The following is a 124,056-nucleotide window of genomic DNA, read 5'->3' as shown; positions in this document are numbered from 1 at the left end:
AAGCGTCGTCGGAGTGTCCAGGGCACATCCTGTATTGCTCTCGGTGGCGTTTACTACTGCTAGAGCTGATGTTTTGAGATGGCCAAAAGCAGGTTTCTAATATAACTGCTGTGGCAAGAACACAACTCTCTGTGGCGGCGCCGCGCCGCTGGGTGGCGCCCGAGGCCGCGGCCGCCCCGCCCGCTCCCGCCCGGCCCCGCCCGGCCCCGAGTCCTTTCCCGGGAATGTTTTCCGTGTTTGATCCCAGCCACAGCTCGGGCCTTGTAAGGAAGGACTCACGGGACAGCTCGTCAGGGTTTAGCTCTCACTTTGGATGCTTTAAATGTCTCTTGATCCAACCGTCGTCGGAGTATCCAGGGCACATCCTGTATTGCTCTCGGTGGCGTTTACTGCTAGAGCTGATGTTCTGAGGTGGCCAAAAGCAGGTTTCTAATATAACTGCTGTGGCAAGAACACGACTCTGCTTTATAGAGCAGAATTTCCAAACTCCAGATTTTCCAAAGACAGAGTCAGATTAAACAAAATGTTCCTCACAAACACAAACCCATCAGTTCTGGACACTTCTTTTGATTCCCTTTTTGCCCTTCATTAAAGTTTTCAGATCCCACTTCATGCTTTTTGTTGCTGTACTACCTGGCCACTGGTGCCATCACCTCTGTCTACACATCCCCCTTCTCCCTTCCCTCAATGTCACAAGCCACCTCCTTCCACTCACTCTGGGTTTCACTGGTGGGTACACCCTGTACACTCTGTGCAATCTGGGTACAAATCTGCAGTGGTTTTTAAAGGGCCCCTGAGACTTTGCCTTCCTCAGTTCCTGTAGCCATCATCCCTTGATAGCCACCCTGCCTTAACTGCATGCTTGTCCTGTTCTCCAAACACAATTTTCATGTTTGCCCAGACCATGCTGCGCCAAAAACTTCCACCAAAAGTTTGTGACAATCCCCATTGTGGGCATATATAGAATGCCACTGTACAATACAAGTCAATAAGTCAGGCAAGATCACAGCTCACTTCGTTATAGCCAATTAAAATTTTTCCTTATTTGTTCTGTCAGCCAGGCAGTTCCTTTCTTGGAACAAGTGTAGTGTTTGCCTCCACAGCTTACCCTGTCGGTGCCAGGTGCCCATGCAATATAAAAAGCTCCTTTTTATGCCTGTCATACTCCTTCAGAAGCTCTGTTCTCTTGGTGGTTCATTTGAGCACGAGATCTCATAGCTGTGCCATGCAGTTAAACCCTCCCATGAGAGCAGTAAGTCAGAACCTCATTATTCTCATGTTTGGCACTAGTCCTGACACAGAGCAACATATTTTCTTACACCATTTGGAATCTAGCTGAGGTACCAAAAGTTGTTTTGATGGCTGAGCCTGACAGAAGCAACTGAGACCCCCAGATGAACAGAGATGTTTGGTGATAGTTAAAGTGGTTGCTGATCCTCAGCAGGCCAACAAATGTGCCACGCCTGAATCCTGACAGGACTGCTTACACTCAGCCTATGTGAGAGCTTCTGCCTTTCCTGAGAGGATTTCCAAGTATTACTACAAAATGCCTTTGAATGTATTTATTTATCCAAATATGCTCTAATGGTGGATGCTGCCACATCCGTGAACAGCTTTGGAGGTTTGCCAGAGCTTTCCCAGAAAGCTACATCAGAAGGGGCATTAATAGTGAACCAAGATGTCAGAAAGATGTAAATTGAAAGTATTTTGTTATCCTGATTCACTCCAAACCATTTCCACACATGTATAAAAAAGAAGCTTATAAGCCACTGAATAGCAAACAACAACAAAATCTGTAAAAAACTAAATATGAAAATAATATTAATTGTTGACTAGACCTAACAATACTTATTTTAGGAAGAACGAAATAAGCTGCTTTTGGTATCTCTCTCACGCATTACCCAGACAGAGAACATTAAGTTACCAAAAGAAAATACATACTTGTGTGTATTTGCAAGTATATAATTAATTGCTGCAATATAGTTAGAAACAACAAGCATGCATTTAATGCAGAACATATAAGACTGGACTGCATTTTAAGGTGTATGTATTTTAAGCCTCTTGTGATGGAAGCAAATTCATAAATCATGAGATTCTGCAAATAATTGACATTTGGATTGGTGCACAACTTAATCATTTCAGTGTCTGACAAGTTCAAAAAAGTGAAATTTAACATCCATCTGGTAGACAGACAGCTCAGGAAATGCATGTCCAGACCCACCTGAAATATTCCACTCCAAGGAGATTCAAAGACAATTATAGTGACTGCAAAAGAGCTGCAGAGTGAGACATTCAGATAAGAGGCTGTGGGGGTTTAAGGTTTGTCACTACTTGTACAAAGGCTGCACAATAACTCACTTTGGTTTTGAACCCAGTCTGCAGTGCTAAAACATAAAGGCAGACTTGCAGTGAGACATGAACACCTGGGCTGCATGTCTGGAGGGCAGCAGTTTGACAGCTCAGACCAAGCAGTGACCAGCCTGACAGCAGGGCAGGCAACTCAAGAAATGTAATCATCTATAAAAGTAGCATAATTTTCAGTTGCAGATTTATTACAGAATCAACACTTGATCCTGTTCTCATAAAAGTCTATATTACAAAACTCCAGAGATGACTCAGCTGCTAATGTGTACATTTTTCTTGCCTTTCAGCCCTCCAGACTGATGCACATTTGCCAAGCTGTTATTGCCTTGGAATACACAGCTGGGAGGGAGGGAGGGAGGGAGCCTGAGCACTTTCCTTCCACGGGAAGTTTGAGAAATTCTGCACCTGTACTTTGTTGAATCTGCTCTATCTCTGTGTGCTGCTTGCAGCTACATTAGCCATGATTAACACTCAGGTAGCAACTGCTAATGATGTCAAAAGCTGTTAGGAAATATTTCATATTTTAGCATGAAATTTAGTACCTGAATAATCAAAACTAGAGTGCCAAGAGTTTTTCTTCACCTTTGCAGGCAGAAATACATGTGTGAGTCATTATTTAATTTGAGTCTCTGTCCATATCTTGTGGAACAAATATGCTGCAAGAGCCTTAGCCATCCAGATTAACAATCTTTATAGTAGTCCACTACTACCAAAAACTTCAAGAAAACCAGCTGGACCACCTGATCCACTAGACACTTAATTGGAAAATATCTGCTAGGAAGATTCTCATTCTGTGATTTTCAGTAAATGCTGGTTTTAGTCACCACATCTGTTTTACTCCTCACCCTGAATTTCCATCTAAAATGCTTTCTTTCTTGTTGCCTGAGCAATAGCACAAAAACCCAGGGTGGATTCACTGGCAGCAAATAAAATTTACACATACTAATGTATAAAACCTACTATTTCATTGTCACCACATCTGTTTTACTCCTCACCCTGAATTTCCATCTAAAATGCTTTCTTTCTTGTTGCCTGAGCAATAGCATAAAACCCAGGGTAGATTCACTGGCAGCAAACAAAATTTATACACACTAAAGTATAAAACCTACTATTTCATCATTACTGACAAATAAGCTCTATATAGCTTCCTACTTCCTGGAATGCAGATGATGCTTTTGGTTGGGCAGGGAAGCTAGTTCAGACTCTTCTCCTTCATCTTTTAAATTAGGAAACAAACTGCAGCTTTACAAAAAAGTTCTTGGGGAGCTTACCTAGATAACTTATCTCACAGGTGACATTCTCCTTGGTTGTATCCCTATAATTCTGTCCCAAAAGGTATAGCAGAAGAAATTACAGTTCCAGCACATAATCACAGAGCAGCAAAAGAAGAACACACTTCAATTCTATTAACTGCTCCCTTCTTCTTCTCTGAAAAAAAAAAAAACAGAAAGAAAAGCAAAGACCTCCTTTGCAAATGGGAACATTTTGCATTAACATCAGACAAAGGAGAAAGCTGCACATCGCTGGAACAGAGCTGCCTCTTCCAGCTGAGATTTAGTCAAGCACAGAGCAGCTACTGGAGCTCAAGAGAAGTGAGGACATATAGTAATTGTGCACCAAAGATACTATTTCACCAACCAGTTTATCTGCTTCGGCCTTTACCATATTTTTAGCTCAAGCTTATCTTTTTTGGTATAGCTGATAAGTGAATTTCTTGCATTTTGGGAATCTGGATGATTCTGATACAATTATAGCAGAAAAGGGCTGTGACATCTGCTTGGATTCTGGAAGGAAATACTGGAATTAAATGTCTATTTAACCTATGTTTTGACCTTTCTACCACAGTGAAACATTCATCCCCAGAAGAATCATTAGTTGACCACTGCAGTCTTCACTGTGATACACCAGAGTCCTCTTCATTAAGACAACAGCAAAGGAGACAGAAGTAATTTCTTATGAGACATGACAGACAGACAAGCATTGACAGAACAAGAATGGAGGCCTTTCCCTGTGAGGCCTCTCTCTTTCCAGCCTCATTTCCTCCAGACTGAAAGGGAAGAACTGCAGTGAACACAGTATTTTGATCACTACGGAGAATGTTAAGGTCAGAGTTAACTAAAAATTTGAATAAACATTGATTTAAATTTAAAATAGTCTAATTAAGTATTGAGGATGTATTATTTCCCAGAAGTAAATCCTGCACAAAGATATTTACTGTCACTCTCAGTGCTTCCAGCAAGGCAAAGTGAGGCTGTATTCACCCTTTTGGGGAGGATGGGTACATGAATTCACTATAGCCATGCTTAAGAGATAGCACTGTGAAACAAACTCTGCCAGCAACAAAAGAAAACTTGGTCATTTTTAAGCACTAACCCCAGGATGCTGGTTTTTATGACAGTTATTATGCAAATATTTGGAAGTTCTTAAAGTTGTAATGCAATTTAGATAGGGAATTTGGATTAAAATCTACCTATACTATCAGTGATAGGTACCCACCTTAGGCAGAGGGCAGCTCCCAGTTCAAAAACAAGAGAACAAATGGACAAAGTAGCTAGAGTCACTCTTGTCCTGGGCATCTTCTGTTTGATTTTAATCCACCAAAGATTTAAAAATCTGTGAAAATCTTTACCAGTCAAACATCTACTTTTAATGAAACAAAACAATAATAATAAAAAACCCCAAAACTAAAAAAAAATAAAAAAAAAAATAAATTAAAAAAACCCAAAAAAGCCCATGAACCTGGAGCAAAGAAACCATCAAGTGTGGAAAGGATCTTCAATCAGTTATATTGGTAACCTGGGAGAAAATAGTTGGGAAGAACTCTTCTCTCTGCTACTAATTTCCTTTGCTAAAGCAAAGGGACCTCAAGCCTGCAGTCCTAAAGCAAATGGTACCATAAATAATTTAAAGGGAGCAAGAAAACAATAAACATTAAAACTTTGAAACTTTGCACAGTTCTACTTAACATCTGATTCATGTTAACTAATGTACAAGATGTTTTCAGGCTTCAGCACTTGGTTCTTAAAGCTCTGGTTTGAATACAATGTTCTTCACAAAATTTTAAACCACAGCAATAAAATTACTATATTAATAATTTATTCATTACTTAGCAATATTAAAGTAAAAAGATAGAAATTCAACTTCTTTCTATTCATTTCATTCACAATCTCCTTCCATTCACTCTTGATAGCAGAAATTTTACCTGCTCTGAAGATGGCCTCAGGATGTCTACATGTAAAATGATGAGGTGTATGAATAAACTCTGGCCTTTCTCTCTTTCCTGGAGTCATGCTGGCATTTGCACACTTCACACACTGTTGAGAAAGTATAAGAACACAGAATCTCAGGCTGCTAATAAAGGAATTTTATTCTCATGATTTTAGAAGGTACTTTTGCTTAAGACAAGTTCAGTACCAGTGGAAGAACTATTATCTCTTTATTCCTATGAGGCAGCAAGCAGCAAAGTCTCTTTTCCATACTTCAAAGTAGCTTTTTGGATACTGTTCATAATAGAGCATTAATATCAACTTCAGCTGATACATTTGCTTGAAAAAAAGTGTCATGAGATTTATTATTGTAAATCCTGAAGTTAAATGAAGCTAAGAAGAGGCTTTGTTTCAAAGTTGAGAATGGTTGCAGGAATTCCTGGCAGTCATGGAAGAACTGCAATAAATCAATTTTTCAGATTATCAAAAAAAATCTTTACCTTCTAAAGAGCCTTATGTCAATAGAATATCTTCTGACTTAGTTCATTAAAATGCTTCCTTAAGAAATGATTTAAAAGTACAGAATAAGGACAGTGTACAACAAAGTGATTAATCTGTTCAAAAAGCCAAATATAACTGAAGCCACCTGTGTTTTCTCTGCCTCCATTCCCCCTCCCCCTTTTCTCCTCCTCCAACCAGCTCTTAGTCCTGACAGAAAACCAAAGCAGTCCTACACAGCCACACACTGAGATCACCAGACTGCACAGGTTGAGCTGCTCATCCCTTTGGTCCACCCACCTGTTTCCACAGCAGACCTGCCTGCTGCTCCAAAGCCCAGCTTCTCCCCCGGCCTTCAGGGGAAATTCAATTCAGTTCCACAGTTCCAGTGTATAATACAAGAACTGTGCTTGTATAATTTTCTAGCAGAGGCAAATACTGTGTTATATGATAACCCACTGATGGCTGGACTCACACTATCTTAACCTATTTTGCTTCCTTGAGGGGACTAATCCTCACGTAACATCTCTAAGTGCATCCACATTAAGGGATTTGGCCCTTGAGCTGTGCAGTGCAGGCCGTGCTGCACAGAGCCCTCGTGCAGGTTTCATCTGGATCCACTGCTCCCTTCATCTCTGGGCAGCTTCTATCCAATCCCTCCCTGGCTGCCGACAGATTTCCTCCCCTTTTGTGCACTGCACTAATTTTGTACTTGCAAAGGCACCAGAATGTGTCAGGTATAAATATGAGCATATCTGAAAGAACTGCAAGTTTACTGCTCCAGGAAAAAATTAACTTTCTTGCCAAGCCCTTTAGATATCTCATAATCAACAATTTCCACAATTTGAGGTAAGAGGCATCAGCTCAGATACATCTTGCAAAATTAATTTTTGGGATATATTTTATAAAATGTGAGAAAAAGTAAAGAATTTAGCAAGTTAAAAGGAAAAACAACTTTTAAAGTGTATTTCTTTATTTTAAACCAAGTATGTCTGTTCTTTTAAAAACAGCCCTATCTAAAATAAAATGTGAAATAAGGGCAGCCCACATGCCATGGAATCCAGCATCACAAAGTACAGAATATACCAGTAGCTCAGGCTTGCTGCAGAAATTTCAGAGAAAGTCAAAACACTGAACTGGTGGGTGTAACTGAGTAAGTGGCTGGAAATAGCATGTGGAGTGCTGAACCAGCTCCTTACAGCAGAGCTTCATCTGCAGGTGCAGAAAGAAATGTCTTCATCTGAGTTTATTCAACAAGTTCATTTTGATGCCTGGTTCATTAAGAGATGGAAACCCAACATGGATTTGGAAAAGGAAGCCAGTTTGATTTTTCCTTTTCCAAACTTTGTGCAAAATCAGGGTGTGGGATGCTTGACTCTAACTTGTGGGAGGATGAGATCTGATGACATGAATATCTTGGAAGTGGGGGGAGCTAAAACCAAATTTTTATTTCTCATTTTTAATGATTCCTTGGTGCATTTTAAGCGAATCTCATAAAATGTAACTTAACAGAAAGAATCAGTTAAACGCTCACAGCATCTAACAAACAAGATAGTACTTGATGGATTAAAGAACAAAATCAGCAGTTTGAAAAGATATATGTTCACATAGCTTAAGTCAATGACTCCAGTAATACTGACTGTCAAAAAGTAATTTCATGCCAAACACATGGAATCTGCTATTTAAGAACGTAATTAAAAATTATAAATATAAAATAAATTATGTAAATTTGTATTTTCAGCTTGCCATTTTAAATAATGAATCAAGTCTTTAACTCTCTTGTTTAAGCCAACAATAGAAAAAGGAAGTATTGAAAACAGTATTTTAACTTCTGGCATCAAATTTACATACAAATAGCCATTCTGGAGCATATGTCCTTGTTTCTTCAAGAAAGAATTCTGATGTTTATTTTCTTCCATGCCAGCATTTCATAAAAGGCAAATCAATTATGACCTGCCTCATATTTCAAACCCTGTGTTTGTTCCAAGGACTGAACACTGACACAGCAGTGGATCTCATGACTGCTTTCCATCAGGTATATTAAACTGATTGTCAATTAGGTCAGGCTTTCAGGTTGCAGAGCAAAGGTTTCTTACACTCAATTCTTTAGAAATATGAGTTAGAAAATGGCGACTTTCATTTTAGTTTAACCCTCCCCATAACTATGTTGGATTTAAGACAGTCTTTCATCATTAATTTCTGCTGCTTTTGTTTGCAGATTTATTTTGATGGGTTTTTTTAACTGATAATAAGGAAAGAAATCGAATTCTGAGGGAATTATGTCCATGTTGTGTAAAGTGAACACCTCTCAGGGGTCATTTTACCCTCTCCTACCACTAATGACTAGGCACGTCTGCTTCCCAGCTGAGAATGTTATCAGTTTAAGTAATAGTTTAAGCTTATACAAATAAAGTTGGGAACAAGGTCATTCTGGTTTACCCAGCTCTTAAACAGCACCTTTCTGCCAAAAGCCTGAATCAACCCCACCATAAGAATCCATAAGGATTTCCTGCAGATCCAGAGACTGTTCTACCACAACCATTCCTGTCAAGCCTGATTCATACCAGAAATCTTACCCAGAAGTCAGGTCAAAACACTTTGTTTAGGTGTCACCCTTCAGTGAACAACTTAGTCTACATCTACCTCTGCTCTCCTCGGAGAGCAATCATGGTCCATGCTTCATGCCACAGCTAAAGCCTTTATCTGTGGTCAGTGACCTAGAGGGAATACTGCTGGATTTATTAAGAAATGACAGACAGACACAGGGTGAGGTTTGAACATTAGGGTCATTGTGGTTTCATTTATCAGGGGATGTAAGTCAGGACTAGCTCCTATTTCTGGCTCCAGGGCTTGCTCTGGTATCTTGGGCAAGAATATTTAGCACCATGGACTGCCATGCATGTCCACGCTGACTGTTTGGACTGGTAGGGAAGAATGGAGATTCTTGCCTCTCCAGGAGATCATCATGGATTAGTGTTAACACAGCAGGGCCCTGATCTGAGCTGGAGAAGCTGAGCACTGCTACCATACAAGTCAGTGTCAGTATTTTCATCATGCCCTGCACAGAGGCAAGCTCTGAAGAGATGCATTACAGCAGCTGCAGCAATTCCTCTACCAGGCTTTCTCTGTTTGCCATGCTACTGATTTATTGGTCCATATTTTTCCAGGAAATCACACTTCTTCACACACACCCACTTCCAGTGAAACGTGAGCCCAGCAACACTTGAGTAACAGTTAAACTTTTGAACCTGTTCTGTAGGAGTAGCCTTGAACTCAGCACAAATACTTGAGCCCAGACTGATGTGTTCAGTCCAAGTTTAGTCCCCACTTTATTTATAGGTCACACCAGAGTGGGAACAAAACAGCTTTTAGTCTTTGTTATGTTCTTATTCAAGCCAGCAAGGAGCTATGAATCAAACAAAAAATACAATTAATTGCTACCTCCTTTTCCCCAATTTCTCTATTCACAAGGAGTTTTCAGAGCATTTCTCTTTATGATGCATATCCATGGTAATGGCCAACTTTTACCTCTACATACAATACATGAAGAAATAATTTAGATTTTACTACTCACAAGTAAACTCAGTCAAGGCTTATTCAAAAAAGATTCCTTAGAGAAAACTACTTATATATCAATAAAAGCACAGCAAAATCAAGTGCTAGGGGACAGACAGGAGCACAGAACTGCTCAGCAAACTGATATTATTTCCTGGTGACAACTTGGATCTGGAAAGCCTTTAAAACACTTAGCCTTTACTGTTTGCTAGATATAAACTGCAAGAAACTCAAGCCTGCAAATGTTTCAAAGGACATATAAATGGTCCCTTTTTTGCCTAACAGGAACTTTTTTTAAGCCTAAAAAATGATACTTCACAATGCTACCATTTAAAATGTCTCTTCACGGACTCTAGCTTGTAAAATTAGAGGAGCCTTGCAGAACAGGAACTGTTTTTAAGCCTAAAAAAATGATACTTCACAATGCTACCATTTAAAATGTCTCTTCACGGACTCTAGCTTGTAAAATTAGAGGAGCCTTGTTACAGGGAGCTGTGTCTATCTTACCATCAGCTTTTTGAGTTTGCCAAGAAGCTGAAGAAAGGGAGCAGATGATTTTAACAGTGTGAATCCACCTGGAAGACTCTACAGAACAGAAACTATCTACCAGTTTCTGTGATTTGTGTTGTGAAGGAGGAGCTGGGGAGAAAGTCAAACAAGAGACATTATATTCAAGAAAAGTAAAATGCTGAAATGTGAAGCTTTGATCCTTTTTAAGGTGACAGAAAAAGTCCAGGATTTCCTATCTAATCATGAGATGAATTATTATGATAATATACCCTTGCCAAGGGAAAGATTAATGCAGTAAGGACCACAGCAAATGGCTGTCAGAGATGAACAGCCATTATAGCAGAAATGGTCTCAGGAAAGAGAAAGTAATCTAAATTCTTATTGCCCTTCCACTCAATGCAGAGACGGGAGAAATGGCTGCAGAGAGGCTGCATGCCAGGGACAGTAAAACAAATTCAAAAAACCAATCTCACCTATCTCAAGATCTTTTCCTCAAATGTGGTGCATGTTGCCTCAACAAACAGTAGGACAAGGTGTTTGTGCAAGGCAGTACAGAAAGTAGACATAAACAGAATAAAAGATCACTCCATCTAGCAGGGAAAGGCTTCTCCCTCTTTCAGACAGCCTGGTGTGTTTAAGGACAGGCAACATGAGATGCAAGCCAGCAGAGCTCCCCTCTGCTGTGGCCTGACAGCTCCATTTTCATGATGGGATTCCACAGAGTCTTTACTGCTGCAAGGAAACATTAAACTAGTTTAAGCCTTGGTCACACACCTGCCCTCACCACCGTGCCCATGTTGGACATTTTGCAGCTGCACACAAGGTGATTGCACAGAGCAGTGTTAGAGCACTTCAAACTGCCCATGTTTCCCATAATGACACATACTGCTTTTATAAACCTGGGTTGAATTTGTTGCCAGAATAAAGGAATCCAGGTCATTTGTGACAGCACACACCAAATCCTTTCTTTTCCAACCTACAGTCTCCTATGTTCTTTACAAGGAAAATCATACACAAAGTACAGGAGACCACAGAAAACTTTCTTTCTTAAGTCAGGTAATTGCCACTGAGTGACCTAAAGGTGAACAATAGAGAATGATTTTGATTAACAGAATGTAATAGAAATAGAGTTGTTTCATATAACCTTTCAGTCTTCAGTGCTGTAGTTAGGTCCTCTATTAATAGAACTGTCAGAAAGTGTGCTCATGCCTGAACTGACATCAGGTACAGAAAGTTGAGTGAGTGAATCTAGTGCTGGCTTAGCTGACATTGTGAACAAAGCCTACTTTTTATTCCTGAAAGAGAAATACCATCCACAATAGTGTCACTTCCCATCAACACGCCTGAATTCCAATCTGGGTAACTGTCTCTTAGCATAATAAGTTTACAAAATGCACTTGCACATGATAGCCTCCTATGGAAAGATTGTTTTTAAGATTGAATGAACCTGACTGAAGCAATACAAAATACAAACACAAAATACATTTAGGAATTAGAGTCAACCAACAAAGGAGAAAGGCTTTCACAAAGACTTTCTTTTTGGCTAAGGACACCCTTATGAGATGAATTTCAGTAATGGTATCATACACTATGGGATGTCCTCTGTCATCCCAGTTTAATCATTGAAAAGGACACAGATTTAATCAGAACTGGAAGAAATCTGGGAATATATTCTGATTAATTTCACTAGCACAGTAATGAAACTCACAGACTATACTGGGCCTTCCAAACTGGAACACAGGAAATGACGTTACCATTGCTCATTCTCTTTCCTTTTGTTGCAAGCCAATTTTGGTGTTCAGAAAATAAAGCCCTTGTAGTAGAACAAATACATTTTAAAAATTCCTTTTTATAAAGGATTTTAACATTTTGGCAAATGGATACAGGCTAAATCCATTTGTAGTAATTTCTTTCTGCAATAGAGCAGGGAGTTTCCTGCTTTCTATCACTGGTAATAATGCTTCATCCAATTAGCCAGAAACTGCATATACTTGAGAACTGAAATGTAAAATTAGGGAATCCAATGAAATGCTTGAAGCCAGAGGAGTAGAGCAGCCCATATGTTTTATTTTAGAATTGCACACACCTATTTATCACATTATCTGTTTCACAGTCAACATGTGAGCCTACAATTTGTATTTTTGTCAGGCTTTTCCTGGCATTTTACTTAGTTCCTTGGGATAAACTTAATTAATCTTAAACTTATCTTAATTTTTAGCTTTTTCCCTCTGCAGTGCCTGTCCTCAGACTTGTAGTCATCCTTCAAAAGCCTTTTTTCTAAAGGTTTTTGCTGGACATACAAACCCAAGCCTAGGTTGCCCTTCAGGGATACACTAATGCAGGAAAGCCCCTTTGCCTCCTAAGTGCAAGAGCTGATTTAGGCTTTTATCTCTCTTCTTCCCTGGGCAGATCCTCAGTGCAGTGGCACAGTGCTCCAAAGCATCCCCATCACACACACAGAGGCAAAAATGTATATTTTACAGCAATCCTGAGTGAGCAAGCTGGTAACCCTTTTAACCTGTTCTGGTTAGCTGCTCCTCAAAGCCTCCTGTATGTAATGGGCTGGAAGATGGCAGCAGCCTGAGGGCCAGCAGGGCTCTGAGCACAGACGCTGTTGTTACTTTCTCCTGTTCTGACAGTCCTGTGCAGCTGGTGATGAGGGCAGACGTGTCTCAAGGGCTGCTGTACCTCAGGAGAATCTCATTCCACACCGTGCCATAGGCAGGGACACTTTTCACTATCCCAGTTTGCTCCAAACCGTGTCCAGCTTGGCCTCGGACACTTCCAGGGACTGAGGGGGGCTGCTGTACCTCAGGAGAATCTCATTCCACACCGTGCCATAGGCAGGGACACTTTTCACTATCCCAGTTTGCTCCAAACCGTGTCCAGCTTGACCTCGGACACTCCCAGGGATCCAGGAGGAGCCACAGCTGCTCTGGGCAACTTGTGGCAGGGCACCACATTCCTTCCAAATAATGTCGCTCATGAGGGCCTTTGCAGATCCCAGAATCGTTAGGGTTGTTAGTGCTCCCTGGAGATCACCAAGGCAGGGTCACCTGGGCCAGGTGACACAGGAAGGTCTAGGTGAGTTTGGCGTTTCTCCACAGAGGCAGACTCCACGCCCTCCCTGCACAAGTCTGTCCCAGTGCTCTACCACGCTCACATAAATAAGTTCTTCCTCAAGTTGAGGTGGAACTTGCTGTGCTTTAGTTTATGTCCCTAAATGTCCTTCGTGAGGAGAGTCCCCTCACGGAGCGCTCTCCCTTCCTCCCCGCACACTCAGCCTTGACTCAGGAAGGGCAGCCAGGGACCTTCCCAACATGGCGGCACAGCACGGCTCCCCGCCCCTCAGCCGCTCTCAAGATGGCGGCGCGGAAGCCCGGCGGCCGGCCCGAGTGCGCCTGCGCGGGCCCGAGTGCGGTGAAATTCCTGGCGGGGGGAGCGGGAGGTGGCGGCGCTGAGGGCTCGGAGCAGGAGGCGGAGGGCGGCTCGGAGCCACGGCCGCGCTGCCCTGCCCGGGACCCTGCGTGCTGTGGCGGCCGGCGCCGAGCCAGACCCCCGGCGGGCACGGAGCGGACGGGCTGAGGGACGCTCGCCGCCACCTCTCGCAGCGCCAGGAGCCGCGCCGTCCCCGCCGCCGCTGGGACTCCCTCCCCGGGCAGAGCGGGGGAGAATGACGGAGCTCCAGTCCGCCTTGCTACTGCGGAGACAACTAGCAGGTACCTGGGCTGGCGGCGGAGGAAAGAAGGGAGGGCGGCGGGTGATCCGCCGCGGGGGAGCAGCGGCCGGGCGGCCTCGGAGGGGCCGCGGCCCGTAGCGGGGGAAGGAAGGGGCGCCGGCTCGGGGAGGGGGCGGGCGGGAGTGCGTGTGTGTGTGAGGGGGAAGGGGAGATTACGGCCCCCCCTCGCCGTGCTGTGCCCAGCCGGGAGCCGAGGGAACTAGGCCGAGCGGGGGAGGGGGAGCCCGGCCGGCGATTGCTGCCAGGGGAGCCGGGGGAGGGGAGCGGGGCCGGCACGGTGGCGGAGCGTCCCCTCGGCTGTCCCCGTCCCGCCGGGGGAGCGTGGGGCGGCACCGGCCGCGCTTGTGGGCACCCCCAGCCCCCCGGTACCAAGCGTGGAGGACTCCTCGTCCCCTCCCCTTGCGGTCCCGTCTCCCCGGGGCGGGGGGAGAACCGAGCCGGAGCTCGTCCCGCAGCGCGGGGGATGCGTGCGGGCTGATGTTCGGGGGTGTTTCTGAGGCGTCGGAAAGAAGGGGAGGAAGAAGGATCGTTCCCCGTCCCCCGGAACGAGGCACTCCGGGCCCAGGCTGACTCTCCGCACTCGCACCCCTTCCCGAGGGGACCTGCGGTGCCCTCGTCCCGCCTCCCCTCGCCGGCTCTCCCTCACCTCCCGTGCCCGGGAGGGGGAGGCCGCTGGCCCCTTTGTTGTCAGGAGAAGCGGCGGGGGCTCCGCAGGCACCGGCGGGGGGGACATGACCGGGCAGCAGCGGCTGCGGGCGGGGGAGCGGGCGGGACGGCTGCGGGGGGACCCGCGGGGAGGGGCGGGGGGGTCCGCCGGGGGCGAGAGGGCGGGACGGGCGCGGGGGAGGAGGAGTTGGGGAGCGGGCTGGGGGACGGACACGGCCGGGGTGCTGCGGCCGGGCCGGCGGGGTGTCATCGGGGTGTCGGACGGGCTCGGTGTCGCCGCGCCCCCTCCCTTTGTCCCCGGGCGGGCGGCCGAGCTGGCCCGGCCCGGCCCCGCCGAGGGGCCCCGCATGCGCGGGGCCGCACAATGCGGCTCCATGTGTGCGCTGCCACACTTAAAGGGAAACGCGCCGGCAGCGCTCCCTTCCTCCCTCCCCCACTTGCACATGTTCGCCGCATCCTCTGCCTGCTGGGCCGGGGTACGGCGATCCACTCGAGGAAGGCACGGGTCTGCGCGGTACCTTGCGGGAATCGGGTGGCCTTTTTCGGCTCTTACGTAAAATCTGCTTTGTACCCGGTTAAGGAAATGTGTGCCAGGTGTACCTAAACTCGGGCAATTACAGCGCTGGCTGGAGTTGGCCGAGTAGCCATACAAAAGGACAGGGTCACTGGGTGGCACAGGAGTTCCCGGAGGTGGATTTTGGCCCGAAACTTCAGTTAATGTCGTTGGAAGCCGTAGGGTGGAAAGCAGCATTGTTAGCAGTAAGGAGATGAGGTTGCATAACCGAGTATAGCGAGCTGGATGATGTGTTTGTGCATCTCCAGCTCTGTTTTCTGGATTTGGATGGTGATTAGTTTGAGAAACTTCAATATCGTTAACTACTGGCACAGAACGTTTTACCCCTTTAAGGTAGAGGTCTTAAAAAAACCCCAACAAATCTTGTACTGTGGCTAAAAATCGAATACTGTGGCCTTAGTCCTGAACATCAGCATGCACCTGTTAATGCCCTGGTAACTGCTGAAGTTATTAGTGACACTCAGTGAAGTGTCTGCACGTTCAGATAAGCTAATAATGCCTCGGTATGGGCTTACTGCAGGAGCTCCAGACTGGGTGTGATGTGAAGCTTCTCTCTCCCTGTATATGAGCCCTAAAGGGAAACCGTGTACAACAGTTGCTTTCTGACTTGGTAATAAAAAGCATTTGGTAACCTAGAGTAGTTGTTCAGCTGTCTGGAATTTATCTTTTAATCTAGTAATTGTGCTCCACAAAGGAAAGTTGGACATTTGGTTGAAGTCTCTTAATAGTAAGTATGCAGCTTCTGTTGTGGTGTTTGGGGGGGGGGTTTGGTTTGATGTTGGGGTCTTTTTTGTGTTTGTGGGGTTTTTTTTTTTGTTTTTTGGGGTTTTTTTTTTGTCTTGTGAGGTCTTAAGGCCTTGTGTAAGCACAGACTGGTTGAATATGTAAGTACATTTGTGGACTACTAGATCTAGGGGTTAACTTCTGTTTAACTTTCTGCTCACTCTTATCTGAAGGCTTTATGTGCACTGGTAAAAACTGGGGAGCTTTTCTAGTTGCCCCTATTACTGATTCAGCTGTAGTTACTGCAGCCATTTTCTTGCACCATGCAGCTATTCTGGGGGTTTTGTTTCAAGTAATATCAATACCTTTGGTATCTCTTTACATGTACTAAAAGAAATTGAAACCATATTAAAAGTGACTTTGAGTGTGCATGAAGTGTGGTGAGTGTTGAAGAAGAGTCTTGAACTCTTCAAAAGTCTTACGTGGAATAACTGACCTGAGAAAGTTACCATGTATGGGAGAAACTATTTTCTATGTGACATCTGAACTCAGCTGGCACTGGACTGACACTGGTTTTTCTGGTGTCAGGCTGCTTGAAGTCTTAGAGGCTGAGCTTCGTGATTTTCCTTCCCTACTGCTGACTGTCTTCCAAGTCTCACCTGCTCCAACGTGTCCCTTTGTTAATACCCACATTGTTTCTTCTGCCTCAAACCAAAAGCCACCACTCTGGTGGTATTTGCCCCAGTGGGACTGATACTCAGTCTCTCTGCTCCGTGCAGCTTTTGTCTGTATCAGGTGTGGTGAGTCATGGAGTTGTAGCTGGTGGTTGGGTTTTGGAGAACAGTAAAAGGACAGTTGATATGAGTTATGTGCTCTAAGCTAGATTAAATTGCTATAGATCATTCAATTGTGCTTCCATAAGGACAGATCTGAAGTTGAAGCAAGACCTCCAGAAATGAAGGGAGGTTGAAGTGAGAATCTGAAACCTGTACAATGGTAGAGCAGTAGACAAGTATAAATTCTTTAATGGTGAGACCCTGGATATTTCTTTTTAATGCCTAGAAGAAAAAACAGTGTAGGAGAAGGGAGAAATGTTAAACAGTAGTTCTCAGAGTGGCTACCTGTTTGGTCCCCATATGCTTTGGTTCTTAATTATGGGGAAAGAAGGTGTCTGGCACGGAGCACTTTAATGAGCTGTTTTAATTCCTGAGTCCTTTGTCAAAGTATAGGTCAACTGATGAGGCTGCTGGCTGTCAGTGAGATGCAAAACAGTGGGCCTTACTAAACAGAGCAAAACTTGACAACGCAAGCTGAAGTTGCTCCAGTGAGTGTATATAGACAGACTTCTATTTTTTTTGTTTTTGAAAGCAAGCTGGCTTGTAACTTGAGCAGTGAGCTGGTACCACAGCACCATGTACAACATGCTTGTGTGCTTCAGTGGCATGTTCTGGATGCTGATAATGCTCAGAGAGAAGGGACATTCAGTGACAGTCACAAAATATAATTTCAAGTTACATGTGGTTAATTTTTCATCTCCCAAATTCTGTGTGGCTTCACAGTGCCTTTGCTAATGAAATACTGAGCTGGATCCCCCAGGGACTAAGTGTAGTAGCTGTTTTTATATTGACATGTGCTTGCCCCCATTTAGGCACAAGAACAATTCAAAGTAGTAAGAAGTTTGAGTAGTTTTTATGGATTTGGGTTTTTTGTGTTTTAAGTTTTAAGGAAGTGATGATTTGGGATCTCTTAATATCCAAGTCATTTAAAAAGGGTGGTCTAACTAGAGCTGGAGGATCAGATATCTATGGATATCTGTCAAATTAAATGCAGTTCCCTCTCAAATCAACTTAATTGTAAGCTGTAGCAGCTTCTGGAAATATCTTAAAATTCAAACATATTTGTTATTACATTTTTGTTTGGCGCGGTTTGGTTTTTTTGGTGGGTATTTTTTTTTTGTTTGTTTATTTTGTTAAAAAGGGTGGTCTAACTAGAGCTGGAGGATCAGATATCTATGGATATCTGTCAAATTAAATGCAGTTCCCTCTCAAATCAACTTAATTGTAAGCTGTAGCAGCTTCTGGAAATATCTTAAAATTCAAACATATTTGTTATTACATTTTTGTTTGGCGCGGTTTGGTTTTTTTGGTGGGTATTTTTTTTGTTTGTTTATTTTGGGGGGTTATTTTTTATTTTGGGGGTGTTTGTTTAGTTGTTTTTGGGGGGGTTTGGTGTGGTTTTTTTGGAGGAGGGAGGTACTTTGTGGCTTGATAATAATTTGAAATAGAAGCCATGACCTGTCCATTTGTTCCAGGCAGAGTGCTGGAAAAACTAAAAGAAAACAAGTGCCCCTGAACTTAAGTGTAGATCAGTGTAGCACTGGGTAAGCAGAGTTCACCCCTCAGGGGAGCTGGTGGAGGGTAAACTTCTTTTTACAGCCCCAAAACTTTATGTTCTTTAAAAAGAAATGTAGACAACAGGGTGTAAAGCTCCTCTTCCAGTCTCCAGCGCTGTCAAGCCCAAGGTTTTACAGACTGAGGTATGTCTCTGAATACTTTTATTTCATCTTTCTGCCAAATTCTTGCTGACACAGAGACTTTAGAGTAGGCAGACTTGTCTAGTTCAACCAGCAAAATCACCTAGGGAGGACGCAGTTAAATCAGTAGCATACAGTGGAACTAGAAGTGCGAGTTCTCTGTAACATAAACATGGAGCATTGGCTGAAGTTGAGCTGGGTTCTAAATAACCTCCAACTTAGGATACAGAAAAAGCCACTCTTAATGCTTTTCTTAATCATGAGAAACATGGCATTATTGCAGTTTGAAGTGTATGCAGCTTCTATTTCAAAGCAGAAATGTCTAATTAAAAATTAGCAAGTTGGAAAACTGTATTAAATACTTAATGTGACAGTTGAACAATTTTTACTTTCTTCTGCGGAAGAATATACTGGGTAATGTTGAACCAGTTGAATTTTTGGCAATTAGGTAGGACTTTTTAAAAAATCTATTTGAATAGTGAATGGAGAGGAAATTGCAGAGTGAAGATCGCTTTATACATCAAAGCTGAGATGTGTGTTTCTAGGGTGGCTGGTGTATAAGACACCTTTGTTTACAGTTAAGCACTGGCTTACAGAAAGTTTGGCTGTAAGACAGTCATTTGAGTGGCTCTGATGTGAAGTATTAATTTGGTACTGGATTGCCTGTATTAATTTGGTACTAGATTGCCTGGTATCTTCTTTGTGAAGGTCTGTTCGTGTGGACAGTAATATTGTTTCTAGGGTGGCTGGTGTATAAGACACCTTTGTTTACAGTTAAGCACTGGCTTACAGAAAGTTTGGCTGTAAGACAGTCATTTGAGTGGCTCTGATGTGAAGTACTAATTTGGTACTAGATTGCCTGGTATCTCCTTTGTGAAGGTCTGTTCGTGTGGGCAGTAATACCAATAATTCTGTATTATCCCAAAGAATTAGGACTCCAAGGTCCTGCACATGTAAAACACAGCATTTTAATTGGTTCTGAAATTATAGACACTGCTACATACTGTTTTCAGAAGACTCTTTCATGTTTTTAGATGACCATCAGTTTTTTTGGTCTCATGCTTTTTGGGGTACTGAGGTACAGCATGTGTGTAGCAGTCACCTTAACCCCCTGGCAGCACAGGGCCCTGTTACAGCAGATGAGATAATCCTGTTTCTGTGAGGCTGTGCTGACAGAATTATCAAAGCTGCCTTTCTCAAGCTGACTTTATAGACAACATGATTGCTAAAACACAGGCCTTGCTCAGACTCCAATCACTACAACAGCACAGGAGCCTGAATTTCTGTTGCACTGTAAATAACATGATAAATGTGACTAATGGCGAACTTTGCCTGCTACGTGTTAGTTTTCCAAATGCTTCTCTTGTAGGAATAATCTGAACTTTGCATCTTCAAAGGAGAGAATATTTATAACAGCACCACCAGCAAAATTTCAGGGGTGCTGGCAGTTTTGGAAAGTGAGGTTTAGCTAAACTACAGAATGGAAAGGCTTGATGACTCAACCACTTGCTTAAACAGGATGAAGCAATAACCTGCCTCGTCAAGGAGTCACTGCCTTGGCTCTGCCTAGGTCAGCTTACTAATCTTTCAGGGAAAGAACCAAACTTACCATTAGCTCTGAGTTCTTTCCTTCTCTGCTCCCCCCAAACAAGGTACACCAAAGTAAGGACATATCTGGATCTGGCAGTACAGTGATTTATTTGTGTTTGGTTTGAGAGTAGTGGAATGGGAGGATGTTGTTGGAGATCCTCTGAAGTAAGGAGCAAAATTAATACCATTTGAGAAAATGCTTTAATCAGAATTTCTGCTTTGTTGGTAAGAGCTTCATTTGGAGACATTAAATCATGCAAGAACCAACTCAAATGTCTTGACTTGTGTGATTGATACTGATTCCAGCTTCAGTATTGTAGTTATTTGCTGCAGAACTGCAAACTAAGGATTTATTGATTTGCTATATGTATGTACTTAAGAGACACTGATAGGGATAAATCAAGTAGAGTGAATGGTCTTCAGATGAAGCCACATGTAATTATAGCTGATTCTGCCTTGACTTTTCTGTATATTGTTGAAATTTCTTTTTTAGTGCAAGAGAGACTTGGAACAGTACCTGCATATTCAATTCACATGCTGCAGAACTGCAAACTAAGGATTTATTGATTTGCTATATGTATGTACTTAAGAGACACTGATAGGGATAAATCAAGTAGAGTGAATGGTCTTCAGATGAAGCCACATGTAATTATAGCTGATTCTGCCTTGACTTTTCTGTATATTGTTGAAATTTCTTTTTTAGTGCAAGAGAGAGACTTGGAACAGTACCTGCATACTCAATTCACGTGGGATTACTTGGGTCCCTTCTGTGGTTGATACAAGTTGGTTTTTAGTTTCCCCCAAAGCCTTGTGTTAAACAATTTGAAAATAAGTGACCTCCGTAGGTGAAACTTGCTTGCCTCAATTAGGCATTCTGCTCAATTTTCTTCCTGTAGTGTGTTTAATTAACTTCTGTTTTGATGTAAAGTGTAACAGTTTGTTCCTAGCAGAGATGGGGTTCTAGTGAAGTGGAACTGATCTGAAGGGTGGCTGCTCTTCTGAACGCAAGCACCAACCAAATTCTGAAATGTGTGCAGACTTGAGTACCTGGAAAAAGGAGAGCAGGTGGCTTGTGTGAGAAGGAGGGCGTGGGACTCCTGAAACTCTGTCCACTTTTTGTTCCAGTGTATGGGAATGGAATCAGGGCAGCACTTCACATGCAGGCCTTTGCTCTCACCCAGCTGCACTGTGCTTCAGTTTTCAGTGGTGTGTGCCTATCTTTCAGTGTCTGGTCTTGATGAGATTTTACTTAAAGTCTCTAGTAGGCTTGAGCTTTAGGCCATCCTTAAAGTGAAAGTGTGTTCATACTTGCTTTTCTTTCCTACTCTCGAGTCCAAGGCATATCAGCTGGAGCAGAGATCAGATATCCAGGCCTTGTAAGAACACTAAGTATAGCAATCTAATTGAAATGGGGTTCCATAAAAATACCTGCTCTTCTGGACAGAAATGTTAGCAGCTTTTGCACAGGTTTAGAGTAATAATAAAGACTTTTTGTTAGAAACCCTCTGTAAAGGTTTTCAGATACAGTCTCTGTGTGTGTGGATAGTTAAGGGAAATGTATTTCTGTGCTGTCATCATACACCTCATAGGTCAAGCTGGCTGTTTTTTTAGCTGGCTGGCATTTGCTGTTGATCTAGAAGATGGTGCTGTCAGGAGTCATTTAATGGAATGTCTTAAAACAATTCTAAATAACAATGTGGCTCAAGTTAGGATATGCAAACCTGTTATTCATATTATAAGCAGGAGAGAAAACAAGCTGGAAAATTGTTCTTGACTTGCACAACAACTTAGATATTAGCATCTCCCTCAGATGTTAATATCTCCCTGTGGCATAGAGCCTTTTCAGTGGATTTCTAATGTTCTGTTTTTGTCTATGAACCAAACACATCCTGGAACCCTTGGCTCTGTGCAGCAGTGCTTTTTCATGATAAATGTGTATGTGACTGCTCAGAAGATACTTGGATTTCTTTTATTTACTTAGCTTTAGTCTAATGGTAATTAGCTTTTAAGAAGTTAATCAACTTGTCCTGTAAATTCAACTACATTAATAGCACCTAGGATGACACCTGTCTTTCAAATTCCAGCAGTTGTGTACAGTAGGCATCTAAAACTTGAAGTCTCTTTGCAGGTGAGAGAAATAAGTGTGTGTAGAGTGTGATTCATCTGACCTGTTTTTGACACCTGCTTTGGGATGGGATAATCAATGGTGTCTCAGAAACTGATAAGATCTCTTGAATGCTGCTGAGGGTGACCAACTCAAATGCACACAGATACAGGTACCCATTGAATACTTGTCTAACTCTTAAGGGTGGAAAGAGGCATCAAACGTGGAGGACAAAGTGGAGGTGGCATTTCTGTTACACTGGGTGACAGATGAATGTGGCTCTGTGCTGCAGTTGACCATGGGCAAACACTGATTATTCCCTGGTGACATAATTGCTTCCTTTTGCATGTGGGTTTCCCAATCAGGGTTCTTCCAGTTCTTTTTACTACCCTTGTTTTTCCCTTCCTTAGAACTCTTCCTCTCAAAATTCAGAACTTACTGGGAATGGCTTTGTTGTGGTCTTTTAACAGACCTTATTCAGCCTCCATTTTAACCTGGGTAGTGTAACTGTGCTGGATTCTGGTCTGATGTGATACACGGCATGCTTCTAGCAGTCTAGTCAAAGAAGGCTGTTCAGGAAACATTTTACCTTGATTTCTACCAAAATTACGTGGCTGATGGTAATTTGAGCACATATTCTGAATTTACTGCTGAGAACCTTAATTCTGGAAGCATAATTTCCAAAACTTCAAGCAACACTGGCATTCAAAGGTTTTCATCAAATGAGTATGTTTTGTAATTCCAGTGATTTGGACAGGAAAGTAATTTGAACACCACATTTGCTTTGAAAGAAAAGATTTGTGGGTTTAGTAGGCACAATGTGGTCCACAGTAACTTAAGTTTAGATATTAATGGTAAATGCATTGAAGGAGGGGGAAGCAGACCTTCCTTCTGTAGCGTGGGATGTTGGAAAAGGACTGGTTTCAGTGTGTGTACACAGAAGGGTCCATGTGTGAAGAGTGCTGCAGGAGGAAATGCCTCAGAATAGGTTGTGACTGTTGGTGCCTGTCTTTAGGACTCCCAGGTGAAATGGTGCACGGGAACAGACCGTGGGCTGGGTAAACTGGGTTGCCAGGTTGGATCAGTTGCTGGGTATCTGTAGTCTAGTTGAGACTGTCTAAGAGCTGGTTTTGGGACCTGTGAGAGAGAAATCTAAAGGAGCATTGACAGTGTCTAATGATGTGCATCTCCATGGGCTTAAGGCATTGTGGAGAGCTCAGCTCCTTAAGAACCAAGGCAATACCAAAGACCTGCAAGTTTCTGGTTGGTTGGTGTGTTAAGACTCAATTTTCTACTAAATAACTAATCTGAACTTCCAGTTGTCTGTCTCCAGATATGCCATGTCTCCTATGACCGTGCAGATACAGAATATACAGAATCAAGGAGCTCAATTTCTACCTTAATTCTAGAATAATGTGATGACGTTACTCATAAAATAAACTATTTACTCAAGTTTCTCTGGTACCTTAATTCTCATACTAGTGGCAATTTTAAGGAATTTGGGCTAGTGCTGCTCTCCACTTGTTTGCAAAGCTGAACTATAGCCATGGCTAGGAATTTGGGAATAAACCAAAAATCAAACAAGAAACCTCCAGCCTTGTCCTCTGTCCTTTCGAAATCTGCTTCCCTAAGGAAGTCTTCACAGGTATAGCTGAGGAGATGGCAAGTGAAGCAGTACACAAAGATGTGCAGCACTGCACTGAGATGCAGCTTGCCTGTTATTGTGCAACCCTTCTTAGAAATTGTCTGAGCTCAGAAAATTTGATTTGTTAATGTCTGAAGTGCTGCCCTTATTAAGGAGTAATGTGTGGAGCACTGGAAATTAGTTAGGCCAGGCTAAAGTCAAACCTAAAGCTTCTACTTAAATGATTGGTAGAATCACTGCTAAAGATGGTTTTGTCTTTCTTACTTTAGTCTCCCTTCAAAATAATTTCGATGTCCTTCAGAGACTTAATCAGTTTTAAGTGTTGTCTGTTTGTCACTCCCCTGGTGGCTTTCAGGAGTGTGTGCATGTTTGGTGCTATGTTTTGTCTCAACTTCTTGGATGAGCTTGTGGAGCAAGACAGAACATGATGAAAGATGAAATGGAGAGCTTGGGGAATACATCTCCACAGAAAGATCATGTTACTTTATCATAATCTCAGCCCTAGTTCTGTAAAATCTGAGATGTACAGCTGGGTCCTGCATGGAGGAAAGTTTTGGGAATCATAACTGACCTCAGTGAAGTAATAGGACTATATGGAAGTCACAGTGTGGGATACAGAAGAGTCTAGAATGAGGATTTTAGTGTGAACTGCTGAGACAACACAAGGCTAAGGTGCAGCAGTTACCAAGTGCTGGTATGGCCTGCTTGCTCTGAGAGCTGTGTAAGCCAGCTGGATGGTTTATCCAGAGGCCTCAGCCAGGACTTGGGCTCCCTAGACTGGTTTTGTGTTGCACTCTGTTCACTGGCTGCACAAAACTCAAACACTATGTAATTTACTAAAGAGGCTGCAATTAAAAACCTATAGGAGCTCAGATTTTTGAAAGCTTTGTACTGTAATGTAGCTTAAAATACTGGAAGAGTTGATATGCTGTGGCTGTCTGGGTGAGACGTCAGGCTGAAAAGTTTGGATGCCGCACATAGCTCTTCTAGGGAGCTGTGGGCCTCGTTGTGCTTAGTCATTTCTGTTGATGCTGTTTTGCTCTGGGATTGGTGAAGTCTCTTGGCTTATATAGAGGCAGTTTCAGTGAGTGTGGGAACAACTTTAGCTTGATGTAAACTAAACACTGAAACTGGAAGTGCAGCCCATGGTACTGTGTTGGCTCAAGTTTAAGGCAGTGGTAACTTTGTCTGTTCTTTTAGCCCTTATTAAAGCAGAACTGAGTGTGTTGTGTGGCAGATCATGTGGAAAGGGAGCCATGGAGCTTTAAAATCTGTTCTGGATTTAAACAACTCTGTTGGATTATGGGCCTTTAGTCTTCCTCACCTCCCAAATCAGGTATTGGATTTAATCCCAGGTTCAGGACTGGGATTAAAGGAACTGAATGTCTAATTTATAAGCAGACACTGGATTCTGTTCCAAGTATGTTGCTGCTTGGCAGCTGTCCAGGTGTGTGCTGCTTTGGCTGTCAGCTGCTGCTTGGTCTGCAAAGGGCTGTACCTGAAACTGCTTCTAGAGCGAGTGCATGTTCTGGATTTTTGTTTTCTTCTGCTGGGTAGAAAAATGCTTATTAAATAATCAGAAATGCAAAAAATACTGTCAGAAATGCTAAACTACAGACTAATATATAGTGGTTGCAAGTAAATGGCATTTAGTTAGGCATGGACATGATGGAAATATGTTAATGTACTCATTCATGTTTAAAAAGTACAGCATAGCTTTAGCTGAAAAAGAAATCCCAAAGTAAAGCTATTGGAAAAATAATGTGTAAGGATCCAGTTCTTCATAGGTATCTGGCTTCTCTCCTTTTCCAGGACTTCTAGGGCAATTCTTCAGCAGGGCTTTGTAGAGGACTGCCCTAAGAGCTTGTTCCCTTCTCCCTGCTTGGAGAAGGGAGCTGAATCCTTTGCTCTTCCCACACTTGTCTAGGGGAGCTCCTGTTCAGGCTGCAAGCAGCTAAGGCTGTGCTCGGTGGGGGCTGGCTGTCCCCCTGCCCCGGCCATCCCCCTGCCCCGGGTGCAGCGTCAGTGACACCGGCCTGGCAGCAGCCCTGTGTCACTGAGCCGTGTGTGCACCTTTTGTGCCCTGCCTGCATCGCTGTTCCTGTGGGGTTTTGGTGCATGGATTTCACTCCCGTGTGAGGCTCGACTAGTGCAGAGAGAGGCAGGAGACAGGTGGTACTGCTGGTTAACTTTTCTGGTACACAACACTCACTATATCCAGGGAAAAAAAACAAAGCCAAACAAACCTTGGGCCCTTGGTGTTTGCAGGTTTTAATGAGTAGCAGCTACTGGCATGGTAAAGCAGCCAAGGTTGATGCTTTTCATGTCTCAGTGCAGAACTTTCCTGAGACTTCCTTTTTTGTCTGCCTGCCAGCCATGTTGTTTAGTTTAACATAAATAATCTGGATGGAAAAGCTCATTTTTAAATTGCTGTTGGTAATTCTGCATACCTCTCATGGAGAAGGTGTATGAGCTTTTATTCATTGTTTTTCCTAAGAGTGTTTCTGCAATCAGCAGCTGTTTGAGCTGTGCTTCAATACTGCTGTCATGGAAGGAAAATAACCTTTTTACAAGCTGAGACTGATGGCACCTCCTGTGAAAAAAGTGATGTGCTCATTTGCTTTATAGGCAACATCCACTGAGCAATCTTCTTTAACTGAAGATTTTTGTTAATGATTGTCCCTTTCATACAGTTTACAGATGTTCTACATTAAAGGAGTTGGCATCCAGGAATCTTATTCCTTCTCCCAAGCTCTCTTGCAATGTAGTGCTACATGGTCCTAGGTGAGAGTCAGAGTGTAAGAACTGTCTCTCTTTGGGAATAAATACACAAAAAATGTTCTGAACTACTTAGGGATAAAGTAGTTTGAGGCTGAGACAGATGTAGAAAGAAATTGAAATAGCACACATTGAGAAAAAGAAGAAAATGTGTATATTTGCTTTGGAAATAATGTGGCATATTTAAATAGAGAGAAACATTCTGAATTTTCCAGTCTTAAGTTCTGGCAGTCTTTAAAGTCTTGTCAGTGTGCAGTGATAACTTGCAAACAATAAAGAACCTAAATGTGAGGAGTTTGAGTTACAGCAGTTCACACAGAACTCTGCACAAATCCTTTATTCTCTGTGGAAATGCAGAAATGATGGCACTTGTGTTACACAGGCTTAAATTCAAGTTTGAAAGTCTTGGGTGAGATAGTAAAACCTATTATTTGAATTCTTACTTCTGTAGTTACTACAGTGGGTATTCTGTATTACAGTATTAAAAATATCTGAAAGGATGATGTAAAGGTCCTGAGCAGAGATGGCTTTTTTTACAAGCAATAGTCAATTTTTTAAATGAAATCCTGCCTGAAAAAGCAGGTTATATTCGACTACTGAGGTGGTGGAACTTTTAATAGACCACGCTGAAGAAATGTTTGTATTAAGGAGGTAGTAAGAGACTGGTAAAACTCTCTTTTAATGTGAAATACTCACCTAGGCTAAGATTAAATGGTTATTCAGGCTTGTGCAGCTGTTTCCACGAAGTTTCATAGATACCAGAGTCTGAAAACTGATTTGCTTAGAGGAGGCCTGGCCGTGCTGTAGCTTTTGGGTTTGAGGTTTGCCTCGTGGTTAGAGAGACTGCGATGTTGCCTTTTCTTTCAGGCGTTGTCAGGAAAAAACGTGCTTGGGCTCAGTACCCAAATCTTTGTCTTGCACCTTGGGTGCACTGGTGGCTGACCTTCTCTCCTGATTACACCCTTCTGAGCACCTCCTAGGAAAACTCCTTTTAATATGTCCCTTGAGATTTTAGAATTGAGGCATCTTTGTGGGTAAGTTTGACTAAATTAGTAATGACTAAAGTTGATATTCCTGCTGTCTCCCTCTTCAGGACCTTGGTGTCATTCACGTGAGCTGAGCACTTTGTTTGCCCAGTGTCTCCTCTTTGTAGAGCAGCACCTCCTAGGAAAACTCCTTTTAATATGTCCCTTGAGATTTTAGAATTGAGGCATCTTTGTGGGTAAGTTTGACTAAATTAGTAATGACTAAAGTTGATATGACTAAAGTTGATATTCCTGTTGTCTCCCTCTTCAGGACCTTGGTGTCCTTCACGTGAGCTGAGCACTTTGTTTGCCCAGTGTGGACTTAGACTCCTCTTTGTAGAGGTTGAATTGATTATTCTTGCCTTTTTTCAGCCACACTTCAAGTAGTTCAGAACTTAACTGGCCACCAGTGATTGCAAGCTTATGGGCAAATCAGTTTGGACTTAATGGCAGCTTTTTCTCTAGAAAGGTACACGGTTCTCACTTCAAGTTCCTCTAAATGTGCCTGAGGGCATTATGAGGCCCTCTGAACTTAAGTCTTATGGCTTTTAGGTTTGCAGAATGGGAATATGTAGACGAATTGTTCTGTGGAGCAGACTGAGGACTGCATAGAGTCTGACAGGTTTAAAATAAGTATGGTTGGTTGTTTTTTGTGTGTGGGGTTTTTTTCCACAATAACTATTCTTAATTTAATCTGGAAATTACTGACCATTTGAAAGAATGACTTCTTTCCCCCTTCCTGTATCCTGAGTACCCAAGATCTGTCAGGACTTCGTATGTACTGTTAGAAATGCTGGATGAAGAATTTGAATTTGGTATAAATATGGCATTTAATATAACTTCTGATTTGAAGCTGTCAGTTAATAGATGTTCTCACCTTCCTACCCCTACCACTGGATTGTAGGCAAAACTCATTTGAAATGTTTCATTCCAGGTCTTACAGGTTTGGTTTTTTTCCTGGAGCAGATCTGAAAACACAAGTTCAGTGGAGTCTAGACCTAGCTGTGACTTCACTTGTGTGTAGCTATTTCCAGAGAAGCTCCTATCTGGCAATAACTGTATGAGGTAGCCTATACACTTAAAATGCTCTGTAGCTTATCACTGATGGAAAAAACTGTGAAGCAAAAGGAAGAAATAAAAACACACAACTCCATATCTGAGCAGCATAGCAGCTTATCTTCCATGTTCTCTTGTACTAGTTCAAAATATAGTAAATCATTATCTCCAGAATTCACTGGCACAGGCCTCAAATGCTTTCAGAGTCTGAAAGAAAAATCATTTGAACAAAATATAATGTTGCTTTTAAATAAAAATATAATGTGACTTTGGTCTTCTGTCAACATTTTCTAGAGTTAAAGACTTCAGTTAAGCTGGCTCCTTGGGGGTCTTGTAAAGCTCTTGTATTATTAGAAAGCCTGTTTCCTGGCTCAAACACTCATTGGTATCTAGTTTAGGAGACCATGTCCCATAGTTGTGTGTTGTTCTGGCCCTTCTGCTCATGTTACACTCACAGAATTTAGGGTCAGCCATGGTCCCAGCTCTGGCAAATGTTTGTGGTGGGGGAGCTGAGGGCACTCACTCAGGCCATGAGAAAGTGCCAAATGTCACTTTGGGGTTTTTTGGTCGTGTATGTACACAGGAACAAAACCAGCCAATGTGTATTCTAGACACTTAAAGTTACTCTTAAATTCTTTTTCCTACACAGAGCTCAACAAAAATCCAGTGGAAGGCTTTTCTGCGGGCTTAATAGATGACAATGATCTTTATCGATGGGAAGTCCTTATTATTGGTCCTCCAGATACACTATAGTAAGTACTGATACTAACACAGAAATGAATGAACTCGGATTTACTCGTTCTAGTCTGCTCCTAGTGAATAGCAGCTAACCAAAACCTTGTGCTAAATCAGGTAATGCTCTTCTGTTGCTAGCAGAATACCTGTAAATAGCTGGATTTGCTATGTAGAAGTTCTAAACTGCTTTGCTCCCCTGGGAAAATGCAACAGTGATCTCTTTGTACTTGTATGGAAAAGAAAGACACTTAGAGGCAGCTTCTGTTTTCTTTCACATGTAAGTAAGGCAGATAAAATCCACTATTTGTTGTCGCTGCTGGGAGGCTGTAGTTCAGCTGATAGTGCTGTGTTGAACCATTACAACTTCGTGTGTGTGATGGTAGGAAAATATTAAATTCAAGTGGGATGTAGTTGGAGGAAACCTCAGAAGTCCACAGAATTAGCTTCGAATCCTGTCAGATTGAGGCGGGAGAACTTGCAAGTGTGACCTGGAGTACCTCGGGGTGATCATCTACTCCAGTTTCTGGGAAAAGGCTCTCTGCCCGGGAGAGGCCACTTTAAAGTGTGCTCCTGAAGATGACCTCTGTTCTCTTCATTAAGCTGTTGCAGTGGTAAACTACCCATACAAAAAGCCTAGTGACATTTACTTGAGGTCAGTTTTGGTTGCAGCATGGAGTTCTGTATGTCTGTCAGCAGACTTGGAATAAGTATTTAAATCCAGTAATCAAATTGCTTGGCTTTTCCTCAAGCTCACTGTGCTGTGGTTCTCATGTCTTGCATGAGATGGTTTCTCCAACTTCTGTTGACTTTTTCTGAACATGTGATATTCTCATGGCTATTTTATAAATTCTGTCAGTAATTAAATGCTGCTTCTAATTGATTGTCACCTTGGGTATTAAAAGTTGCAACAGTTGTTGTTTTAACTCCATTTTTATAGGATCCTGAACTTTTTTTTGAGGCTTTTAGGTAAGAAGCTCTCTTCTGTTCCAGTCCCTGGTTGCTTTTTTTCAGGGTAGAATTACACTGAACCCTTCTCCCCTGGGCTGTTTGAAAAGGATGGTCACATATAATAGTTTAACTTAAACAGTATTCAAACATCAGTCTCATTCCCACTTTATTTATTCTGAGCTTACTTGAAAAGACTTTAGACTTAGTGCATTACTCTATGACAGAAACCCTTTTATAAGGAATATTGCTAAAAATGGCATTGATCTCCCTTAATTGACAGCTGTATTTCATTGACTGATACCTAATGTATATCCACTTTAAACCTGTATTTATATGCAGGGATCCCCTACAGCCTAGTAGGGGATCTGCTCCTTTCAAAAGGGAAAGAAGGACGTTTTCAGTTGGAAAGAAAGGGTTTGACTGGTTTGGGGCTGTCAACAAATGCAAGCTAGCTCTCCTTTGTCTTGACATTATGGATGTTAAAACAGTGTTTTTGGAATCCTTACCTCTCCTGGGATGAAGGATTCTTTAGAAACTGCCTGCCATTTCTAAAACTTGTGAAAAATAAATGCTGTGGGTTCAGATCCCCTCAGCTGCTTCAAAGAGCCAAGTTTCTTAAAGGCAATGCTTTTCAGGGTTGGTTTTTTTTTGTTTATTTCTTTGGGGTTTTTTGTGTGGTTTTTTTTTGTTGGTTTTTTGGGGTTTTTTTTTTGACACTTGCTAGGACTGCAGCCCTTTGGTTAAAGCTGGTAAAACATGTTCTTTTTCTCAGTAGCCAGTGCACTTTAGGGACTGCTACTCCTTTACAAATACAGGAAAAAATCTGCACTGAACAGTTTTTTGTTCACCACTCCTTTTGTCTGTGTGGCTGCTGAGGAGCAGCTTGTCACACTGTGCATCTCATGCCATCTTCTTTGGAGGTTTATGTTCCACTTTTTGTTCTGCCTTTGCAATTCCAAATCTTGTTACAACCTTCAGTTAGAAGAAATGACAGTAGCAGGACAGATATTATTGACATTAGCAAAGTATTCCATCTGTAAGCCTTTCCATCTAATACAGACCTTCACATTTTTCAAAAGGCACTATTCCTGGCCTGTAACTCCACATAAAACCTGGATGTCTCTTGTTTATTATTGTTTTCCAGTTGAGTGGGTAACTAATGCAGAACACCTCACTGTCATGCCTGAGTCACTTGAAAAGGTGGCATTGGAAGTCTTTTAACATTTAATGCTCTACACACAGCCAGAGCTTTCTGCATTTTTTCACTGGGGCTCACTGCTGCAGACTGAGACCACAAAATTAGGACTGAGGCCTCTAGCAGAGGAAAATGGATGTCTGCTGGGCTGGACTTGAGAAAGGCAGTTATTGGCAATACCTTTTTTTTCCCCTGGTAATAAATGTACTGTGAGGAAAAAAATATAAGTTGTGATTCCAGATGGTAAATTCCTTGGCAGCTTTTTTGATTCTCCTCCCACCCCCATGGTTTTTCCCCTCTGGAACATCTTCCTGGTTCTAAAAAAGATCATTTTGGGGAACTGGCAGTATCTTGTGAAAGGATCTTCTGAATGTAGAAACTCTTTACATTGCATATGGAAGTGTTGATACTGTTAATTACCAACATGATGTTAAGTTGTGTGAGGTGTAAACTTAGAACATCAGTAAGTTCTGATCTTCAGTTTAAGCTTACAAGAAACTCTACTAAGATATTTTTGATTCCCCAGTGAAGGTGGTGTTTTCAAGGCTCATCTTACTTTTCCAAAAGACTACCCACTGAGGCCGCCAAAAATGAAATTCATCACAGAAATCTGGCATCCGAATGGTAAGAAATGTCAAACTTTCAATTTCTTTTTGTAGTTCAGAACTAAAATGGAGAAAGTGAAGACAAATAGAATACATTTCTGTTCATGTTAGGAATTTGAAACTCTGCTTTTACTTTGCCATCCTCGCTTAATAGAGAAGTAATAACAATGGCAGAGTTTTTAATAGTGCTACTCTGAGAGCATAAAATACTCTTAAAGTATTTTCAGAAGCTGTTCTGAGTAGGTTCTTGCATTCTTGGTAATTGTTCAGGGATTTTTTTCTTAATTTTTTTTCCAAAGTGCAAAATTCTAGTCTGAGGAAAAGCTTGACTTCTATAGCTGCCTTTTGTTACACTTTCAGTTATTTAATCTTGCTGTTACTGACTTGACAGCTCAGTAGAAAGCCCAAGGTTGTCCTCATCTAGTGAAGCATGAAAAGATATCTTATAGTCTCTCTAAAGGAGACTTTTCCTAATGTCTCATTTACCTATGGACTGATGGAGATTGGATGGGAAGGTAAAATAAAACAGAAGATGGTTTTACTGGGAAAGAGAAATGTCCTTCAACTTCAGAAGCTGTAGATGTTCAAAGATGGGAGGAGACAGTGCTCCCAGCAAAAGGACAGGGAATATTTTAATGCTGTGTCAGTTTCAGCTCTGGAAATACCACAGCACTTGTCAGGCACTTTCTAATTCCAGCAGTTTAAATCATATTTCAATGTGTTCCAGTAATATCCAGCTGATGCTGTTGCTGTGGAAAAAAGTCACTCTCGAGTTTGCTGAACTTAACAGAAAAGGCTGTAGTGGAAGCCTGTCTAAATAAATAATCTTGAGAGCTGCAGTGTGATGTTAGGCTGAGTCCTTCCTCCCCACGTGCCCTCTGTCAGGAGTCCAGGCACATTCAGACTTGCAGCAAGCCCTGCTTACTACACTTTAAGTTCTGCAATAGTTAATTACTTTCCTTCTTTATAAAGTGTTTTCACTAAGTGTTTCAGACTAGCTGGAATGAAGATGAGCAGTTCATGACTGTCCTGAAGAAATGCCAGCATGTTGTTCATGACTGAAATATGCCTTGTTCTATTTTGTAGTTGACAAGAACGGCGATGTCTGCATTTCAATTCTTCATGAGCCTGGAGAAGACAAATATGGCTATGAAAAACCTGAGGAACGCTGGCTTCCCATTCACACAGTGGAAACTATAATGATTAGTGTTATTTCTATGCTGGCAGATCCCAATGGTGATTCTCCTGCTAATGTTGATGCAGCGGTAAGGCGTTCCTTGGTCTGCCAATTGTCTGCAGTGTACAAACCTTGCAATGGACTTCTGTTTCTGGTTTAGCAAACAGTAAGGCTACCATTGTGCTGGGAAAAGCAGTGATGTTGTCAGACAAAACTACTAATTAGCCTTGGGAAGTTTCTTTCACTTCTCTAGAGCAGTCTTTCCTGTCCCGTGGATTAGAGCAGTAGGTTTGACTGTGAAGTTCTGTGCTCTGAGAAGCTACTCAAAAGCTTTACTGGGCATCTGACCTTCAGCTTAACAGGGAGGGTTGTCCCAGACTAGACTGACTGGCTCAGGAGTGAGGAAAAATGGTCTGATTTACAGCCAAAAACCAGGGTGATTCTGCAGGTGTGAGATGGAAGGGTTTGATCCAGCAAAGTGTTCTGGACCATGGCCTGTGCTCTGTGTGTGTATAAACACAGCTATCAGCTCTCTAGAGGAGCAGTGTTTAGAGCAGAATAGAAGAATGAGGCTGAAAAATGTGGTGGGGAAGGAAAAAAGTCTCATTTCTGGAAGGGCATAGAGGGCAGACTTTAGGCCCTGCTCATCTGACATAAGTGACATGCTCTTGAATTGCAGTTCAGCACTGAGTGTTGCCTTCTCACAAAAGAGAAGTTCTAGCTCTTTTAACTGTGGGAGTGAGGAAGAATGAGATGGGAATTGTGAGATGCAGAGTTTTGTAATGGAATGTTAACCTGTTCTGTCAGCCAAACTATGCCTTCCCAAAGTGGGTGGCAGCTTAGTACTTTCCTGGAGCCTTTGATCTGCTATGTTAGGAGTATTTTCAAAGGTGGTTTTGAGCTCTCTGAAAAGTCATTATGGGAACAGACTCATATGAAACAAATTTAATAGGAAGAAAACAGAAAACAAAAAGTTGCAATGAACAATTTCCTCATTTATCCTTTTTAAGTGTTGGATGTCCTGTTTTGTGTCATGTTACTGGTGGAAACAGACACCCAGGAAATATGGACATTTCCTGCTGAGAGCACCAGGAGGAACAAGTTAATAATGAAATACTAAAAGTGCAATTAGAACTCCTCAGTTCACAAACTCATGTGTGTTGAATGTAGCTGGCCTAACCCTGGAGAAAGCACATGGTTTTTCAGTTCCTGATATCACACTTTTTGTATTGTGCCCCACTCTGACAGCTGCTTCAGGAGTGGGTTTTTATATTTTGGTTTTTTCCTTAGGAAAGTTAGACACAAAATGAATTTGCCTTAGGGTAAAGGTCAAAAATGAAACCAGCTTTTTCTAGCTCAGCATGAAAGAATCAAAAAATCCAAATTTTAAGATAGTAGTGAGGCATCACTTTGGATGCTAGAAACTATTTTTTGTCTGTGGCATTACATGTTTCAAGGAACTTCTGAAGTGCTACTGGAGCAGTTGGTTCTCCTGCTGGATTGTAGATCTCTTCATATTAGCAAAAAACATACTCAGGGTAATGAAGAATCAGCAGCTCCTGTGTTTAGTACAGTAATAAAATTTGGCAGTTACTATAAGATACTTTGTCTGCTGTCAGTAGCTTCTGGTTTTAAGTGAGTTTAGTGAATAAGGTGTTACAGGCAATTCACAGGATTATAGGAGCAGGAGATATACCTGCCTTCAGGAAAAATGAACTACATGTTGGAATACTGTCTCTTGGAGTGGGAGAAAAATGAGGATCAGGAACCTGAATAGATATTTTTAAAAACAGATAGAACAGTTCATGACATTTTTGGAGATTCAGCTGTCAAATTGGACACTTTGCTTGCTATTCAAATCTGAACAATTCATAGAACTACAAATAGAAAAAGTAGAAACAAAAACTAAAGCTCTGAAGCTCAGAGGGCACAAATTGAATGCTTTTCTTGGCTTTAAGCCATCTTGTGTAAGCTGTCCTATGTCCCAGTCCAAGGAACCAAATGTTTGCTGCATGAATTGCTGAAAAAGAACAACTAATTAGTAGCCTTATTTGTGCTTTCATAGGAAAGTTAAGATATGCTGGTCTCTCCAATGTGCTGATTGTTTCAGTGAACTTGGAGGTGATGAATGTTAGGTTATGCCATTTATCACTCAAATCTACTACAACCTTCAGGTGGGGGTGAAGAGGTGTTGTGTGCTAGATTGCATCAGGTGAAACAATGTGGGGATTTTAACCCCTTCCCTCACCCCTGCAGTAACAATATATTGCTTGTATCAGAAACTCAACTTTTCATGAAATAAGGGGTTCTTTATATTTTCCCCACCACTTCTGACTGGAAGGCAGATGTGCACCCAGCACATCAGTCTTACCCACACCTGATGCTCCTGTGCTTTCATCTGAGCTCCTTGTGAGCCTGGCACAAAACAAACCTGGCTGCACTTTCTCGTGTAGGTTTTTGTGATACCTTGATGTGTGCATCTCTGGGTTCAGACTTCCCTCTTTACCTATCTTCCTGCTCATCTTTATCTTGGCTCTTCATCTCTGCAGTTCTGAAATCAGATCCCTGTCACAGAGGCCAGCCCTGTAGGTGAGCTGAGTGTTCTCCTAAGGTCTTTCTCACAGAGCCAGTATCTTACAGCCATGTCTAACTAGGAGGTGTTTGCTTTCCAAGGACACTGCTGTGCCTCTTCTAGATACTGTGACTTCTGTATTTCTGTCCTGGAGTGTCCTGGCTAGACTGAAGAGAAATGAAACTGTCTTTAAAAGATCTCAGAGTAACTGTTGGCTCCACAGTACCTGTACACCTTTCTCACCACTGCAGTTATAGACACTGTCTCTAACACATAAAAGCTTGAGGTCTGCAGGTTGAGTTTGCTGCTACTTTGCAGGCTGAAGCAAATAGATTTTAGCACAGACAGTGTGAAATACTGGTAAGCCACCAGGTTAGTCTTGGAGTGTGCCTAAAATCCAAGGGGAAAATTACATCCTCACTGTCTTGTAAGCAGCTGGCACAGAAACCCAGAGCAAACTTCAGAAAGTCCTGAATATCACAGGTTTTCAGGGAGGAGCTCAATGATTGTAAGCAAATTTAGGTGTTGACTAGATGGCTAATGTCTGAAAACATAAACAACAAGAGTCTTCCTAGAGCTTGTACAACTCCTTGTTGTAGGACTGACATCTGAAAGCTGTCTATTCAATTACAGAAAGAATGGAGAGAAGACAGAAATGGAGAATTTAAAAGAAAAGTTGCCCGCTGTGTAAGAAAAAGCCAAGAAACTGCTTTTGAGTGACACTTATTCAGCAGCTAGTAGCTTCACTTTTTTCAGGGTAAGTATCCTTCTCAAGACAAGTCAGTTACCTGAGTTGAGGATTTCCTGCTTAAGTGTTGCTGAACTATTTTTCTCCCCCTCAAAAGCAAAAAGAAACCCCCAAACCTTTCTTCTCAGCTGCATGATCTCAGTGAAGCTCTTTGCCTGTATGCAGTACTAAAGACTAAAAGAACTTAAGTGCACTTGACAGCCTGTTCTGCCAAAATTGGGGAACTTCTCTTGTATTCTTGTGTTTTATGCTGTTCAGAAGTTGAACTTCTCTTTATCAGAATTCATCCTGCTTTATTAATGGCACTTAAGAGGTTACTGGAGCTGTAATAGAAGGGGGTGACAATTCCTTGGTATTCATTATTGTGAAGAACGCTTATTAGAATCTTAAAAGCATCTTAAATCTTGTTATCTCAGGAGTTGTGGATTATCTTGCAGATGTTGGTGGCATGTTGCACATAGGAGTTAAATGAGACTTCAGTGAGGTTGCCAGGAACCACTGAGAAGGGTTTGTTTCAGGTATCTAAGAGAGTTTTAACAGAGTCTCCTGGCACAGCAGAAAGCATCAAATGGAGATATTACCAGTCAATAATATCAAGAAAAGTGGTGTTCTCTTCAGCAGCCCAAAAAACATCTTTAGTGAGGAAGGCTTGGGAATAGCTTCATAAAAACAGCTGTGTTCTGCTTGGAAACTGAACTGTGGCATTTGTGAGAGCTTGGACAAGTTTTGACCTGAGAGTAGCTGACGTGATATTTGCATTTTTTGCCACCCTGTTAAAGAGCTTCTGACTCAAGATATTTACTCTAATTTACACAATCCCATCTCAGTTTTAATGGGACTTTTTTTTAATAACCTCTTGTAGAAAGCTCTATATTAAAGCATGGCCCTTAAATCCCTGGCCTTTGGTCACTTTATCTTGGGTATGCCAAGGAAAAACTTCCTCCATGAGCTAATAATTTCCCACTCTTGCTTTTCAAAGCAAAACAGAACTTCATGTTGAAGCTGCCTTTTCTTAATGGTTGGTTTGGCAAATAAACTGCTCTGACCCATTTGGCTGGCAGACCCCAAATCCATATTTACTGGTTACCTACAGCATACATAATTCACAGGGACAGAAATGTGGCACTGTGTGTAGTTCAGACTGAACCAGAGCAGCTTACTGCATTCTTTGGCTGGGTAGTTTTTTTAAATCACAGTTGTACAGGAGAGAGTTCCTTTCTTACCCTCCTGTAAACATGGTGGGGGGGTTGGGGGAAGGCTCCATCTGTGACAAATTAGTTCTGCAGTCCCTCTTTGCATAAATGTTTTGATTGAAAGGAACTTTTCTCCAGTATGGATTAAGCACAAGAAATGCTTAATATTGATCAAAAGACTAAGCAAAGGAACAGAAAGTCTTGTACAACTGCCTGTAACTGGAGTGCAAGAATTGTTAATGCTGACTTTTTTTTTCCTGTCTTGGAGAAAGGGAGTAACTGTGAGTAACACTCCAGAGTATCCTTAACTAACCTCAGCTGTGTTGCCATGTTGAACTTAGCTATAGTGAAACAATGCTCTTGACAAATATTTTAAGTAATTGGCTGTGTTGCTTTTCTGGAAGGCAAAAGCTTTTCTAAGTGTGGTGACTCCTCCCAAGTGAGCGATGGGCAGGGAGTTGGATGAGAAGGGGCCACAGCTGGTTTCAGACCAGCCCAGTGTGACTGGGGGCTGTGCTGTCAGTGCTTGCTGAGCACTGCTGTGCCACTTGTCCCTGCCTCTCACAGTAAGTAATGCACAGACTTTTCAGTGCTCAATCTGCCACGTTTAGCCCTGTGTGTGAATAATCAAAGCTTTGCACGCTGCGCACTCGACAAGCAACGAGTTACAGGAGCCAGAAAGTGCTAATTGAGCTTGGACACTGTGCTGAACTAACTGCAGTCTTTCTCAGGTGATGAGTTTGGATTTACCCATCTTCTGTTCAGAGGTATGTGAAGCTCTTGAACAAGTAATAGTTAATCTTCGTGAGCTTGAAAAGCTAATTAACATCTTGAAAATAATTGAGGGTGAGGAGGGATTTATTTTAATGCCTGTGATTTCTTTGCAGGTCTCCAATTGAGAAACATGGCACTGTTTTTTTTCCTGCACTCTACCCACCTATTGCTGGACTTCTGTTGTTACAAGTTGGCAAACACTGGCTGGAACTGGGCTGCAATAAAACATGCCAGTTATCAATGCTGACAAGAGCCTAACAAGTGCCAACACAAGATGATTACGCATTTTGAAATCTAATGAACTGCTTTAACCTTCAGGAAGAATTGTAAAGATGTGTACATAGCACAACATGATCCGGATAATATATATACTGTTCATGTACATCCACAAATACACATTGTACCAAATAATGCTGTCTGTAGTTAGGGATAGAATTGTGTAAATTCTAAAGATTTTAGCAGGTTTTTTCTCTCCCTATTCATTGTTTCCTGAGTTAAAAAAAAAACAGCAACTTGTGAAGCATGTCAAAACCAATTAGGATACTAAGTTGGTTTTTTTTGGTTTTGTTTTTTTTCCTCCCACTTTAATTTTCCTTTGACCCACTGAGGCTTAATTAAAATTTCTTGCTTATTAAAGTTTAGTATCTTTTTTTTTTTTTTTGGAAATGTGGTCCCTTTTATTTTCCCCATCAGAACTTACAATTTTCCTAATTAAACCCTGAAAGGATTTGCTATCAATTACTTGTGTCTTCTTTTATGATGACCTTTGTAGTCTCAAAGGTGCTTTTTTTTCTTCCCACCCCTTTTTTAAACCCAATTATTCATCCTTCTTGAATTTGGTATAGCAATAAAACTGGCCATGGAGCACCCTTGAGCAGCCTGATGGATTTTTAACTTCCAAGAACTTGAGTGCTTTCACTTGGAAGTTTGGTTGTTGACTAAGTTAGTCCAAGATAGGAATGAGCTGCTTTTTATGGGTGAAATTTTTGGTTTGCCTTTTTCATTGCCTGTTTGTGGGGTGGGGTGTGTGGGGGGGAGGCTTGTTTTTTCTCAAGGTTGAGTTCAAGCATGCACATCTGTAGGCTTTCAAATGACTAACTTCTGGGTTTGGTATCAAAAATAGTTTCCCTCCTTTACTCTTTTCTGTGGCCCTTCATCTGCTTTGCCTTCTACTTCAGAGTTTTCCTCACCTAATGTACAAAGAAAATGGCGATGTATATTTTCATGTAATTTGATTTTTGGAATTCTGTCACCTTCTGTAGTGAGTTCTTCCAAAATATAATTTTTTCCAATAATGATGTGTCAAACTGGCTGTCTTGAGTGTCACAATAGGAAGGGTACAGTTGTAGCTGGAGTACAACTTACCTGAACATCACCCACAACACAACACTAGCAAACACTTGAGCAATTGGACATGCTGTGCTTCATCTTGAACAATGAAAGAGCAAACAAAACACAACCTTCATCCCTATTGTGACCATCTCTGGCCCTCTAGCGAGCAAACACTTATCTCAAAGTATCTGCTCAAAACAGTTTTCAAGCCTTTGACCAAAGAAACTTTATAGCAGAACTCGAACCTACTCAACTCTTTTCCTTCTACAGCACAGCAGAACCTACTAATAAATCAAGAGTTCCAGTGTCAAAGAGTCAGCTTTCAAGAAGCCTTCTGGCCTATTTGGCTGTTGGGACTTCATTTTATGTTGCTGTGCAACGTGCACATGTTGGAAGGCACATATTGCAGGTGCTGTGAGGGGGGCTGGGTGGAAGGAGGTGACAGTTTCTAGAGGCAAGGCAGCCCTTGAGGACAAAAAGGCATTTAATGTGAGAAGACTTAGAGGGAAGGGTACTACTTCCTCCTGTGGGTGGTTAAATAAAGAGGTATGTTTGATATCTATATCTCTGGCCCTCTAGCGAGCAAACACTTATCTCAAAGTATCTGCTCAAAACAGTTTTCAAGCCTTTGACCAAAGAAACTTTATAGCAGAACTCGAACCTACTCAACTCTTTTCCTTCTACAGCACAGCAGAACCTACTAATAAATCAAGAGTTCCAGTGTCAAAGAGTCAGCTTTCAAGAAGCCTTCTGGCCTATTTGGCTGTTGGGACTTCATTTTATGTTGCTGTGCAACGTGCACATGTTGGAAGGCACATATTGCAGGTGCTGTGAGGGGGGCTGGGTGGAAGGAGGTGACAGTTTCTAGAGGCAAGGCAGCCCTTGAGGACAAAAAGGCATTTAATGTGAGAAGACTTAGAGGGAAGGGTACTGCTTCCTCCTGTGGGTGATTTAGATAAACAGGTGTGTTTGATATCTATAGTTACATATTTGGAAATGAATTTTTTGGGTGAAATCATTAGTTATATTTGCTTTTATGTGGTTAGGCTGCTACTGCAGCCAGGCAGGTGCATGCAGTACTTAATCCTCAGACACCAGAGCTGATTGCAGTTCCTGTTGGAGCACTTGTCCAAAAGGTCTTCAGAAAAGGTTTCTTTCCCACCAGCTGACTACCCTTTTCCACTTGAAGTTGGAATTTCAGTGGCATGGTGTCATTCTTTCCATTAAAAAAAAGACTGGAAAAAAGCTGATCTTATTAAACCTACCAATGGACTTACTCCCCCACAGGCTGACCTTCCTTTTCAATTTCCACAGTGTATTTTCTAGAACTGAGGCAATTCCAGGTATTTGCTGCTTTCCTCAAGTTCAAGAGTGATCTCTGTTTTGTCTTCCAAAGTACCACACACAGTACTCACAGACTCACCTGTAAATCCACAAAATGCCTCAAAGCTTTATGTCTGTGCTTGTTTGTTCTTTAGGAAATGTTTGTCTTGCTTCAGTGGTATGGAAGACCTGGGAATTGCACAGCACTGCTCATTCCCCTTTGTAAATTCAGATACATATTTGGCTTACCCAGAAGGTTTGTGATCCCACCTGACCCAGATACTCCCCAGGGAGGAGTGTTGCTGTGGGATACTGCTAAGATCTACAAGCTGCAGGTATGGCTAATGCCCAGTGACTGAATGAAAGAGGCAGCTCAGGGTCTGGAGCCAAGTGTCCAGGTTGTAGGAAGCCTTTGGCAGGCAAGGAAAGGGCCTGTTTCACTTTGCTGTGATCACATTCAGCTCTTTGTTCCTGCCCCACACTCAGGGTCACTGGTGGAAAGCTGTTAGTGATAAAAGCAGATGGGACATGACTGAGGAGCTGCAGGATTGACAAGTAGTAAGAGGATTCCTGGTGAACAAGGAAGTAAACCAGCGTTCCCCAGTTTTTCTTGTAGCAAGACTTTGTATCTGGTTTGGTTCCTGCAGGGTGCTCAGTTATCACTGTGGGTTCTCCTGGGGTTTGTTATCCTGGCTGAGAGTGAGCTGATTTTTGCCCCAACACAGGACATTTGCCCTGCATCCCAGATATCTCTGCATCACTGGGGGAAAAGAAAAAGCATCAAACAGTAATGAATGTCCAACTAGTGTGGCCATCTTAATTCCTTTTTCCTATTTCTCCCTGCTGCACCAGAGAAGATCCCTAAAACTCAGAAGGACTGTCAACTGTCACTCTAAAAATTCCTTCTGCTGCAGTGCTTGAAAACACTTTCTGGAACTAGATGATCAATAAGCAGAGCACATGAATTCTGAAGTGATTAGAAATGTATTTTGGGCTTTGGGAGGCCGATGTGGAGGACTCCACTGTGTCTGTACCATCTGGTGCACTGCTCTTGGTGCAGTGCCATCACTGCACACAGAGCAGCACCACAAGTGGTTCTAAACCAAATCAGAAGCTGGTTGGGGTTTAGAGACAGCTTCCTGCCCAGGCAGATCCCCAGAGGAGATTACAACTCCCTTGATGCAAAACATAGCAGTGGTTTGAAATCCGATGCCTGTTGTTACTGTGAAATTAAACTAAATCTGATCAGGGAGCAATTACCTGCTTCCTCGCAGTTCCTCAAGAGGATCAATAGCACCATGAGCAGTGGGGTAATTTGCTGTACAGCAAAGGCATACACAGCTGTCACCAAGCTGTGCAAAATGAGACAGGTTCTTTCATGGTTTGTCTAGAAAACTACACTCTGTGGCCCTCCTGGGCCCAGCTCTGGATTTGCTGTTTTATCCAACACCAGATTAAATATAACGCAGCGCAACTTTTCAAAGGTCACTTCATGGTGGAGTCCAGAAAAAAATTATGTCTGTAAAACAATACCGTGCATAAAGTCTTCAAACATCTAACTGAAAGTTGCTCCTCAAAGCAAGCAACAAATTGCTGTTGGACCAGCAGCGAGTATTTGGCATTTCAGTCGCTTCTAAGCAGGAGCGATGATGAACAACAGCAGCAGCCGAGGGGCAGCTGCGCTGTACACGCGGCTGGGAAAACGATCCTGCTGCTGCTGCTTGCTCATTGCCCGTCCACTGCAGCCACTCACCCACGGGCACCGATCCAGCGCCAGGGGGCACGGATTGTGTCCAGGACTGCTGAAAGACAGAGCGCTGAAGGAAGAGCAGGACCCGAAGTGCGAGCAGCCCTCGGCCCGTGAGCGGAGCGATGCCCGGCGGAGCGGCCCCGCTGCGGGGCGGCTTCGGCAGCGCTCCCGGCCGTGCCAGTGCCAGTGCCCGCCTCGCCGCTCCCCGGCAGCCCAGTCTCCTGCCGGGATCCCCGGGCGGCTCCTCCAGCGGGAAGCGCACCCCGGGGCGGCCCCGCCCGGCGGGACGGGGCTGGCCGTGCCGCCAGCCGGCTGCCCATGGGGAGAGCGGGACAAGGCGGGATAACGGGGACAAGGCGGGATAACGGGGACAAGGCGGGATAGCTCCAGAGAAGGCGGGATAACTCAGGAGAAGGAGGCATTAATGCGGGAGAAGGCGGGATAACTCGGGAGAGGGCGGGATAACGCCATAGGGCGGGAATAACTCGAGAGAGGGCGGGATAACTCGACAGAAGGCGGGATAACTCCAGAGGGCGGGATAACTGCAGAGAGGGCGGGATAACTCGGGAGAAGGCGGGATAACTCGGGAGAAGGCGGGATAACTGCAGAGAGGGCGGGATAACTCGACAGAAGGCGGGATAACGCGGAGCGGCGGGACCGTCCCAGCAGCGCGGCCGGTGGCGGCGCTACTGCGCGGCTCTCGCGAGACCACCGCGCTCCGGCGCCGGGGCGGGCGGCGGCTCTCGCGAGAGCTGCGGCGCCGGAGCCAACATGGCGGAAGGTGAGGGGGGAGCCCGGGTGAGGGGCCGGGGCCGCCCCCGAGGCGAGCGGGAGATGGCGGGGGCCGCGGGCGGACACCCCCGGGCGGGGCCGGCCTGGCGCGGGCGGCTTTGCCTCTCAGGAGGGCGCCTGCGGTGGCCGTGGGCGGTGGGAGCCGGCCGGGACACCCCGCCGAGCCCTCCCCGCAGGCGGTGGGTCAGGCAGGGCCGCGGGGGGCTCCTGCCCGTGTCGCGGGGCTCGTCCCGGGGCTCATCCCGGGGCTCGTCCCGGGGCTCGTCCCGGGGCTCATCCCGGGGCTCATCCCGGGCTCATCCCGGCTGCCCTGCCCGGGCCCCGCGGGCCGCGGCTTTCCCTGGAGCTGGGCGGGCTGCCTGTGCTGCACCTCCCGCTCACTTGTGCCGGAGCCCTTTTGTCAGGCTCAGGTGAGGTTTGCAGGGCTCCTGGAGTGCTGCTGTTTTGCTTGAAGACTGGCAGTTGCACCATTCAAATTAATTTAACCGAAAGGAATTTGAAAAAAAAACAAACGCTTGGATTTTTACAGTTCTACTCTTTTCTGCAAGACAAGCTTCCTCTTTTTCTTAGAGGAAACGGAGTGTGCAAACGGAGCTAAAATGCTCCAAGTTACAAAGGAAATGAAGTTAAGTCCTTCAGCTCTTGAAGTGCAGCTCCTGGACAGTGGTGGAATTTTAGGAGCACTTGTAGAATACTGAGTAAGATGGAGCAGATGCTGCTGGGCTGGGATGCATCAGCTGAGAGGATGCTGTAGTGAAGCTGCTTTAAGTCCTTAGAGAAATGCCTGACTTCTTGTGTGCTGAAATACCACTGCTGCATATTTAGCTGACCAGCCTCTTATGTTGGGTTTAAGCCTTGGTGACCCATTTCTGGAGGGCTTTAGGTGTCCAGGTTGGCTTCAGGTGGTGAAACTTTCCCCAAAGAGACCCTCGAGGATGTGAGGCTCTGGCTCAGGGTCCTCCTTTGCAGAATTAACCTGCAGCTGATACAAACAAGCCCTGTTGCAGACAATCTGTGCTTCTCAGAGATTCTTCCCTGCCTTAAGTAATTCTCTGATCTTTTGGCTGAAAAAGGCACATGACCAATGAATGATCCTGTGTGCACAGGAATAAAAAGCTGGAGTTGTCACTCTTCTCAGTTCCTGAGGTTGTGTTGGAAGAGGGGCTCATTTTGTCCCTGCCAACAAGGTACCTACCTGCAGGCACACTTTTCTAGTTAAGAGCTGCTCTTGAGTCAGCTGAAAAGTGAAAGCCTGTTAAGGAAGGGAGCTTGTCAAATCGTGGTTATTAGCTCAGAAGCCAAGTGCTTTTTCTCACAAGGAAGTGTTGCCTCTGTCTAGAAAAATCCTGCATCAGATTTATTGCAATTGCTACCTGCAGATTGAACATTTTAGTGTGTAACTTCTGAGTTCTGTACTGCTAATACAGGAGGTTTACATGCAGGCATGGGTAAGAATTGTTGCATTAATGCTTGAGTGTAAAGAAGCAGTAGCTGTAGAGCTTTGGTGTGGTAAAGATCAAAATATGCAAAAGTGAGGAGGAACAAGAAAGCAGTGCTTGTACATCCTTGGGGAGATAAGGGTCTGAGTGTGGAGCAGTGGAGGGGGTAAGGAAATAGTTTGGTTTTCTGAAATACTTCACTCAGGTCTACTTGGTGAGGAAACAAAAATTTGTCTGAATGGCTTCTGGGACTGCTTTTGAGGGTGGAATGGGCTGTGTGATGGGTTCCACTAGAGCCTCCCTCTAATTTTTGGTGTGTGGTATCTATGCTTTTGAGGGTGGAATGGGCTGTGTGATGGGTTCCACTAGAGCCTCCCTCTTATTTTTGATATGTGCTATCTTCCCCTCATTGCCTTTTGCCTCCCCATTTGCATTCACCTCTTTGCTCCCGAGTACTTCTGTGCATTCTCCTGATAAGAAAATGACAGTAGCCTTTCCTGAAATCCTCTTCAAAGCCTTAGATATGGGATATGAACTTCTGCCAGTTCATGAGGTGCTGATCAGTCTGCCAGAAAGCTGTTAACAAAAACAACTCTTAGTTACCTGGACTGTGGCTCAGAAGAAGGGGCATTTTGTGTTTTTCACTGCTGAACCTGGGCATCCTCCTCACTGAGCACTGGGATTGCTGTTTAGCCAGAGGCTTACTGGTGTCTGACTAAGCCTGTCCTTTCAGTGTCTTGAGGCAAGCACCATCATTAAGTGTGTGTGTGCCTGCAGTAATTGTGCCTTTTATTTGTTCACTCTTTAAGGGAGCAGTTTATAGGGACAACTGAGCCTTTGCTCTTGTGCTGTAAATGTTGATTAACTGGACCTTGAGAACTCTTGAATGTGCATTTGAAGTGTGCTGTGAGATCAGATACTGGCCTCAAGTCTAGCTGCTACACAAGATCTGTGCAGGTTGTCATGTAGAGTAAGAGAAACTCTTTATTTTACAGTTCTTGTAATTGGTACAGTAAGCAAATACCTATCAGCCCTTCTCACTGAGTTTGCAGGAAGCATGTGGTGTCAGTCTCAAAGCAAGAGTTCTCAAAGCTTTGGTTCTCTGAGGTACTTTCACTGCTAGTAGGGATTGTCTGGGATTGCCCTGAAAGCCGCAGTAATGAGCTGGATTGTTGGTCGTGCACAAAACTTCAGCTACTGCTGGTTGGGGGTTTAAGGTAGTTCTGCATTGTATCCTAGGGATGTCAGGATAATTTGGAGCTAGTGAAAATGACAGTATTTATGATGTACAAATTCTTTAGTCCCACCTCTGCACTCCCATCCTGCTGGAAGATGCAGGATTCCTGTAGGGTGGTGCATGCAGTGAGCTTCGTTAGGCACTATGCTTCTTATTCCTAGCATTTGAATTTGTAAAAAAAATCTGTTAAAAATTTGTTAAAAATCTTACTGGGTAAACAGTGGTGCTGTTCATACACTAATTTTTGGTGTGATTGTGATTCTCAGTGTCTTTTGCTCTGGGCTCCTGTCAGACTCCTGCTGTAATGGTAGGACTTGCTTGGTGTCCCCCCAACACTATCCTTGTGGAGAAATGAGGAAGGAGTGGTTGCTCAAGGGACATGTCCTTCTAGTTCTGAGAACACCAAAACTGCATTCATCTTCACACAGAAAGACTGACCACAGCAGGATTTCAAACCCTCCTTGAGGCTTGGTGTGGTGCTGATGGCACAATTCTGAAATCAGAGTGTGTTTCAGTAGAAAAAGAAAGGTATCCCAAGGGAGATGGTATCTCTGAAATTTGAAGGATGAAGCTAACAAAAAGGCTGTTGAAGGAAGTACCTCCAAGCCTGCTTATGTAGTATTAACTGAAAAATAAAATGGGTTATGTTGCCTTTTGTTTATCCATTACAATGGTTGTTAAGAGAGTTAGGAAGAAGCATTTGCTGCAGGGTCTGTAGAGGACAGACTGAACAAGGTGTTGTGTCTGCAGCAGAGCCACAGACTGGTGCTCTGCCCTGGGGACCTGTGTCAGAGCACGGCCAAGGCCAGCTGCACTGTTGAACTTTACTACAGGAGCAAGAAGAAAACAATGATCAACAGAGCTCAATTTCTCATTGTACTGGTGATGTTTAGTAAATATTTTGGAAAAGTCTTTGAAATATGAATTCCTGGCTAGTAGGGAGTAATCTTGTAGGAACTTTCCCACATAAAATCACTGGTTAGTGTCTGAATTTATCCTCCCTGCCCCCTGTTATTTTAGGACTGGTTTGGGATTTGGCCTTACTTGAAAAATCAACTTAACGATAGGGGGAAGATAGTGAAGCACTGTGATTAATAGCAAACATACAGTTTTTGCAACTAATCCATAAATAAGCACTCATAAGTTGGATTGGTTTTAAATACCTGTGCAGATGTTTCCTTCCAGCAGCGAGGTGTAGAGGTTTTTCATAGAGGTGGCCTGGGTGGATTTACCCCAGCATGTTGTGGAGTGACCAGTTAAGTGTGGTGGAAAAGTGGCTTTTGCAGTGGGATGGAAATACCTGTTCAGGGATCAGATTCCCAGGTGCTGTTGCTTTGCTCATCCTGAACTGAAATGGCCAATATGGACTTAACTCCATTTGTGATGCCTTACCAGTGGAGTGCCTCCAGTGGAAGAGTGTGCCAGCAGAAAGTAGTTTTATATACTTTTGACTGACATTTAGCATGTAGATTCTGGGGATAATCTGTTTTCCACTCTGGCCGTTTTTTGGGGAGTTGACAGGTTGAGGAGTTCTAAACAGGTCAGTTAAATACTCTGAGGTAGATATGGTACTTTAGCAGCTGATCTAATGCTCACTTGTGGTTTAAGTATCATCTGAAAAGTCAAACAGCATCTTAACTAGGCTGAAAAAAGTGGGTAAGAAGCAAAGACTTCATCCTCTGCCCCACCATAATTCCCACAGAAATTGACTCCATGGCTTTAGGAACTTTACGGCATACCTGACCAAACAGAATTCAGAACTTTGTTTGTAAGTGGCTTTTATCACTGTGTTAGGATTTTTCAATGTATTTATGAAAATACAAAATAGAAGGTTTGAATATTGGGGATGAGATGCTCAGGTATTTGGAAGAGGAGAGACTCTCCTCGGAGTGTTGTAATTAAACAACGTGTGCAGTCTGAGGATGAAGTTACTCTCAGATCCCAAACAGAGGTGTGCATCTCTCAACCTTGTGGTAACTCTGTGTGCCTTGCAGAGGAGGTGGCCAAGCTGGAGAAGCACCTGATGCTCCTCCGCCAGGAGTATGTGAAGCTGCAGAAGAAACTTGTTGATACAGAAAGGAGGTGCAACGTTCTGGCTGTGGAGGCCAACCAGGACAATGCCAGTGACACCTTCATCAGTCGGCTTCTGGCCATTGTAGCTGAACTCTACCAGCAGGAGCAGTACAGGTAAGGAGTCCCTCTGGGAAAGGGGAATTACAGATGGTTACTTAAGTGCCTTTCAACTAGGTCCTGGTCTTAGACAAGGAAAATGCTTTGCTGGCGGGGCGAATAGAATGCTGAGGTGCAGTTGTAGATGGAAGAGCATGCTGAGGTCATGGCATACTGAATCCAGTTCTTGAACTGAGAGCTCTAAGCAGAAATTCATCTCAGACAAGTTCAGAGAAAACTAACCACAGTCACTGTCAGCAGCAAAGCTCGCTTTGAGGAGAAGGAGTTTTGAATGGAACCATACTTAGCTGATGTATTAATTACACAGTGTGTCTGGAAAACTGTTCCTTTCTTGAACAGCTTTGTTCTAAAACATTTTTCAGTTCTGTATTCCTGTTGTGTGTGAAGAAGTCTGAATAATTTCACTTGTCTGGTTGTATTAGTCATATATGTGACTTAGTGATACACTGTATTTTTGAATCTCAACACAATAATAGTTTCTTTTCCATAGGCACACTAAGGATCCCTTCCATATTCTAGATCCATGAGCTGATTAAGTTCTGAGGCTATTACAGTATTTATCAATTTCTTTGCTGTTACTGAAAGCAATACCAATATAGTAAAGGAGTTTAGTCATGTAAGGGAAAATCTGTTAGTTAAAATTTCCTTGCACCAGCATCTCTTCGTGAGTCTCCCTGAGAAAAGAACCCGTGCCTGCAAGAACTTCCTGTAGCCTGGTGGGTAAAAGATTTGTTAGGTGGTATATGTCAGAAGAGTTGGAGCACATAATTTGTGTTCAGGTTCTTAGCTTTAAAGGCATTGAAGAGTTGTCTCAAAGGGCCTCCATACCACAGAATGAGAAAGGTGGCAGGTCCCAGTGCAGGTTTCATTAAGTAACTTCTCTGTGTGTGCTGTAGTTTATAGCAGTGCTTTGATTTGGAAAATGGTCTGGAAAGCACATCTACACAGTCAGAGCATTTGCAAGCCATGGCATTTCAAAATGACCATGGCAAGTATTTTCTAACTGCAGTGGATAACCTGGTGTAAAAGGTCAGGATGAAATGGGTGTTTTGACAGTTGGTCTCCTGGGAGGTGGGGATTCTGCCTTGCACTCAGACTCCTGTCAAACAGCATTGTTCTCTTGCTGGTCTTGCCTGAAAGCATTGGTGCTCAGCTGACAGTATTAGTATGGACACTGTGACATAAATATTTAACCTCAAGATTGTTGGCTTTTCTTAACTTCTACAATAATTCCCTTGCTGTTTATTCTGCAATGGTTTAAAAAACCAAACCCAACCAAGCACTTGAAATGTGAATGACTCATTGCATATCTCCCTAGAAGAATACGAATTTTCATTTGACAACATGTTCTACTTAACCAGTTGTGTTTTAATATCTCAAACAACTTGAAGCTGAATGTGGATACCCAGCCCTAGATACTGTGGAGATGCTGAATCTATACATACCTAAGTGCAGGAGAAGTCAGCATAATGCATATTTGTGGTTTTTTTCCTCTCAGTGATCTGAAGATAAAGGTTGGGGACAAGCACATCCGTGCTCACAAATTTGTCTTGGCGGCGCGCAGCGATACGTGGAGCCTTGCCAACCTTGCCTCAACAGAGGAGCTGGATCTGTCAGGTCAGTCACTGCTGAGTAATGTGATGCCTCAGTTGTCTTTAGGGTGACTTGTGAAAGGGCCTGTTGAGAGATGGTTACTTAAGTGCCTTTCAGTCTCCTGCTGTCCAGTAAAAGTGGTGTTTAATCTATTGATTATTGAGCTCTCTTTGAAGAGTGGTAGTGAGCTTGTGAACTGGGTGTTAGTGGTAGTTAAATCAATAACCTGCCTTCTTTCTCTTTAACAAACAGGGGTTGAGATTGGTGGCCTGTTTGTCTTTTCTAGTGTCAACTAAACATAATGAAAAACAAATCTATATGGAGGAGCTTGACTTCTTCCTTTTTGAGGAAGGACAGGGCTTTTTGAGGTAGTGTGCATAATTTCTCTGAAGCGTGTCATGGAAATACCTTGCTGCTTGTTAACACAGTGTGTGTGGGAAGTGAATGCAAGTACTGATGTGTTATTGAAATTGTTTGCTTTGGCACTTTGATACCTTTGTAAAACAGGTGAGGAAGAGAAGTTTTCTAACAGACCATCTTCTACATGAACGTTTTGTTCTGTTGTAGCTGTTTCTTGCATGTACTTACACTGGGCAGTGCTTCTGCAGATTGAACCTCTCAAAAGGCTTTTCTGTACTTAACAGTGTAGGAGAGCCTTATACAATTAATTTGTGAGCAATAAAACCAGGTATGAAGTTAAGCAGGCTTGCTGACTGGCATGTTGAATATTAAGCATTGGCTTCGTGTTCTGCACGTAATCTTACAGTGAATTCTAAGTGCAGACAAACTGGAAGGTAGCAAGTCACAGCAAGCTGGCTTTATGGGACATCACAGGCTTCCTTGCAGCACGATTGGTGGATCTTTCTGCAGCCACAAGAAAACAGATGCCAAGGAGTTTTGAAACAGAGTGCTGTGCTAACAAAAATTATTACTAAAAAGCTCTTATGTTAATTGTAGTATCATTACAAGTGGCAGTCCAAAGCATTTCTAGCTCCACATCTAAGCTATTCTGAGAATCTCAAATGTAACTGCAGTCTTACATGTTTAACAAAGCAAACACTGCTTAAATACCTGCTAGTAAATGATACTTTCCACTGTAAAGTTGCATTATTGATTTAAAAAAAAAATTGATAAATGGCACAAGGATTAGCTTATGAAGTAGCTGGAGCAAGAAACAAGCTGTTCCCTGCAAATTGTTTTCTTAAGGGGTTCTCTTAAGAATTTGCAGGCTAAGATTGCCTGAATTTTATCTTCAGAATGCAGGCAGCATTTGAGATTGAGCGCATTTAGAGTTCATGTAATCTGTAGAATTTTCTAATCTTTAAAAGAGTAGAAAGAGATGAACACGTTCTCTTATTGAGAGGGAGAAAATGCTCTCTTACTTCTGCCAAGGCAGAGCTGATAGTACATCTCAAGTAGGCTTTCTGATTGCTTTGAGTTTGGCAAAAAATACTTGTCTTACTAAAACCTTGTGATTCCCGAGAGGCAGTCTGCATGCCAAGTACTTCTACTACTCTGCAGATAATCTGGGCCAACCTTCCATCTAAAGGAGATGTTTTAGGATGGGTATTTGAGGTTCTTTAAGGTTTTTAATTCAAAATATTTTTTTAAAGAGCAAAACAACTCAAAGGACTAAGGTCAGTTTTTTTAAATGAGTGATATTTCTGTTGTAATTGATCTGATCTTCTGAAGTTATTCTTATCTACATCCTTGTAAGATGGATTGTCATTTTAATTGTGGGTGAGTGACAAAGGTCCTTGGCCACTGGGCTTGTGTAGTGTCCCATGGTGTGATTTTCTGGTTTTTCCACTGTGTAAAAACATCAGTTTGTGATCAGTCTTGTAAAGACCTGAGATCTAACCAGCTTCTTAAATTGGCTTTTTTGCACTTCTCCTAGAAATGGCTACCAGCAGTTTGAAGTGCTTTGTAGTTACTACCAAAGTGTCCCAAAGTGTAAGTGCCTTTGTTGGAATGCAGCAGTTCATAACCCATGGCTGTTAAATTAAAAAGGGGCTTTGTTCTTGTCAGGTGTGGATGTGCATTAGGGCATACGTGAGGGACCAAAGACTTTATAAGAGCCCCTAAATATGCAACATTGGTGTAGCAGGTAGATGTCACAGGGCTCCCTGCATTCTGCACAGTGTCACAGTGTAAGAAGGTTTTCCTGCTTGGTGCCAGCGCTGTTACTCGTTTCAACTTCTGACCAATTTCACCCATTCTGACATTTTGAACAAAGTACAGTTTCAAAAAGACTAGCTTTTTGTTTTTATGGTAGCTATGAGTTTTAGAAGTCAAAGGAATAGCAACTGCTAGGATAGGTGATTGTTTTGAAGTGTTTTATTAATCCTGTTGCTCCCTGTACCAGATGCTGACCCAGAGGTAACCATGGCAATGCTGCGGTGGATCTACACAGATGAACTTGAGCTAAGAGAAGATGATATCTTCTTGACAGAGCTCATGAAATTAGCTAATAAATTTCAGCTCCAGCTGCTTAGGGAAAGGTGAGTCTTAGTAAATATACTTCAACTCTTAAACCTTGTTTGAGCAGAAATAAGATGATAGCTGCTGGCAATAGGATAAAATTATGCTTTTTCAAAGTCCTGAACTTTTTATAAAACAGCATGTCATTCAATTTATCAGGGGAAATGAAGCATTGCACCAGAGTTAAACTGTAGCAGACTTCTCATAGGCTTTATGTTTACTTTTCAGTTCTTCTCCCAGCCAAACTAATAACCTGAACTGGTGTTGAAAGGAGATCAGTAGGAAAGCATCAGGTTCAGGAGAGTTGCAGGAAAGGAATTTTTAGAGAATACTAGGATGAATCAATGGCAATTAGTTTGCAGTATTAAAGTGGCACGGGTGAAATTTTTGTAACTTCTGTGCATCTCGTGCAACCTTTCTTCAGAAATAAGGTTAGTGTAACAGTATGATGCTTTCACAGTCTGACACTATGATTACACTGTGGCACTAGGGGCCAGGTTGTTAATCTTGAGCTCTTTAGTGTGTTCTAAACCGTTTAGAGTTAGTGAGAAGCCTGAATGTACAAATTGAAACCTCGTCAAGTTTTGTACAACTTCAAAGCCTTCAATTTAGTCAAAGTATCCTTTGATAGAATAATCCTTTGCCCAGGGGATGTCTGTGGCAGTACATGACATTCATAAGCTGTGATTTGTGTGCCTCCATGTGAAGCAGCTAAATTGCTGTCAGATGTTCTGACCAGAGAAGTTGAAATCTGTAAGGCCAATGCTAAAACTGCTTCAAGCCTTGTACCAGCCTGAAAGCTGCCCTTGTGTTGTACTGTGAACTTAGCAGTTGTCTGGTCACAGTAGTCCAGTGACAGGTCCATGTGTAGGATGCCATTCATAATTATGAGATGTTTATGTAGGTATAGAATCACTGAATAATGGAATTGTTTAGGCTGGAGAAGACCACTGAGATAGAGTGGCCAACAGCCCAGCACTGCCAAAGTCCATCATTGACCATATCCCCAGGTGGCACATGTACACAGCAGGGATGGTGACTCCACCCCTGCCCTGCCAGCCTGTGCCAGTGCCTGACTACCCTTGCAGTGAAGACATTTTTCCCAATATCCAACCTCAACAGCCCCTACTTGTGATCCCTTCCCTACATCTTCCCTACTTCATGGCAGTGAATGAGCTGCAGTTTGTGCCCTTGGGACAACTGGGGTGGATCTCTACTTGCAGACTCCTGAAGTGTGGTGTTATCATGGGAGCTTGGCTGGGTGGATTCTGATAGAAGTCTGCTCTTAGGGGAGGTGTCTTCTAGGGCTGCTGATGAAAGTATGTTTATGCAGTTCAGCCTTCTAGTAAAGCAAGTCCATGCCATATTCTACCAGCATCTATGAAAAAAAGTGTTAGGACTCCGTTACAGCATGGGACAGTAATTAAGTAAAGCTTTTTGATTACTGACCACTGGCTTTCCTGTTTTTGGCAGATGTGAAAAAGGAGTGATGTCACTTGTTAATGTCAGGAACTGCATCCGTTTCTACCAGACTGCTGAGGAGCTCAGTGCCAGCACTCTCCTCAACTACTGTGCTGAGATCATTGCTAGCCACTGGGTGAGTCCTGGCACGAGGAAGCAAGATGAGAAATATTTGCACATTATAGAAACTCAGTGGCAGAATTTTGCTTGCCTTACCACACTGTGTAACCTCTGTTAGTTGGTCAGTTGTCTTGAGAATGTCTTGGTGGGGTGAGTCACTTCTGCCTGAGGACTTGTTCTGTTCAATGGAAGTACTTCACTGTACAAAGTGTCTCCATTTCCTAAACATGAAGAAGATAGAAGGGACTGTCTCCTAATAAACAAGAGGGTTGTTTATCAAATCTGGGCTTCAAAGTGTTTATAAGTTCATCCATAGTTGGTCTCTGTCTATACAGATCACAAATCCCAGGCCTGCTTTTACTTCTAAAAATAGTTTATGGAAGCCAGGGCTATTTATCTTCTGTAATGAAGAGAGAAGCAGCCAGTCTTGCAACCAGCTTGGAAATTTCACTTGCTCTGATCTCTTTTTTTGAAGAAAGTTTGATTACCTGAGTAATGAATTAGCCTTTAAAATAAGACTTGTCAGCAATAGACTTGAGGGGGGCTTTAGGTTATTCTGAATCTAAAATGCATACCCTAGATGTGGAGGTTTCTTTCCTTGTCTAATTCAAAGGCAGAGGGAAATGTTTTGATATGTTAATATATAAAAAAGATTATTATATGTGAACCTGTGGGTCAGCAGTTTTAACTCTTGACATTCTTCTTGATTCCTAACTTTTGATGCTTACCTCTACCTGGAAATGAAGTTGCTTCTGTTTAGTCAAATGAGCACTAACTCAGACCTAAGATCTTTTTATTCCTAAACTTTTGTTTACTTTTATTCATAATTTTATTAATCAGTCTTCAATAGTTGTAGGACTTTTTGTCAGACTTAAGAAATACACCATAGTAGCATTAAAATGCTACTTTTCCATCTCTGTAGACAAAAAGAAATAAAAATTTCACTAACTGATCTTGAAACTAAAATGCAAGATTTAAAACTTCCTGATTGTTTCTTCCTAATCTTAAAAGACTGTCTGGGATTGTTCTTGCCAAAATGTTATCAAAACTGAACTTTTAACTGCACTTGTTTTGTGAACTTCAGAATGCCATTGTGCAATGCCTTGTCCATAAATAAAACAGGAGTGTTGCTTACCCTTCTCTTTTTTAATTGCTCCTAGGATGACTTGCGTAAAGAAGACTTCAGCAGCATGAGTGCTCAGCTATTGTATAAAATGTTCAAGTCAAAGACAGAATATCCTTTGCATAAGGCCATTAAAGTTGAGAGAGAAGATGTAGTCTTTTTGTATCTTATTGAAATGGATTCTCAGGTATAGTGAGACTGACTTGATCTGTCTTCTAGAATTTGCTATTTCAAGTACCTGGTTCCTAAGTACCAGTCTGAACCTTGTTAGTGATTTTTGTCACTAATTCTTATTTGCATGTTTAGCAGTGCCACAGCTACTTCTGTGTCTGTAATGGAGATCTATCTAGCAGTAGCTACACGAGGACATAATTTAGAAGTGATTCATAATGCTTAAAACATCTTGCATGCAACAGAATACATCTAATAAAATCCATTACCTGATATTGCTATCCCATTTAAAGCTGAGTGGTTGTAATAGACAACTTTGCTGCTTCATGGCAGTTCAGTAAGAATAATTTCCTTGAACAACTTTTCTGTTGAAAGCTGAAGTAACAGGTGTTTGTTGTGCTTGGGTGGAAACTCTAAACAACTAGCAAATAAATTGTTCCCCAACAAAGGGCAGAGAATAATTATTCAAATACTTTTAATGCCAATTGGTTGTGTTTATGTTGCAGCTTCCTGGGAAGCTCAATGAATTGGATCACAATGGAGATCTTGCTCTGGATCTAGCCCTGGCCCAAAGGTTGGAGAGTATTGCAACTACACTGGTCAACTACAAGGCTGATGTAGACAGGGCAGACAAGAGAGGCTGGAGTCTGCTCCATAAAGCCATCCAGAGAGGTGAGTAGGTGGGATATGAAGCTTTGTTAACTTCCAGTTATTCCCAGTGTGGAACACATATTTGAAAGTCTATTCCTGTGTCATGTTGTAGTTGACATTGCAGTTAGAAAATTGTAGTGAAGTATGAACTTTGTTCTGTTTTCTTTTTCTTTTCTTTTCTTTTTTTTTAAATAAAAGTAAACAGACTATTATTTGAGATCTGAGAACCAGTCTGCTGGCTGGGGACACTTATGCTGTGTGATATCCAGGTGCAATCTAGTATAACATTGCCTGCTAAAAGAAGAAATACAGGGAGACACTGGGAATATTCTAATTTGACACTGTTCTTTCTGACAAATGGTTGAATTGAGCACCACAGCATAAGGGTCACAAAGATGAAGTCTTTTCCTAGACTTGGGTTGAATGCAGCATATGCCTTTTTGAGATATGGTTAACCTTACTACTGCACAGCAGTTTCAGAAGAGGAAAATCTGACTAAAAGAAGATGAGGAGCAAGTGGAGGTACCTCTGTCCAGCCTAAATATTTTCAAAGCTCCAGTGCAGTTGTCAGAGTGGAGTCTGAGTGCAACTACATGATTATGTTGAGCTGTTCTCCACCTTAGAGTGGAAAAGGCATCTTATGAGAACTGGAGCACAGCAGGTTCTGGTTGCCATGGCCACAGTACTCTGAAGGATTTGGATCAGCAGCATCTTGGCCTGTGGTCAAAGTGTAAAAATCTGCAGCAAACACCTTGTGCTGCTTGTTATTTCTGCAATGTCTTTGGCAGCTCTGTTCCAGAAAGTTTATTTCTAGCACCAAACTGTCTCGGACCCCAGAAGTAAAGGAAGAAGTTGGGAGCTATATTTTAAGCTCACAAAATTTGAATTAATCTCTTACATGTCTGAACAGGGTAATCCCTGGCATCTGACCCTGTGAGTGAGACTTCAGCTGCAGGAGTAGGAGACATTGTAGGCATAGGTCAGTGTGTGATGGCTGCAGCCCTATAAAACACTGAATTTCCAGCAGGCTGCTCTTCATTCTTGATACTGGCATTTGTCTCTAGTTCTGATGTCTGCTTTCAGTCTGAGCTAGAGCTCTGAGAATGAACACTTGCTTTTCAGTAACCACAGCCTCAGTGAATTAATCACAGTTAACAATCACATGTTCTGGAAATGGAGCTAAAGCAAATTGTCTGCACTTGCCACATGATTCTTACTACTTATGATCACTGAAAAGTGGGGGAATGTCTGATATGCAAATCAGAAAATGGGACTTTTGTTTTTGTTGGCAGAGATAATCCAGCAATATAGATTGAAATGCTGTTCTTTGTTCTCTGGTCTTGCATTCAGGCCAAGCAAAATGTGAATATGTCTCTGCAAAGTAGCCTTTGAAACGAGGGGAGCTGGTATTTTCCTGGAGTTATTCTTTGCATTGGTGTTTCAAGTTCAAGGTTTCATGTGTTGAAATGAGTCTAATTAAGAAGGAGTTTTTGGGAATACTGTGGATGGTGGGTCTGCACTGCTAAAGCCCTTACCCTGTATATCTATGAGGGCCTGAATTCCCAAGAGCAAAGGCAGTGTTATTACTTGTTTATGTAGAAAGACTCAACAGACTGACTTGACCTGGAAACTTTTGACTAGTGCCTTGGAATAGTACCTTTTGTTCAAAAAATATTTGTGTGTCTAGTAGCACAGTTTGCCCAATGTTTTATTAAAGCAACAATGGATGTATCTTGATAGAGGAGCAAGCAAAGTCACTATCTCCATAACAGTAAGCTGGTGTGAGAACTTGAGTCACAGGTAACCTGTGGGCAAATCACTTTTTCCAAGGGCTTGTTGTGAAATATTTTAATCCTGACTTTGCCATGTAGCACTATTAAATTTGCTCGTTGCTGAGGCATTGTAGGAGCAGATACTTGTGTTGGAATGAGTGTATGGTATGAAGTCATGTGTACCTGTTTCTGGAGTATAAAATATATAGGTTCCATCTATCATTAATAACCTTGTTTTGTTTCACAAAAGGAGATAAATTTGCTGCAAACTTTCTCATTAAAAATGGTGCCCGTGTGAATGCTGCTACACTGGGAGACCAGGAGACTCCTCTGCACCTTGTGGCATCCTACAGCCCCAAGAAGCACTCCCCAGATGTCATGGCAGAGATGGCACAGATTGCACAGTCCCTCCTGCAGGCAGGAGCCAATCCAAACATGCAAGACAACAAAGGCAGGTAAATACTGGGGGAAGTGAAGTGCTGCCAGTGTAACAGACACTGCTGTGGTGATCAGATGCAGCCTTCTAAGAACCTGTTCAGGTCTTCAGCAAATGAACCTGTTCAGTGTTACAGCTGATGCTGGAAGCAGGAGCTCATTTACCTAATTTGAGACCTGTTGGTAGCACTCAAGGTAGAAAGCTGTGCAGGCTGAGTGGTACTTTGCCATGGCAAATTAAACATAGCCCAGCTACAGAAAGCTGGGGTGAGTTGATAGTGTTAGAACACATGGTACACAGTTAAATTGCCTTTATTGAATCACTGAATGGTAAAAGCTAACTAAGATGACAAATAGTGTACCTGAAGTTGTCAGGGAAACCAAAGTGTTCTCAAAAAGTGCCAGTTTCTGCAGTGTGTTTGTCTGAAGTGTAGGGCCTGTAAGTTTTTTCACAGGTTAGGTTAGGCTGGCAAGCAAGTTCATAAAATAATATAGAAGACTTGGAATGTATCAGCTGCACAATTCTGCTAGGTGAAGCTATTGTACTTCTTCCTTTAAGGTTACTTCTTACATTAATGAGTTCCTTACTACCAAATTAATTGCAGTCATGTTCACTAAAAGTTTAGATTCCTCTTTCTTTTAAGAAGTGCTTGTGCCCTTCTCCTTTAAGCAGAGGTGAAAGCCTGTAGTTCTCTAGGGGCACGTTGGTGCCTGGGGCCAAAGTCTGAAGTGTCTGACTCATTCCTGCTGTAACTGTTCTCTGCTCCAATTACAGGACCCCGTTGCATGTGTCCATTGTGGTCAGGAATGAGCCCGTGTTCAGCCAGCTCCTGCAGTGCAAGCAGTAAGTCTCACATCAGTGTAAAATGCACTGAGGTTACCTTGTACAGTGAAGATGTGAAAACTGCTTTAACAACTCTTCTGTGCCTTTTTGCCTTATAATAAGACTAGTAAGAACTTGGGATGCAAAAGTGTAAAGGCTTTGCATAAGTGAGGATGCTAAAACCATGTCAGAAGCCATGTAAATTTTTGCCCTACTATAAAAAAGCAGCAAACTGCATCTCTGTGTTTTTCAAAGAGGCTGAAATAATTCCAGATGTGAAGGTTGATTTGTAGTGGAGCTAAAAGGAGTAATAACATTCTTGAAATATCTCAATATATTCTTGAGTTCAACTTGGGTTCTGCTTAGAAGTGACTTCTTAGGGTGGTGAAGCAGAAGACTTCATTTGACTCAGTTTCATTGCAGCTCAATTTGCAGTTCTTGTACATGGCTTACTCAAGGGAATTTGCTTCTTTGTTACACTTAGTGGGAGCCCAAAACTGCCAGGGATTCTACACTTCCCTAGGAGCAATGAGCTTGAATCTAGCAGTCACTAAAAGGTGCTATGCTTTTTTCATAGTATTCACAAATTGTCTGAGGTAACTGGAGCTACAGTAGGCTTTTTGTCAAGCAAATGTTGTCAGAGAGGTATGAGATGAACTAGTGTAGCTGTTCAGCCACTTGGAACTTCAGCTGAGTTGGGGAACCGCTTTTTGAGGTATAAATTGGGGGACACTAACTCTTATTTTTAGACTAGACTTGGAGCTGAAGGATCATGAAGGAAGCACAGCTCTGTGGCTTGCAGTCCAGTATATCACTGTATCATCTGATCAGTCTGTGAACCCTTTTGAGGATGCCCCTGTTGTGAATGGAACCTCATTTGATGAGAACAGTTTTGCAGCAAGGTTGATCCAGCGAGGCAGCAATACAGATGCTCCAGACACAGTAACAGGTAAACCAGAGGTTTGTATTTCCTCGTAGGTGGAAGGCTTGTGTGTTAATTGCTTAATGCTGACTGCACTTGGAGGAGCTGCATGAGGTTTCAGCAGCAGTTGCTCCATGATAAATGCCAGGTGGTAGTTGATTTACCAGAGCTGGTGCACTGGCAGGCTGAGATGGACTTGCAGGAAGTGACAGAAAATCTGGGCTCATTGCCAGGTTTAATACCCTCTTCACAATTTCAAGATGTGGAATCACTAAATGGAAGTGCATGTGACAGTTGGAAGGGGCCTACTAGTAACCCTAGTCCCAGGGGTTTTCCTTGTTGGCTTCAAAGTGTAATGTTGGAAGGTAGTGGGGAAGGTGTTAGCATCAAAATGTGGTTGGAATAACAGTGTTCATGGTTTTTCTTTAGGAAACTGCTTGCTTCAGAGAGCAGCTGGTGCAGGAAATGAGGCAGCTTCTCTCTTCCTAGCAACTCACGGAGCAAAAGTCAACCACCAAAACAAATGGGTAAAAGCAGAAACTTAGTCTGAAAGTTTCCTTACTTCTCTTCAAAAATAAGATAGCAGAGATTTCTTGTAGCTAAACCACAGCTTAAAGCAACTTGGAGCACTTTGTGAACCTTTGCATGTTTTCAGGTGTTTACTAGTGACCACTTGCATTCTTGTGGCACTGTTCTTGCAGAATCACCAGTTGTTAACATGCTTTTAGCACTTACTGCAGTGCCTGGTGTAATAAAAGCCTTAGTAGAAGCTAACTCATGTAGTTTGGAACTCCTAACGAGCTTCAGCTACTAGGAGTGAAACTTCACACCAGCTCTTGTAGTTTTAATGGTTTAAAAGCTGCTTCTCTTCATGTCTCAAATTTTTAACCCAGCACCTTGTTTATTAAAGGGAGAAACCCCACTGCACACAGCCTGCAGGCATGGCCTAGCAAACCTGACAGCAGAACTCCTGCAGCAAGGAGCTAATCCCAACATCCAGACAGCAGAAGCAGTGCTTGGGCAGAAGGATGCACCTGCTCCTCCACCAGCAGAGAATGTTCATCTCCAAACTCCCCTTCACATGGCTATTGCTTACAATCACCCAGATGTGGTGTCAGTCATCCTAGAACAAAAAGGTAGGTGCCCTGAGTGTTGATGCTGCAGTGAATTGCAGGATCAATTCAGGATGGCATCCCAGCTGTTTTGACAAACTACTAAGAAAGCAGATCTTCCTGTAAACATTGTTTAAGTACAGCAATTGATAAGACTGGCTAACTAGTCTTAAATCATCTGCTTGTTAAAACAAGAAAATTATTTTGTCTGTTTGTAAATTCTCCACTGTAGATAATGGACTTGAACAATTAGTCTTGGGTTTTATTACAACTGAGATGGCTTCAAAGCATTTGCTTCAGGTGAATGCTGGAATCTATTTTGGATAAAGGCATTTTTCTGTGGTGAGACTTCTGCTTCCCTCACCTCCTGAGTAAGAGGACTTCATACAGAGCAATGCTGGTATTATAGTAGAGTTGAGACTTGAGTGCTCAAATACCAGCAAATGAGTTCATTAAATGCTACTACTCAGCTTCTTTCTAGCAGCAGGAAGGGAATTTGACAGCTGAAGTAGGGCCAATTTTGTCTCCTACCATAAGTGGGATTTAGAAGGAAGTAGGCAAACTGGTGTAAATACTGCCCATCCCAGGTAAATATTGCCCATCCCAGTAGGTGAACTGGGGTAAATATTGCCCATCCCAGGCTTCACCATATTGTGGAGCCTCCACTCTTTATTCTCAGGGCTTTGTATATGCCCCTCCATTTGGAATTGCAGCTAGAAGGGGACAAGTTAAGCCTCTTAGCTAGAAAATTGATTATTTTCTTGATATTTGTGTTAAGATCAGTCAGTAGTGGCAATATGGTGTGAATCCTAGGCAGTGTCACATCAGGGAAGCTGAAGGTACTTTGCTCAGATCTTACAAACTGACTGCTAAAGGAACAGCCTAGCACAAAATGTGGCATTGCTGCTGCAGCTTTCAGTGTGTGACTGCAGGTCAACTACAAGAATACCCTAACTCCTTATGCTTTCTTGTAGCTAATGCTCTTCATGCTACCAACAACTTGCAAATTATTCCTGACTTCAGTCTAAAGGACTCGAGAGACCAGACTGTGCTGGGGCTGGCTCTTTGGACAGGTATGTGCCTTCAGGATGTAGAGCTACAATGTGAACAAGATTTTCCTAAAGATAAAACAGCTGCTGTGTGTTCATGTTCTGGCTTGTGCTGCTGGGGAGGAGTTGTCAAGGAGAGCTTTAGATGGTTCTTGATATTTTAAAATTAGTGTTCACATATGACTTAGTGAAAGATTTCTAGTCCTATGGCTTCTGCCCAGAACTGTACTTGCACTTTAGTGGAATTCTTCCTCTGTGAACTCCCTGGTAGTTTTCATGTCAGATCACTGTATTGTCTGTGCACATTAACTTAATTCTATTAGTCTCAGTATGTCTGTTTTATAGAACTGAAAGTAAAATGCTAATGAGCTTGATCTGTTCAGGCATGCACACAATAGCAGCTCAGCTGCTTGGATCTGGGGCATCCATCAATGACACCATGTCAGATGGACAGACACTCCTGCACATGGCAATCCAGAGGCAGGACAGTAAGAGTGCCCTCTTCCTGCTGGAACATCAGGCAGATATAAATGTCAGGTAAGGTCCTAACTGATACAACTCTCACCTGTATGTGTATCTAGGAGCAGGTGCTGACTGCCTTTGTGTAATGGCTTGAGATTTGTTTCAGATCTGATTTACACAGTTACATGTTTGGCACGGTGTTGTGGCACTGGTTATGGCTGAGGGATTACATGTGTTAACTTGGCCTAGGTGTAGCTCCATTCATCAGTACCTCTCTTGAGGCTGCAGAAGGAGGTGCCACTTAATTCTGGGTAAAACAGCTTCCTCTAAACGCCTAGAGACAGGCCTAGAGGCACTGAACCTCTATTGCCTCATCCATTTGCCAGCTTCTTAGAAGCTGTTTGCTACCATCTAAAATAATTAGATACAGATCCAGCAACAGGAGTGATAAATTTGCCTCCTCAGTATCTCCTAGACAACTTACATTAGACTTAACAGAACATTTGTCTGCTTACATGACTGACAGGCTGTCTGTTAAATTTGGCAAGCTGTACTGTAATGAATGTCATGGGTACAAACCAAACTGCCTAATGCTGCTGTTCTGACTTCAACTTTTTAACAGTTGGTATTTGACTGTTGCTTGAAGTGTTGCCATGTTGGAGACAAAGCTGTTTGCTTCTGTGGCAGCAGGCTGGCTCAGAAAGAACTCTGTTCAAATAATGGCTGCACTGAAGGAATTGCATGTCTCTGAGCTAAGAGCACTAACTTGTTTTTCCAACTGTAGAAATCAATCACTTGGGAAAAGAAAGGTAGACTACAGAGCTGTGATGAAATATGTGGTGTGTTTGTGAAGGTCTTACCACAGCAAAAATACACACGAGAGGAGTTAGTTCTTGGCTTTGCCAGTGAAGTGCTGTCACTGAACTTTATAATGCATCTGTAACTCTTGGAAGTGTCCCTGCTGCAGGACCCAGGATGGACAGACAGCCCTACAGCTGGCCATCCAGAACCAGCTCCCACTCGTGGTGGATGCCATCTGTACCAGGGGAGCAGACATGTCTGTGCCCGATGAGAAAGGAAACCCTCCCTTATGGCTGGCCTTGGAGAACAACCTGGAAGACATTGCATCAACTCTGGTAAGACTGTCAGTTGGCTTTAGTCTCAATCTTGTTCAGCTTGCTAGCAGCAAAAGGCTTCATCAGCAAAAGCAAACTCAATGCATGAAGAGAACAGACTGGTCCAGTATTACTAATTTCTGGAGGTCTTTTCTTCACCAGAAATTCCTCTTTACTGCATGAATCTTATAAATACTGTAGTCTGCATAACCAAATATCTGGCAGCCACTTTAATAAAAATATATATTCTATATATATTCTGCTGTCTGGATTCTTGATCTGGATGGAGTAAGGATCTGCTTAGATCTGTAGCATACACAACTTGTGTAATGATCAGCTTTCTGAATAAAACTGAATACCCATTTTATGCTTTAGTGTATGTTCTGCTTTTTATTGCATCTTAAAATTGAGCCAAGAAGGACTTTAAAGGCTTATATTTACTTTAAAGACTGTTTACTTTCAGGCATGGGTGATACAGCAGGAGATTTCCTAGGAGACCCAAGTAGACCTCCTTGTGTCTTTTTCATAAGGAAGTTACTTGAAAGCTTTGTCCAACTGTCTGCTAGAGACAACTGTTTAAAAACTCTGCTAGTGACGTGAGAAATGTGCTTTGTAGCTGCTCTTGATTGTGCTGGTCAACACTTTTTTATGGAGTCAACGCTCTTAAGTACTCATCTTTAAACCTTGTCAGTAGTTTGTCAAGTGGAGTAGAACAAGTCTTAAGTGCCACATTGCTCAAGTATGTGGTTCTCTAGTTGAAGAATACAAATATTAGCAATACAGTTCCTGGAAAAAAACTCTCTCTGTTTAGCTGAATGTCTGAGAAAGCAGGGAACTGGGCCAGACCTTCAAAAGCAACATCTGCTGGTGCTGCTTGATTTACTGTGGTGCTTGTCATTGCTGAAAGTGAGGTAACTAGTCCAACCTGCTTTAGATCTGTCTATCAAAGTATATGGACAAATATTTGAATTGTTAATAAATACCACCTAATTAAGGATTACACAGTTAACTAATAAAGTATTGGTCTGGAAGACTTTAAAATAGCTTCCTGAAATTCAGTGACTGTCACAAGGATAGACGAGGCTCAAGTTTCAAGTTTTAAAGCTCAAGTCTCAAGTTTTACCTCTAGGGGATAATGTTCCAGAAACATTAGTCAGGGACTATAGTGGGAGCCTGTTGGAAAAAAACCTTCTTTGTGTCATTGGGCTTCTCTTTGCAGGTCAGGCATGGCTGTGATGCAACGTGCTGGGGGTCAGGACCAAGTGGCTGCTCACAAACCCTTCTCCACAGAGCTATTGATGAGAACAGTGAACAGATTGCTTGCTTCCTGATCCGCAGGTCAGAGCCCTTCCCAAATGCAAACCTTCTAACATGCATGTAGGGTGCTCTGGCATAAATTAATGAATGCTCTCTTAAATCAGTAACAACTGTGTGCTTCCTTAGGCTTTTGCTGGCTGGGTGACATTTAGGGATTTCTGACCAATCCTAAAGACACATTCTTTTGTCTGTAATAGCATCATGTTCTTGATGACAAGAGTCAAACCAAAACCAGGAACTTGTGCTTTTGTGGAATGTGTCAGCAGTCACTGGATCAGCTCCTTTTCTTTTCTGTGACCTTTATTGAAGCAGTTTGAATCTGGATTAAACATAATGAATTGACTGCACTGTGTTTGTTGTAGTGGGTGTGACGTGAATAGTCCCAGAAAGCCAGGCCCAAATGGAGAAGGAGAGGAGGAAGCCCATGATGGACAGACACCCCTACACTTGGCAGCCTGCTGGGGACTAGAGGAGGTGGTCCAGTGCCTTCTGGAGTTTGGTGCCAATGTCAATGCTCAGGTATGTGGACAAATCATGCAATTTTTAAAAGTAAATTCTTTTCCTCCAATGTACTGAAAACAGACTTTACTCTGATCTGTGTATTTTGCATGAGAGAGAAAAGAAAATCTTGCTGTTAGAGCTGAGCCAGTGCAATGACTGGATGCGGCTCTGCTTTCTCTCCTGTCCCTTTTTACCACACCTGGTGCTTATCTGCACACGTGGTGGTTAATTTAGGAAGCTGTGCTGAAGGAAGATGATACAGAAAACTTACTGCAATGTTAGTTTTCTCTTGGGACAGTGGGATACAGTGTCTCCTGTCCCTGCTGTGAATTAAAGGCAGGAGCACAGCTGCAATTAATCATTAAACCAGCTACAGTGTAAAACTCCAGAATACTCTGCTTTGTTAGTATGTTTGGGAAATGTCTTCTGTTATTGAGTAAACTGAGGTGATGTAAGTATGAGCTACACTTCATTTTTGATTACACAGTAATCCTTAAACAGAAGCTTTCTAAATAACAACAAAAGAAATGAATGGATAACATTTCTAGGTCCTGATGCTGTTGAAAGTGACATTCAAATGAATCACAGAACACAGTCACAAAGCAGCCTTGGCTGTAAACTGCTGCTTGATGCAAACAAATGTTTAAACACCTCAGCTGACTTTGCTATGAAATTCGAATGCTAATCTCTGCCCTCAAAATGACTGACTAAATGGGAGATGTTATGGTGAGCTATTTAAAAGGATTGAGGTCAACCTGTTGGGAGAAACAAATCTTAATTTGCTTTTCTTACACTGGGTTTGAGCTTGCCCTGTAGCTGTTTGGTGTCCATGCTGAAGGAAGCTGGGTAGGTCACAGCATAAACTGCTAAACTTCAGAATTAGGGAAGGATTTATGTACTCCTGAGTCAATATATAACAAACTTTCTGGTTTCTTTCTAGGATGCAGAAGGAAGAACTCCAATCCATGTTGCCATTAGCAACCAACACAATGTTATCATTCAGCTGATGATTTCCCATCCAGACATTAAGCTGAATGTACGTGACAGGCAGGGAATGACTCCCTTTGCTTGTGCCATGACATATAAAAACAACAAAGCAGCTGAAGCAATTTTGAAGAGGGAACCAGGAGCTGCAGAACAGGTAAGCTGGGAGAGTTCAAACCATGCTGGTTTTGTTACTGCATTAGTTTGTGGTAACAGCTGTTCCACAAGCCAGTTCTGTTTTATCCTTTTGTGGCTTTACATGCAATCCATTTGCCAGATGCCAGTTCTCTTTAGCAGGATTTATTAGGAAACGGTAGGTGTGTATGTGATATGTGTAAGGACATTAAGGGTTATTGTCTTGTCAATTCTTCTTATCTTGTTAATACTAAACTGAGAAACAGGCATATGTGTGTATAAGGAAAAAATGCTAAGTACACTGTTGTCTTGTGCTGGACTAGTACAGAAATAATCTGCTACCCAGCTCTCCTAAAGCTATCCACAACAGAAAACCTGACCTAAAATAATTGAATAATAGATGCTATTCTGCCCTGTTGAACTCTAAAACCTCCAACTGTATCTTCAGACTTCTGGAGTGACTCTTCAGGCACCTGTTCAGGAGATTCTTCCTATCCTGTGTAAGTTTAATTACTAGTAAAATATTTGAGTGCTTAGCGAGCTCTTGTGTTATATCTAAAGCATGGTTACAAATACAGCCAGTTTAAATATGCTTTAACATCAGCTGCAAGGCAAAGTTGAGCAACATGTACTTGGTATTAAGCCAAAAAAACGAGTTCTCAGGTTGCCCAGAGCAGCTGTGAGTGCCCCATCCCTGGAAGTGTCCAAGGCCAGGTTGGACGGGGCTTGGAGCAACCTGGGATAGGGGAAGGTGTCTCTGCCCATGGCAGGGGGTGGACTGGATCACCTTGGAGGTCCCTTCCAACCCAAACCAATCTGAGGTTCTGTGAATACATTTTGCATCATTGTGGCAGGATCTCATGTTGCTTCCTTCTCCTGGATTAACTGGCAGATAGACTCAAGCTTGTTTCATTTAACTGAGTTTATCATTAACTGCTGCTCAGTACTTCACCACAACAGCTGTTAAATTTTTGTCTCTCTAAAAATGCTGTCCAGTGTGTGGTCAAGAAAGGACAAGGTTATAAAATAGAAGTAGAATAATGTGAGGCAGTCTGGACTGAGCAGTTGCAGCAGAAAATTTCTCAGTTCAGTTATTCAGTAGTCACATCTATCAGATAAGTCTCTCATGTCAGCCAGTGAAAGGAACAAGATTCTACAGCTCAAGCAGAGGGAGCAAGTGTCTCCTAGTGAAAACACGTCCTACTACACAAACCACCTTGTTCTACAGGAACAACAAACTAATTCCACGTGCCCTTTGTGCCTCAGGTGGACAACAAGGGTCGGAATTTCCTGCACGTGGCCGTTCAGAACTCGGACATCGAGAGCGTGCTGTTCCTGATCAGCGTGCAGGCCAACGTCAACTCGCGCGTGCAGGACGCCTCCAAGCTGACCCCCCTGCACCTGGCAGTGCAGGCTGGCTCCGAGATCATCGTGCGCAACCTGGTGCGTGCTGGGCAGCCCTGCTCTGTGAGCTGCACCCTCCTGCAGGCTGAGCCTCACTGCAAAGTGACAGCACTCCTCCTGAAACACACGGTCCCCTTAGCTCGGACTGTTAGCTCAGCTGCCACAGCAGCCTTCACACGAGCATGTTGGGTTTGCAGCAATCACTAGGTTTGGTTCTGTGTAAAGAATCTTTCTTTGCCCTTTCTGCATATTTGAACACAAGCACAAGTTGTGGCAGCTCAGTAATGATATTTTATACACTCTGGAAGCCTAGAAGTATCTCTGTACAGTAGAGTCTTGTGTGCTTCATTCACAGAAATAAACTTGGCTAAAATAGCCCTGAAGCCATCTTTGAACATATTCCTTCTTGCCTCCTGACAGCTGCTTGCAGGTGCCCAGGTGAATGAACTGACCAAGCACCGTCAGACTGCTCTTCACTTAGCAGCCCAGCAAGACCTGTCCACCATTTGTTCAGTCCTTCTGGAGAATGGAGTAGACTTTGCAGCTGTAGATGAAAATGGAAATAATGGTAAACTTCAAGTTACACACGTAAATGCAAAACACTTCAGTAGGTCTGTTAATGATGTCTCCTAGAGCTCACTGTGAATGGCCTTGCACTGCAAAGGTGAAAGAATGAAAGTCCAGGAAATCAAAGCAGATGGAAGCAGTTGTTTGGGAAGGAGGGCTGGGAAAGTGGGAGGAGGTGGTTTTGTTTAGTTATTAGGCTGTAATTATTGCTGGTACTCAGAGTCTTGAACCTTGTTTTTCTCTTTTTCTTTGTTTTTCTTTACTGTTCAGCTCTGCATCTGGCAGTGATGCACGGCCGTCTGAACAACATCCGGGTCCTCCTCACAGAGTGCAATGTAGATGCAGAGGCCTTTAATATCAGGTCATTATTTATAGTCTTAGACTAAAAGAACCACTTTGTATTTTAAAATATGTGCTGACATGCTGCTTCAAAATATATGTTTGCTTTGTATTGTATTATTTATAAACACATTTGGAAGTGTGCAGATGATGATGTGTCTAAATTCTGTGCAAATTATATGTATACACCAAAGAAGGAAAGTTAAGTAGACAGTTGTGTGTGATGTACTGAGGTACTGAGATGTGGCATTGTTCAAGTGTGAACAAAACTTGGAAGCAAGGAGAGCTGGATGAGTAACTGCAGTAGCAAGCAGACTTTGATCAAGATAACAAACTCTTTTCCCCAGAGGCCAGTCACCAATGCATATTTTGGGACAATATGGGAAAGATAATGCAGCAGCCATCTGTGACCTCTTCTTGGAGTGTATGCCAGAATACCCTCTAGACAAACCTGATGCTGAAGGAAACACAGGTAAGTGAGACTCAACAACTATTAAACTTGAAAGTACTTGAATTGTATTCGTGGTGTGTCACTTTTAAAGCTGGAATAATTGGCAGTAGTATGTTCAATACAGTAGGAGGCACACAATACATGACAACTTAAAAACTAAAGATCCTGTCTGTGTATGTAACACAATCTACCATTCACTTAGCAAGCAACTGTCTGGCTTTTATGTTTCAGTGCTCCTCTTGGCTTACATGAAGGGAAATGCCAACTTGTGTCGTGCAATAGTGAGAGCTGGGGCTCGCCTGGGAGTCAACAATAACCAAGGAGTCAATATCTTCAACTATCAGGTTGCTACAAAACAGCTTCTCTTCAGATTGCTGGGTAAGTACCACTTGCTGTGGTGGGAGAGTATTTCTGGCTTATGCTTCCAGGATACTTCATAGGAAAAATCTCTGGACTTTTGACTTAGATGACAGAAATTCCAGAGAGGCAGAACTTGTGAATTTTATACTACTAACAGTGCAGAGTAGAAATACTAGTTTTTCTGGTGATTAGCTGAAAAGCTGTACAATGCAGACTGTTAAATACTACTTTTTGTGGAAGGATAGACATGGAAACTCTTGGCTGGTTTGTAGTCCAATGTAGCTTAAAACACAGACACTGCTTTTTAATGGTGCTGTACAGTTGCTGGGGACAATGTGATGGAAATCAACTATAGATTATCTACAAAGGAGACTCCAGCTCCTGCAAGAGGAGTTAAATCCATTATACTGGAATGCAGCCTAGAACTGGAAAAAGCCTTCAGGTTTATTGCACTCAGAAGGTGTCTGAGCCCATTTTGCCTTCACATTTTTACCTCTTAACAGATATGCTGACAAAAGAACCTCCCTGGTGTGATGGCTCCAACTGCTATGAATGTGCTGCCAAATTTGGAGTCACGACAAGAAAGCATCACTGGTAATATGAGCTCCCTTGCTGTGCTGACAAGGAAATGGATTCCTCCCCAAATGTAGCTGGGCTTGCTCCTGCTAGTAGCTTAGGAAACCTCCATGTTAACATAGGTGTATGACCAGTAATCCAGCTGAAACATTCCATCCTGTCTTAGATCAGAAACTTGTAGTCTGACTGAAATAATGTTTTAAGTAGCTTGTGCATTTAATATTCTGATAAGTTATAAATGAGAAATCATCTCTAAGTTCCAGTAGTGAAACAGGATTTAAATACCCAGTTGTCAGAGAGTGATGCACTTCACAGAGGAGCAACAATATATTTTATTAAGAGAGTGAGTTAATAGAAGTTCAATGATAAACATGGCAGTAGTTTAACAGGACTTGATTATTTCCTGCATAGAGGTTAGGGTCAGGGAGAGCCTCCTGTGGAGGCATGAGGTTCAGAGAGAGCAGCTCTGGGGCTGTGGCTTACACAGGAAAGACAAGAGAGCACCACCACCACAGTGGTTGGATGACCTCCTCCAAAAGAGGTGGCAGATTTGGGCAGGTGTTGGCAGCTTAGGTTTGGGATCCTGTTTGCAGTGTGGAAATGGCTGAAGATGAACATGAGCTGCTCTTGTGTAGATAGGAGTTGCCTTTTTAAAATAGTCTGAACTTGTACAGAACATGCTGGGTTGGAAAGATGTTAAACTAAGATTTTTCTTAGCTCAGTATGCTAGAGAAACTACATATGTAACAGTTCAAGCTGTACCATGTGACTCACTGGCACAGAACCAGCACCTGTTGGCATTAGTCAATTATTCCAAAGTATCAGAAAGGTACAAGACAAATATCAGAAGAGACAAGATAATCATAGCTTTGCAACTGGTGGTGTGCATGTAATGCTATCATTGATAGAGAAAGTCAAACAGTAACATCCTGGTGTTCACAGGAGGGAATTCACTTTTCTCCCACTCCTTTTCTGTCAACAGCCGACACTGTGGACGCCTGCTCTGCCATAAGTGCTCAACAAAGGAGATTCCTATCATAAAATTTGATCTGAACAAGCCAGTTCGAGTTTGCAACATCTGCTTTGATGTCCTGACTTTGGGAGGAGTGTCCTAGTATGCTGTGGAAGTAAAGGGATTCCCAGTCAGTGCTCCTGACAGCAGCTCTGCTTACAAGCCCTCTGGATAGGGAAGAGGAGGCTTACACGTCTTCTGCAATAGACTGAACTAATTAAGGACCCTGTTATGATATACTCTGGTATAAATGATTTTGTATGACTGTAAATGTATCGGGCTGCGATAGACTTCACTAGGAATCAGAGTGGATTGTTGAAACCAAGTGACAAAAGAATTGAGACCCTCTTCTAGTTGCAGTGGGGTATGGAAGCTGAAATTTGTACTGATTGAATCGGCATAAAACAGGTCTGTCCTCAATATGGTGCTTTGCACTGAGCAACTCTATTAAGTCCTGTGGCTTTCAGGCTGCTTAGTAGAGGTGGTATTAAGTTTCAGGGTAACCAGGTATCTTTCTTTGCTTTGTCTTAAAGATAAACGTTCCCTTTCTCCAGAGAAGACTTTTTGTGAAGCTAAACTGAGCTGTTGCAACCACTGTTCAAGAAACTCTTCAGACCTGGGGGTAGTTTCAAGTATAGCTCAAGAATTGTGGCCTTACAACAGAAAGCTTTACAACATCTGATGCAAAGCAGTCAGAATTGCAGATCCACATCTTGATACCTCCTCAGCAAATGACTCGTTAGCTTTAGCATGTTCAAGAGAAGTGCAAGATTGCTTTAGGAAAATGCTCTTGCTCATACCTGCTGGAACTGTCAGTCTTTGTTGCACTTTCATATTTATGTTGCTGGTCCTTCCAGTCCATGGCACTCGTATAAATGACCATGAGTTTGCTGAAAGGCCTGAGCATGTGCTAAAGGAGAAACACTAAAACTGGTGGAGTCTAACTCACAGTACAGCAATAAATGCTGAAGTGCTTTAGGAATCCCAGGAGGGAGAGAAACTTTCCTGGGGCTTAAGGGGCCTGGTAACTGCTGTGGGAGAGTCAGTAACCCTGCCAAGTGTAGAATGTGCTGCACCTCTAGACACTAAACCTGGGCCCATTTTCAGCAGGATTGCTGGGGAGTGGGAGTGTATGTGGAGGCTTCCTATTAGGAGTAAGCTGCAGTGTTTTCATCTGGGCTGGTTGTACTCTCTTAAACATGCTGAATCTGTGGAAACCTACCACCACATAGTCTAGGTAAACAGGAAAGTACTTGACTGGTAGACAGCTTGTGATTTGGTGGGCAGAGGCTTCAGTTAGAAATAAATGGGTTGTTAAGCAAAACTACATGCCATGCTAAGGCTGTTTTTATTTCAAGAGATAAAGCTAGTGTAGACTCAATTCATCATTCCTCATCTTTACTCCATGAATTGGTGTGCATTTTTTAATGACTGTTATCTGCAGTGAACAGTATGGACAGTGATGCTGTGTTGCCCTGTTTGGAGCAGTGACTTGTTGGTCTTAAAGAGCAAGATGAGATGATGAACTAGGCTGCTCCTGTTACAGGAAACTTTCTCAGTTTTTCTCAAGCTTGTACAAGGAGATGGTAGGAGAGGCTGTAATTGCTGACATTTGTATGATTAATTTCACATCAAGTCTCACTTGCTCTGCACTTTGATCTTCCAATATGCCTATATTGTAACTGGAATCACCCCTGTACCACTAGGGAGGAGCAATGGATGAAATACAAACTTGCCTCACTGTTTGATGTCTGCTGCTGACATGTTTCAACAGATTGCTCTGGGTAGCACAGCTGGTCTCTAACACAGTTCCTAATGCAAATGGTGCACCTCTGGCATAACATTGTAGGTGAATGAGGGAAAATAGTGGTGTCAGTTAATGTTAGCTGCAGTAATTGTTGGTGTCAGTTAACTACAATCTACAGTTTGGGGGTTTTTGAGTGAAAGAGATGATGGAAAACCTTATACTACTGGTACTTCAGGGTGCCACTGGTTGCAGATCTCTAGCAGTGAAAGAATGATGCAGAGAAAGTGCATTTGGTGAAAGAAGTCTTGGCTGTAATCCCATGGCAACATGTTGTTTTCCTTCTTGGTTTGGAGCTGAAGTGAAGTGGAAGGGTAAGGGTGGGTTCAGAATGCTGAAAGACAGTGCAGGGGAGGGGTTTTCCAAGGCCACAGCCTATGGGCTTCAGCCTGATGGGAGAACTGCTCAGCATGTAATTGCCAAAGCATTTAAACATCACTTTACCAGTGGCTTCTCTGATGTAAGGGCAAGGGAGCAGGGAGCTCAGTGCTAACAGATTAAGTCAGCTTTTTACCGATGGAAAATGTGGATCTGGTGAAAATTCAGTTTAACTGAATGGCAAATTAAGGCTGGGTAGTTGCTCTTCTAAAAAACAGGATATTGATTATAACTGTAAAACTGTGGGAAAGATCTGGGAAACCATCTGAGTGCTCCTGGTTTGCTGTTTACAGCCAGTACTGTCCCAGCTTACTGAAGTCTGAAAGGAAAGTAGGTTATTGTTAAATGTACAGCCTGAGGTGTTTGTTAAAGTAACTAAATTCAGCAAATTTGATCCTTTTGAAGTGCCTTTGAGACAGTTTCCTTCCAGCCAACTCTAAATAGCTTTCTGCCAGAGCTAAAGAGGGAAAGGTCACAACTTGAACCAAAACCCACGTTAGTTCTTTTCTAGTTCAGCTGAGGAGTTGACCCCACCATACAACTGGTGGGGCTCAATCCCTCACACACTCTGCCTAGTGTTAGTCTGAGCTCTCAGACCACTGAGATTTTTTGGGAGTTTTGCTGGCAATGCTCCACTACAGGGTACAAATGTGAATGAGGCACTTGGTAATGTAGTGGTGGTCAACACATTTCTAACTCTAAACAACTGCTCTTCCCTTTTTGTAGCATAATACAGTTGTTACCAAACCCCCCACCCCTCTTACCCCTGCTTTTAGTGGTCTCTATTAACTCAAGTCTGCCAAGCATTGAACAAAAGGTTAGGTGGAACATCAGTTTGTGTCCCTGGAAGTGCTGTCACACTTGGAGGCTTCAGGCACTTCAGCAGGGTTGTGGAAAGTCGGGTGGTTCATGCTGTAGCTTTTTGTTCTGAGACTGGATTCCTTTTGGTTGCAGTCACCCAGCACTTACACAAGCAAATGCCATGGTCCAGCACTCTTACACAAGCAAACCGTGGTCTGGCTGAAATATTTTGTCTGTAAAAGGTGCAGTCACTGTTTCACACCACTGAGTGGAGTAAGAATGTTGCTGTTGAAGGCACTAACAGAGCAGAGTTAAGTTGCTGGCTAAAAGCTGACAGATGCCTTAATGACTTCCTGTGCTGGAGATAACAGCTTGTCCAACTGCTCATGTAGTGCTTATAAACTAACATGTAACAGTATGGGAGGCCAAGGCTGGATGGTTTTGTAGATCAAATGTTAATAGGCAAGTCCTCTTTTTTCTGTAACCAGCAGAGGTGGTCACTGCAGCAAACTCATCTCTAGAAAAATCAAAGCTTGTATGAGTGACAGAAATAACTGAATCTTCTAATACCCTCTGTGAAATAGAAAAGGAAGTCTTAGAACAATGGCATTTTATCTGCAATGTTTGTCTGGAGTTGTTGTAAAAATGTATTTTTCCAATATGCATTACTTCGTTGTGTAATGATTCTACTTGTAATAAAATGCAGAACTAGATGATGCATTGTGAGGTGAGACCTTGCTAAGGAAGTATCTGCTCCTGTAGAGACAGCTGCCCCTCTACAAGCTCATCCTGACAAACCACGAAGAAAACCAGGGATACAACACCCAATTGGGCACAACAACTTTATTCTTTGTTCTGAAATTAGTCCAGGTATTCATTTTCATGTTGTGGAACTGCTACAACTGTTCTTTTGGCTGTCAAGGTCTGGTGTTCTAGTTTGTACCATGTAGTCATCTTGAATGCCTTATACTAGACTTACCTATAATCAGTCTTGTGAAACAAAGCCGAGCTCCCCACGGGCCAGAGCTGCTTCCTGGAGTTCAGCACTCCCAGTTCCTCACCCTGGGTGCACTCAGCTGTGTGCTGGAGGCAGCTCAGCCCCCTGGGAGAGCAGAGAGCTGCTGCAGCTTCACTTCAGGAAAAGGAAAACTTCAGTGCAATAGCAAACCCGGGCAAGACTTCTGGGTGAGATTGTGATGCATTAGTCTTTTATTAATAAAACTTACTGAAGTACAGATGAATGGTGAGCTTTATTAGAGCACTGTCTGTGGTGACTTGAGCCCTCTGTGGCTATCACTGTTTTCTTCCCACCCTTTTCCACCCTGGGAGAATCCAGCTGAGCTGCTCAGTTGGAGATCCAGGCACAGGACAGTCTTGGAGCACTTCAGGTCAGTGAGGGTGTCTCCTTGTTTGCTTTAATAGATGACTTATTCCTAGTGCAAGGCAAACTTCCTCCCCAGTGTTCCCAAAGCCTAAACTGAGGAATAAGCTGTGAACTGGTTTTCAACCAACTTTAACTTAAACCAACACCTTCCTGCCCTGCCTTTTTGCAGCAGTTTAATTTTTGTGTAGCTCTTGCAATCAAAGCCATCCCCTCAGCACTATTTGCATAGTGATTGAGTGTTCCAGCAAGATGAAACTTGCTTAGAAGTTCAAGCTGGTCCACCTTCACTATGACTGGTTTGCCCACACAAACTACTTCTTACAGCATTTATTAGTCTGGAATTTGCTGCAACTTTTAAATAGCTTTAAAAAGCTCTTTTAAAGGCACTTGCCAATCACTGGGGGGGGATGGTTTCACTACTTTAAATTCAATTTCTTTTTAAAGTGGTGGTGTCTAAATGTGGCAAAGGCCACAGTTGTGGAGGCAGTGCAGTGCTGCTCTGCAGCTCTTTCCTGCTCCTTTTACACAGCCTGATCTTCAGCACTGTGTGAAATGAGTTCTCACTCCACCCCCAGAGCTGGCTCAAGCCCAGGGCTGAGGTTTGGCTCTGCCACACATCCCGGTGCCCCCTGAGTGACACGAGCTGGCACAGCAGGGCAATGCCTGCAAGGGCTTCTCTTCAGGATGATGATAGACAAAAAAACCCCAAAAGTAAAACCACAGCCCCTGTGCCCCACCCCTGTTAGAAGCATGTGCATGTTGAAGTTTGTGTGGCTCCATCCCTGGCAGCTGTAGCATCCTCTGAGCTGTTATCAGGGAGAAGTGCTGTAATGTGTGCTGCTGCAAGGGACAGAATGGTGCTTCCTGTAAACTTACTAATTAACTAACTCATCACTTAGCTTTTGGGCCTCTCTTTGGAGGTGGTGGTAGCTAAAAATCAGTTTATAAACACTTTCCAGCTGCTTACACATAGATGGCAGCTGCCTGAAGGAGAACTGACCACAACCTGTGCCACCACTGGACCCTGATCTGCATGTCTCTCTCAAAGCCCAGCTCCACCAAAACTGATTTTAACAGCAGATTCCACTAAAACCAGCAACTGCAGCCTGAGGTTTGCAGTGCAGGTATTGTTTCTTCCCTTTTAACCCCACCCAGAGAGGGTAATGACCTGCCCTGCATTTCTGGGAGTCACTCACACTGCTGAATTCTGCCAGCTGTGACACAGTAAATATGGATTTTAACAGTGCTGGGTCTTTTAAGGGCACATCTAGCTCAGGTTATAGTCTGATAGCACAGACCAGATGGGAAGGAAGTCTTATACCAGAATGGAAACAGGAGGCAGATTACAGTAGGATGGTTCTGTTGCCACCCAGGCAACAAAAAGAAAGCTATTTAAAACTCCTCCTTCCTGATCAGAACAGTTTGAAAGTGGTGAATCACAGACCAGGACAGTGAGGTTAATATCAAACAATCCTCACAGGTGGCTTCCATATCTGGGCACAGTATCTAATGCAAACACTGAGTGAGGAAATGCAGCTCTGGCCTTTGCCTTCTCCAAGAATTTGATAAAGCTTGTGTGCAACTAAACTGTGTTTAGTTCCTGATACTGTGGACCTTAATTGCAGAAGAAATTCAGGGTTCTCCCTGCTACCTTTAAACTCTGGGGAGTGAGTCAGGTGCCTGGGAAGGAGCATCAGCATTGCCTGACCTCAGCAGGACCTGGGGACTGCACGACCTGTGGCAGTGAGGCTGCAGCAGTTCCTGTGCTCACCGACCTCGCTGCCTTACACCACAGCACACTAACATCCAGTTCCTGAGTGCACAAGAAGCAGTTCTAAAACACAATTCAGGCTCTGCATCTTACAGTTTGTTCCCAGATACAAAAATATTTCCCACAGAAATAAAGAAAGCATCCTGTTACTTAATTTTTTAGCCACTAACCTGGCTGAAGTGTTTCCTCCATCTCCATATATTAAAAAGCATCACAAATACCATGAGAATGTTACTGCTGCCTTTGCATGGACGGGTGGAAGGGATGGAGCTGGAGCTGCAGGGTTTCACTGCAGGGCCCTCCCTGCCCTGGCTCAGCCCGTGAGGAGGACACACTGCTCGGCCAGGGGATGGCAGCCCTCGTACTGCTGCAGCTGCGGGTGATCCAGGTCGCCTCTGTCGCTGTGCTGGGCGGAGGCAGGCTGGCCCCAGGGCGGCCCCGAGCTCCTCACGCACACGCAGTGAGAGCCCTGCGAGCCGGGGCGGTGCAGCCGCCGCGGGACCCCGGCCCAGGCTCGGGGCACGCCCCCGCTGGCAATGGAAATGAAAAGCAGTTACAACTCACAGCCGGGAAAATGCTTCCAGTCAACAGAGAATCCTTAGGAAAAAAACTGAGGTAATCTGGGGAAACTAGAACTAACACTGAGGTAGGTTTTGCTTCCACAGAATTCACAGAATGACTGGGTTGGAAGAGACCTGAAAGATCGTCGAGTCCAACCCATGTCCTAACACCACCTCAACTGCACCCTGGCACCCAGTGCCACATGCAGGCTTTGTTTCAACAGCCACAATCCCACAGCCTTTGCCTTTTTATTGGCTGTGCTTCAGAAATCTGTGGCCTGGACCTGGTTTCATCACTGCTCCCTTCTGAGAGTGACCAACTCCTGCACTCCGTGCTTCCATTGCTGGAAGAGGAATCACAGCCTTCTGGAGCACAGCAAAATGCCTTTTCTGGAGGTACCTAAATGCTCACAGGTGACCACACATCTTCACAGAACCACAGTGGCTTGGGTTGGAAGGGACATTAAAGACCATCCAGTGCAGCCCCTGCTATGGGCAGGGCCACCTTCCAATAGACCAGGCTCTTCCAGGCCTTCTGTGCCTTGACTAAACAATGATTTTGAGAACTGGGGCAGAAGAAAAAGAACTTCCCCAGGTAATTCATCATGTCTCTTCATGTCTAAGTGTCTCTTTATGGGCCAGATCCTGCCTCTTCCCCAATCACTGCAGCTTTTAAGCCTCTAACACAAGCCACTGCCACATCACACCTGGTCCCAAGGCTGTCCCCAAGCTCAGTGACACACAGGAGCAGATCCCTGGGGCACACAGAGCTGCTGCTGGGCTGACATGAAGCCCAAGCACTTTGCAGTGTGGTCTGTGAAATTATTTCATCTTCAAACAAAACAGTCCCTAAGCTGAGAGATAGCTACTAACAGGAAAGTAGGAAATGATTATTCAAAGCTTAACCTCATTTTTATGTGGTTTAAGTGAAAATGTTGTGGTATCAGCTTGTGAGGCAGGCTGTGAAACTGTCTGAAAAGCACAGGTTAATGCTTGTATTCCTGACAGGTGACAGAACCTGTTTGAATGCCAGTCCTGCTGGGATTTCTGTCCTGTTTTGCTGAGAACAGGTGACCACATGCACATGTGGTAAATTCTTTGACTCCAGTGTGACAAAAGAGACTCAGCCTGGAGAAAAGGGGGCTCAGGGGGAATCTTCTCACTCTCTACAACTCCCTGACAGGAGGGTGGAGCCAGGTGAAGGTCAGGCTCTGCTCCCAGGGAACAAGGGACAGGGTAAGAGGAAACAGCCTCAAGTTGTGCCAGGGGAGGTTTAGGTTGGATACTGAGGAAAATTTCTTTATGGAAAGGGTGGCCAGGGCAGTGGTGGAGGCCCCATGCCTGCAGGGATTTAAAAGCTGTGTGGATGTGGCACCTGGGGGCACAGGTTAGTGCTGGCCTTGGCAGTGCTGGGGGAATGCTTGGACTGGGTGGTCTCACAGGGCTTTTCCCACCTGAACAGCCCTGGGAATTCAGGCAGGGACAGAGCCCATGCCTGGCTTATTCCAGCCCTGGCAGCCCCACTGCCAGTCCCAGAGCTCAGCTACCCACAGAGTGTGGTGGCTGCAGGAGCCAGGACATCTTCCTACATCCCTCCTGCCAGGAGAGGCAGGAACAAAGCACAGGGCACCCAAAAAAAGCCTCTGCTCCAGAGGGGACAGGCTTACCTCTCTCTGGAGCACCAGAAGCGGGTGCCTTTAGCAGAGCTCCATTCAGAGTTGCAGGGTGGGAACTGCTGCTTCTTCTGGTCACTTTCTGCTTGCAGTTTGAGAGCTTCCTCAATGGCAGCCTCCACCTCCCTCAGGGCTGCTGTCGGTGCCCCATTTTCATCATAGAATCTGCCCACCAGCTTCCCTGGGAGAGGAGATCAATTAGGACCACAGTTTGCTGACCACAGACCTGTTTCCAGGCAAGGAAAATGCATAGTTCTGGTGGGGTTTTATTTTTAATTTGCTACTTAAAGACAAAAATAAAAGGAGATGTCACCATGGCCCAATTTTAGAACTGAACTGGGCTTACATCCCTTCAATGCTTGGATCACACAGCAATTTACCCATTTGAATAAACCCATGCAGGACAAGCTTAGGCCCAGACTCATTACAGAGCTGAAAACCAAAGCCAGTTTCAGCTGCACAACCCAGAAGCCATTCCCCAAAACAGTTTCCCTGCCCTGCTGCCCCTACATTCTCCTGAATCCTGGTGATTTCAGGCTGGCTCCCTGCTCAGTGCTCGGCAGAGACAATCCAAGCAGGACAGCATTGAGGTGGGAAAACAATTCAGCTTTCCCTTGGAGGGAAGCAGACCCTGGAGACCTGGCTTGGCTGCAGCTGGTCCCACACAGGGACCTGCACCCCGCCCCTGTGTGAGCCCACCCAGCCCCACACGTACCCACGGGCTCGTAGTTGTTGCTGTAGAAGCTCAGCCAGCTGTGGATGGAGAGCAGCTCTGCGGGGGACAGCCCCGACACCGTGTCCACCAGCCCCGCCGCGCTGAAGTCGCCGCTGGCAAACGCTCGGGTGGCATCTCTGCCTGAGGGCAGGGGGAGCACAGGGGGGAGAGCTCAGGGGAGTGAGAGACCAACAGGGGGGAGAGCCCAGCCAAAGAGTGAACCCCTCAGCCAAGGAGCGAACCCCGCCCTGGATGAATCCCTCAGCCATGGATGAATCCCTCAGCCATGGAGAGAATCCCTCAGCCATGGAGTGAACCCCTCAGCCATGGAGTGAACCCCTCAGCCATGGAGAGAATCCCCCAGCCATGGATGAACCCCTCAGCCATGGAGAGAATCCCTCAGCCATGGAGAGAATCCCTCAGCCATGGAGAGAATCCCTCAGCCATGGATGAACACCCCAGCCATGGAGTGAACTCCCCAGCTATGGAGTGAACCCCTCAGCCAAGGGTGAATGCCCCAGCCATGGATGAATCCCTCAGCCATGGAGTGAATTGTTCAGCCACGGAATGAATCGCTCAGCCATGGAGTGAACCTCCCAACCATAGATGAATCCCTCAGCCAAGGAGTGAACCCCTCAGCCAAGGATGAACCCCTCAGCCATGGATGAACACTCCAGCCAAGGAGTGAACCCCTCAGCCATGGCCCCCCAGCCATGTATGAGCCCCTCAGCCAAGGAGAGAATCCCTCAGCCATGGAGTGAACCCCTCAGCCATGGACCCCCAGCCATGTATGAGCCCCTCAGCCAAGGAGAGAATCCCTCAGCCATGGAGTGAACCCTTCAGACATGGATGAACACCCCAGCCATGGAGTGAACCCCTCAGCCATGGACCCCCAGCCATGTATGAGCCCCTCAGCCAAGGAGAGAATCCCTCAGCCATAGAGTGAACCCCTCAGCCAGGGGTGCAATGGAGTGAACCCCTCAGCCAAGGAGAGAATCCCTCAGCCAAGGAGTGAACCCCTCAGCCAGGGGTGCGACCCCAGCCCTGGAATACAGCCCAGCCGTGGGGTGGCCAAACAGGGCCTGAGCTCTCCCTCCTCCCAGCCAGGGGTGCATTCCCCGGCCAGGGTGACACCGGTGACACACACCCCAGGTGATTATTCCCTCCCCAGCCCGGCCCACACCCAGCCCCCTCCCCGCTCATTGCCGGTACCTGCGAACCCGCTGTACGCGCCGCCGGGCCCATAGTGCTTGCGGCCCCGCTCCACATCGAAGACCCGTCCGAGCAGGGCGAGGTAGAGCCCGGGCTCGCCCGGCGCCCCGCGGTAGCGGCGCAGCTCGGCGGCGCTGAGCAGGCGGGCGCGGGGCTCGAACCCGCGGCGCAGCAGGCAGGCGGCGGCCAGGCCCAGCAGCGCCGCGGCCGCGCCCCGCCACATCGCGCCGCCTGCGCGACACTGTCCCCGCCGCACGGCCGCGGCACGGCCGGCCCCAGGGCGCGCTTTACGGCAGCGTGGCGCGGAGCGCTCTGGGCTGAGGGCGGCGGAAAATAAATCATCGCTGGCAGCGGAAAAATCACCGCTGGCAGCGGAAAAATCATCGCTGGCACCGGAAAAATCACCGCTGGCAGCGGAAAAATCATCGCTGGCACCCGCCCGGGCCGCTGGGAACCCGTCCAGCCCTGTCTCGAACGGGCCGGCCACAGCTGCTCTCTGCCCGCGCCTCAGCACCCTGTGAGTATGAGGTTGTCCATAAGGACAGCCACAGAATCTCTTGTTTTTAGTGGAGATCGCCCAGTGTGAGCCCTGCCAGGGCAGCGCCACCTGCAGCCGGTGACACAGCGAGGGCCAAGGGGGTTTGTTTTCTCCGCGCCCTCCCTGCACCAGTCTGTCCTGTTATGAATGAAAAGTTATCTGTTTTGTTTTTTTTTTTTTAAGGTTGCGGAGTTAAAACAAGCTAGGCAAGTGCTGTTAAGTTAGCTTCATTGTTAAGAGTTCTTCTTCCGTTACCTGTTGATGGTCGGTGATTAACCATTGCCCCCCTGATGCTTCCCAGAGATCCTGCAGGTACCAGGAGAACGGGAGTGCCATCAGAGCTGGTATGCAGATGAGAAATGCGTTGCACCCCGAATTTTTACTGTTTTTCCCAGGAAAACCCCTAAAAATCACGAGCCAACAAGTGACTTAAGTGACATCTAAGGATGGGAGCATTGTCCCGTACCTGCTTGGACCTTTTTGTTTCTCACCCTAACCTGAAAAGATGCTGATTAAAGAGACACCCTGGGGTTTTAAACAAACAAGTGAAGGACTCCATGACTCTCCCTTGAGGACAGAGTCCCCAGCTCTGTCTGCAGACCAGTGGACAAAGCTGCATCATCCTCCTTCTTCGTGCCACGCCTGGGAGCAACAGCGGTGTGGGCGCAACCCGTCGATTTCTCCCCACCTGAGCTGATTCTTCTCAATAAAGGCATTAAAAAAGGAGAAAGATCTCCTGCCCGTTTATTTCACGTGCTCTGCCACACTCACGTCGAGCAGTTTTCCTCACGCTGAGCTGGAATTTGTCTGGTTTTGCCCACGGCCACTGCTCTTCACCCCCTCACGGGCCCTGGTGTGAAAATCGCCAGCCACTTGGCTTTGGAATTCCAAAAGTTTAATGGTAATAAAATGGTTATAAAAATAGTAATAGAATTAGAGTAATAACATTTGAACATTTGAGGTTAGGACAATATGAGACAATAAAAACAAAGAGACACGGACGTCTGGGTACCTTTTTCTGGGCAACACAAGCCTGAAAAAGGATCCCCGTTAACAGAGGATCAACCCTTGAAAACAATCACCTGTTGCACATTCATACACCTCAGAGATGATGCATAAATCCCATGCAAACACAGGATTCTGGTCATTCTTTCACACTAACATAATACAATAATTATTTCAATAATAATTAGTTAATTATTGCGAAAATCCAATCACAAAATAAAGATTTTTCACACTAACATAATACAATAATTATTTCAATAATAATTAGTTAATTATTGCGAAAATCCAATCACAAAATAAAGATTTTTCACACTAACATAATACAATAATTATTTCAATAATAATTAGTTAATTATTGCGAAAAGCAAATCACAAAATACACATTTTTTACACTAACATAATACAATAATTATTTCAACACTTGCGAAAAGCCAATCATAAAATACACGTTTTTCACCCTTGGAGACACGTCTATGAACTAAGGGATCCCTGTTCCCGGTCCCGGTGTGTCCCGGGCTGTGTCCCGGGCTCTGACCCGGCTCGGCACGGCTCGGCCCGGGCTTTGCGGCAGTGCCGTGCCGCCTCGGTGCGCCGTGCCGCTTTACGGCGGTGTGGCGCGGCGGCGCTTTGCGGCGGTGTGGCGGCCCCGCGCTGACAGGTGCGGCGGGCGGGAAGTTGCTGACTAAGGCGGGCCGGGCCGGGCGGGGACCGGCGGCAGCGGCGGCGGCTGCGAGGGGCTCCCGAGCGGCTCATGGGGACGGCGGCGAGCCACAGCAGCGAGGAGGAGGAGGAGGGCGCCGAAGAGGGCATGGAGGGGGCGGGGGGCGCGCCCCAAGCCGGCGCGGCCGCCCCGGCGCTGCCGCCGGCCGAGGTGCTGCTGGAGCAGGCCCGGCTGCGGGAGGCCACGGCGCGGCTGCGGGAGGCGGCCCTGCCCGAGCCGCTCGTGTCGCGGCACCACAGCGCGCTGGTGCGCTGGCTGGAGGAGCGGCTGAGCCGCGGCGACGAGGCCGTGAGCCTGGAGCAGTTCTGCGAGGTGCTGGAGAGCGTGTCCCGGCTGGCGGCCGGCTCCCGCGGCGAGAGCGAGGAGGTGAGGCCGGCGGGGAGCGGCGTCCGCAGGGGCCGGGGGCAGCTCGGGCCGGGGGAACCGCGGGGACCCTCTCCCTGCAGCCCCTTCAGCAGAGTCCAGCCTGGCCTCGGGCGCTGCCGGGGATGGGGGACCCTGCGGGGATCCGCTGTCCGGGCCGGGGGTGGTCGAGTGTCCCCGAGTGTCCCCGAGCCCTCGCTGGCACCGGGGCCGTGGCCGTCCACACGACCCGGGAGAGCCCGGACACGCGTCCTGGTACGCGGGGAGGGCCAGGCCAGAGGGTTCTGCAAGGCTGGAAAAGCGGCTGCTGCTGTTGATAGACAGCCTGCCAGCTTCCAGATATCCCTTTTTAAAAACTTATGTCGGTTATCAGTGATCGTGCTCAGCAGCCGCTTTATAAAATGGGTGTTTACAGCAATATTTCTGCTGTTGCTGGTGCTGCTGAGAGCTCCGGTGTGGTGGGAACACGGGTAGGAAATCCTGCCTCAGTAATTCCTCTAGATACTTACAGCGTTATCAGCAAGTCAAAGTTTACCACACTGGGTTTCATTGTAGCTTTTTTAAAGCAGCAATGATATTGTCAAGCATTTGTTTTATTGTAAAGTAGGACTTTTGGAAAACTTGTGAGAAAGTAGTGGTAACAGAGATCCCCTTCCACAGCCAGAAGATGTTATGGTCAGCTTTTAATGGTAGAAGAGAGTAGTTTGCTTTCTGCTGGGATTTTCAGTTTTCCCCTTCTGTGGGAAAGGACATGGAGAATTTAATGTCTAGAACACTTTAGCTTTGCTCTGTAGCAATCCAAAATGCAGCAGAATACCCTGTTGGGAATTCCACACTCCCTTGAGAAAGTGGCTGTGCCTAAATTCCTTAGTGCAAGCAGTTCCTGAGGCTCAGCAGTCACTTCCTGCTGTCTTTGTTTTGGAGCAGAACAACTGTGTAAACTGTTAGATCACACACACACGCCTCAAATCAGCGCTGACAGGTGGGCAAGGCTCCTGGAAACTGGAAGGAGATTCATTTTCATGGCCAGATAGGTGTGTTTTTACCAGACTGGTTTAAGTAGCTTGGTGAAATGCTGCCTCCACTTGCAGTTCCTTCACCAGAAGAGCAGTAAGAAGCACATCTTCATCTGTAACAGCAGCAAGGGTGAAATGAGTCCAGTGGGGTTCTTCCTGTTGGCACAAACAGCTGAGCTTTGTGGGCTGCAGAAATATTTTGAGGATTGTCTGTATTTCACGTCCTCCTTTGCATGAGGAATCTATTTGTTTTGGTTTCATTTCCTGCTCTAGGGAGTGGGGAAAAAGCTTGTCACAGGATTCAGCGTCACATCTGCTCTGCCCTGCAAATCGAGATCTTGAGGGCTCTGTGGAAAACCTTGATGTCATCATTTCTGGCACTAACCCACGAGCTGTGGTGTTTGAGCTTTCCTTTCACTCTGAGGAGAAGTCAGTTTAGGGGTGGCCATCAATAGGTTTCACTTTTTAATGTCTGTAGAGTCCTGTCTGGCACAGCCCAGGCTTGATCTGCTCTTTCAGTTTCTCTGTTCTCAGTGCAGGGCTTTGAGCACAGACTTCAAATGTTTTATGAGCAATGTTTAAATGCAAAATCTGTTTTCTATATGAACTGAATCTCTGAATCCTTCTTGGTACTGCTTCAGCAGTTGTCATGTCATGTATCCAGCTTTGGCTGGCAACATTAATGCTGCAGTTCTCCTGAGAGCAGAGGGTGAAATGCAGAGTTCTCCCAGGTCACTTTTGAGATACCTTGTTGTGCCATCCAGCTCCTGAGCTGTGAGATGAGGGGCTGATTTTTCCATGTGCCATATTTCCAAGCAACCCTCTCACCCATCATTTCCCATGAAAGATGTTTCTCACATGATTCTTCATGTTCAGGGTTGAACTGTGTGGAGTTCCTGCATTTATTTAGGAATAGGATGCTGCTGAGTTGTATCATGTCCCAGTCCTGCACACAGCTCAAAAATTCTTTGAGTACAGGCTGACACTCTCTTTTCCCCCCCCACTTTTTTTCCTCCCAATTACACAGGACAGCAGTGGACATTTTGTATGTTTTTTGTTAAATACAGAGTTTAAGTTATACAGAACAGTCAAAAAATAATTTTAGATTTCTAAGTTTGGTGCAATCTCCTGAGATCAGAGGAATAGTTTAAAAATAAGATAACAGATTACTGCATTAAGCTGTGCAGAAAAGCATATATGCAGTAATCCCTCCTTATGTGAGAGTAAAAAATTTGTTTAAAGTAGGTGTCAGCAGATTCAGCCTTGTTGCCTTGTGTTTTATTGTCACCAGTAACATCACAAAACTGGATCAATTTGTAGTTCAGTAATTGTGCAGTTTCACTTCAGATATGAGGAAAAATGGTGAGAATGATGTGGTGTGAAACTGTACATTGAGTTGTTTTGACAACTGAGTTATGTCTGTTAGAATTAATTCCCTCTGTCTTGTTGTCCTCAAGCAAAGGTGTTGGGTTTTTGTCTTGGGACCTGCCCAGTGCCTGGGCTGGACTGGCCCTGGTGCCTACTGGTGCTCAGCACCAGCTTTGCTGCTCAAAATAATTTTTTTAAGGTGATCATTATTAGCTTGGGTTCAGCTGTGTGTATAATAAGACACTATAAAGTTTCCAAGCTCAAATCCAGCTCTGTGCCACAGAGGTGCCATGAGAGCTTTAGTCAGCTAAAACACCGTGTTTCAGTTCTGTTGTCTTCTGAGGACTTTGCTCTCGTTTTACTGGGGTAATTATGTCATGGTTAATTGGCAGGTTATTTTGAGCTAATCATTTCAGGCTGCTACTCTCTAGGATAGCACTGTTAATGGTACATCAATCTGATAACAAACCAAGAGAGGGAAGCAGGAGTTTTCTCCTGAGCAGCAGCAACCCCTTGAGTCAGACACCTGTGAGATCACCTGTGCTTAGAGACCAGATTTGCTTGCTTTGTGTGGCTGAGCTTGGAATACAAAGTTCAGGGCAGGGAGACTCAAGTCTTGCTTGTAAAGAAGTGCATTCTTTTGGAAGTGCATTCCCAGTTTAGATGAAAAAGCTGGATACTTCCTGAATTTCTCTTTTGGAACAAGTTCCATATACAAAGTTCAGGGCAGGGAGACTCAAGTCTTGCTTGTAAAGAAGTGCATTCTTTTGGAAGTGCATTCCCAGTTTAGATGAAAAAGCTGGATGCTCCTGAAATACTGCATTTCTCTTTTGGAACAAGTTCCATTTTTAGCAGTTAAACAGAAGTTTGTTTCAAAATTAAATCTCATTGTGAAAATATAGCCAGTCAATATAGTGTCAATGAATCATGAGTTCTCTGAAATAGCTAGTTGAAAAAGCTGGATACTTCCTGAATTTCTCTTTTGGAACAAGTTCCATTTTTTAGCAGTTAAACAGAAGTTTGTTTCAAAATTAAATCTCATTGTGAAAATATAGCCAGTCAATATAGTGTCAATGAATCATGAGTTCTCTGAAATAGATAGTTAAAGTAAGTTACATTTATGAGCTTAGTTCTGATTTATAGGCTCAGCTGAATAAAAATACCATGTACATTTGTTAGTTCAAAGTTGTGAAATATGAGTTACTTTTGTACATGCTCAACACAACTTTTTATATTAAAACTTTTGTTAAGGTCAAAGTTAATAAAACTGCTAGTGGTTCTCTTCAATAAAAAAAATCCCAACCCTTTTCTTACTCTCTCCACTGTTTTCAAAAATACTTAGACAAACTATATTAAATTGATTTTTGGTGTAGGGGGACAGTTTATGGAAGGAAAAATCAAATGAAAAAATATTACTGTTCTTAGGACAATTTCTTAAATAAAGAAAATATGTAAACCCTGAAGGAATTTGAGTGGATGCAGTGAGAGAGGGATGGGCAGTGATGAGTAATTGAAGGCGTGGTTTTTGGAACCAAAGCACCCTTCAGCTGAGGAGCTTTTTGCTAAGCACCTTCCTCACAGTCCCAGCTACCCATGGATGGATCCTGCTGATTCACTGGTGTTTATGATGGGCTGTCTCCACCTAAGCATGACTCCAGCTGACTTTTATGGGAAGGCAGTGCAAATACCTTCAAACTTGCTAAACACTGCAGATTTCCAGCCAGCCTGCTTCCTCTTACCACGAATCCAATACTTTGGGGAATGGATTCTTTTGATTTTGTTTTAATAGTGTTACAACATTTGTTGCTATGGTTTCTATGAAATATCTTGCTTTAAGGAAATATGCTGAATTTTTTTTTTGTTACTCCTCAGGCCTTTGCACAGTTTGATGCTGAAGGAGATGGCACTGTTGATGTGGAGAATATGCTGGAGGCTCTCAAGAATTCTAGTGGAGCAAATCTTCAGGGGGAGCTGAGCCATGTAATCAGGCAACTGCAAGCTTGTTCACTGGTGCCAGGTATGAGAGCAGAGTGTTGGAAGGAAGGGTTTCCCAAGCCCTGCCCCAGAGAGGAGGTGCTGCCTCAATAAATTGCTTTAATAGCATTGCTTGTCCTAATCTTATCAAAAACACTCTCCAGAAGGTTCTTGGTTCTTTAGTGTCAGGCAAGTGGAGTTGTTGTAAATTAAACATTTCCCAGAATTGCATGCAGAACTTCCTTTCACAAATAACCACTGTTCCCTTTCTGTGTGACTGGGGAGTGTCTTCCCCCTGTTTGGTTCATCTCACAGAGAGAAAATGTACCTTGCAGAATTTTGGTGAGTGCCCAGCTAATGCAGTCTTGCACTTGGTAACTGGAGGAATAAATCCTCCATGGAGTCTGTTCCAGGGATGAGTCACATATTTTATATTGTTACTCAGCATCTGAAATCCTGATAAAACATAATTCAGGTTTTATGGTTTATAGTTCAGAAAGTATCAGTTTCAGAATTTGATTTCTGGGATAAGTGTCAGTTACTGGCTTTTCTTCCAAGCATTTGATGATAAGTAGCTAAAGGGGATTTGCCTTAAAGGATCAGAAAAGAAACTAGAATTTGCTGCAGAGTATTCAGAGGAGAGGACTTGGAGAGTACTGCTCACTGCATGTAAATGCCCTGGGATCCAGGTGCCAGTGCTCAGGAGCTGACATTTCTGACCAAGTTGGTGGAAAGCATTAGGAATAATCCACAATTCCAAAGGGAAAAGCTCAGTGTAGCTCAGAGTGAGTGACTGTTAACCAAGTAGCAACTGCTATTTGGTTAACAATCTACAACTAGATTTTGCTTAACAATCTACAACTTAGATTTTGAAGGTAAGGGTTTGGGGCAGCAAAATAAAAATAAGATTTTTGGTAGTTGTTTTGAACTCCTTCAGGCATTCAAATCACTGGCAAAAATATTTTCCTGCACTTTTCCCTGCTGTAGAGGTTGCAGATCTGAGCTACATCCTCTAATAGTTTTACATCCTTCTCTCATTGTGGTGCCAAAGGAAATGATGTCTCTTTCTAGGGTTTATTGATATATTTTCTGAGTCCAAAGAGCGCCTGGGCCTCCACGCCTCGATGATCCTGAGATTCCTGCACCGGAACCGCATCTCCAGCACTGCCATCCCCTACCCAGTGCTGGAGTACTTCAACAACATCTGCACCATGCGCTCCTCCGTGCTCAAGGATTCTTTGGACCGGCTCCTCCTCAAGGAGAGAGGTGGGCAATGTCTTCCCTTCTTTTTCAGGGTGTGGCCATGGCTTTGGAAAAGAGACTGCAGATAAAATGAAAAGCTTTCTTGACTATGGCACCTCTAAAAGGCCTCATGTTTTATGAAGTTACTCTGCATGCTTCTGGGGATTTTTGTTGGTTTTTTGAAGCACATAAATTGTTTTCTGAACTACCCAGCAATCTGAGTAACACTCTGAAATGTTCTTATCTTTCTCCTGGCCTGTTCCAGAATCGATAGTTACTCATTTGTGATATTCTGTATTCAGTCAAATATCTCTATTAGTTGCTAGAAATTTAGTTTCCATGTGAAGGTGGATGTTTTATGAAGTTGACTGTTCAGTATTAAAAGATACTTTATTATTTTGGACTGGAGGTGATGAATATTATACTGCATCTCTGATGGGACTGGCCTGGTCCCTGTGGGGAGGGCTCCTTTTCTTTACAGCTTGACTAGAAATCTTCAGATTTCTGCACTTCTATTGAAATAGATCAAGTTACATGGGAAAGAGAGTGCTTTGTTCTTTCCCTAAAATACAGGAATTGCAGTTTTCTCTGTTGTAATTTACTTTTGCCTTTCATCTGTTTGTATTTGGGTACAAAAATAATAAAGCAGCATTGAGGCCAGTAATGAAAGGGATAGATAAGGCTATTGAACTCCAGGGAGTGGAGATGTTTTCATACTCAGAGTGGTAGATGGAGATTATTGCAATTTCATCTGAAATGAGACTTTGCTGTCTCCTAGTTCCTGTCAGAAACAGTCCTTCAGGGCTGTGTTCTGTGCCAGCAAGTTCATTTGTGTGAGACAGTTCTTACAAAGGTATAACAATACTCCAAACAGCCAAAGAAAAATATTCTGAGTGGTTTCTTTGCAGAATACCCCAGTGATCTGAATGGCAATCAGGAGTCAGACAAGCTGAAGTCTGTCACAAAGTGCTACACACACATCGAAACCTCCTCCAATTCCGCCGATATCGACAAGATGACAAACGGAGAAACTTCCTCCTTCTGGCAGTCGGACGGGAGCGCTCGATCCCACTGGATACGGTGAGCTCAGGGCTGGGGCTGGGGGCCCTGGGCTGGCAGCCACGGGGGTTGTGCTGGATTCATCCTGCCTGGATGCCAGGGGCCCCCAAGGCTGCTCCAGGACTCCCCTCCTCAGCTGGGCAGGGGAGAGAAAATGTAACGAAAGGTTCTTGGGTCAAGGACAGGGAGAGCTCTGTCACCAACTGCCATCACAGACAAAACAGACCTGATTCAGGGAATTTAGTTCAGTTTATTAAATGAGGGTGGGGTTAGGAGAAACAAAACCAAATGTTCCCCCTCTTCTTCCCAGGCTTAGAGAAAAACGGAAGGGAAATGATCTCCTCCCCTCCAGAGGCGCAGGGGGATGGGGAGTGTGGGCTGCACTCAGTGCATCACATGCTGGCTCTGCCACTCCTTCCTCTTCAGGGGCAGGACTCCTCACATGCTTCCCTGCACCAGTGTGGGGTCCCTTCCATGGAGCTCCCTCCAATTGCTCCAGTGTGGATCCTTCCCATGGGGTGCAGTTGTAGAATCACAGAATATTGAGTTGGAAGGGACCCGCAAGGATTGTCAAGTCCAGATCTTATGCATCACATGCTGGCTCTGCCACTCCTTCCTCTTCAGGGGCAGGACTCCTCACATGCTTCCCTGCACCAGTGTGGGGTCCCTTCCATGGAGCTCCCTCCAATTGCTCCAGTGTGGATCCTTCCCATGGGGTGCAGTTGTAGAATCACAGAATATTGAGTTGGAAGGGACCCCAAGGATTGTAAAGTCCAGATCTAACGTGAATGGCCTCTATGGGGATCAGTCCTTCAGGAAGAAGCTGCTGCAGCATGGGTCCCCCATGGGATCACAAATCCTGCCAGCAAGCCTCCTCCAGTGCACACTGCTCTCCCCATGGGGACAAAGGTCCAGCTTCCAGCAACTTCTCACACCCTGTAGCCCCTGGCTGCTAAAACCCAATACAGGTGTAATTGAAAACAACTGGAATTAATGAGTGACAGGTGAATACAGACAAAAGCAGAAGTCATTGATCTCTGCATAAAATTTAAAAGCCTGACTGCCAAATAAAAGGTCACCTGTAAACTGCCTGTATCTGCTGTTGTGACACAAAGCCTTGTTGTACAGTGAAGCTTTCCAAGCTGTAATACAGATGCAGTAGTTGGTACTTGAATAGAAACACTTTGCCATTGTCCAGGATGTTCCATGAAACAGAAATGCTCAATGAAACAGAAATGTTTAGTGGTGTTTTTAGTGGTAGATCTGTGAATGTGTGCTTCAAAGCAAAAAAAAAAACAAAACTCATTTTGGTCATTATTAACATTGCATTTTTATTCTTGAGGAATGAATTCTCAATTGAAAATATAAATAGAAAATTCTACAGTCTCTCAGAGGCAACTGTTTTCTAAATCAACTTTCTAAACTTGTTCACCATGATATGGTGTTAAAAACACCTGTGAAGCATTAGGTAAATTTCAGAGCATTTATTTGTGTTTGTAGAGGAGGAAATGAATAATAATAAGGAGAAAAATTAATAATAATGATAAGAAGGAGGAGGAGGAGGAAAATGAATAATAACATAATATCTATTATATATACACATGTGTAATGTTATGATATAGAACAATAAAAGCACAGTGCTTGACTTACCTTCTCTTTGCAAGAACCGTTTTCTCTTCTTTGCTTTGCAGTTTAAAGATGAAACCAGATGTGGTTTTGAGACACCTGTCCATTGCAGTGGCAGCTAATGACCAGAGTTACATGCCACAGCAGGTCACGGTGGCAGTGGGAAGGAATGCCAGCAGTCTCCAGGAGGTCCGAGATGTTCACATTCCAAGCAATATCACTGGCTACGTAACACTGTTGGAAAACGCTAACATTAGTCAGATGTGTGAGTCAATAAAGATACCATTGGGATACTGCTTTGCTGCTTTTTGCAAGGTGAAAGGTTGGGTAGATCATGGAGAGATGTGGTGAAGTGTCAGTCACCAGGGGTGACACTTTGGGCCTTGTCCTTGGGTCAGAGAAATTGTTTTAATTCTGGTTTAATTTCTAGCCTGTAAAAGAGTCTTCCAAGCCTTTCTTGTGGTCTCTGTAAAGTGGGCTAAGGGTTGAAGAGAAAAATTACTAAAGATGCAGTTTTAGCCTTCCAATGTGAAGACATGGGGCAGCTTCAAAATATCCTTGCTTGCAGAGTGAAAGCATATGTTGGCTGATAGTATCTAGCAAAAAATCTGCTTTTTTTTTTTTTGGTACTGAAACTCTGAAATTGGTCCAATGTAAGGCAGGTTTTATCCTTTTAAATATGTTATTTTTGATTCTGGTAGCTCTGTGGGTGCTATATTGGAATCAATCAAGAAAAGCTGCTCCTTCCTAAGATGGTTTCTGCAGCTTCAGGAATTTTGTCCCTTCAGTTCCAAAAGATGCTTTTCCCTGAGAGGAGCTTTCAGTGCCACAGAAGTGGACAGCAAGGATATTGTTCCTCAAAAGTAATCAGTTATGCCATCTGTGCAAAATGGTCAAGAACTTGTATGAAAATTTTTATGTAACTTTAAACTTTGCCTTTGGGCTTTGCTCCTTTTCCCTATTATCTCCACAACCACTTGCTTCCAAGACACTTCCTGTATATCTAGGTAGGAAGGTACAGTGAAATAATCTATTTTCCACTTTGAGGATATTTTAATTTTTCCTAGTTTCTAGGAAATAGGCATAGAATCTGTAATGGGTCCACAGGCTATTGATGCAAAGGCTAAATTTTTCATATCAGAGGGTGCACAGTGTGTGTGGTTATCCATATCAGGCAGCGCTGTTCCATATCTGCCATTACTTTTCCAAAAATTCCCACACTCATTTATTATTTGGACTAGCTGGATTCTTCTAACTAATCTAGCAGAAGAAATGGGGGAAGAAAAATTGCAATTTGTGTTTTGACAGATGTACAGATAAACATCAAGCGTTGCCTCAGCGATGGCTGTGACACCAGGATCCACGGGCTGCGGGCCGTGGGCTACCAGCGCGTGAAGAAGGTGGGAGTGTCCGTGTGCGACGCCTCGGCCATCTGGTACTGGTCCCTGCTGACCTCCCTGGTGACAGCTTCCATGGAAACCAACCCAGCATTTGTTCACACCATCTTACAGAATACTCAGTAAGCACCAAACTTGCATGGGGTGTGATTTTAGCTACTTCTTATTTATTTTTTTTTAAATACTTCTGGCTTTAGGAGGCAATCTGTTGCATGTGACTGGTTTCTACTCCCTTCATTCAGGTGTTTAAACAGCTTTTTCTGTCTCATTGTTCAGATTTTTGATGGTTTTCTTCTATCCATTTGCACATACTAGAACAAGTGTAATCCTCCTGGCTGTTTCATCTAATCTAGTTGTTAAACCATGACTTAATGGACACTGAAAAATACATTTTTCACTGATCCATTTACTTGTAATGACTTTGAGCAGTATAAAATTAATTCCTTTTTCTTGTCTGGTATTAATAATCAATAAAATCTACATCTTCCCCTTAGGACTGAGGCTTAATTTTCTGCAGATTTCTACTTATGCAATGCCTTGTCATGCATTTTGTGGGGGTATAGTTGAGTATATGCACCATCTCCATGCAAATGTTTGCTTGTGGTGATTGACCATTTTCTGTGTAACGTTTCCTTGTTAGATTGCCAAACACTTCTGCTTGCTGACTTGAAGGATTGGAATCCCAATAAAACCTCTCCACACCCACATGAGCTTTTACAGAGCTCAGTTAGCACAATGTCACCACACTGAAGAGCAGGGCTGTCATTAGGTTAATGAGTCCTGTAGGCTAAAGTCCACTAAGCCTATCTTTTAATTTATGTCAGCTGTGAAATCTCTGAATTCAAAGTTTAGATAACTTCATACATGCTCAGGCCTTAGGCCCGTAGTTGCAGGCTTTGCAGAAGCTGAGGGCCTTCAGTTTTGGTGAAGTTTAGATATTTTTTAGAAATGTAACATGAATATTGAGCTAATAAAGCATTGAAAAATTATGATGGAGAAATCCTGACTAAAATCATGCTTTCAGGAATTAGATTCACTGTTTAGATTTATAAAGCAAAACACCAAAGTTTAGAATTGGATGGAATAACTGTAATATTGAAAACTTTAGCATTGGGTAGAATAACGTTGGTGAAACTGCTTGAGAATTCCTAATTTCAGGGATTTTCACAATATTTTTAGGAATTCACAATAATTCTGATTTGAGCTAACAAGTGTCTCTTCGTTTCTCTTATTCTTCTGAGGGAATTTCAAATCAATTTTCCCTTTATTCACAGGCTCTTGCTCAATTCTGGACCAATTTAAAATGAAGCAGTGCTTGGATGCTAAGCTATTTCTAATGCTGTCACAGATTTAATTTAAAACTCCTTGATATGTTTGTCTCATTAAATCTGAGATTGAAACTAGATTCAAGATTACCCAGCAGTCATTGAACTTTCCCTGCTTAGAATGGAATACTGTTGTTCCCTTTTGAAGAGAATCTCTATGTGAATAGATTTTGTGCATTCAGAAGCAATTTGCAGAGACCTGCCCACACAAAGCATGAAGATTCAAGCCTCTAATTCACATTAGAAGGCTCTTTTCTCCAATTCTGCCTGGTTTCCTGACATAACATTTCACTTTTTCCTAGGAAAGCACTGCAGCACATGCCACCTCTATCCCTAACACCAGGCTCCACAGATTTTTCAAGCTTCTTATCACCAAATGTTTTGGAAGAAGTAGATAGCTTCCTTATCAGGATAACAAGGTGAGCTTGTGTGGCTGATGCAGTGGGAGGTGGTTTGGAAGAGTCTCCAAATAAAATTTTTACAAATTTACTCACATGCTCTTTTCTAAGTACCTTGAAAAATACAAATGCATCAAGAAACAGGCGCCTGAGAGATTCTGTGGCAGTTTGTCTTTATTGAAAAACAGAACATCCCATATTTTCTTTTCACAATGTTGTTTTTCCTCCCAGTTGTTGTACTACTCCAGAGGTGGAGCTGACACTCCTGGCCTTTGCCCTAGCGCGGGGGAGTGTTGCCAAAGTGCTGAGTTCCCTTTGTGCCATCACTGATCATCTGGACACTCCATACAAGGCTTCCTCCCTTATCTCTTCCATGGCAGCAGTCAGACAGAACCTGCTCTATAAATATGGTAATGGAACAATCCTGCATCCTTTACAGGCTTAAGAAAATATACAGCTTTGAGTTGTTCCTCTTGGTGGGTTTTAAAATGATCCAAATTTTCTTAATTAAAAACTATCACTGAAATCACAACCTAGCAGATGAGCTGCCCAAAAAGTTGGTGATTGATCAGCTTTCTGTGATTAAAGAGTTAAACCAAGTAGAATCTTCTCAAGAGAGAAAAGATGAACTTTGTAGGTCATGGCCCCTGTATCAGCATGGTGATGATGGTGTTTGTGTTGCTTAAATGGCAGGAAGTATTTTTCTTCTTCCAGTAAGACATTTGTTTGAGTGAGCCTCTGTGAGTGCTCTCTCCTGCAGACATGTACAAAGTTGAGATGCATTTTAAATGTAATGCCATTAGCATCTCTTTATGGTTATTTTTTTTTCCACTTTTATAAGATGAGTTAAAATTAAGTTTTTATAATCTGAGTATGTCATGAGTGTAGAGCTGTTCATGGTCTGGAATCAGGTGGTGATTTTGCTCTATTTGCTGGACTTGTTTGATAAATCTGTATTTTCTCAGGTATCATCTTCTGAGATTCTCATTAGTCTCTCATGAAGAATTCATGGAGACCTTTTATTTGCCTTTTAGTCTGTTTATTTAGTAGTCTTGTCTTGTACCAAAGAACACGTGGATTATTTCATAATTATCGATGTTTACTTTCAAAAATTTTGAAAATTGGTTTGTTTTCCCCAGAGTAGCTAATGCCTTTTGTAAGACAAGTGGTTTTTCACAGACTGTGAATTCCAAAGTGTGGCATCAGTTGAAGGAACATTAATTGTCATGAATTTCATTGTCCTTCTGTCTGTATCTAAAACTCCAACTACTTTAGATTAATATATCTCTCATATTCCAGTTTTCCTCCCTTTTTTTGTGTCTGACAAATAAGGTAAAAATCTCATAGTATTGTAATTTTTTTCCATATCTTTTTCTGAGCAAAGAACTTTGGAAAATATATTTTACCATTTTAAATGAATTTGATAAACCTGTTGATTTTTTGACTTAGGAAAGCCTTTACGACTGACTCTGCAAGCATGTGATGTAAAGGGAAAAGAGGATAAATCAGGGCCTGAAAACCTCCTTGTAGAGCCATGGACTGGGGATGGTAAGAGCCTGGACTTAAAATCCATAATATTAGAATCATAAAATCATTTAAGTTAGATAATTCCACCAAGCATAATAATTGTTAACAATGCTGTGGTGATGTTCCATATTTACTAATATATATTTGATTCTTTATAGTTTAATGCTATGTAAGATTTATAATTAAAAAAAAAGGTAAACTAACAAACAAAAACCCAAACAAAACCAATATATAAATTCGATTTTGCAGCACTGTGGATTTCTTGTAAACCAGTTTATTGTCAAAACAAGCCAACCAAACAAAAAGATTGGATTTTGGAGAGAGTTATTAATATTCTACATGGGAGCCAGCAGAGAGCTGCCACAGGGAATATTCTAGAGCACACTTTGTGGGTTGAAGTCATGAATCACTGTTAGTTTCCCAAATATTGATAGGAGAGAGTTTGTAGAAATCATTTAAATTCTCACTGCACATACCTACTAATTCTCTCTTGAAGCCTCTCTTTGTTAATGCAGTGCTTTTATGCACTGGATACAACCTAAACAAAGAGATTGGTGTTTCTTGACCTCCTTTTAAGTGAAATGCCACCTAATCTTTTTTTTTTTAAATAGTTTATTGTCTTGTGCAGCACTACTGGTAAATGAAAGCCATTGTGGCAGAAAATCAGGCACTTTCTAAATGCTTCTTTTACACCTCTCTTAGTTCATGTGCATTATTTGAGTTTATTCTTTAGTTATTTTGTGGCTTGTCTGCTGTTGTTTTGTGGGTCACAGTTTGGGAGACTATTCACTGAGTTCAGTGAATAGAGCCACAAGCCAAAGCAATATTTGGGAATCACTAATCAACTTTAATAAGAAAATATTCTTGCAACTGCTGCAGATATTGCAGTGCCCAGAGAGATACTGCCTGGAGAGTGCTGTGTAAAATGCAATCTTTTAAGTAGTCCCTTTTATTTGGAAACATTTGCTAATGAGTATTTCACTGGAAAAGCTTTGTGGTTTTGTTTCCCCCCTTCAGCCCACAATCCCAGTATTTTCTTTCTAACCCCTTGCACTGGCACTGATTCAGACTCATTCTGTTCCCACTGCTGCTTTAGGTTTTCTTACTGAAACTGGGAAAACCAGAGCAAGTATCATTCTTTCTACTGGAACTGAATCTTCATTTCAAGTGACACAAATTAGAATAAAGGTATGTAGTTGCTGGGAGCTTTTGAAGTAGAGGATTTACTTTTTTCCCCTAGTGGTGGAATTGAATTTGTATATTTTTTATATGAACTGAAATTTAAATTCATTATGAAATACTGTTATTTTATAGTTTTTCTTCAGTGTAAGTCAGGGAACTTCAGGAAAAGGAAGTCTTAAATTTTTCCAGGGAGCCACAAGCATGTAGTAAAGACATTTATTTTATATTGATTTTATCTCTTATCTTGCCATATATATCTCAAGCCAGAGACTCTTTGGTTTATGGTTTCTCTCTCAAGTATGTAAGGTCTTTGATCTTATGTTTAAAATAACTTTTTGACTCTGTGAATAGCAGGTGTCAAGATACAAAGCATGTGAGTTCAGATTAAATGGAGGTATTTCAAGTTTTGTTTAGAGACACCAGTGTAATTTGAATTTGGTGTGACTGTTATCTGATTTCAGAGGGAGATCTTAATTAAATCATGATTAAATCTCATGGCCAAGACAAAACTTCAGTGAGGTTTCTGCAGCTGAATTGACTTATTTACTTAAGGCAAAGCAATAATATTATTTAATTCCCAGAGCAACAATACATATTTCTATGTCAAAGACATTTAAACATGAATAGACTTCTGGCAAGTAAATTTTAACTGGAGCTGGAGAGGCAGCTGAGTTGATTTGCAGTGTATGATATTAATAGGGAAACATGATTTTAGTTTTGTTGATTTTTTTAAATGTAAAAGGAAAACAAAATGGGAATTAATATGTGGAACTATAATGTATCTAATTAATATGTGGAATTCTAGTTAATGTAAGGATGCTGGCAGGGTGATAAATACAGTAAGTAACAGCTATGTACATGATCTCAATTCAGGGGGTTACAGAAGTTTTCATAACATTTCTCTGGGCGTGTTTCATGCTCCTGTGCAGTTCCAGAGGGCAGGATAGTCGGGATGGGGTTGCTCTCCATAGTTCTGTCCTTTCCTTGCTGCACTGGTTTGCCCTCAGGTCCGGCGCGGTGCCATCGGGGCGCAGTGCGGGCTGGTGTTCGCCTACAATGCTGCCTCAGGAAGGTTCCATGCTGAGGAACACTTCAAAAGGTTCGAGAGCTACGACAAGTGGAAGCTGAGGGAATTCAAGCAGTTTTTAAAAACCAGGTATAAATGGATTTTTGCAATGCATACATGGAAAATGACTGTTATATTTGATCATTTTGCAATGCTGCTTGAACTACTGAGAGTTGTTCCAGGTGACTTAAAAATGGGGCATCATTTAATTTGAATGTTTGATTTTAATGAGCCTCCATTTGATATGTTGAATGTAATATGTGTATAGATGTTGTTTTCAGCCACTTGATTTAAACACCTGTTATAAAAGGGATATAGCAAAACAAATCTTCTACTTGGGGTGCAAATCAATGATAACAGAAATTTTTTGATTAAGTTTTATTAAATCAGTTTTCAGAACTGTTGCTCAGGAGTAAGGAGAGGTTAAGGGGCTGTGCCAAAAATTATTTTGTTGATTTTTTTTTTAAGCATGTGATTGATAGAGTTTTGGGTTTGTGAAACTTTCTGCTGTCTTTCTTCATCTTTATAGCCATAACATGCTCTAAGTATTTTGGTAGGGTATGAACAGCTTTGCAATGTCTCTGAACGTTCTCTTTACAAAGTGTGTTACATTCTTTTATACACAGAAGCAGTTGTTCATGTGATGATTTGGGAGAAGATGATCCTATTGGCTGGTTTGAAGTAGAAGAAGAATGGGATGAAGTTGATGTCAAAATGCAGCAATGCAGAGTTTCCCAAGTAAGAGCCCACAAAAACCCCTTGGCCCAGCCACAATGAACAGGGGCTCCTTTCTGTGTCAACTGAAATAAACATATTCTGTTTTGTGAGGGAGAATTCTGCTGTATAGAGAAAAAAATGAATAGGCTTCTAGTTAAATGAAGAATTGAACTTTTGTCCTCTGAAATAGTTTATTTTTCTCTGTATGCACACACACATATGTATATATATATATATGCATGTAGTTAAGTAGCAACTGAAATAAACATATTCTGTTTTGTGAGGGAGAATTCTGCTGTATAGAGAAAAAAAAATGAATAGGCTTCTAGATAAATGAATAATTGAACTTTTGTCCTCTGAAATAGTTTATTTTTCTCTGTATTCACACACACACACACACACATATATATATATACATGTAGTTAAGTAATGCTTCATGATCAAATTTAATGCAAAGCTATATGATAATGTGCAGATTACTGGTTTTAACATGATTGTTGCTTTATTCTAGTATCTAGACCATTTAACTACTGTGTAGTCATAGCATTTATTCTTCCAGAGCCAGGTTCTTCAATCCTTGTTTCAGTGGGAAAACAATTATGAAGCATTTCCATCAGTTAGGCTGCTGTCCCTGGGGAATGGAGACTCTTTCATTTTGAGAACGGCAGAAGATGGTTTTGATTTTAAGTGCTTGGTGCATTTATAGGGAATGTTTCATTTAAGATGGTTCTGGAATCAGCTTTTGTAGTTCCCCAGTCCATCTGCACTGTGGGAATTAAGAGAATTGGTGACATTGTTGTGTCAGCTGGGATTTTTTCTGACTGCTGCAGAGTAACCAGTACATGTGGATGGCAGGACTTGCTGTTCCTTCAGTTTTGTGCTCTGTACCTCACCGAGAACAGACTGATCAAAGTATGTTCTAAATATTACATATTGATCCTCTGCCTGCTTTTAAATGCAGCTAATAATTATTTAACCTGCAAGAATACTGCAGCTGTGGCAGTGAGGAGCAGTCTGAATGAATGAGCTGAGAATGAATTAGCAAACTTTGCAGGCACCTGTAGAGGTCATAGAACCATCTCTGTGACTTTTTGGAAGCAGGGAGAGATCAAACCTAGCCTGAACTGACTCTGAGGCTCAGTATTTTAAACCTCTGTAGGTGTTAGACAAGGGACTAAGGCTTCCCTCTTCAATCCTCACCTACGTGCACTCTAGCCTTTTAAAAGCCCAGTTTGTACAAGCTTTTAAACCCAAATCTTGTGCTATTTTTCCATCCATCCAGTACTTGATGATAAAGTTCTTGTGCACAAGACAAGAGTCAGCAGAGCGGCTCGGGGTCCAGGGGCTGAGCGTCCTGGGCTACCTGCGGCCCCTGCGCGACGAGCCCTGCAGGGCCATGAGCTGCCTGCAGTGCAGGAGGACTGAGGAGGACACGGTTTGTGGCACAACTCTGCTCCTGAAGACACTTCACTTCATCCAGCAGCTGGCACAGGACCTGGTATTTTTACTTCTTAAGGTTTTTTTAAGCTTCTGTTTGTCAGGCTGAAAGGAATAAGGCTGTGCAAACAGCAGTTGTGAATGGGCAAAGAAAAGTTGGGGTACTCTTAACAAAGGTTAAAAAGCATGTTGTAGAAAAAAAATAGAATTCTGTGTATGTTTGCTGAAGGTTTATTACTTCCAATCAAATTAGATGGAGAGGTAGAGGTTATAAAGTGTTCTGGTGGTAGAGAAAAGGGATGGGAAACAAGAAATCCAGAAAGGGGGGAGAATTCTGTGAATAAGAAGGTTTCAGCATGGTCTGTCACATTTAGGCACCAGAATGTCCACGAAAAACTTAAACTGGAATTCATGTTAGCTGCAAATTTATAGGAAAGATGGCTGTACTTTCCTTTAAGCCCAGTACTCAGAGATTTATGTTTTATAAGTGTGTTCTGTATAGATTTAACTTTCCAATCCTGCATTTTCTTTGCCTTTTTAAGGTTCAGCAGAAGGAGAGTGGATTAAAATACAAGTCATTTTTAGATTTCACAGGCCTTGATTTGCAGCTGTTCTGGAATTTTTACAATAAACTGCACCAAAAGTAAGTTTCTTCTTTTAGTGTCTGCTGAAGCACTAATCAGTGTATGTGTGTATAAATAAAATGTGCTTTGTTTAGTTACTGCAGTTTGTTCTTCTTAAACTACATCATTTACATAAATAACATTTCCCTACTGCTACCATATGGACTTCTAACTATGAAGTTATGTAGAAGCTTGAGCTGTAGATTAGTTGAGCTGGTAGCTACACTTATTTTGGCTGTTTCTCTCCACTCAGTGGTTTTTATCTATCTGAAATGGTGACTTTGATAGCAATACTTATTTGGTGCAAAAGAGCTGCTTTTAGTTTTGCTTTTATTTATTATATATCTTTTTACAGTCCAAGGGAAGAATGTATCTTTGCTCAAACACTGCTGTTGCAGCTTCTCCAGAGCTGCTTCTCTGTGCTTACTGGAGATAATAAAACTGCTAAACCTCAAGAAACTCCTCAGAGCAAAACAGCTGGTCACACAGAAGCTGCAGAAGAGCTTTATAGACATTTGTGTGAAGGTAATTTTTATTCAATATATATTGACTGTTTTGTCTGTTAAATTTTGGGAAAAGATACTCATTCCTAGAGGCCAAGTCAGCTCCTGTTCCTTTGTTTCTCCTTCAGGTCAGTGTGTGCTAATTAGTCTATGACTAGAAACTTTCCTTGGCCCAAAGAAATGGTTTTGTCAGACTTTCTGACAATGTGGTCTGGAAACAGTTGCAATAGAAAACTCCTTTTGAATTGTCACCTGCTTGTAGCACCAGGGAATGTGACCCTTTGATACAGCAGTACTGGGGTTTATTTATTTCTGATATTGCATATCAGTATGAATGAGCTCATGAGTAGACTGTAAGGTTTACAGGGACACAGGGAAAATTCTGGAGCCAGTGAAGAGAATGGGAATTACACATTAGGTTTCATTGGAAGTAGGGTGGCATGCTCTCTATTCAAGTGTAATTTCAAGAGTCTCCTGCAGAAGCAAAGAAAACACTTCATATAGAATCTGTCACATCTTGAAAATTGTATTAACTTTGATGGGTGTCAAGTTATAATCTTTCTAGAATTCATTTACTTGGTGAATAGATATATTCTTTCTTAATATAAATCTTTCTTGCTGTAAGTTAAAAAGTTTTCCCTCATTTTCTATGTGTATCATAGGATTGCAAGGGCTTGAAGTTGTGTAGACTAACATTTAATTCAGTCATGCCTCTAACTTATTAGATGAGGTATTAATTAGAACTTGTAATTTTGTTTCCTTTTTGTATGAGCAGTAGTGGATATGGGGGACAGTAACTTCATGCCAATGAAAATGCTGAAAGAGGAAGTTAAGAACACCTTACTCAGTGGAGCAGCAGTTTTTTTCCCAGATAGACAGACCAGGCGACACCAGCTCTTCACCATGATGGTAAACATTGAATGAGAAATTGTTTGTTTAGTGCCTGCTTTCTTTATGCAGAAAAGAGGACAAATCTGACTTGTTATTCTCAAATAATACATACTTTGTCCCATTCAAGTAAAAGCCTTATTTTTTTTCTTTGCCTCTTTTTACCCTGCCCCTTTTCTCTCTGCAGCTTATCCAAAGAAAGAGGAGCTAACCCTGCCTTTCTTACTAAAAATGAATAATAGAATACAGAAATTAGAATTCTTTGTCACAGAGAGGGAAAACAGAATGTATCATAAAAATAAATCTTTTTCCTTTTCTAGAAAAACATCACAGAGCAAGAACATAAGCAATCTGTACATCTTGCCTTTAGATCCTTGTGTACCCACTTCAGGTAAGGGGTCCTGAAGTTGAAAATATTTGTGTGATACCCCACATTTGTTAATAAGTTTGTATTTAATCCTTTTTAGAAATGTTATTCCCCTGAACAATAATTCTCTGAAGTAATCCACTAATGTTGTTTAGAAAAGACATGCTACTAATCAATATTTTAATTAACTGAATAGCTCTATAAAACACTGGCCAAGGTTAGTGTTGAAATCACAATATATTGTTCTTAGGCTTCTCCTAGGCTGTCTTCCAATTTTTAAGTAATTGTTTGTCAGTGCTGATGGTTGCTATTGATTTAATTAGTCTGGTGTCAACAGAACACAAACTTTTGATTTTCATTGTAATTACACAGTAGGATCTCTACAGATTTGATACAAAAATGATAAATTTCTGGTTTGGAACTGTTTGTAACTCCTTGTTGTTGGTTAGTAAGAATATCTTTCTTTTGTAGTGATCAAGATCCAGGTGGACTCTTATTATTACCAGAGAAAGGAGTTTCTGCAAATTTTGACATAAGTGAAGTATTATCAGTCATGGACACCCTTCTGCTTGTGGCAGCAAGAGAGGTAACTGGCTTTGCTCCTGCTTCTTTGCTGTGAGTTTTGTAGGCACTCAAACACAAGCTGCTTCCATGGATACTGTGGAACAGCTTCCCTGTCCTGGATACCCCTGCTCATGGCTGTGCAAGTCAGTAGGATTAGCTTTGCCAATCAGTTGTGTTTTCCTTTAAGCATTGACATTTCATGACAGTAGAGTAGGAAATAAATAATATTTTTCCAGTATGAAATATGTAAGATGTGGTGTTTTTCCATGGCATTGAAAAGACTCTATGGAGAGACACTGGGATACAGAAGGAATCATTCCATTTTGAGAGGCTGGGATTGGGCATGTCACTAAGGGAGCTGGAAATGGAGGAGGGTTATTTACATATGCAGAAAAACTGTGCTGGGAACATCAAGTGACTCATATGTAGCTGTTCCTATTTAAAGTTGAGATATATCAAAACAAAGCCCATCACTTGCTACAGGGTGTTACATGCTGCTTGTCATTTGCATTTCATCTTTTTCTGGGGTGAGTGGGATGATTGTGTCCATCCCAGTTTACTTGGTGCATACTGTGTGTCATGCTCCATTATATTCATGAATGTTCCTTATTTTTCAGTGTGAAATGATGATGCTGGATGTTGCACAGCAAGAGAGTGGCACAGTCTTGTCTTCCTTATTCTGGTCTGTTCAGGGCAGCCTCCTTTCCTGGTGCTATCTGCAGCTTAAAGGCACTGATAATGCAGCCAAGGATCTTGCAGTAGAAATACTTAAAAATTGTAAGTGCTGGGATTGAATACAGCATTAAATATGGGGCAATACAGGACTTTAAAATGTGATTTTGCAAATTGCAGTATAATTAAGGATCACCAAAGGTTGCCTGAGGCATACTCAGAACTGTCACAGCATTTTTAATCTCTCTAGGAAATAATTAGTAGGCATATTAAGCAACTTGGAGTTTTAGCTGTACTGATAATCTTACGTTGGGAGAATCTTCAGAAAGCATTTCAGAGCTTTTGGGGCCAAACACTGAAAAAAAAACCCCAAACAAACAACAAATAGTTACAGGCTTTCATTTGAACATTTTAATTTCATAGCATCCCATATTTTGGTAAACCCCTGGGTGGTGATATGTGCTTTCTTGGATATTTGTAATAGCAAGAAGTTAGCTAAGAAGCTGGGTACACCTAAGGGGTTTTGTTGGGTTTTTTTAAAATTTTTTTTTGTGGGGGGTTTGTTAGGTTTTTATAATGCAGCAGCTCAGCTTTGAGTTAATTGGGCCAAATACTTAACAAAGGTATAATTTTATGTAAAATTACATCATATTTATGTTATTTGTAGATAAATAAATTTGCTGTGTTCCTGGATTACATTTAAAAATGGAGTAAGGCTGTAGTTAAAAATTCCTACCCTCACTTGTTACTTCAGCTGCATTTCTTAGCAGTGTGTGGAGACTCCTGGATACATGGAGCTTGTTGAAACAATCTTGGAGAGTTTGATGAAATTGCTCATCCCCCATTTGTTCAGTGATATTGTTGATAAGCATGACTTGTTTCCACAATAGAAATATCACAGAAAACTTCTCTGAAGTGTTGGATGTTGCAGCCTTGGGGCAGCAGATCCTTTCCTGCTGTATTTGTCCTTGTGCACATCACCATGTACCTAAATGTTTGATAAAGTGAATTGTGGGAGCAAATCCTTAAGGTAGCTATTAAGGATTCTTTTTTTTCTTTTTTCTCTTTAGATGTGGGCCAGTTCCTGTCAAATATCAGAACAATTTTACAGTCACTCTTATCTCAATATAGTGGCAAAACAATAGTTGAAAAAATAAGTAGCTCTGTCTTTGCTATGGCAACTCGTCAGCTGGTAAGTGACCTGTGGGGTTTATCCTGCTCTGGGAGGCATGGCTGTGAGTCTGCATTTCATGACACCTGTGTTTGCTCCTAGGTCATCTTCTTGTTGGATTTTTGCACTTTAGACATTCCCTACTGTACTCTGCTACAGGGATTCAGCACTTTGATAGAACTACTGAAAAGCCTTTGTAGTGAACCTCATAAGGTAACTAAGGACACAGGCACTATTAAACATTCTGAAACAAAAACAAAATTGCAAGAAAGGCAGAAAACTCAGGTGATTCTGTTGGTGGGCATTGGAGAAGAGCTAGAAAGCTCCTAAAGGTGTAGGATGTGTAATGAAATGTTGAGTGGAGAATGAGAAATATATCTACTGATATGGCAGAGTGGTCAGAAAGTGCAACTGGAATGAGCAGCCTCAAAGGTAGATAGGAAGGAGAGGATTCTGTGGGTGAAGAGGAAAATAAATTAAAAATAGTATATGCTTAACATTTTTAGCTTCACTGCTTGTGGTGATGCAATTAAATCTGTATGTCTGTGGCATAGATGTTTAAATGTGCATTAGTCACCCAGTGTCTCTTCTCTTTGTCATGACTGGAGACTTGGAGTCACTTGTGGGTGAGACAGTCTCCCCCTGGTCTCCTCCTCCAGTGGACTGGCTGGGTTTTGCTTTAGAAGTGCTTCCTTATTTTGATTACCAAGGCTGTCTTCAGAGCTAATTTCTGTCTAAATCAATGCTGTAGCTTTTAAATGCCATTTGTACGTACATCTGGCAACTTAAAAGTATAGACACAAGAATCTAGTGTGGTAATTTATGTTTTTCTTAGCTTTGTATCTAAGAATACATTTTTGTTGTACAGACAGACATGGAAAGCTGGCAGCAGGAGCAGCCTGTAGTATTGAGAACCTGGACAATGGAATCACCTCATAACTATGAAAATAATTGCCATGAGGTCTCAGTCTTCCTGTGTCATGGGGCAATTTACTTTGAGGTGGAATTTGATGAAAAATGTGAAACTGAAAGGAGGTAATTTCATCTTGTGCTGTGTTAAATTCCAGTGCCTTTTTGCAGAGGGGGCAATTCATGTTTCAGTGTTCACTCCACATGTGCCATTTAAATTTCTTCATTGTCCAGAGCAGTACACAATGTGTATTTTTGAATGACCTTGTGCTGAAAGCTACCTCTCCTGGCAAATTAACAGACATGCTGTTCATATGAATTTTGCTTCCTTTGGCCTCGATCTGTTTGACAATAATGCTGTGAACACCACAGTTTGTGCTTGTGGTATTTATTTTGCCCTCATTCTCTTGGTAACACATCATGCTACTGCTTAGTTAAAGCATTTGCCAGATGTTAGATTTGGCATCCATTATCAGCTCCAAAGTTCTGCAGGGTGACAGATCTGTGTTTGCTGAAACTTGTTCATTGAAACATGAAATAAATTTCTTAGCAGTCACATGAAGGTGTGGTTCAGAAAGAAGTGACAAGATGCACTTAGATACAGCACTTGTGAAAGTCCAGAAGCAAAACCATTCTCCCCCAAAACTTAAAAAAGTAAATTTGGAAGTAATGAATTGTAATTTTCACAGGTATGATTACCTGGAGTTTACTGATGCCAGAGGGGCAAAAACTCGTTACGATACAAAGGTTGGCACTGACAAGTGGCCTAAGGTGAGCACCTTTAAAATTATGAACCAAATTATTTACCCAGTCTTGGGAAGTCTTTATGATTCCTGTGGAAAGCTATTATGTAAAAGAATGTGTACTTTTGTTCATGGGTGTGTTTAGTAGGTTTCTTAGGTGGGGGGCAGGAGATGGGGAAGAAAGTCTAAAATGTTGCAAATAAAAGGAGTGAATGACTAAAGAATCCCTCTTTACTCCTGTTATCAAAAGAACAATCAAAGTGAAAAGGAATAATCATGTTTAACTGCCAGTAATAGATGGGTAAAACTTGCTCTGCCCTTGCAAGTTTTTATATCACAGGACAAGTGTGGTCCTTCCTGAGGCTGTGCTCTGTCCTCAAATGGGATTCTGCTCTTCTGTTTTTGTGGCTCTGACTTTTAATATAAAATTGCTCATTAAGCTCTTGCATAGAAATTTTACCTGCTTAGCATTGTGGGTTTCTCATTGAGATGGTGGGGGAAATTAGATCTGTTATGGCCAGGATATAATACTGAAACCCCAGAGTTGCTGAAGGGAATTCATTACCCTGAAACGTTTTCCTGTCATGTACATTTGGCAAAATGACTGTTTTGTTGCTCTGTAGAAAGTGACCTTTAAGGCTGGCCCACGGCTGCAGTTTCTCTTTCACTCTGACAGCAGTAATAATGAGTGGGGCTACAAGTTTTCCGTCACTGCTTACGGCCTCCCAGACGTTGCCGTGTCTTGGGGCTTGGATTTACAGCTGCTTGTCTCCAGGCTGATGGGGCGCTTGGCTTCCCGGAGCATGGCCCTCAAATCCCTGCGAGGTGAGTGCTCCACTGCTCCATCCCTGCAGAGAGGAGCTGCAGGGGCTTGGTGTTGAGGATCCCCTGTGAAAATGGGGTTCCTTTTGTATTTTGCGCACGTGAACGTGGAAGACTTGGTGTGTTCCAGCCCTTGGAAGGCTTGGCGTGCTCCAAGCCCACGGAAGGCTTGGCGTGCTCCAAGCCCACGGAAGGCTTGGCGTGCTCCAAGCCCACGGAAGGCTTGGCGTGCTCCAAGCCCACGGAAGGCTTGGCGTGCTCCAAGCCCACGGAAGGCTTGGCGTGCTCCAAGCCCATTGAAGGCTTGGCGTGCTCCAAGCCCTTGGAAGACTTGCCGTGCTCCAAGCCCTTGGAAGGCTTGGCGAGCTCCAAGCCCGCGGAAGGCTTGCCGTGCTCCAAGCCCTTGGAAGGCTTGGCGAGCTCCAAGCCCACAGAAGGCTTGGCGTGTTCCAGTCCACGGAAGGCTTGGCGTGCTCCAAGCCCGCGGAAGGCTTGGCGTGCTCCAAGCCCACGGAAGGCTCGGTGTGTCACTGAAGGGGTATCAGGGACAGACAAAGGTGATACAGAGACTCCATCATCAGAAGGCATGAAAAGCATTTTATTATTAGAAATCCACAGTTTTTACAGAAACAATGGTGGACCTAAGACCTGATTGGCCTTTAGGAATCTTCTCTCACCTATTGGTCAAGAAGGGACAGCTCCTTCTTGTAAACATCTTTGACAAACAGAGATTGCCTGGAAGGTGCGGAGATTGAGATTATAATTGTTTTAATTCTTTCTCTGAGCTTTCTCACAGCTTCCCAGGAAAATCCTGGGACAGCTATGTCTCTGTTCAGAGGATATGTGATTACCACATTGCTGTGTTGCTACATTTATAAAATAGTATGTTCTTTTTTTTTCTTTTTCCATTTAAAATTGTTCCTTGGTGCTGTCATCCACCCCACATTGGGAGTGTGAAATATGGAGCCAACAAACTAAAAAAATTATAGGGCTTAGGACACAAAGGATTCTACCAGGTGTAGAGATTGAGATTATAATTGTTTTAATTCTTTCTCTGAGCTTTCTCACAGCTTCCCAGGAAAATCCTGGGACAGCTATGTCTCTGTTCAGAGGATATGTGATTACCACATCGCTGTGTTGCAAGTCCGTGGAAGACATGGACATGTGGAAGTAATCCTAATAAGCTAAATTACATTTATGAAGTAGTATGTTCTTTTTTTTTCTTTTTCCATTTAAAATTATTCCCTGGTGCTGTCATCCACCCTACATTGGGAGTGTGAATATGGAGCCAACAAACTTAAAAAATTGCAGGGCTTAGGACACAAAGGATTCTAGTTTCACATGAGCATTTGGTATTGAATGAAATTTGAAGTCACAAATTAAGTTTGATTAATTATAGTAGTTAAGTACAGTTAGGATTTTGACCTTGAAGATAAGTACATGAAATTTTGATAAATAATTTTTTAAAAATTTATTGTTTAATTTGAAAGCAAAAACACTTTTCTCTAACTTCCTAAATCTGAATCCATCCACCACTTAGGAGAAATTAAATAAGGCTGAAGAGTTCTTGCTCCAGTCAGGTGGTCCATATTTACCTTGGAATATTAGACAGCTATATAGTAGTTAAGTACAGTTAGGATTTTGACCTTGAAGATAAGTACATGAAATTTTGATAAATAATTTTTTAAAAATTTATTGTTTAATTTGAAAGCAAAAACACTTTTCTCTAACTTCCTAAATCTGAATCCATCCACCACTTAGGAGAAGTTAAATAAGGCTAAAGAGTTCTTGCTCCAGTGAGGTGGTCCATATTTACCTTGGAAAATTAGACAACTGTTTATGTGTGAATTCAGGGAACTAGTTGAAGTGTTTGAGAATATTTTCTTCCTTTTTAATTATAAGCATGCTTGCATATAACAAATTAGATGCTTAGTAGGAGAGATAGCTTTTAAATCAGAGGATTTCTGTAGTTATACAGTGAAAATGTTTGATTTAAAGTCCTTCACTGTAGCATATTGATTGTCACTATAAGATTTTGATGCAGCCATTAATGACAGGGTACATCAGTTTTCTGTACCATGTTAGAAAAGTAGAGAACATTGGTAAATTACTTGTTCAGTCTATTTGCATTAACTTTTTTGTTGTGAGTTTGTTTCAGTTTTTTTTCCCTACTGGTTGTTTAACATTTATTGTTTTCACTAATCTGTAAAAATGAAGAAAATTATTTAGTAACTGAAGGGTCTGTTCTGAATTTCTTGCAGAATTAGGTAGTGAAGCAGACTTGCCTCCTTTGAAAGTAACATCGGTTCTTAATTCTCCTCTGTGGAAACCTGTCTTCAGGCATCAGCTGTGTCCTGAGGCACTCCCGGGAGCCAGGCAAAACAGTGCCAAGCACCAAGACAAAAACGAGGTACCCACTCACTGCTTGTGTCCCCTTGGCATGGAATCCCTGTGCATCACACAGGTTCATTGGCTTGATGGAGCTGGAATGCCCTTAAGCACCCTGCTGTGCTAAACTTGAGTCATTTGTGCTGCTGGATTCAAATACCAAGGGGGAAAGAAACTCTTGTTCTGTGCCCTTTATTAATTTCCATTTTCATGGAATCATGAAATGGTTTGGAGAGACTTTCAAAGATCATCTCATTCACCCCCCACCTGGTGCAGGGATGTCTTTTATTGTTCACTTTGCTCAGCTGCAGGGATAAACTGCAGGCTGCTTTAGGATTGCACTCATGGTTTTCTCTCAGGCAGCACTGCAGTTCTGTGTTGTTCCCTTCCTGCAGGCTTGGAGCTCTCCCCACGACGTCTGCCGTAACTTTCTTATCGACTTTGCAAAATCAGATCCTGCCCAGGACTTCAGTGGGCAAAAATCTGAACTTTTCAAAGGACTCATACAGGCATGTAAAAAACAGACCCCAAAGACAGATATAGTTGCTGGTCCTACTGTTGATCAAGCTGTGAACTCAACATTTGCTGCTTTGGTGTATCTCACTCCAGATTTATTTGAGAAGCTTCAAAAATATGGTAACTCTAATATTATTAGATTATCTTAATAATGAAGACTTACAATTTGTAAAAGGCTCTCTTACAGCTGACTTTATAACATTTAAAAATCAGTTCAGTGGGGCAATTTAAAGAAGATGTGTTGAAAGTTATCATTTAGGCAGACTAGGTAAGCTTTCTCTCTAGAGTGTTTCTTTTTTAGTAACATATGTTTTTGTCTTCAGAGCACTGGCAAAATAATAATCATCAGAAGTTCTAATTCTGTAAAGCTATACCTAAAGAGAATAGTGATGTCCTCTGGGGCTTTAATTCAGAACAGTGTGGCTCCAGTTATTAGAGGTTCTTGGATCATTTTCTACATTGTACCTTTTCTAAAAAGCCACCAGCAACTTCTGTTATGAACTGTTGGGGCTGGAGGAGGTGTGAATTATCTCCCAAAATACCATTGTGTGGAAATCAGCCCTGCCAGCCTCAGAATTTTTTTTTTTCAATAGAAAATAATGTTTTGATTTTAACTTTACTGGCCATTGTATTGCAATTTATGTATTTTTCAGTAGGTAAAATGAACAACTTTTTGACTTAGAGCATCCTTCCATTAAGTTTATTGATATGTTTGAAGTATTGGATAATAAGATGTTACTTGGTTTTGAAGGATTTCATTTTAGGTTTTCACTTTTTGTCATAATTTTGACACTAAACATTTTACATTTTCATAGAATGATTGAGCTATTTTTTGAGCTGTGAAGTTATGAGTAAAAATGACTGACACAAAGACTGATCTGATGACTAATGTGGTTACTGCCTTTAGTCATTTTGTCTATGTCTGACAATTGAGCTAATTTTCTGAGTGACATTGAGAACTGGACAAATATTAATGAGTCTTTGAGAAATCCATCCCTCTGTTCTGTCAGTATCTTCATCTGCTGGTCCTGCTGGGGCAGACTAATTTCAGGACCTGTGTTCACCTGTGCTGTGGGAAGTTTGGAGAAGGGATGCTGAAAAGAATACAGGAGAAAAAATAGAAAGGGAGAATGAAAGAGAGACTGAATGTCTTTTTGTCCATAGTCATTGTCAGGGCAGTTTGAATAGAAACTGATTTGTCAGGTTTTTAATTTTTGCAAATTGATTTTGAAAGTCCATTCTAGAAATTCATAGTATAAAACAGTAGAGAAAACCAATACATCTATAGAGCTTTAAGTTCCTGCTAAGCATTTGTTGATTTTTGTGATAAGTTTACATCAGTGTTATTGCATGCATAGGGGAGGGTTTTATTTTCCATGGCTTCAGGCATCAATTTTGGGAAGAGAAGAGAAAGATACTGGTAAATTAACTTTGTAAATAAATCAGTCAAGGTGCAGTTTGTGTATTTAGGACATATGAAAGTTGGCATGTTTATTCTCTATTTTTCTTACAGGTATAATTCCAAGTATTGACTAAGAGATGAAGGGAAAGCTGTAGTATAATTTTAGTTAAGCAGTTGTATAAAAATGGAGCTGTAAATAAACAGGACTCTCTTCTTTCTCTCGTTTCCAGTCAACAGTGGAGGCAAGGTGCCTTTGAGTGATGAGTTTGCACAAGTATATTCCCTGGCTGATTCCATTAGAATATGGATGGTAAGAACACTCAGGAGGATCTCTATTAATGTCATTTACTTTAGTACTTTACAATGCAATGTTAAGGAGTGGGATGGAACAGTTTTTTCTTCAATTATTCTACATCAACTATTTTCACTTGGAAAGAATATATGTTAACTTTGAAACTTTGGACTTAAATGTTTAATTGCATCCTTACACTCCTCTCCTTTCTTCAGCCCCAGATGTGTCATCATGGGTAGTTAGGACTGAATTTGACTGAAAGTCAATTAAATTTGTGTTATATTTTAGCAAGACCTTATGTTGTAAATTAGGAAGATTCTTACATTGCAGTTGGAGTTCTTTTGAGGTGTAACATAGAAAGAAGTGTGTCTTAGACATCAATCCATTGTCTTGTGACTTTCTTCCTCCTCTTTTCTGCCTCAGAATTCCTGGCAGGTTGGTGTACTAGAGTTCCAGTGGGTGCAGGTGCATGTTAAGATGAGTAATTGCCTTTACCCATTGCATGGCAGGTGATGTTTGCATCTGACAGACCTTGCTAGGGGGGTGACATATTTTTGGAGGACTTTATCTCACAACTAGATGTCTACATTTTCCTAAATGCTGAGGGTAAATGAGAAACCTTCTTTTCCTTGGAGGACTGGTGCACATCAATTCACAAGACAGGGAATGGCCTCAGCCTACATAGCTGAAGCAGCTCAGGGTGAGGCTGGTACTGCTCTGACAGTTCAGGTGCTGCTCCTTTAGGCTCCTGGGTGGTTTGCTCTGCAAAGCTGGGAATAGTCAGGCATCAATTTTGGGAAGAGAAGAGAAAGATACTGGTAAATTAACTTTGTAAATAAATCAGTCAAGGTGCAGTTTGTGTATTTAGGACATATGAAAGTTGGCATGTTTATTCTCTATTTTTCTTACAGGTATAATTCCAAGTATTGACTAAGAGATGAAGGGAAAGCTGTAGTATAATTTTAGTTAAGCAGTTGTATAAAAATGGAGCTGTAAATAAATAGGACTCTCTTCTTTCTCTCGTTTCCAGTCAACAGTGGAGGCAAGGTGCCTTTGAGTGATGAGTTTGCACAAGTATATTCCCTGGCTGATTCCATTAGAATATGGATGGTAAGAACACTCAGGAGGATCTCTATTAATGTCATTTACTTTAGTACTTTACAATGCAATGTTAAGGAGTGGGATGGAACAGTTTTTTCTTCAATTATTCTACATCAACTATTTTCACTTGGAAAGAATATATGTTAACTTTGAAACTTTGGACTTAAATGTTTAATTGCATCCTTACACTCCTCTCCTTTCTTCAGCCCCAGATGTGTCATCATGGGTAGTTAGGACTGAATTTGACTGAAAGTCAATTAAATTTGTGTTATATTTTAGCAAGACCTTATGTTGTAAATTAGGAAGATTCTTACATTGCAGTTGGAGTTCTTTTCAGGTATATATAGAAAGAAGTGTGTCTTAGACATCAATCCATTGTCTTGTGACTTTCTCCCTCCTCTTTTCTGCCTCAGAATTCCTGGCAGGTTGGTGTACTAGAGTTCCAGTGGGTGCAGGTGCATGTTAAGATGAGTAATTGCCTTTACCCATTGCATGGCAGGTGATGTTTGCATCTGACAGAGCTTGCTAGGAGGGGTGACATATTTTTGGAGGACTTTATCTCACAACTAGATGTCTACATTTTCCTAAATGCTGAGGGTAAATGAGAAACCTTCTTTTCCTTGGAGGACTGGTGCACATCAATTCACAAGACAGGGAATGGCCTCAGCCTACAAAGCTGAAGCAGCTCAGCGTGAGGCTGGTACTGCTCTGACAGTTCAGGTGCTGCTCCTTTAGGCTCCTGGGTGGTTTGCTCTGCAAAGCTGGGAATAGTAACTACAGTCTTCTATTCCTGAGATTAAATTCCTTTCAATCATTACAGTCTTCATCCTGCCTTGCTGTATAGAGGCACAGAGAGAATCATATTTTAACTATATTAACATCCTGTCTGCAGTTGGAAATGAAGCAGAAATCTCTGATGGGGAGGGGAAATGATGCTGAAGAGAAGCAGAACACAGAAGCAAGTGAGGTGAACCCAGAAACTCTCGGTGAGTGTTGCCTTGTATGTTTGAGCATTCCAGGTAGCTTAGGAAGGCATTGTAAACCTGAAGGCATTATTTTTGCTGTGAAAGGTAAGTTAGCAACTGGGTTTAGTTTTTTGTACCTTAAGAGGTAACCTAGTGTACATTGGATTAATTATCTGGGATTGTGTTCTGTCAGTCTCTGCAGAAAACAGTAGGAAAATTCTGCAGGGAGTGACCTTTCACTTGGGTCACCTGCTTTTGAATTTATGTTCATCTGTTTTTGTAGATACTCCTTACCCCATTTAACTGATGTTAGAACAGCAGCTGATTGTTATTAGAACAAAATGTGTTCTCACTGACTTCTCTGTACTTCATATGGTTCAGTGTCATTATTCAGAATTGGCATTTGGAAATCTGAACTTCAGCAACTGGTACCATCATGATCAATATAACAAGAAAAACCAGTATTTTCTAGCTGTCTCAAATAAGAAATAAGATAAATCACTTTCTTCCTAACCATAAGACAGCAAATTTGCTGTTCTATTGTCTTGATTTTAACTCTTCCAATTTTTATGCTGCAGCAAAACTCTGTGTGCAGAAGAGCCTTTTGTTACTGAATTTTTTGCCCGTAAGAGCAAAGAGAAAAGATTCTGCCTCAGAGAGTTTGGAAGGCCAAGACATGGATGATCCCCAGCAGTATGTTAGTGATCAATGCCAAAGACAAGGGTCAGCTGTGGACATGGACTTCCAGGCAGCCCCATCAGTGTCGTCCAGTGCAGGAATTCACCCTGTTTCAAAAGAGGGGGGTCAGGCATCACAGTCTGATCTGAAAGTTAAACAAATTCCAGACCTCCACCAAGCAGAAGCTGCATCTGCATTTCATAGTAAGCCTGTTGAAAGTACAGTTTCACAGCAAGAAGATGTGTCATCACCTCCTTCCACTCCTACCCGCAAGTCTCAGCTGGGCCGTGGGAGACTGAGGCTGCTGTCCTTCAGGTCCATGGAGGAGCCAAGACCTGTGCCCACTGTGAAGGAAAAATATCCTATTTTGAAGAGCATATTAGACTTTATTAAGGATCAATCACTTTCACATGAAAGGTGAGCAAATTGAGAATGTTGTCAGTTATACAGAAGCTTGTGTTCACACCTCTTCAGGTGGAATAAAATATTTTAGCAGCAAAATAATATGGCAGAGTATTTTGTATACAAACAGTTGTCAGGCTTATTTATCAAACTTCAGTTATTCACAAGGATGTAAGGACTCAGTACTATTTCATTTCATTTGCTTCTGTCACATAGAGCAGAATGTAAAAAAGTCACTTGGCAATTTATTGTCTTGCTTCCTCAGATGTGTTTGCAGAGGCGTTTTGCTTTTTGTCTACAAAAGCAGGGATATAGTGTATCACTATTACCAATCCTTGGTACCAAATAGAGACAAGTTGCATCTCTTATTAAATTACCTGGTGTTCTGAAAACAAATCAAAAGAGAGATTTCCAATTCTGAGCTTGCCTGTTTTGGAGTGGTGCAGGAAGAGCTGGATTCTGTTCGAAGCTTTATCACTCACTCCAACTAATACAAAGCAATAGTGTAACTAGTCAAACACTTCTTGAATTGTTCTTTGTGTTGTTTTAAGCACAGTGTTTTGAAGTTTTCACTGATATTTTTTTTCTTTCAGTGTTTTAAAGGTTCTTGCTTTGAGAAAATCCCAAGGGCAGAGTATTTTGGAAGTGCTCAAGACCATCCGCCAGTGCCTGGACTCACTTGGGCAGCCACACTGCTTTCACCCACCCTGTGTGCTTTTTCTCCTTGAACTTCTGGCCTGTCAGAAAGATTTTACAAAGTAAGTAATTATTCAGGCAAATCTCAGCCATGTGATTTACTGTCTTAGTTCTTGTGTTACTCCAGCATGTATATTGACAAGAGTAGAAAGTTCTGATTTTTAATCCATGTGGATAATAAAAATATGACTTGAAGTTAGTTTTCAGGCTATTAGGCATATCTTGTGTTCTTCATTAAAAAAAAAACAAACCAGAAATTAATAATTATTTTCAAGTAGGACTTAACTGCACAGCTGTTCATGCCATGAACATGTTTAGCTCTGATTTCTATGTTGTGTCTGGCCAGTGCTGTCACAGCTCTGTCTCTTGGCTTCTCAATTGTCAGGAGCTTTCTGTGGTCACCTTGCAATGCACTGACTTCCTTTAAGATCTTGATTAGATTTTCATAAAGCAACTTTTAATTCCTTTTTAATTTAAAGGAATGTTCTCTTCTTAGTGCTATGAGAATATTCTCTTTGCCTGTTCCATTTCTTCACTTCTGATTCCTGGTACAGGATTCTTTCATTTTTGTTTGAAACTTCTAGACTGCATTTTTAAATAAAACTAACATCCTTCACACTTGTGGAGAGGGGTTAAAAAGGGCCTGTTTGTAAAATTTGCACACATCATGCTACCTAAAATACCACAATGAATACTAGGCTACTAAAATAACTCTTTAATTTGCAGCTACTTTGGAAACTTGGAAGGCTGTGGGGCTGAGCTACACAAGGAGATTCGAGAGTCCTACTATAAGCTTGTTTTGTTCCTGGTAAATTCTGTGAAGGGATTTAGTACAATTAATGACAGGTACAGTACCTTGTTTGCTTTATTTATGTGATTTTTTTATTTATTTTTTGCATTCCTCCGCACCTCCTCTTTGTAATTTTTTATTTGTCATTTAATGTCTTCATTAGTTTTGTCTGTACTTTCCATTCTTTACAGAACTAAATGAGGAGCCTTGATCTTGTGATCAAAAATGCCAAGTTGGCTTTTTATTACTAAAGGAATAAAGGAAAGCACAAAAAGTTATCAGTGTTAAAAACTTGACTTACTGCATTTTGTAGTTACAATTCTGCAGTGTGTCTCTGAACTTAGTAGCAAAATACTAGAAATAGTAAATTTATCATGGAATATTTGGTCAAGAGTAATGCCACAAAAAACATGGCAATTCTGCAGCCATGCTTTAATGTTAAAACTCATGTTTTGGCAACATTCTGGTTAGAATTTGGAGTATTTATAGCCAGGTGTCCTAGAGAAATGAGAATTTTATGGCTATAATGGCAGTCTCTCTGACAATAACTTTCAAGTCCTTTGTTCAGTTTCAATTGAAAATGGCAAAAAGGTTTCAAGCAGAATAAATTCTGGCAAATACCAAGAAAATGCTGTACTGTAGAGAAGAGACAAACCCTCCTTCTAATGCTCAGACAACACCATTACCTTGATCTTAACTGAATCCAGAAGGAAAACTGTTTTTCTTTCAAATTCTATAATGTGTACTTGATAAATTGTGTAAGTTGAATACTTTGATAAACCTGAGTTCCTGCCAGAGTTACTTTAATGCATAGTAAAGCCTGAAAATCAGTGTGTAGGGGTTTTTCTACCCTTCCTCTGTACTGTAGAGAAGAGACAAACCCTCCTTCTAATGCTCAGACAACACCATTACCTTGATCTTAACTGAATCCAGAAGGAAAACTGTTTTTCTTTCAAATTCTATAATGTGTACTTGATAAATTGTGTAAGTTGAATACTTACCTGAGTTCCTGCCACAGAGTTACTTTAATGCATAGTAAAGCCTGAAAATCAGTGTGTAGGGGTTTTTCTACCCTTCCTCTCCATACACAACTCTAGGTCTGTCAGCTTTAGGTCAGCTTTAGAACTGTTGTGTTTTAATGTCTTTTGTTTTTATTTAGGTCGTTGCTTCCTGCCTTATCCTGTGTGCAGACAGCTCTCCTGCACCTCTTGGACATGAGCTGGGAGCCCAGTGATCTTTCTTTCTTTGTTGAGATCCAGCTGCCACATCTTCTCATGACAACATCACAGGAGAACATCAGTATCCATGACAGTGTCATTTGGTGAGTCAGGAGGAATGCAGCCTTCATATGCTGTTAAATATTCATTCAGTTTTACCCAGGAGGGTTTCTGAACTTCGTGCTGGAACAAGCAGTAAGGGTACTATTAACAAGTATGGCATAATTCTGGTCAGTATCTGTTATAAATAAAAAATGCGAATTAGCCAATTTTAATAAAAATATGAAAAATAAAATTTATTCCGTGACCATAAAAACAGTCTCTAGAGCCACCACTATTACTTTCAATCTGCTCTTCAAATTGTGTTAATACCTTTGCTGCCCTTTTACTTGAGGAGTCTTCCTCCAGTTTCATGATTTTTGAAACTGGGTTGCCTTTTACTGCCAATTCGGGATCTATGGGCATAGCCGCAATCTGCATCTCTGATCACTCTGTTTAAAAGGTAAATTGGGGTGCGGTAACCCCAGCTACCATCCTGAGCCTAGATAGCGGGCTCATAATATTCAATAATGCGTTCTCATTTCTGATTCCTGCCTCTTTAATTCTGGAGCGACTTGTTTGATTTTACTTTCAGGGTCCACTCTTTTATTCAGGGAAAAACAAAAGGTTTTATTATATTTGAGGCAGGCTTGGTTATCAGGGTAAACTGATGATAACTGGTTCTCTTCTTAAAGGGATCTTATTCTCAGTCCAGATTTTTACTTCCTCAATATGTTTTCCTTTCATTGTATACATCTTCAACTACTTATTCACTTGGTAATAACTTACAAAAATTGATTCCATTCTCCCCCCCCCCCCCGCCCCCCCCCCCACACTACCCTTTTCCCCCCATTTCTAAAGGGATCTTATTCTTATGTTTCAGATTCTTACTTCTTCAATATGTTTTCCCCTTGTTGTACACATCTTCAACTGTTTGTTTGCATAACACCACTTACTCACTTGGTAATAACTTACAAAAATTGATTCCCTTCCCCCCCCCCCCCCAGTCCACACAGTACAATTACACTTTATCTCATACAGCAATCTTTAATATGTTTTAAGTGGGTTGACTTACCCATTCTGGACTCTGCCCCTTGCGAGATACAGATTTCCTGCCCCTCTCTTATATAAGCTCTGTATCAAGTGCTATTTATTTAACTGCTGAAATTTTTGGGCTCCATACTGAATCTTTCTCCTCAGTCTTTTTTTAAGAACTTAAACTACAATATTGAGTCTGCTTCGATTACTCGCAGTTCTGTGAGGAGCGTCAAGCATAGGTTAGTCAGACATACTTTAGTGGCTAAAACAATTCTCATACAGACCTCTGGGTTTCACCCCCCTCTTTTTCTTCCTAGATTTTCCAAGGGTGTGAACTACCCTAAAGGCATAGTTTTTGTCTGTGTACCAAATAGGTTAGGTGAGTCTACAAATCCCTGGGGCAGAGGGGGTCCACTGGAGTTGCTGCTTACAATTTGTCTCCAGATCTTCTTGTTGAAAGGCAGAATAATTTCAGTGTTTCTCTGCCAGAGGGTAAGTCTAAAAAGCATCTTTCAGATCAATTACACTACATAAACACTCCTTATTGTTATTCTTTCTTGCAAGATCTAGGATAACAGATTTGTTATGTGCACATTTACTTTTATACTTTAGATTCTTTCTTACCTAGTAAGTTTTCTTTCATTGCACACATTTTGAATTTATTATTATAACATAGGTTATTAACTTGGAGATACGCTTCTAAATACTGACTCTACATTTCATTTATCCTATATTTTTCTATTACATTGATTGCACACAGGAATAAAGGTTTCCCCACATCTTGTTTGTATAATTTGTAGGTGTGAGCCTCTGACTGCTGGTCCTTAGATATTGCTTTTTGGTATACTGTATGTTATCTTTTTCACCTATGTTACAGATTTCATACTGCGTGATGTTTATACAGTGTTTTTGTTTTTGTTTTTCCCTAGTAGCAGCTTCCTGGGGTGGGGGTGCTGATATTTCTGCCTTTTTAATGCCGGGCAGAGCTCAAGCCCATTATAGTTACCCACAGGTGTATTCCTCTGCCTTTGCCACGCCCACTGGGTTGCTGCCAGTGGCGGGATAGTTATCTTCATGGCAGCAAGAATGTCCTTCCAGGGTTTCAGGTCTGGACTGAGCTGTATATCGCCTCTTAAAGGCACTCCAGCACTCCCCCTTTAACAATTTTGACTATATCAGCTTTGCAGGTTATGTTATTTGACCTCTGGTATTCAATAGTTAACATTTGAACCTTTTGAGTCTAATCTTTTTCCTTATTCCCCCTTGAAACAAGTGATACTAATTCAGGAAATCCAATTATTATTAGGCTTAATTCAGTAGCAAGCTCTAAGATACGGCTAGTCAGATATTACTCATCTTTTATACATTCATTTTCTTTTAGCCAATTTCCAGGCAAATCGTTTTTGACACTCTTTGACTGTATTTTCCCACAGTTTTTCAGGTATTTCCCATGTAACAGGAACTAATAATTTTTTATCCACAAAATAAAGTTATTATTTCTGCTGTCGCATGTTCCATCTGGATAGGGGACCTACTTGTCCCCCGACACTCCTAGCAATACGAACATCTTTTGTGTGAACTGCAATACCAATTTCTCCCACAATTTAAACATTTACATTTTACCCAACTAGCATGCCCAGTTTGGATGGGTCAAGCAGGGTATATTATGAGGCACTGATTTAGGTTGTAACTCTCCCTCCTCTTTGTATAAATCACAGGCTAAGGCAAAAATACTAGAATTTCCTGTCCGAAATAGTCCAGATCCCCCTGTTTGTGATGGCACAGTCTCTTGCCAAGGTGGATACCGAAGGCATTTTAAAGTCTGTCCAGGCAGTACTTGAAACCAACCGCTGATATAAGCTTGGTCTCACTTCCCAGTCAGGTGTGATCCTGCATGTGTTTTCCCAATTCATTATTACCCTTTTACCACTTAGTTCAGTTGTCCTCAACTACTTCTCAGGTTGTCTTACGGTTCTTCTTGATTGAAGAGGATCCACTCTTATTTCTTGGTCTGGCTTAGTTATATTCATAAATGTTGCCTGGAAATGATCTTAAAAAGATAGACTAAAGATATGTAGAAGGATTATTATTTCTATTTAAAGTTCTTAGTCTTAACCCGCTTTTTCTTTGCCTCATAGGTACCATGTTCAAAAAAAAAATGTATCTTCAACTTTTATTTCACAAGGTGATGACCCTAGGCTTAAATCATATATTGTACTCCATTTCTTGAACTTGAGGAAGTTTCATCTGTACACTTGCATACAAGCTCTTTTGGCTTATATTCTTCTTGCAATAGGTAACCCAAATCTCATGACAGTTTTTTTACAGATCGATAATATTTGCAACCAGTTACTTATGCAATTTATATTTTATCTTACTTCAAATTTTCCTCTAATATTCTTTGCAACTTGAATCTAATTTGTATTTCATAATATTCTCTTAATAAGTTTGAATATTACAATCTGAATATTTCACTGTTCTTCTCAAACATGTATTTAAATTTTATTAATTTTACATGATGTAGCTTTCCTTCTTACACACTGAAGGTGGTGTTAAATTTTCTTCTCTTGCTTAAGTATAATTAATTTTCCAATATACTACCAGCTTATTCCCAAAACACTGACCATACTAAACACAGCACAACTTTAACAATTAGAGACAGATGGAGACTGGTTCAACACACATTAGTTATAGGCCACAATACACTTTGGATTTTAAACATATTTCTATGAAGCTTTTTATCTAACATTATACAATGACTTTAAATGTCTCTTACTTTTAGTAACTTTTATTTTCAATGTTAATTGCTCAATTCCTTTTGTAAACCACTAGAATTCAAACTTAACTCTTTAATACCTCAGAGCTATTTAAAATGTCTCTAAAAAGCTTTTAACACTCACTCCTTTTCAAGATTTAAAAAAAAACCTTCAGAGGGAAAAAAAAACTCCCAAAAACTTTCAGGAATCTCACAGGGTCTCTCTCTTTTTCTAAACTCCACCAAAACTGTATGCTATTCCCAGATGCGTGCACTTAGCTGGAAATACATTCTCCATAAACCATCATTTCATACCTTTTATTTCCATTTACCTTTTCCAGAGAAGTTTCTTAATTTCAAACAAAAAAACTATAACTTTCATGATTCCAAACCATTCAGATATATTTTTTTTTCTAAAGCTTCTTCTATGGTTTTTTTCCACAAACTTAAAGAAAACTCTTTAAAAATTAACTTTTTGGCAGATTTATACATTTTTCAATTACCTCCTTTTGTTATTCTTAATTTACCCACAGTTTCTGAGACTATAATTACACAAAACTTGGGTTTTCTGGTTTCTGTTCCCCTAATGTCTTAAAAGGATTTAATTTCTTTTTCTTTCTATTATACACTCCTTTAATTCTTACACTGCTTACAACATCGGCTTGCATGCTCTGCTTATAGCATATTAAACACTCCTGCAGTTATTAGATCTCTCGAGGCAGAACCATAACTTCTGCCACCTGG

At 42.3% G+C, this 124,056-nt stretch overlaps 4 protein-coding genes across 7 annotated transcripts; 3 read left to right on the top strand and 1 right to left on the bottom strand.

Annotated features, from left to right (window-relative positions):
• Nucleotides 1–13,535: 13,535 nt before the first annotated feature.
• On the top strand, nucleotides 13,536–39,808 carry UBE2G1 (ubiquitin conjugating enzyme E2 G1). 2 transcript variants are annotated; one of them, XR_005627145.1, is made up of 7 exons: nucleotides 13,536–13,852; nucleotides 29,216–29,318; nucleotides 31,971–32,068; nucleotides 33,136–33,314; nucleotides 36,432–36,555; nucleotides 38,471–38,506; nucleotides 38,627–39,808. XR_005627145.1 is itself a non-coding variant. In XM_039705774.1 (6 exons), exons 1-5 carry the CDS (start codon nucleotides 13,807–13,809, stop codon nucleotides 36,516–36,518), a joined length of 513 nt encoding a protein of 170 aa, XP_039561708.1. In that variant the 5' UTR covers nucleotides 13,537–13,806; the 3' UTR covers nucleotides 36,519–36,555; nucleotides 38,627–39,808. The 2 variants fall into 2 exon arrangements, 1 of the variants encoding a protein (XP_039561708.1); XM_039705774.1 differs by lacking the exon at nucleotides 38,471–38,506 and having other exon boundaries at nucleotides 13,537–13,852.
• A 3,881-nt stretch (nucleotides 39,809–43,689) lies between these two features.
• Nucleotides 43,690–75,208, top strand: ANKFY1 (ankyrin repeat and FYVE domain containing 1). 2 transcript variants are annotated; one of them, XM_039705771.1, is made up of 25 exons: nucleotides 43,690–43,699; nucleotides 48,381–48,573; nucleotides 50,075–50,193; nucleotides 52,535–52,670; nucleotides 54,124–54,247; nucleotides 55,392–55,541; nucleotides 56,032–56,197; nucleotides 58,199–58,403; nucleotides 59,159–59,227; nucleotides 59,956–60,155; nucleotides 60,558–60,655; nucleotides 61,039–61,264; nucleotides 62,215–62,313; nucleotides 62,673–62,826; nucleotides 63,719–63,887; nucleotides 65,086–65,204; nucleotides 65,546–65,702; nucleotides 66,625–66,825; nucleotides 68,070–68,246; nucleotides 68,628–68,775; nucleotides 69,045–69,135; nucleotides 69,461–69,585; nucleotides 69,796–69,942; nucleotides 70,428–70,518; nucleotides 71,483–75,208. In XM_039705771.1, the coding sequence occupies exons 1-25, from the start codon at nucleotides 43,690–43,692 to the stop codon at nucleotides 71,613–71,615; spliced, it is 3,507 nt and encodes a 1,168-aa protein (XP_039561705.1). In that variant the 3' UTR covers nucleotides 71,616–75,208. The 2 variants fall into 2 exon arrangements, with proteins under 2 accessions (XP_039561705.1, XP_039561706.1); XM_039705772.1 differs by lacking the exons at nucleotides 43,690–43,699; nucleotides 48,381–48,573 and adding an exon at nucleotides 50,456–50,537 and having other exon boundaries at nucleotides 50,138–50,193; nucleotides 71,483–71,615.
• A 1,686-nt stretch (nucleotides 75,209–76,894) lies between these two features.
• Nucleotides 76,895–82,174, bottom strand: LOC120500633 (neuferricin). Its single transcript, XM_039705773.1, has 4 exons — nucleotides 81,811–82,174; nucleotides 80,599–80,739; nucleotides 79,878–80,064; nucleotides 76,895–78,180 (listed from the first exon to the last, which is right to left on the bottom strand). The coding sequence occupies exons 1-4, from the start codon at nucleotides 82,031–82,033 to the stop codon at nucleotides 77,964–77,966; spliced, it is 768 nt and encodes a 255-aa protein (XP_039561707.1). The 5' UTR covers nucleotides 82,034–82,174; the 3' UTR covers nucleotides 76,895–77,963.
• A 1,831-nt stretch (nucleotides 82,175–84,005) lies between these two features.
• On the top strand, nucleotides 84,006–119,796 carry ZZEF1 (zinc finger ZZ-type and EF-hand domain containing 1). 2 transcript variants are annotated; one of them, XM_039705778.1, is made up of 32 exons: nucleotides 84,006–84,440; nucleotides 88,694–88,838; nucleotides 89,867–90,061; nucleotides 90,946–91,117; nucleotides 92,788–92,987; nucleotides 94,031–94,241; nucleotides 95,747–95,863; nucleotides 96,074–96,252; nucleotides 97,292–97,390; nucleotides 98,466–98,557; nucleotides 99,559–99,707; nucleotides 100,244–100,355; nucleotides 101,617–101,832; nucleotides 102,314–102,414; nucleotides 102,750–102,919; nucleotides 103,673–103,806; nucleotides 104,106–104,176; nucleotides 104,624–104,738; nucleotides 105,334–105,493; nucleotides 106,459–106,580; nucleotides 106,662–106,772; nucleotides 107,428–107,594; nucleotides 108,158–108,239; nucleotides 108,835–109,036; nucleotides 111,295–111,443; nucleotides 111,817–112,057; nucleotides 113,570–113,649; nucleotides 115,625–115,718; nucleotides 116,276–116,792; nucleotides 117,371–117,535; nucleotides 118,200–118,319; nucleotides 119,423–119,796. In XM_039705778.1, exons 1-32 carry the CDS (start codon nucleotides 84,105–84,107, stop codon nucleotides 119,586–119,588), a joined length of 5,190 nt encoding a protein of 1,729 aa, XP_039561712.1. In that variant the 5' UTR covers nucleotides 84,006–84,104; the 3' UTR covers nucleotides 119,589–119,796. The 2 variants fall into 2 exon arrangements, with proteins under 2 accessions (XP_039561712.1, XP_039561713.1); XM_039705779.1 differs by lacking the exons at nucleotides 115,625–115,718; nucleotides 116,276–116,792; nucleotides 117,371–117,535; nucleotides 118,200–118,319; nucleotides 119,423–119,796 and having other exon boundaries at nucleotides 111,817–111,930; nucleotides 113,570–113,643.
• The last annotated feature ends 4,260 nt before the right edge of the window (nucleotides 119,797–124,056 follow it).

The sequence above is a fragment of the Passer montanus genome, unplaced genomic scaffold, assembly GCF_014805655.1.
Source record: "Passer montanus isolate IOZ18808 unplaced genomic scaffold, ASM1480565v1 scaffold184, whole genome shotgun sequence".
Taxonomy (NCBI): Eukaryota; Metazoa; Chordata; class Aves; order Passeriformes; family Passeridae; genus Passer; species Passer montanus.
The sequence above is the reverse complement of the archived record's forward strand: the minus strand, read 5'-3'. Positions and strand labels throughout refer to the sequence as shown.

Excerpts from the sequence above, each read along its gene's own strand:
- UBE2G1 (XM_039705774.1), top strand. The coding sequence starts at position 13,807 with ATGACGGAGCTCCAGTCCGCCTTGCTACTGCGGAGACAACTAGCAG. Across the intron at positions 13,853-29,215 it reads ACTGCGGAGACAACTAGCAG|AGCTCAACAAAAATCCAGTG; the intron begins GTACCTGGGCTG and ends TTTCCTACACAG. Across the intron at positions 33,315-36,431 it reads CTGCTAATGTTGATGCAGCG|AAAGAATGGAGAGAAGACAG; the intron begins GTAAGGCGTTCC and ends ATTCAATTACAG.
- ANKFY1 (XM_039705771.1), top strand. Across the intron at positions 61,265-62,214 it reads AGTCATCCTAGAACAAAAAG|CTAATGCTCTTCATGCTACC; the intron begins GTAGGTGCCCTG and ends GCTTTCTTGTAG. Across the intron at positions 69,586-69,795 it reads TGATGCTGAAGGAAACACAG|TGCTCCTCTTGGCTTACATG; the intron begins GTAAGTGAGACT and ends TTTATGTTTCAG.
- LOC120500633 (XM_039705773.1), bottom strand. The coding sequence starts at position 82,033 with ATGTGGCGGGGCGCGGCCGCGGCGCTGCTGGGCCTGGCCGCCGCCTGC. Across the intron at positions 80,740-81,810 it reads CGCGTACAGCGGGTTCGCAG|GCAGAGATGCCACCCGAGCG; the intron begins GTACCGGCAATG and ends CCCTGCCCTCAG. Across the intron at positions 80,065-80,598 it reads CAACAACTACGAGCCCGTGG|GGAAGCTGGTGGGCAGATTC; the intron begins GTACGTGTGGGG and ends CTCCTCTCCCAG.
- ZZEF1 (XM_039705778.1), top strand. The coding sequence starts at position 84,105 with ATGGGGACGGCGGCGAGCCACAGCAGCGAGGAGGAGGAGGAGGGCGCC. Across the intron at positions 94,242-95,746 it reads ACCATCTTACAGAATACTCA|GAAAGCACTGCAGCACATGC; the intron begins GTAAGCACCAAA and ends ACTTTTTCCTAG. Across the intron at positions 118,320-119,422 it reads TTTAGTACAATTAATGACAG|GTCGTTGCTTCCTGCCTTAT; the intron begins GTACAGTACCTT and ends GTTTTTATTTAG.